The sequence below is a fragment of the Rattus norvegicus genome, chromosome 9, assembly GCF_036323735.1.
Source record: "Rattus norvegicus strain BN/NHsdMcwi chromosome 9, GRCr8, whole genome shotgun sequence".
NCBI classification, from domain to species: Eukaryota; Metazoa; Chordata; class Mammalia; order Rodentia; family Muridae; genus Rattus; species Rattus norvegicus.
This window is the reverse complement of record NC_086027.1, coordinates 31238177-31382355: the sequence shown is the minus strand read 5'-3', so window position 1 is coordinate 31382355 and position 144179 is coordinate 31238177. Positions and strand designations below refer to the sequence as shown.

Here is a 144179-nt window from a genome sequence, read left to right as displayed (position 1 = left end):
GAGGGTTATATGCATCTTCTCTGACTGAACCCAGACCAGTCAGTCCTCTGCTGTATATGTGTCCAGTATCTCATATCAGCTGGTATAAGCTGCCTGGATGGGGATCCAGTGTCTGAGATATCTCGGGGATCCAAGACCGCTGGTCCTCCTACAGGGTCACCCTCCTCCTCAGCTTCAGACTTTTCCCTAATTCAACCACAGAGGTCAGCAGCTTCTGTCCACTGGTTGGGTGCAAATATCTGCATCTGACTCTTTCCGCTGCTTGGGTCTTTCGGAAGGCAGTCATGGTAGGTCCCTTTTTGTGAGCACTCCATAGCCTCAGTAATGGTGTCAGGCCTTAGGACCTCCCCGTGAGCTGGCTCACACTTTGGGCCTCTCACTGGACTTCTTTTCCTCAGTCTCTTCTCCATTTTTGTCCGTGCAGTTCTTTCAGACAGGAACAATTATGGGTGAGGGGTTTTTGATTTAGAAGAAATTTTTATAGAATGTCATTAGTCAAAACAACAGCAGTAGGTTCCACCACAATTTCTTTCGATCAGAAAGCAATTAATTACTAACAATAACTCCTGCTGCTTTCTTTTGCCACCACCATCACCCAGAGCATAAATAAATAAAACACTAGTAATGGCCCCTGTAAGCATCCGTGCCTGGAAACTGAGGATGAATTTTCTCTTCCAGCAGCCTAGATACCAGCTTCCAGCACTGGGAATACTAGCCAACAGGGAGCTTCCAGCTTGATTTCTCCGTCTTCTAACCAACTCGTGTGGTGTCTTCAGCAGTAGGATCTTACCATCTAATTCTGGAAGGCAGTTAAGAGAAATCATCGCAATAGCCTGGGCTGTTTTGAGAGGTTCTGGGACACGTCTAGCCAACAACTCATAAAAGAGGTGTCCTTAACTTGACATTGAGCTTTTAGTTTAAAAACTCATGAATTTCAGAAGCAATGTTTTCCACCCCTGTAGCGTACTTTTGTTCAAAGCTCTTTTTTTTTCATACTACTTTTTTAGTTAGCATATAAAGTAGGAGGCTTCCATATGGCTCTTTCGTACATTCTTTGTTCCTGTTATCCCTCTGTTACACTCCCACCCTTTCCTCATTCTCCGGATCCATCTTTATTTACAGTTTTTCACACCTATCATTCCCTACCCTCCACTGTCATAGACCTTGTCTTTTATGTTCTTCCCCTCTGAAGGCCTCCCCCATCCCTTGACTCCTTTCTTGCTTTCCCACCTCCACAAATACCTTAAACCCAGACATCTAAACCTCCGAAGCTAGGACCCACATGTGAGAGAGAATACAGTGCTGGTCTCTCTGGGCCAGAATTACCTCATTCAGTATCTTTTCCAATTCTATCAATTTGTCTTGGGGTTTTGCTGTTGTGAACAGACACCACAACCAAGGCAACCTTCTAAGGACAACATTTATTGGGGCTGGCTTACAGGTTCAGAGGTTCAATTTTCACAAGATGGGAGCATGGCAGCATCCAGCCAGGCATGGTGCTAGAGGAGCTGAGAGTTCTACATCTTCATCTGAAGGCCCCTAGAAGACTCGAATCCTCAGGCAGCTAGGAGGAAGCTCTCAAAGCCCCCACCCACAGTGAAGCCCTTCCTCCACCAAGGCCACACCTACTCCAACAAGACCACACCTCCAAATAATGCCACTCCCTAGGCTAAGCATATTCTAACCACCACACTATTCCATTGCAATTTTACAATTTCACTCTTTTTACACATGCATAAACTACCACTGTGTGTATTACTGAATTTCCACCATCCATTCATCAGTTGATGAACATGTGGGCTAATTCCATTGCCTAACTCTCATAAATAGAGCAGCAGTGAAGATGGGCATGCAGCCATTCTCTGTCACGGAATGGTGACTCTCTTGACTTTGGCTTTGGTTTAACGCAAGAGCCAGATATAGAACAGACGGGTCCCCTTCTGTTATCTTCTGTTAGGGGCTTCCTATGAGACAGAGAGCACAAACTATCCTAACTCCTTGAATTTGAAAGGGGCAAGTGGGCAAAGGAGAGACTAGAAAAAAACGTAAGTTAGTGGAGAGACATGAGGGCATTTGTAATCTGTGTACTGGAGACAGAGACACAGGAAGATTGCCAATCAGAGACCAGCATGAGATAAGGTCCTGTCTCTAAACAGCAAAAATGAGTTGAATGAATAATAAGAATATCAACTGTGCACCCCCTCACTGTGTTTACTCTCTCCACCACCACTGAGAAGCTGACTCAGCTGACTTCCTCTCCACCCCATTAGCAACCCTGGGGGTATTTTGTCCTTTCGACATTGCCAATTATGATTAGCTGGGTCATACCTAAAAGAATCGTGGAAAGGTCAGAGGTATATCATGGTTGTGAGCACTTACCTAGCATGCACAGGACCTCGAAATGAAAAACCCAAACACAAATCTCCTATGCAAAGTGCCAAAACCCTCAAATCCCTCTGAAAGGAGTCTATTCTACATACTCAACCTGTACTAGCTGGGGGGAATTTTTCCTCCATGCAGTAGAAATCACACAGTCTCATCATTTTACCTGTGACTACTGCATGCACATGGACTTCAAGGTCACTCTGCCTTCCACACTAGTTTTCCAGTAGCACTTTCTTTTGTTTGTGTTTTTCTCAGATTCCCCACACTGACATTCTAGTGTTTCCACAAAATGCCAACAACTGCAGGTTACGTTTTCCGTGACTTTCTATAAGGATGACCCAACTTTGTGCTGATCTTGATTATAATATTCTAGTGCAGATGGTACTGCTTGTCACTCTGTGAAATTAACCAATTACAGCTCTGCACTGTGGTACAATTATTTCATGATGTTTTAAAACATCTGTAAATATGTAACTCTGGCTGCCCAGGAACTCATTGTGTACTCTAGGCTGGCTCTGAACTCACAGAGATCTGCCTGCCTCTCTGATTAATGGGAGAGACCACCATACCCATCTCTGAAATAATTATTTCCTATGGAAATCCCCCAATAGAACTTCTACGTAGCTGGTTGTCATGGGTGTCTAGCTTGTGATTCTGACTGAGGATTTTACCCATACCTGTAAACTCTGTCTATAATGAAAGCTGAGGGTCTGCATTAACAACAACAACAACCAAAAAAAAAAAAAAGAATTTGGTTAGGGCGTCCAAATCAAAAATCTGGAAAATTATACTCCATATACCTATTTCCTACTCAGCTTAACTGTTATTATGACTATGGAGAAGTCTACAAAGAACAGTCAGGCTTCTAAGAGACACTTTCAGTCCTCCACCATTATTAGTCAAAATGACTTGATATTGTTTCAGTTTTGTCCCTTAGGTATCTGTTTCCTTTTTTCTCTTGCCTGCATTCTTAATCACATACATTCCCTGTTCTTCTTCTGTGTCTTCTACACTGCTTTTGCCTCCCATGCTCTGGTCCAGTGTGTCTGGCTACAGACTCCAAGTAAAAGTATTCCCAAGAAGGGTTATATCTTAAACAGTTTGAGTGCTATAACCATTATACCTGGAACTAGATAGCTTATAGATAGCAAATATTTATTTTTCACTGTTCTGGAGGCTAAAAGACTAAATTCATCATGTTGCCATGGTGATAAGATCCCACTTTCCCCATGATAGAAGGGCAAGCAACCTCCTAGGTCTGCTTGATAAGAACCTCAATTCCACTCATGGAGACTGTGCCCTGAAGGTCTATTCACCTCTCAAAGACTTCACCTTTTTGGAATTAAAATATGATTACATCATTGTGTCCATTTCCTCCTCTAACCCTTTCCATGTACTTCTTTACTCTCTCAAATTCTTAGCCTCCATTTAATTGTTTATATATTCACATATATTTATATGCTTAGGAATATATGTACACATACACATATATATTTCATATACATATACATATGAATGTACATATGAACACAGTATGCTCAATCCATGTAAAGTTTTACTTGTACATATATGATTTCAGAGCTGACCACTTGGTATTAAACAAACAATCTGTGGGCTCTTCCATGGAGACCATTCCTTCTCTTGCTTTCAGCATTTCTTGGCTGCCTGCAGCTCTTTGTCTAGTGTTGAGACCCCATTAGATTTAGCCTTTTGACACCATTGTCTTGGGGACACAAATATTCATAAGTCAAAGCCCGCCATTTTTTGTTAGTTTTCATGAAGCACCCATTTCTACAGCAGAAATGTTTCTCTACTTTAACTGGACGGAAGTTCTACCTGGATTTCTAACCTAGCCCAAGCTCTCTGTGTATTATCAAACATGATTTCTGTCCAATGGTGGGAGGTTCTGCCTCAGTGTTTGTTGTCTCCCTACCATGATAAGGGAAATTGCTCTTATTAGTGTGAAATACACTTCCCTACCTGCACTACATATGGGTTCTACAGCCTTGCTTCCAGAAGACTCCATGCTGCCACATGACTTCAGGGTATAACTTAAACCTAACTTGTGACTTTTGTAGACTCAGATTTTATCAAGAAATCGGAATTCATAAACAAGAGCCACCTATTTTGAGAAATTGTACAATGTGCCTGTGCACTGTGCTGTAGGATGTCAAAATGAGTCAGAACGCTGTCATTCACCCGTTGCAGCAAATTCCTGACATAGTACTTTAAGACCCACACACTCATAATGTTCAGATTTTCTATGGTTGGTAACCCGGGAGCAACTCAGCTGGTTACTGTTGCTCCTGCTCTAACGAGGCTACAGTCTAGAACCTGGCAAGAGATGCTGCCATTTCAAGGCAAAAATAAATAAATAAATAAATAAATAAATAAATAAATAAATAAATAAATAAATCCCGAGAGTTCACTCAGATATGTGGCACATTGTCTACTCCATAGGTTGAGTGTCTGTCCACAAGACAGAATATGCCAGTCAGAATCTACAGTGTTTTACGACTCATCTCAGGTGACAGGTATCTTTTCTACCATATGCTAATCATCACACAGGCCATGCAAGAGAGAAACACCAAGAGTTGAAGGTTATTGGTAACTATATAAGAGGCAGATGCCACGAATTTCTTGCAATCTGTTTTGCTTGGAGCTACATAGTTCTACCATTGCCTTGTCTTTGACGTGAACCTTTAATATCTAGTTCTCTTTGACATTACAGTATTTCCATTACCTACTTATCTTTGAGAGTGTTTGAGTTTGTGACATTTAGCATAATCAAGGGTCTCACCAATCCCTTCCTATTTCAGATAGATAGATAGATAGATAGATAGATAGATAGATAGATAGATAGATAGATAGATAGATAGATAGAAATAGATAGATATGTGTTGTGTTAAATCACACCTTGATTATATAGCTACAAATTTATGTTCTATTCAACACAAATTTTCAAAAGTAATATTATCAAAAACTTTATCATACTATTAGTGGAACAAAAAAATAAATAAAATAAAATGTGGAAAGTAAATCAGCCCATCCTTTGCCAACCAATGTTTCTGACATTCAGGCTAGGACACTTTCTTGTGCAATGCCTAGCCTCTTTTCAACCCTATCATGAGGTGTTGGACATATTCTTGGTCACTTCAAAGAGCAGAATCAAAACCAAGAGATAAGAAATGCAGTTTTTAGTTCAATATAATAAAAGCCTAACCCCAGGTGTTTAAACATCCCGGGCCAATAGAGTGGTTTCCACAATTGGACACATTCAAGCCAAACTTGGAAGATCTGCAGCAGGGGGCTTCTGGACCCTAAAGGAGATCAATCAGACATCCTTTAAGGAACGTTCTAAGCCTGAGTTTCTAAAACCTGCTCGGCTATCCTGATGGGAAGTAACATCCTTATCCATTAGGCATACTGAGGAACAGAGGAGGGAAGGAAGGATTGGCTAAAGGATGCTAAAGATAAATTATCATCACCTGGGCTTCATGTTCCTTTGACACCTTTTTTTTTCTTTTTCTTTTCCTTTTTTTTTTTTTTGTCTCATTTCTTTCCTTCCTTTCACCAATCACACTGTTTCCAACTTTTCTCCAGGGCTGGAGATGGTTCTTCATGTTCTGAAAATTATCTGAAGTGTCCCGTGGTATCATTGTGAAGCATATATGTGTGCACACAGTGGGTCATCATAAAATTGAAATAAACCCTCACTTGGTAGATTCGAATCCAAGAAAGGTATTAAAAATGCTCAAGGCTGGCTTTTTCCTGGAGTTCAGAGTAAGAGGCTGTGAAAACACGTGACACTGTGTAAGTTTTACTACCCCCACCCCAGTTATTATAGACCTGATTTGCACAGGGATGAACAAAGGTATCTTCTTCACTCTCAGATACCTTACTTGATAAAAATAACCCGTGTCACCCCTGAGATTTGCACAAAATAATCTCAAACTTAACCATCACCCAAATCACAGAATTTAGCCCATATTTAGGAGAAATACATTTCGGCTCATGGAGATTTTTTTTCCTTCTTTTTTCATCTGTATATCTCAATTATTTTCTTCAAAGGCACACTTAGTCGCCTGCTGCACAAAAAGAAACCAATATGACACAATTTTGAAATTATATTTAATAGTGCTCGTGGTGTGTTCTACTTGGTAAGGAAAGAAAGAAAGGGTCAGATAGAGTCCAGGGTCCTTTATCTGCAAAAGACGGCTGGCAGAGAAAGAAGACAAGCTACTTGGTCCCTGCTTTATGTCCGTGGCAGCCTGCTACTTTTTTACATTGCCCCAAATTCCCTTTAGTTTGTAGTTAACATCTAGCCTTCCCAAATCCTTCTTCCCTCCAGAGCTCTCCTTCATCGCATGCACTGTGCCTAACCACTGTTCACAGGCAGCAAAGATTATGAGGCCTCAGAAGATCATTGTCTCCCAGTTACAAGTCACCATTTGCACCCAAAAACCTTTAAAACCCCATTAATAAGGAAGTATGCCACACCCCTCTGCTGGACTTGGTGACTTGCCATGGCCCAGGTTATTTCAAACTTGTATTACCCTCTTTTGCATTTGGGTTGAAAAATGTCCTGAGTAGGTATCTACATGCTTCTGCACCCGCTGTCTATCTGCCATAAGTAACCTCTCTCAGGTTCGTGATTGAAAACAGCAGTCATTTATTTGGCCTCCAATTCTGTAAGGCAGTTCTTTGGATCTTGGCTGGACACCTTCATTGTCTGTGGTGATCCTGCTAGGTTGACTGAAGGCGGAGAAGAAGCCGCCAGTGAGATTACTCACCTCTGACCTGCAAGCTCTCTCGCCTTCTGCTGGGCGGGCTGGGGTCACATGATAGCAAGAGGTTCTTAAGAAAGAGATTCTGTTCAAGTGGTCACTGTGTATGTCCATGTTGAGAGTTTGCTGGGGTATTTGATATGAGGAAGTAGGTGTAGATTTACAACCTGTAGTTTGGGCCACTACTATAAAACCTAGTGTCTTGTAGTAAGGTTGGGGATCCCTCAACATGGTTCAAAGGAAACAAATCCTATCCCTTAGAGTTGGGATAAAAATAAGATCTTCTAAGTCATCTCAGCTTAATTCAGATACATTCCAGAAGGCTTACATATAAAAGGATAATGCCTCTCCTAATCTGACTTCGGTTATGAGGCCCCGTGAGGCCATGCTATCCAGTGTGGAGCAGTGACTGTCCCTGAGATCTGAATGTAGTTTGTCACTTGACTTGGCCAGAATTGCCTCAGTATTTGTTCTATTGGACGCAATCTTGCACCATGTTTTCCTTACAAATCCCTTGCTTATCTGCTAGTAGACTATATATAAAAAATGATTTTTGTATGTGTGAACAAAAAGCTATAAGATTTATGCTTTTGCTTTTAATTGGAAAGACTTATAGAGAAGAAGATGGTGAAGGTGGATTCTGTGAATTTTTTATGAAAATTTATTAATTACATACAGTGACTAGGATCACGACTTTGGAGCCAAATAAAACTCTCTTTAACCCTAGTACCCGAACTAGATTAAATAAGATGAGACAACTGACAAACTCATTCTGTGTTCATATTTTCTCCATCTCTATCTCTCTCCCTCCCTAGCTCCCTCCCTCACTCCTTCTGCCTCTCTCCTCCCCATCTCTCTTTCTTGCTCCAAGGATCCAGGTATAGGATCATACAAGTTTAACAGGGTCATATGAATATTAATAAAGTATAATATATGAAAAATTACTGATCAATGCCAAGCACAGTATAGGTCCTCAAAAGTTGAATAGTCATTATTTAATAATCACCTAGTACCAATTTCTACATTGATGTTGAAGAATTGAAGTTTTAGTATTATTAATTTGAACATCTTCCTTTTTCCTTCCTCCAGTACTTGATGAAGTTCCTGTCATGGGAAAATGAAGGTTTAAGGTCCTCACACTGAATAATTCATAGAAAGACAGAAAGAATGGCGCTGTCCTGATTGCATTGTGTGCCATGACTACATCTCAGGAGCCATTGGGTTTATCAAAGACGGCATAGATAATTGCTCTGGGAGAGAGGCCTTGCCTCACAATATGACAACATAAGGTATAGCACATAACAGCTACTTAGAAATATCATTTCTAATTATATATAGTTAAAAATTATATATAATTATATATAGTTAAAAATCTAATTATATATAGATAAAATATATCTAATTTATATATATATAGATAGATAAAATATATATTTATATCTAATTATATTTGGAGGCTGAGGATGCAGCTCAGTTGGCAGAACACTTGCCTAGCAGGCAGGAGCCGTAGGTTCGATCCCCCAGCATTGCACAGGTGTGATGTTGTATGCTTGTAATCTTGCACTCAGGAGGGGGAGGCAAGAGAATCAAAAGTTCAAGGTCATCTCCCTTAATATATATGGAGTTCAAGGCAAGCCTGAGCTACATGAGACCTTGTCTCACAAAATAATAACTAAGTAAATATTGCCAGAAAGAAAATATTTAGTCTAAATGAGTGAATAATCAGCAGGTCATGAACAAGTAACTGATTAAGTATTACTTAGGATCCAATTAACTAAATCTATCGATTAAAAACTGTCTTTGGGGACCACAGACAAATGCAATATATCCCTGAGACAAAGGCTGTATTATCAAAATTCTCTCTACTAGGTCACTGAGTGCCAATGAGTACAGGAGGTAGGAATCGGAGGGGGTTTTAACTTTTTTATTTTTCTTTTATTGGATTTTTTAAATTTACATTTGAAATGTTATTCTCTTTCCCAGTTTCCCCTCTCGAAACCCCGATATCCCATGCCCGCCCGCATCTATGAGGGTGCTCCCTTACCCACCCTCCCTCTCCCTCCCACCTCCCTACCCTAACATTCCCCTACACTGGGGCATCAAGCCTTAACAGGACCAAGGGCCTCTCCTCCCATAGATGCCCAACAAGGCCATCCTCTGCTATGTATGTGCGTGGAGCCACAGGTCCATCACTGTGTTCTCTTGAGATGGTGGTTTAGTTCCTGGGAGCTCTGGGGCGTCTGGTTGGTTGATATTGTTGTTGTTCTTACAGGGTTGAAAACCCTTTCAGTTCCTTTAGTCCTTTCTCAAACTCCTCCATTGGGGACCCCATTCTCGGTTCAATGGTTGGCTGCAAGCATCTGCCTCTGTATTTGTCAAGCTCTGGCAGAGCCTCTCAGGAGACAGCTCTATCAGGCTCCTGTCAGCATGCACTTCTTGGCACCCGCAATATTGTCTGGGTTTGGTGTCTGTATATGGGATGGATTTCCCAAGTGGGGCAGTTTCTGGATGGCCTTTCCTTCAGTCTCTGCTCCACACTTTGTCTCCATATTTCCTCCTGTGAGTATTTTTGTTCTCCCTTTCTAAGAAGCTCTGAAGCATCCACACTTTGGTCTTCCTTCTTCTTGAGCTTCATGTGTTTTTAACTTCTTAATGGAACTCCTGACTTGGTTAAGTTTCGATAATTGTTTTAAAGATTTATGCTTGTTTATTTGTGTTTGTATGCATGTGCAGTTAGTGCCTGAAGATACTACAAAAGGACATTGCATGCCCTGACGTTGAGTTGAGGTAGGTTAAGCCACCCATCGTGGGTGAAGGAACCCAAACTGTGGTCCTCAGGAAGAGCAACAAGAGCTCTTAACTGTCTGACCATCTCTCCAGTCCCTGAAATAATTTTTAAAGATATGTCAAAAGTATATTAAAAAAATAAAGTACAGTTTTAAAGAAAAATACTTTTTCTCACTTTCCCCCCTTTCCCTTATTGGCGGTGGCTAAGCTATTGTCATGCTGTGATCAGCAATACACACTACATTAATTGTTTTTGAAAACTCTCTAGTGCTTCATATCATCACTCAAAGCAAAGAGACCCCCTTAATTAAGTGTCAAGAACTATTCCACGAAATCATGCCAGCATTTCTGCTAGCCAGTGAAGTTAATTGACAATCTTTAATAGAGAATCTTAGAGAAGACTCATATCATAATTAACATAATTTAAGGTGCCGAGGATGCATGAATTATTCACAAATGGCATCTTTGATCTTTAAAAGAAAGCACCCAAATGCAGCAGCATCTTACATAATAGGTTCGTGTAAATTAGTACTTACACTCATTAGTGTAAATTAGTAATTCTGAATGTTGCTAATTAGCCAGCCTGAGAACAAACACGATAAGAAATAGCATCACTACTAATCAATGAAATGCAAATCAGAACCACTGTCAGGTAGCACCCTCTCTCCATGGCTGTTACCAAGAGGACAAAAGATGCCAGGTATTGTCTCCAGAAAGTAAAGAAAAACATACAACGCTGTGGTGGCAATATAAATTACCACAGCCATAGGGGCACTCGCTGTTCTTGCAGAGGACCCAGGTCCAGTTTGCAGCATCCACGTGGCAGCTCTGGGCCATCTGTTAGTCTAGATCTAGAGCAGCTCGTGCCCTTCTGCACAGGTTCCAGACAGACAGGCGGTGCACACAAGTGGGCAAGCATTCTAACACAATAACTAAATAAGTAAATAAATAAATATTTCTAATTAAGAATAGAAGGCTGAGAAATGCAGTCAGTATGCGGGAAGTTACCTGACTCCTCTGTCTGTTACAGCATTATTCACAATAGCCAATGATCAAAACAGCCTGAGTATCCAGCCATAGGAAAATTGGACATTATGTGCTCTTGCCACAGAATGGTACTATGCTGGTGTTTTAAATGACAAAGATTCTTTCCAGGTTTTGGTTTAGCTTTTTCGGTTGGTTTGGTTTTTGGTTTTTGGTTTTGGTTTTTGGTTTTTTGGTTTTTTTGGTTATTTTATCTATTTTCATTTCAAATGTTATCCCCCTTTTCCCAGTTTCCCCTCCACAAACCCCCTAATCCCCTCCCCCATCCCTCTGCTTCTATGAGGGTGCTCCCCCATTCATCCACCCACTCCCATCTCACCACCCTGGCATTCCCCTACTCTGGGGCATGGAGCCTTCACAGGAACAAATGTCTCCCCTCCCATTGATGCCAGACAAGGCCATCCTTTGCTACTTATGCAGCTGGAGCGATGGGGCCCTCTGTGTACTCTTTGGTTGGTGGTTTAGTCCCTGGGAGCTCTGGCAGGTCTGGTAGGTTGATATTGTTGTTCTTCCTTTGGGGTCGCAAACCTCTTCAGCTCCTTCAGTCCTTACCCAACTCCTCTATTCAGGTCCCCATGCTCAGTCGGATGTTTGGCTGTGAGCATCTGAATCTGTATTGGTTAGACTCTGGCAGAGCCTCTCAGGGGACAGCTAAACCAGGCTCCTGTCTGCAAGCACTTCTTGACATCAGTTATAGTGTCTGGGTTTGGTGTCTGCATATAGGATGGATCCCCAAGTGGGGCAGTCTGTGGATGGCCTTTCCCTCAGTCTCTGCTCCACTCTTTTTCCCTGCATTTCCTTCTGACAGGAGTAACTCTGGATTAATATTTTTGAGATGGGTACGTGGCCCCCATCCCTCAAACGGGGCCATGCCTATCCACTGGATATGGTCTCTGCAGGGTCTATCTCCCCTTTATCGGGTATTTCAAGTACCCTTGGGGTCCCTGGCATCTGGGACTTCCTAGTGGCTACCTCCAGTTCCCCATCCCCCACTGCCACACACCTCCATTCAAATTTCGTTCCAGGTTTTGTAGCTGGCGAGACGTGGCTGAGGTGAGTTTTAGGTCATCTGACACACAGGAGAAGATGAAATCAGAGAGCGAGCAGCAACCTGCAGAACTAGAGGGAAGCGACCTCTGACCTTAGAGGGGCGGGGTCACCATGCTTAGGAGCTTAATGAAGGTACTGGATGGGATGCAGGCAGTTAATTCTGGAAGGCCATCTTATTGTACTATCCTAGGTTAGCACCTAGGTATCCTAGGTAGGAGATTAGCAGTTTAAGAACAGATAGGATCTGGAAAATATCATCCTGAGTGAGGTAACCCAATCACAGAAAAACACACATGGTATGCACTCATTGGTAAGTGGCTATTAGCCCAAATGCTTGAATTACCCTAGATGCACAGAGTACATGAAACTCAAGACGGATGATCAAAATGTGAATGCTTCACTCCTTCTTTAAAAGGAGGAACAAGAATATCCTTGGCAGGGAAGAGAGAGGCAAAGTTTAGAACAGAGACTGAAGGAACACCCATTCAGAGCCTGCCCCACATGTGGCCCATACATATACAGCCACCCAATTAGACAAGATGGATGAAGCAAAGAAGTGCAGACCGACAGGAGCCGGATGTAGATCTCTCCTGAGAGACACAGCCAGAATACAGTAAATACAGAGGCGAATGCCAGCAGCAAACCACTGAACTGAGAATAGGTCCCCCGTTGAAGGAATCAGAGAAAGGTCTGGAAGAGCTTGAAGGGGCTCGAGACCCCTTATGAACAACAATGCCAAGCAACCAGAGCTTCCAGTGACTAATCCACTACCCAAAGACTATACATGGACTGACCCTGGGCTCCAACCACATAGGTAGCAATGAATAGCCTAGTAAGAGCACCAGTGGAAGGGGAAGCCCTTGGTCCTGCCAAGACTGGACCCCCAGAGAACGGGAATGTTGGGGGGAGGGCAGTAATGGAGGGAGGATGGGGAGGGGAACACCTACATAGAAGGGGAAGGGAGAGGTTAGGGGGATGTTGGCCTGGAAACCGGGAAGGGAAATAATAATCGAAATGTAAATAAGAAATACTCAAGTTAATAAAGATAAAAAAAAAAGAACAGATAGGATGAAAGGTGTGGCTACTCCTGTCTACAGGGTTATCCCCAGTGGTCTAACAATCTGTTAATTAGCCAAACTTAACCACCCAACAATGTGACATATCCCCAAAATACTATGTTGTGAGCAATGAATTGACGGGGCTCTCAAATTCTTAGAAATAAGTAAAAGAAAACAGTAAGGTAAAGAAAAAGTCAAATAATGTGAGCTCTTTATAAGGAAGTATGATGGAGTTCTTTCTTACCTCTCCTAGCCGACCCACAGGATTCTGATGACATTTATGTGTCTCTATTTCCCCAGTCAGTATGAGCATTATGTTTTCTTCTTGCCAATGACAGTTTAGCAGGGTTTACTCTTTGATTCCTTAGCAAGACCCTTCCATGCCTCTAATACAAATTACAAGCATTTTAATGTGTCAAAATGTAGCCTGTTCTTTATATTAGTATCTTTAGCGTATTTTTGCCAGAGTGCACTTACTTATCCAAGCCCCTACACAATGGGTATAGAGTTTGCTGTCATTGCTACAACAGTGTTTTAGTTTCATCTGCAGCTGCTATGTTTAAAATATTCTGACACATAAAACTTAGGATAGACAGGGTTTTTTTTTTTCAGCTCAGAGCTCCAGATTAAAGTCCACCCATCATTGCTGTGAAGTCAAAGAAATAGAAACGTAAAACAGCTGATCATATCCAGGGGTGAGGGCAGAGTAAGAGAATGCAGAGAGGACTGTGAGGCCAAGTGTGGTGCAGATTATATTCGGCATTTCTCATCTTAACAAGTTCCCATTTGTTCTTGCATCTAGAAGAGCCCAGTGCTGCCAAGTCCTGACAGTCTTGAGTTCTCTGAAGTGTAAATCTTGGCCCCTCCATTTATCCTGTTGCTGGCTGATACAGAGTTTTCTTTCTGGTGTCAGCTACTTAGTTACCTAACTTGTCCATCTGCTTCCCACCTCCAAAGTTGGGTTTCTGCTGCCTTTTCTCATATTCTCTCTTTTTATAGTTTATCTTTTTAAATTATCTCATCACTGTGTCTTTGTGAGTTTTCAGAAAGAACAAGACTAGATATGTATAATCATTCTGTCATCTTATCTTACTGATGTGTATATGCATCTCTCTCTCTTTCTCTCTCTCTCTCTCTCTCTCTCTCTCTCTCTCTCTCTCTCTCTCTGTGTGTGTGTGTGTGTGTGTGTGTATATGTATGTGTGGGTATGTGTGTGTCTGTGTGTGTGTGTGAGAACACAATATGAAATGCATTTCTTTTCTTTTTATGGATAGAAGTCAAAATATCTGAAAAGTACTATAGAACAAGTTAACAAATAATAAGTCTAGCCAGCTGCTAATCATATTTTTCCTTCATATAAAAACCCCTTTGCAGATTTGAGAGGGGCATTCACGTAAAAGTCTAGATTTCTTTTTGGGGAAAGAAATGTAAACTTCACTTTCTCTTATATTTAAATGTGTTGCTCTGTTGTATTGTCTTGGGTACTGGGCTATTTATCCTGCGTCTAAGATTTCTTTCTTATTAAGAATATAGCACTAAAATTAATAGCACTAAAGTTTATAACACTGAAATATAAAATAGGCAACACAGACATTAAGTCATATGAACTGCACACACCTGTAGTTTGCCGTTGTGCTTACATTTGCCTAGTACAGTGTATCTGTTTCAGACATGTATATGCATATACGAAAAGGCAAATACCTGTTCAAAATGTTGAAGGCAGAGCTTTAATTAAAGTTATTCTTTAAAAACTCAAATGGTTATTGATTTTGAAAGTAATATATTCTGTATATAAGAATGATTGGACTTATTTTCAAATAAAATAATTTCTCTTTTTTTTCAGTTTTTTTTCAATAGTGTGTTTTTTATTTTAGTCCTATAGTCTTTACATTTTAGGGATATATATTCACAGTTGCACCAAATGCTTCCTTGCCACTTTCTTACTCTATAGAAACTCAATAAGATAGTTTCCTAACTCAGCATATAAGCTATTAACTCTCTTAGCAGAGTTTTGGGTTTTACTTAATCATGAATGTAAATAAGTAGATGGTAGATAAGTAGTTAGGTAGTTAGGAAGATGATAGACAAACAGATAGATAGATAGATAGATAGATAGATAGATAGATAGATAGATAGACAGACAGACAGACATGGATGGATGGATAGATAGGTAGATAGATAGATAAGCACAATAGATGATGAAACCATAAGAATAATGTTGAGAAATCAGCTACATGGAGAAGAAGACAAAGTCCTGCTGTGGTAGAGTTCACTATGTATTAAGTAAAAGGGCTTCTAAACAATAAAAAACAATGCAATGTAGGGTGTATGTAGTTCAGTGATGGAGCACTTACCTGATAAGTACTAGGTCTTGGTTCACCCAAAAGCTACACAATACAAAGAGAAACACCTCCCAGCAAGAAATATGTGTACCGGGCTGGAGAGATGGCTCAGTGGTTAAGAGCATTGATCGTTCTTCCAGAGGTCCTGAGTTCAATTCCCAGCAACCACATGGTGGCTCACAACCATCTGTAATGGAATCTGATGCCCTCTTCTGGTGTGTCTGAAGACAGCTACAGTGTACTTATATATAATAAATAAATAAATCTTTTAAAAAAAAAAGAAATATGTGTACCCAGTAAAGGAAGAAGGGGTTAATCCATTCCTTGGATTCCCCAGTGTATTTCTGAGGGGCAGCATGCACCTGCAAGGCTTGCCACTGCAGATCTGTATCTGAGGCTCGGAACTTGCAGCAGATTCTCTCCATCCCTCATGCTGTCTGCTTAGGATCATTGACAATAAAAATAACTGCTAGAATGCCAGACACAACTACAGTTCTCCAAGTGGCACAAGTTGCATGCATGCTGAACCTTAAACAGTTTCTTCTGCTTATTCTGAGGCTCACCCCCATTTGAGTGTTCCCTGCCCTTGTTGGAAATCTATGCACTTTACAATCCTCCCTTGTATGGGAGGATCCTCCCAATCCTCCCATACAATCCTTTAAGTATGCAGAAATTACCAGCCAAGTAAGAAAGAAAGGAAGAAAGAAAGAGAGAGAGAGAGAGAGAGAGAGAGAGAGAGAAAGAAAGAAAGAAAGAAAGAAAGAAAGAAAGAAAGAAAGAAAGAAAGGTGATGATTCGGGTGTGTGGACAGCACACTTTGAAGAGTATATCCATAGGATGCCTACATAGCACCTGGTGGAAATGGGTCATCTGGTATACCTAGAGCATGGGATGGAAAGACCATAAAACAATAAGACAAAGCAAAAGCTCTCAGAATAAATTTCTCTTACATGGCAACCAGAGATGTTTAATTTCAATCTGTTAAGAAATTGACTTTGACAGAAAGCATCAGTTGATGCAGAAGAAATGTGATTAGAGGGAATATGCCAAATTTTAATAAGATTTGCCTCAAAGGTTTTGGACCAAAAATTTTTTTTTGTATACTTTATGATTTAATTGAAAATGCAAGAAGGAAAGATGGAGAGATGTTAGTCTCTAACAGGTAGTGAGCTAACGCTAGATGGGACAGAATGAGTTCTGGTGATTTAGTGCATGATCTGGTGGATATGGTTACTATTAAGGAACTGTAACCCAAGAATTACAGGGAAATGGTTAGAACCAGTGATGAGCCAGAGCTGATCCCTATATGAAATTCCACATGGACCATGAGAGGAACTCTTGGTACAAAGTACAGGGCAGCATCAGTGATTTGGGAACTTAACCATGTTGCATCTTCTTCTAACTGTACTGCTGGAAGTGTCTGTATAGGATTTGATATACTTCTGTAAAAATGCTGAAGTGTATGGAATTGTGAAGTATTAGAGTTGCTATTTATTCATGCCTACAGTAAGTGACAATGGAGGATCATTACAAAGAGTAGAGAATGTGGTGTAACTACTGGAAGACAAGACAAGGCCAGATGAACTTCCCCTTCACCCAGGTATGCTCATGTTATAATATGACCAGTGGGTGTACTGTGTTGGTCCCTATCAAGATGGATATTTTTTGACACATCTACAGAAACCAGAGCTGGAACTGCTTACTAATGAGATGTTGATGTTACTTCTCATTTCCTGGATAACCAAGAAATTATAAATTAAATAAGAATTATATTCTTCTGGATGGGACATAAGCATTAAATGAAAGTCTTACATAAAATCTACCTGTTGACATGCAAAATTATATCTGACTTACTGCTTAAACGTGAACTTCAAGTTCTATTTAAATGGGAGCTATAGCCAAATCTGGAGTGTCTAGGTTTCCAGGTTTCAAAGATTACTCCTAAAGTAGAGGAGGGAAATGCTCTTAAATAATTCTCTGTGACCTTAAAGTTCAAGAATAAACATATTGGCGTGGATTTGAGGCAGTTGTTACAGCCTGTGCCGGACAGCTATGGCTGAGATAGATAGACCAGCATATCCAACACCCACGTTCCACAGCTGCCCTGATTGCTGAATCAGCTGTCACTCCTGCTGCTCACGGTGCTGTGTTTTGGGTTGGTCTTCGGTGTTTCCCAACAGTGTACTCTCTGTTGTTTGAAATCTAGAATAGTTACTTTCCATTACTGCCGTCGTTTATTTCCTTTCTTTCTTTTCTTTTTTCTTTATCAGGTAGCAAGAACAATGGCTACAACTTGACACATAAAAAAATTTACATTTGGTCATCCAAGTCTGCCTTTTTTTTTTTTTTTTGCTAGAAAAGTTTGTGGAGGCTGGGGATGTAGCTCAGTACTTCTTAGCACACAGGAAACCCTGGGTTCCATCCCTAACACCAATAACCCAGACACTGTAACTCATACCTTTAATCCTAGTACTCATTAGAGAGATAAAAGCAAGAGATAAGAAAGTTAAGGTCATACTCAGCCACAATAGTAAGTTCAAGGGCATAGGAGAATATATGAGACATGCTCTAAGAAAAGAAAGAAAAAAGAGAGGGACAGAGGGAGGGAGGAAGATGGAAAGATAGGTGTTCTGCAAGCAGTAATACTATAAGTTCTGTTGATATTATGAATGTATACTTTCTGCTAAGAAAACTCAAATATTGAACTTCACCTGTGGGAGAGCATAAAACCTTTAATTTGTACAGAGCACAGAACTTAGTCTGTCTCCAAATTACTCAGCACAATGAACATTTAATTTAATGTTTTGAAATGTTTTCACAAACCAGTGTTTTAAAAAATTAATCCCCAGAGAAATCTGTTGTGAGACTTGGCACAGTGGCACATGCCTGGGAAACACAGGCGGTTGAATCTCTTTAAAGGACAACCCAGTCTGCAAAGCAAGTTCCAGAACAGCAGGGACTGATATACAGAGGTACTCTGTCTCAAAGCAAAACAGAAGAAAGAAAGAAAGAAAGAAAGAAAGAAAGAAAGAAAGAAAGAAAGAAAGAAAGAAAGAAAGAAAGAAAGAAAGAGAAGGAAGGGGAGAGAGAGAAGGAAAGGGAGAGAGAGAGAGAGGGAAAGGAAGAGAGAGAGAGAGAGAGAGAGAGAGAGAGAGAGAGAGAGAGCGCTCTGTTGTGGAATTTGATGGGTATCATTTACTTTCAGGCATTTATTTACATTTCCATCACATCTATTCTTGTGTTTGTATGGAGGGCATTGCACAGATGCCGTGGTGTGTGTGTAAAGATCAGAGGGCAACTTGTAAGAGTCATTCTCACTTTCTACCATGTGCGTTCCAGGAATCGAACCCAGGCCATTGAGCTTGGCACCAAGCACTTGAACCCACTGGCCTATCTCACCAACCCATGACATCATTTCTTTTCTGTCATTAATTCATATGCACTCCCCTCTTTTCTTTTCTTTTTTCTTTTTCATTTAAGAATTCTGTACATGTATATAAATTTTTAATCGAAATCCACCCATTCTTTCCCTTCTGGTTATATATATTTACTATAATATTATTTCTAAGGCAAATAGATGAATTTTTCAACATCATACCCTGCCGATATACCTACAAAATCATCTTTTACCATCCAAATAGATGAACCCAAACTGAGCTTTAATTTTCATCATGCCCTAACTTCTCTGTGAAGCAACTAAGAGGTGCCATCTTGACAGTTAGGCTTAACATTGTAATGTAGTGCATATTATCATTTTACCAAGCACCGATTAATTAAATTGGGTATACTTTTATTCTTTGGTATACTGATGGTAATCAGTAGTTAATTTAAAAAAAACAGTTCTAGGAAGAAAAGAAATGTAAGCTGGACAGTGGTGTCATACGCCTTTAATACCAGCACTCAGAAGGCAGATGTAGGTGGATCTCAGTTCAAAGACAGTAAGAGCTACCCAGAGAAGCCTGCCACAAAAGAAAGAGAAAAAGGAAGGAAGAAAGGAAGGAAGGAAGAAAGAAGGAAGGAGGAAGAGAAAGGAATTAAGGAAGAAAAGAAGAGAAAGAACAAAGTGAAAGGAAGAAAGAAAGAAGAAAAAGAAAGGAAGGAAGAGAAGTGCAAAGCTTCAGGTCTTGATGCTGAATACTCCGGTTTGAATGTGTTCCAGCATGTTCGTGATTACAAAATCATATTATGCTGGCTGTGGTATATATGGCTACATCCCAGCAACATGGAGGTTGGGGCAAGAAGATCAAAAATTCAGATGTATGCACAAAACATAACAAGACACTGGCTCAATAATGGAGACCAAAAAGCATCCTGTTGTACCTCACTAAAGCATACCAATATTATGTGGTCAAAGAGCAAAATCGATAAAGGATAAACTTTTACAAGCTTGGGTTAGTGTTATTATGGAAGAAAGGTAGAGTTTAAAAATAAGTATTTGAAAAGAGGTAAGTCTGGGCCAAAAATTACATTATCTGTTTCCTGGGTTGGTTATTTTGTTTGTGCCTGAGGGACTCAGTCAATCTGTTGGTAACTTAGCAGCAGCAAGCACAGGACTGAAAATGGGCCAAGCCAAGGACATAGAGAAATGGGATTGTGTTACTGCTCCAGGGCCCAATATGTCACTCTAAACTCTACTCGGATCAAAGAAATCGTCCTTGGCTTAGCCTGTGTCTAAGACGAGCCTTCTAAATATAGGAAGATATTTAAGGTGCTGTGAGGTGCTGGTGGGTAACAGAACAACTTTAATCCAATAAGCAGCAAAGGAAGGAACCTTTGGAGAAGGCATCGTGACTCATGACAGAATGTAACAAATTGGTCATCACTGCCATTTATGGTGGCTATTCCAACGTGTGTTCCCTGTGGCCCAATGACAGATGGCTTTTGTATGTCTCATCTCTATACGTGCACTGGGATCTCTCACACTCACACGTAAGAAATGTACCACAATCCTGGTTACTTTGAAGTTTTGAATCTTGGGGGAAAAAATTCTTTCCTTCATGCCAATTCTTCTTTGGTTTTTTTTTGTTTTTGTTTTGTTTTGTTTTGTCTTGTTTTTGAATAGTCTGTATGTCAGAACCTATATGTTATTAAAGAAGCCGTAGTTCATTTTCTAACTTTCTTTCCCCAAAAAGTCTATTCTAAGGGTTAGGAAAAAACATCCTTGAGGGACTGATAAGAATATACATACAATTTAGAATACCCTACCGTAGTATAATTAACTTCATTTCCGTATTCTCTCCTCCTTTTCTCCTCTTCACATCTCGGCATCCGTAATCCACATGGGTGCATAGCTCCATGTTACAACCTGATCACACATCTTAAAATGTTTCCACATCATCGTCAACAGCTGGCCTTACTGCTCATCTGTGTCCTGGCTACTAACACAGCTTCCTAGTACACTGCTATAATTTAGGACAACGGTCAGCATCCGACTTTGGAACACTGCACTTTTGTAACTATTTACAATAGGCTACAATATCATAAACCTTACTACATTAAGTTTCTTCCTTTTGTAACACAAAGAAAGCTTCCCTGCACTAAGATCTGTAATATTGCTGCTTTTGTTTTTAATGTATAAGTTTTTTTAAACTGTGTGTGTGTGTGTGTGTGTGTGTGTGTGTGTGTGTGTGGTGTGGTATGTGGTGTGTGTGGTGTGTGTGTGGTGTGTGGTGTGTGTGTGTGTGTGTGTGTGTGTGTGTGTTCATGAATGTGAATCCACACACTCCAAAGTGGCACCTGTGTTTGTAGAAGTCAGAGGACAGCCACAGGGGTCATCCTTTGCCCTGCACTTTGTTGAAGTCAGTCTCTTGTTCTTGGACCTTGCCACTCTGTTCCACTGAACTATATATCCCTAGCCCAAGTCATCTCTATAAAGTGCTTTCTCTGCCCATTTATATGAATACCACAGTTAACTCTCCTGAGTGTGATAGTCAGATAAATGTTTGTATTTTGCAGGTTTCCCAAATCAAACTGTTTGGGTAGGGTACTCTTCTACTGCGTGTGCCAAGCCATCCGACACGGTGGCTTCTAGGAATTTTCCTGTCTCTACCTCCCACCTCTCAGTAGGAGCTCTGGGCTTCCGCATGAGTTCCTGAGATTCGCACTCAGTTCCTCACAACTGTGTGACCATCTTCTCCAACCTAATTTTAAGTCTTAGTAGCCATAAAAAATGTGTTCCAACTTGTGTTTGGTACTAAATCCATCTGAGTTTTGTCATTACTAGTTACTTATACAAATGACATAGATAAATGTTTACAGTTTTAATTTGTGGATTTGTATTTGTAATAAATGAATAGTTAGCAATTTTTTAAGGTTAGTATTATTACTAGTTGCTTTTGGATATATATATATATATATATATATATATATATATATATATATCCTTTGATATATATATCTGGAGAATCAAACTCAGAACCGTGTGCTTGCTAGCCACTGTAGTATATGCATCCCCAGTCCAAGTCACCTGTTGAATAATTTATCTGCCCATTTATATAGATATCACAATTAAATGTCCTAAGCCTAGAAGTCACATGAATATTGCTTGAATTTTCAGACTTTCCCATTGAAATATTTCTGGTATTATTATGATTTACCTACTATGGGCACTCACTTTCTGTCTTCATGATCAAAGCTGTGACTCCCTCCGTTATAATTCCTCCACTTCCCCAAACCTGCCGGCACGATCCTTCTGGCACAGAAAGAAAAGGAATGTGTTCTGCTAGGTTCCTGACAATTTATCTGATGCGGTTCTGTGAAGATCTACACTTCCTGTGGGTGGAACAGCAGTTGCTTCTTTATAAGCGAGAATATGAACCCTTTAGGAGTCAGGTTAGGCAGGACCGGGGACATGAGATGGTAACTGGAATTTCACTGGAGGCTGACACCTTCAAGCTGAATCACACAACAATTAGTGTTTTGTTAGCTCAAAGCCTTCTTATCACCAATTCATCTGAGGCTTTGCTTTGTAGGTGTGGACCTTTTCTGCTGTCTTGTGAAGCACTTATCTTGTCTCAAATTGCAACTCTGAAAAACATATCCAGAGCAAACGCACACACACACACACACACACACACACACACACACACACACTGAACAGAGAATCATTAAAAACACCCTCTCCAGCAGCTGTGGCTCAGAGAGTCCCTGTCAATAGCCCAACCATGACAGTTCCTCTTGCCGCTGGCTACACTCGGATTTCTCTACAATCTGAAAAACAATTGTGCCTTCTCTGATGCCTATTTCCGGTGGTGGTATGGGTATATTGAATTAAAATCAAGGTCTCCAGCATGAAGGCAACTGCTCTATGGCCACCCCGTGTACCATTTCTGCTGCCTGGCTTCTTCTTTCAGTTCCCGTGTTGATCCTAGGGTACACTGGGAGTTGGCTATTTTGTTCCCTACTCCTTGGGTGAATCTAACATGTTCTAAAATGCAGCCAAGACTGAAACCAACTATACAACCTCAAAATTGCTAAGAGGGACTGAATCTCAAAAGGCAGCTTACTAAGAAAAAGAACTAGAAGCTACCTGCCCTTCCATAAACACCTACCTACATCTTATTAGATTTTCATGAGAGGAAAAAAAATGGTGATTTTAGATATGTTTCCAGAATTCCTTCTTTGGCATCTTCTTCCTTTATTCCCTAAAGACAAAGTGATCCTCACTAAACACTACAAAAGGTAACAATTTTAATGAGTGGTTTCAGTTTGGTTTTATTTTTGGTTTTTGCAGACAGCATTTTTCTGGCTGTTCTGGAATTCACTCTGTAGTCTAGGCTGGCTTCGAACTCACAGAGGCCTGCCTCTGCCTACCAAATGCTGGAACTAAAGGTGTGCACTACCACTGCCCTGTGACCTGTTTTTTGTTTTTCAAGTGTTTGTTTTCGATTTTTTTCTAACTCTAAATGGAGAATAACAACTGCAGAATATTGATTATTGATAAGAGACAGGACTAAGGATGCAGTTCAGAGGCAGAGAGTGCCTGACGTGATCAAGGTCCTGGTCCACCAAAACAAAAAGCAAAGAATACCAAAAAAGAAAGTGAGAAGGAAGGAAGGGAGGGGAGGGAGGGAGGGAAGGGAAGGAAAGCTGAGGAGAAAAGTAAAAGCAGAAAAGCATCACATAAAGAAAAAAGAGCTGTATTTTATACTTCTTTTTCTGTGCCAAGGATGAGCAGCACACGGTAGGAAGATTGTCCAAAGCTAGAAGGCCTTTGGAGAACCTTAGGTGACTGATACTGCATGTTCCTAAAACAAATGAAACTCAAGACGGATGATCAAAATGTGAATGCTTCACTCCTTCTTTAAAAGGGGAACAAGAATACCCTTGGCAGGGAATAGAGAGGCAAAGATTAAAACAGACACAGAAGGAACACCCATTCAGAGCCTGCCCCACATGTGGCCCATACATATACAGCCATCCAATTAGACAAGATGGATCAAGCAAAGAAGTGCAGGCTGACAGGAGCCGGATGTAGATCGCTCCTGAGAGACACAGCCAGAATACAGCAAATACAGAGGCGAATGCCAGCAGCAAACCACTGAACTGAGAACGGGACCCCCGTTGAAGGAATCAGAGAAAGAACTCGAAGAGCTTGAAGGAGCTCGAGACCCCTTATGAACAACAATGCCAAGCAACCAGAGCTTCCAGGGACTAAGCCACTACCTAAAGACTATACATGGACTGACCCTGGACTCTGACCTCATAGGTAGTAAGGAATGGCCTAGTAAGAGCACCAGTGGAAGGGGAAGCCCTGGGTCCTGCTAAGACTGAACCCCCAGTGAACGTGATTGTTGGGGGGAGGGCAGCAATGGGGGGGAGGATGGGGAGGGGAACACCCATAAAGAAGGGGAGGGGGAGGGATTAGGGGGATGTTTGCCCGGAAACCGGGAAGGGCAATAACACTCGAAATGTAAATAAGAAACACTCAAGTTAATAAAATTAAAAAAAAAAAAATCTACTGAAATTTCACAGCCTGACCTGTGAGGGGAGAGCACAGATCCAGCCTCCATTGAGGATTACCCATTCCCAGCTGCTCAGTAGTCGTAGAGTGTTCTAAGCTGTTAGGGAACAGAGTTTTAATGAATTATTAACTTTACTAGAAAGAAACATGATGTCCCAAGATACAAATGTGCTGAGGGTAAAAATTTTAAAAGCGGCGGAACCAGTTCCCGAGAGTACCCTGGCTCACTAGTCCTGGCTCCTGCCGGCCATTTGAACTAACGCTAATTTATCTGAGATTAGTATCTCTCTAAAATCATGGTTCCAGATATCCAGTAGTGGCTGGCCTATTGCGGCTCCCTGCCATGGACTCTGCCCATACTCCCAGCCCCCCGATATAAACTCCCAACTACCCAGTGAAATCGTGACCCAACCAACTGTAACCCAACAATCAGATTTATAATTAAATCCTCAATCTATAATACATCCACAGAATAAATTCACTGCCAATTAATAAATATAGAAATTGCCCACCTAGACAAGATAAAAACTGACCTAGACCACCTGGATCGGAATCCTCCTCCTCCTCCTCCTCCTCCTCCTCCTCTGTCTCCATCTTCCTTTTCTTGGCTCCTTGTCCTCCTCCCTCCTTCCTAGACTTTTCCCCACCTACCCTTCCTTCTCATCCAGTGATAGGCTTCGCTTTATCCTGGACCCGCCTTGCTGCGTAATGACATCATCCTACACGTATGCAGTGAAATGATGTTGTCTTTCCCATTTTGGGGGGCCTTTGGAATAAGGATGAGAATAAACTCTAATTCAGCTCCCTAGTTCCGCATGCACCAACAGAGATATGTATGATATTTATTTGTTCTAACGAAACCTACCAAAAGAGCAGAACTCAGGGCTGGTGAGGTAGCTAGGCCAATAAAGATTGCTTACTGCCAAACTTAGCCCCTGAGTGTGATTCTCCCATACCCTCATAGGAGAAGGAAAGAAGCAACTCCCACAGGTTGTCCTCTAGACTTCACATACATGTTGTCACACATACATACATGTACGTGCACACACACATACACACTAAATAAATGTAATCTACAAACATAAATGATTGTTCAATTTGCACCTGAATATTAAAGTTATAAAATAGTATGATAAATCTGCCCAGTAAGACACACCTGAATATAAATACAGCTCCATTTGCAGTCTAGACTTCCTCCCACCAAGGTAGTTGGACCACATGGCTTCTTGACATCTAGGCTGGGGTCGAGGAAGTACAGCGGTTACCTAGGAGATGACTGTCATGTGATCGTTTGGGAGAGGACTCAATGGGGAAACACAACATGAAGTTGGGGGAGGGGCAGAATAGTAGCTCAAGGAAAAACTGGGATAGAAGGAATAGGAGACCACACTTGACCAAAAAAAATTTCTCAAACAGTAACATTTTTATTTACAAACAAATGACCCTGCATCTCATGCTGCTGAATGTAAAAATTGGGCTACCTTTTCAAGAGGCCATCAATATTGCTATATTGTTATACATAATACTGCCCTCCCTATGCCTTCTCCAGTATCCCCGGTTGTAGGATGTCCTACAGGTGAGGGTGGGTACAGAGTAGAACGAGGCCTGTCATTGGACAAGAAGGAAGGATGGATGGGAGAAAAGTTTGAGGGGAGAGGAGGAGACTGGAGAGAAGGGGCAGAGATAACATGGAGGTTGATGTTAAGATTTCACTCTGTCGGGGGCTGGAAAGATGGCTCAGCGGTTAAGAGCACTGACTGCTCTTCCAAAGGTCCTGAGTTCAATTCCTAGCAACCACATGGTGGCTCATAACCATCTGTAATGGGATCCAAAGCCCTCTTCTGGTGTTGTTGAGGACAGTGACAGTGGACTCACATAAAGTAAATAAATATTTAAAAAAAAAAGAAAAGATTCTACTCTGTGTATTACAGGTTGTTATGAATATTCTTAAGGGATGGATGTGTAGGCATGTGTTTAGGTGGGCAACTGTATCTTATCAATTGGATCAGAGGTTATTGTGTTGTGTGTTCTTTCATGTAGTGATTTAAGTTTAAGGGAGTGTGTGGCGGCTAGAGACACTGGGCCACCACGGAGTTGGGATGTGTGTTTCTGGCAAGATATCTAACAGATATCTTGGGGCACTGTGGTGCCAGATCTAGAGGGGGTAAAAGACGGTGCCTTTTTTATAATTTTACAACAACACCCGGTTTTCTGAAGCATAATACCTCTCACTAGAGGTCAGATGAGAGAAAGCAGTCACGTGCCTCAATTTTGAAGACGACTATCAGATGCACCCAAGAATTCCATTCTGGAAGCCCCGAAGAGTGTTAACTGGGAGTGCCTCTGAGGAGCTAGTATCTGTGCATCTCACAAGATGTTGGTCTTAACTCTGCCTGTCAGCTAGTCTACATGTATTACCTGTCTACCTATGTCCTCTTCCCCTTGTGTCCTCTTCCTAGAAGCTCCCTCATACACATCCAGAGCTCCTTTAGGATATAAAGTACCTTGGCACACAGCCAAGATAACTAGACTGCTCCAAGCTGGATCTTCTGTCAGTGCTGGACATGCACATGACCACGTGAAAGGAATAGTAATACAGAAGGGAATCCAGAGACCAAGAGGGCAGGCAAAAGGGCCGCATGAGAAGAGGCCAGAAGAGGCTGGTTTGCAGATGAACAGCTCTGATTCTATCCCTTTAGTTTTCATGCGTCCTTGGAGAAGTTTCAGAGTTTTCTGTGCCTTACCCCAACACCGTGAAAAGCCAGGGAACTGTACACATTCCTAAATGCTACAATTAGACAGAAAGTTAACCTGATTGGTTTACACAGAACTGATTTTCATACGCAAACCAGCCCCTCTTAGCGTGGACTGTATCTGCTTAAGGAAGCACTCTCAACGACCCCACCACCGCCAGGCGAGCAAGCAATAAGTAGTCAGCCTTCTCCGGTCTGCTGCTTCAGTAACCGGTTCAGCAACAGGGCTAATGAGGTCAGCGTCGGGGGATTTGTGCTCTGTATGGGCAGACTAGTGAATTTAAGAGTCCAAAGACAGTTTCCTCGGCTCCAAACAGCTGCAATTTAAATAACAGCTATTAGCTTTCAAGGACCAGGGCGAAAATCATGAGCGAAGGACGCATGTTTGTCACCACCAAAGACGTGGATGAGTTTATAGGACAAGGCTAAGACTTGGCAACGCAAACGGCTTATAGCTCAGAAGTTGGTTACATGCTCAGTCTGCAAGTGCCCCCACCTATCCTAGGTGAGACACGCAACCCAGAATGTCCTAACCAGAAACCGGTGGTGTTAAGTTGTGTCTTTCTCTTGCAGCTGACACAGCCCTTGGCATTGACGACGTATACGATGAGAAAGGATGCCAGTGTGACGTGTCCGTGGAGGACCTCACCCCACCACTCAAAACCGTCATCCGAGCCATCAGGTGGGTAGAACCTGTGGACAAAACCATGTGAGTCTGGCTTATCTCCGATTCTTTGATTTACCAGTGGGGCTATTTGGGGTAATTTGCCCCCACCAGGTTAAGTTTCCTGGAATAACTATTTCCCCTTGGTTTGTTCACTGGAATGCTTTTTAACTCACTGAGTATGTTTTCTTTTCTTCATAAATTTATTTTTTTTAAGATTTTATTTTATTGTATATGAGTATACTGTAGCTGCCTTCAGACACACCAGAAGAGGGCATCAGATCTCATTACAGATGGTTGTGAGCCACCGTGTGGTTGCTGGGATTTGAACTCAGGACCTCAGGAAGAGCAGTCGGGTGCTCTTAACCGCTGAGCCATCCCTCCAGCCCGTTTTCTTTTCTTCATAAGGAACTGTACCAAATGCAACATGAGATATGTCAGAAAAGGTCGGTGGGATTTGAAAACCTAAGCAACACCTGAGAAATTCCTGTAAGAGCTAGGATACTGTGTTATATTTGCTTTAGGGACATTTGGTTTATTGATGCAACTGGGTTTCTTAAAATTATTTTATGCCTTTTATCCAATAATATATGTTCCATATTTTGTAGCAAAAGGGAAAGCCCTCTGGCTACTTGAATTAAGGCTGAGCTCTGGCCATGGGAAGCCTGAGGTACTGTGCAGTGTGACTTTTTCCATTCTAAACAGTAATTGTTCATACACAGGGACTCTTAATCTGGTCCTCTACAATGGCAAAGAGCTAAGAATGCCAGCTCATATCAGGACAATTAATTGTTTGCTTATCGTCTGAATTGGTCATGATGTTAGATGTGCCCTTGTGATTCATTGGGAAATACTGGGCGAGCAGAAATTAGTTACCAGTTAATGCCAGTAAATGTTGTTACCGGTTACCAGTGAATGGGTGGTAAAGGAAACTGTAATGTTATGAAAATGTGTGTGCTTTCCGAAGATGCTTAAATGGTCTGTATCCCCAGTCAAAACCAAATGCAGTAAAGGTCAATTGCCCTTACACAAATGGAGGTTCCTATTGGGCCCAGATGGTCATAGGTTATGCCCTACATCACCTTGTAACTGTAGAAAGCACCACCAGACTTTCTCATTGGGTACCAATTTGAGCAACCAGTTATATAGTCACCATATATCCATGGACAACCTAGAAGTCCTAAGTGACATTTCAAAGAGGCAAAATAAGACACGCCTGTAATCCCAGGCTTCAGAAAGCTGGGGGGGAGGGATTGTGAGTCTGAGGTCAGTCTAGACTACATAGGAAAACGCCACAAAAAGGGGGGTCGCACTAGCTGCTCTTCCAGAGGACCTGTTTCATTCCCAGTACCCACATAACTGCTCACTGTATTTCAATTCCAGTGAATCCAATGCTCTCTTCTAGCCTCCTCAGTCACAAGGCACTATGTATGGCACAGAAAAACACGAAGGCACCTATGCACGTATACTGGCTGGTTTTGTGTCAACTTGACACAAGCTGGATTTATCACAGAGAAAGGAGCCTCCCTTAGGAAATGCCTCCATGAGACCCAGCTGTAAGGCATTTTCTCAATTAGTGATCAAGGGTGGGAGGGCCCATTGTGGGTGGTACCATCCCTGGGCTGGTAGTCTTTGGTTCTATAAGACAGCAAGGTGAGCAAGACAGGGGAAGCAAGCCAGTAAGCAACATCCCTCCATGGTCTGTGCATCAGCTCCTGCTTCCTGACCTGCTTGAGTTCCAGTCCTGACTTCCTTTGGTGATGAACAGCATTGTGTAAGTGTAAGGTGAATAAACCCTTTCCTCCCCAACTTTGCCTCTTGGCCAAGATATTTTGTACAAGAATAGAAACCCTGACTAAGACAACACATGCGATTTTTTTTTTCAAATTTCAAAGGGGGATAATGAGGATCTAGAAATGCACTGTCCAATACTGTAACTACTTTTTTAAAATGCTATTTAAATTTGAATTATTTAAAATAGACGACAATTTAAAGTTCATGTTGCCCAGTTGGCTCTAGTTACACAATACACACTTCAAATGTTTAGTGGCCATGGGCACGCATAGCTAGTGACAACCATATTGGATTCCCCTCCCCCCTAAAAAAAAGCAACATTCTGTCATCACAGGAAGTGAAACTCAATAGTACTGCATGGTAAGCCACCTTCAGATTCTTTACATGCATTGACTGCTTCTATCACAGTCCTAACATAATAGTAAGAGAGTTCAGTCCACAAATCCATCTGACTTGCAACGAGTGCATTAAGTCTTATCTAGTAGAAGCAGATCAGGCTCGGCAACCGTCATCCTTAATACAGTTTGCGGCATTTCCACAGACCTTCCGAAGCTCTCCCTTCTGCTTCACACCCTGTAATAAAAGGATCGTGGGCTGCAAGAACGAGAATGGGATCCGTCTATTCTGCTGCCTTAAGCACTTTGGCAATGGTTTAAGATTTACTTGGCCCTTCCTGAAATCGGCTGACGCTTGTAAAGTCTTTTGCAGAATTCCCTTGTTTTTCAGAACTCTTTCTCAATCCCGCCCCACCCCATCCCCACCCCCATTCTTCCTCTGTGGACTGTTTGGTCAGGATTTTGTATTTTTATAAACTTACTTTTGTATTTTTTATGTATATGAGTGCCCCATCAGCATGTATGCTTGCTTGCTTGCCGGAAGAGGGCATCGGCTCCCATTATAGATGATTTGGAGCCAGCCACTGTGTGGTTGCTGAGAATTGAACTCAAGACCTGTGGAAGAGCAGCCAATGTTCTTATCCGCTGAGCCATCTCTCCAACCTAGGGTTTTGTATTTTTGTTTGGATTTGGTTTGTTTGGGTTTTTTGTTTGGTTGGTTGGTTGGTTTTGATTTTTGTTTTTAGGACAAGGTCTCATGTAGCTCAGGCTGGTCACAAATGCAAACATACTATGTAGCTGAGGCTACTCTTAAACACCTGATCCTCCTGCCTCTACCTCCCTAACTCTGGCATTTCAAGTGCTTGCCATCACACCGAGCTTGGTTCTTCTTTGTACATGGGGGTGGTTTGTATGTAACTGTATGATGTAGAGGGGATCTGTGCTCACCACTGTCCATGTACAAAAGCCAGAAGAAGATGTCATATGTCCTGCTCTGTCACTACTGTGAGACAGGGTCTCTTATTAAACCTGGAGCTCATCGTGTTTTCATTAGAATGTTTGGTCAACAGACCCCAGCAGTTCTGTCTTTGTCTTCAACCTATCTCCTGCTCTTGCAGCCATTGGCAGGTACAGAAACACCTGGCTTAGGTGCTGGAACCTGAACTCTGACCTCTGCGTGGTTAACAAACGTTCTTATGTACTAAGCCGTCTCCTTGGTGCTAAGTCATGATTTAGGTATCTACTCTGTGTGTGTGTCTGTGTGTGTCTGTGTCTGTGTGTGTGTGTGTGTGTGTGTGTGTGTGTGTGTGTGTGTGTGTGTGTGTGTGTACTGTATGTATTTTGAGGCTCTTAGTGAGGATAACTGGGGAATATCTTTCTCCCCTGTATTCTGATTCTGCCTGGAGTTGTTGAAATCATTCCTAAGTTCCGTTTAAAGTAATTAGTTACTGTAAGACATTAAAAGGCACTACATTAGAGTTTAACAACAGCATGAAATTATTCATCCACAAAGCGTGTAACTTAAGGATGCACAGTTCAGAAGCCGAGGAAATGCTTAGCAGTCAAGGGCGTACACCACTCTCACAGAGAACCCAGGCTCACTTCATAGCGCATCAGGTGACGACAATGGCCTGTAACCCCAGCTCCAGGGGATCTGACACTCTCCTCTGGACTCCATGGAACTACTCTCATACACACACACACACACACACACACACACACCATTTAAAATAACACCATCTTTGTAAGACATAATTCAAAGACCATTCAATACTACTAGTTCTGCAAAGAAACCTGCACATGTGTGTCCCTAAATCTTACACGAAGGTGCTTTTTTGGTGAAGTATTAATTGCATTAATAAGTTCAAAATCAGGTAAGAAGTCTGTCAAACATATTCACATCTTACAACTCACCTGAAATAGTGTTTTATGTGTCTATTGCTAACTCCAAGCATTGCACTAACCATTATCCATCTCTAAACAACTTTGCTTTGACATTGTCCTTGGTGTTATAGTTGTTAGAATATTTAATATAAACACTTTTTTGTATCCCAGAAACTCTTAGTTTTTCCTAAAAGACAAGTTCAGAATGGGAGGTGGTGGCACACATCTTTAATCCCAGCACTCAGGAGGCAGAGCTGGGCAGAACTCTGAGTTTGAGGCCAGCCTGGTTTACACAGAGAGTTCCAGGGCAGGCAGGGCTGTTACACAGAGAAACCCTGTCTCAAAAATAAGTAAGTAAGTAAGTAAATAAATAAATAAATAAAGCAAAAAATAAAAATAAAAAAGACAAGTTCAAATTAAACCAAGGAATTAAAAATCTGCATCCCATCACAGAGGTGAAATATGAAAATAATATTACATTTACAAATAGCAAGAACCAGTTCTTAGGTTTGGTTATTAGTATTTTATTAAATGTCTCCCAATGTCTCAGGAAACAATACACTATAACTCACCGAGTATAGCTTCTCTTATATTTTACTAAAAGATCTTACCTCTTAATCACTGCATATAAACTTGGATGTCAAGGTTGTTGTTGCTGCTGTTACTCTGCAGCGCTAGAATCACTAGGTAAATGTCCTACCATCAAGCGACACATCCCCAGCCATTCAATGTCCCCTTTTACAGTCAGGTTAGCACAGACTTTTCCCTAAATATTTCATGGAAAACTTCACGCTCCCGCGCAAGTGCTTTTTTACTTCTAAGAGTGGAGATTTTTACTTACTTTGAGAACGCAATCTAAACCTTATTAATTACTCAGTTCAAACTGCCGCTTTCACATATCTATGAAAACTCATTTCTAAATAGATAAGGTTAATGGAGCAGTAAGTTTATTGACAAGCTACACAGCATTGTGCCTTTGACCATATCATGGTAAGATACCTGTTTTCCGATCACTGTTTGAAAAACCTCACCCACACACAACCCACAACAGCCAAGTTGTGAATCAGTCCGGATGGCCATGAAACACCTTGATGGGTCAGGAAACTGTGGGATGTATATAGTGCAGAATTCTTTTCAGTCGTAAAGGAGAAAGGAAACACCATGGACATGACTTGGATGGCATCTCAGGTGAAGAAACCAGACAGACCCTCCGAAGGACTCCTGTGCTATGCTTCCTCTCATGTGCAGAAACTAAATTTTCCAGAGATACGTGAAGTTCATAGGAGACCATTTCGAGAAGGAGAGGAGGAAGGGTCCATGAGATCTTTATGAACAGTGAATATTATCAGAGTCAATTGTATACGTGTTTGAAAATATCATAATGGAACCAGTTATTTTATATGATTGATTTATTAAATGTCAAAAACAGAGAAACAAAAAGGAAAAAACTATAAATAGATTACCTTGACATTGTCTTCCAAAATGCAGAGAATCTGACCATTCGGGAACCTCTGAAGTCGGGGGACAGTTATATTCCGTGCTTGCGTTGGGATTGCGATCACTATAGAAGTACGAATTGGGGCCTGGTGACATGGCTCTGTGGTTAAGAACACCCGAATTAAATGGCACACGACTGGTTCTAAGGCCAGTTCCCGGAGATCTAATGCACTCTTATGGCCTCCATGGGCCCCTGCACGTATGTTCATACCCACACGGAGAATGATCATACTCACTTTTTAAACAACCACAAATACTTCACACACACACACACACACACACACACACACACACACACAAAATGAATATACGGTTTATATTTGTTTTAACAAATGGTTTGACAGTCTTATCAGTGTGACTGGATGCTTATTTTAAAGTCTTGGAGTGATATCCTGTTAAAATGCAAAAGAAATTGCATATCTCGTTTGCTTGCACTTGCACTGGGCTAGGCTACTGCTCAGAGATGCACACCCAGGCAATGTGAGAGTATTGTTTAAGGAATCATGCATTTGGGGAACATGCTCTCCCTCACTAGACCACGCGGTGTTCATATGCTTCTTACTGTTGTGGTTGTCATAGAATTACTACATCTAGGATGAGAGTGACTCTTAATGAGATCCTCAGTGACCATCGTTCATGCGTAAGCTTGTTTTATATATACAAAAAGTATGTGTCTTTTCCTCATAATTATCTCGGTGGCAAAGCGCCCACCTAGCATGTGCGAATTCCCTGGAATTGATCCCCAGGACCACAAAAGCAAAAATCTGAACGAGACGACTGCGCAGAATATCATTCTACGGAAGATAATTAAAGCCAATCCAAGCCTTGTGAAAAAACTGCAGGAGAAGCTACCAATTTCATTATGTTCCTAATTTCTCCTAATATTGATATGCAAGAATCACCTTGCCTGTTACATTTCCCTACAGGCCACCTTTTATATCTTGAGCCAGGCCAACTGTTTAAAGAATCAAGTGAAATAATAAAAATCAAGACAGGAGACCGGAAAAAAAAAGCTCTCTTTTTTGTATATTGGTTTGCAGTAGTGAGGCTGCAGCCCAAGACCATGTGCCTAACCAGACAAGCACTCTACCATTGAACTACATCCTTAGCCCCTCAGAGAATTCTTTAGCTGAACATCCATACTTGATCATCTCTCCAGTATCATTACCCTACCAGGCTGGCTGCTCAGGAAATTTAAAGGAACAGGAAATCCTATATCCAGTCCCGTGCCTCTCATGGGATTAGTGAGAGTCTTGTCCTAGCAGAGCTGTGGGGAAGACTAAATGCAGTAAGCCCTGGCCCAATGCTAATGAGTAGGCCTTGAGTTGATTGGGCTCCTGAGTGCCTTGCAATATGCCTTTTCCACTGCCCCTCCTCCACCCTGAGAGCAAACTGCAGGCCCTTCCCTCCCCACCTGCTTTCATGACATGTCACATGAGAGAAACGTTTCTTTCCCTTTGCTAAGGCATGCTTGTAGTTTCCAAAATATTTGCAGCTTTGAATCCCTTCCCAAAGGTGGACTACGACCCCTCTGAAGTTCTTGATCAATTATCTAGATTGCTAAATTACTCAAATTGAAAGTTTGTTTGTTTTTTTTAAACCTAATCAGAAGTCCCCCCTTCCTGCTTAGGGTAACACACTTACACACACACACACACACACACACACACACACCACACACACACCACACACCACACACAACTCACCACACACACACACACACACACACACCACACACACACCACACACCACACACAACTCACCACACACACACACACACACCACACACACACACCACACACACACACACACACACCACACCACACACACACACACACCACACACACACACACACACACCACACACACACACACACCACACACACACACACACACACACACACACACACACACACACACCACACACACTCAGGTACTTCTAAAGAAGTATAAAGTTAGGTGTGGTTGCCTGAAACTCCACCACGGAAGCTAAAGAAGGAAAGTAGCAAATTCGGTGCCAATCTGGGTTACTTGGTGGAGGGAAACAAGAGGAAGAGGAGGACTGAGAGAAGAGCAGAAGAAGAAGGAGAGGGAGAAGAGAAAGAAGAAACAGAGCTTAGGGTCGCCAGTAGCTTCTTTCTCTTCTCTTTTGAGAAAGTCTAACTACAGACTCTGCACTTCTTCCCAGGGAGTTTGTATTTACACTCTAAAAATGAGCTGAGTTACTACCATGGGCCAGGCACAGAGATAAACATTAACAAGGGGACAGATCCCTGCTTACAGTCATGAGGGCCAGGGAGAAAAATGCAGGCAATCACGATGCCAGGCAGGATAGTTGGAGTTTGTAAAAATCAACAGGTCTGCAGGATATGGCGTTCAGAGAAGGGTGGAACAAAGAAAGCCAATTGATCTGTAGGTACCAGTGAGGTTATTTAAGGGGATGGATGAGCTGCAATTGTGGGAAAATGCAGAAGCAGAAGTGGCATTAGAAAGGGTATGTGTCTTACAGAGCAATAGTGATAAAAACTGCATGGTATTGGTACAGAGACAGACAGACAGACCAATGGAACAGAATTGAAGACCCAGAAATGAACTCACACACCTATGGGCACTTGATTTTTGACAAAGGAGCCAAAACCATCCAATGGAAAAAAGATAGCATTTTCAGCAAATGGTGCTGGTTCAACTGGAGGGCAACATGTAGAAGAATGCAGATCAATCCATGCTTATCACCCTGTACAAAGCTTAAGTCCAAGTGGATCAAGGACCTCCACATCAAACCAGATACACTCAAACTAATAGAAGAAAAACTAGGGAAGCATCTGGAACACATGGGCACTGGAAAAAATTTCCTGAACAAAACACCAATGGCTTATGCTCTAAGATCAAGAATCGACAAATGGGATCTCATAAGACTGCAAAGCTTCTGTAAGGCAAAGGACACTGTGGTTAGGACAAAACGGCAACCAACAGATTGGGAAAAGATCTTTACCAATCCTACAACTGATAGAGGCCTTATATCCAAAATATACAAAGAACTCAAGAAGTTAGACCGCAGGGAGACAAATAACCCTATTAAAAAATGGGGTTCAGAGCCAAACAAAGAATTCACAGCTGAGGAATGCCGAATGGCTGAGAAACACCTAAAGAAATGTTCAACGTCTTTAGTCATAAGGGAAATGCAAATCAAAACAACCCTGAGATTTCACCTCTCACCAGTGAGAATGGCTAAGATCAAAAACTCAGGTGACAGCAGATGCTGGCGAGGATGCTGAGAAAGGAACACTCCTCCATTGTTGGTGGGATTGCAGACTGGTACAACCATTCTGGAAATCAGTCTGGAGGTTCCTCAGAAAATTGGACATTGAACTGCCTGAGGATCCAGCTATACCTCTCTTGGGCATATACCCAAAAGATGCCCCAACATATAAAAACGACACGTGCTCCACTATGTTCATAGCAACCTTATTTATAATAGCCAGAAGCTGGAAAGAACCCAGATGCCCTTCAACAGAGGAATGGATACAGAAAATGTGGTACATCTACACAATGGAATATTACTCAGCTATCAAAAACAATGACTTTATGAAATTCGTAGGCAAATGTTTGGAACTGGAAAATATCATCGTGAGTGAGGTAACCCAATCACAGAAAAACACACATGGTATGCACTCATTGATAAGTGGCTATTAGCCCAAATGCTTGAATTACCCTAGATGCCTAGAACAAATGAAACTCAAGACAGATGATCAAAATGTGAATGCTTCACGTCTTCTTTAAAAGGGGAACAAGAATACCCTCGGCAGGGAAGAGAGAGGCAAAGATTAAAACAGACACAGAAGGAAGACCCATTCAGAGCCTGCCCCACATGTGGCCCATACATATACAGCCATCCAATTAGACAAGATAGATGAAGCAAAGAAGTGCAGGCTGACAGGAGCCGGATGTAGATCGCTCCTGAGAGACACAGCCAGAACACAGCAAATACAGAGGCGAATGCCAGCAGCAAACCACTGAACTGAGAATAGGACCCCCGTTGAAGGAATCAGAGAAAGAACTCGAAGAGCTTGAAGGGGCTCAAGACCCCATATGTACAACAATGCCAAGCAACCAGAGCTTCCAGGGACTAAGCCACTACCTAAAGACTATACATGGACTGACCCTGGGCTCTGACCTCATAGGTAGCAATGAATATCCTAGTAAGAGCACCAGTGGAAGGGGAAGCCCTGGGTCCTGCCAAGACTGAACCCCCAGTGAACTAGATTGTTGTGGGGAGGGCAGCAATGGGGGGAGGATGGGGAGGGGAACAACCATAAGGAAGGGGAGGGGGAGGGATTAGGGGGATGTTTGCCCGGAAACCGGGAAAGGGAATAACACTCGAAATGTAAATAAGAAATACTCAAGTTAATAAAAAAAAAGAAAGAAAGAAAGAAAGAAAGGGTATGTGTCAATAGAGGGGAGCAAACCAGGAAAGTACATTAAAACTGAAGATGGAGTCTGACCTATCTGAAAGAATAGGAAATGTGAGGAGTCCTTAAATACAGGAGCAAGTTAATCTGATGGGTGCTTTATTCCGAAGTTTGAAAAGATCCTATGATGCACATATATATATATATATATATATACATATATATATATATACACATGTGTGTATACATACATATATATGTGTGTGATATATAAATATATGTGTATAATATATAATATTATATATTAGTATAATATTAATATTATATTATACATATAAATTAGCATCACAGCACATTAAAAAACAGGCACCCATATTAAAAGCCAGTCAGGAGTGACAATCCACCTATAGTCCTTGGGCTCAAGGGGCAAACACAAGTAACACAACTCAGAACACACCTGCTAATTACACCAGCTGGATCACTGAACCTGGAGCTCAAGCAGGGACCTTGCCTCAGTAAATAATGTAGCAAGATCAAGGAGCATACCCAACTCCACCTCTGGCTTCCTTACACACACGCCCCATATCACGCATGTGAATCTTAGTACTTGTCAAATTTAGTATACAGACTGGGGAATCCTAGCACTTAAAAAAGCCACTTCAGAGCCAATCAGGGCTATATGGTTAGACAGTGTCTTAAAACAAAAGAAAACAAGTTACAGAATGTAGGGAAGCATGATGGGAGAAAGTAGGAGGAATTGAGAATGGTGTGTCTTAGTTTGGGTCTTACTGCTGTGAACAGACACCATGACCAAGACATATCTCATAAAAGACAACATTTAATTGGGGCTGGTTTACAGGTTCAGGGGTTCAGTCCAGTATCATCAAGGCAGGAACCTGGCAGCATCCAGGCAAGCATGGTGCAGGAGGAACTAAGAGTTCTACATCTTCATCTGAAGGTATCTAGCAGAAGACTGGTTTCCAGGGAATTGGGATGAGGGTCTTAAAGCCCACATCCACAGTGACACACCAATCCAACAAGGCCACACCTTCTAATAGTGCCACTCCCTTAAGCATACATAAGCCATCAAAGAGTACTTGGCTTAAGAGAAGCAACTATTGAATTAGAGTGCCAGCAGGGCTCAGCAGCAGACTGAATCTTTCTCTCTGGGTCTGTGGCCCAGTAAAAGAAAAAAAAAAAAAATGGAATGGAGACCAACATGGTAACCATTAGCAAAGCAACAATTGTCTTACTGATGTCTTATCCCAGGAAGTATAAAATGGTCTACACAGATTCCAATGCTTGAAAGCATTCAGGGAGCCACAAAGCAAAAAAGGGAGTCACTCCAAGTGGACAGACAGATGGAGGTTGTAGTAGAAGGAGTGGAGGAACCGGCTTGAGCAGGAGTCAGAGGTCAAATGTGCTAAATGCAGAGCTCAGAAAGATTGAGTTAAAAGGTCCTTGGAAAGTCCACCAGGGTTAAGCCCCCAGAGGGAGAGGGAAATCAGGTTAGAGGAAAGGGTTTGAAGTCAGAGAGTCAGCAGAGCACTTTTTCAAACTCTTTTTAAATATTGGAATCTCTGAGTCTATGATGAACACGGGTGTCAAGAAATTCTTTGTGACTAGCAAAGACTCAGCTGCTCTAAAATAGCTCGCATCAGATCAGCCACGGAAGAGCCCACAACGGCCTGTCAAACCCTCTGAGGTGGATATGCAAATCAGACCCCACTGTCACCCTAGATTACAGGACAGAGCCTTCTAGTCTTCTTTCTGTACAACCTGTGCGGAGATGCACACACGGGGCAATCCTCTCTGCCCCTTCCTCTAATGCAATCTAAACCCTGGGTCCTTCTGAAGCCTCGCTTTGTACTTCAGACACAAATACTCCACAGGGAGGAGGCTCTGCTTGCCGGTTGTGCTTGTTGCTGTTGTTTTTAAGTCTACAAAGCTGTTCAGTCATCACGAGCTGTTTATCTTGCTGATGTCTTATTTTCCTCCTTGTTTTAACAGAGGTAATGGTTCTTTGTTTCCCAGTCACTATTAAGACATTCTTGACAGCCGTGCTACAGTTAAGGGCAGGGCGCTGCCAGAAGAATGTTGTAAGGATCACTTAGCACATGTTTTTTAAAATCAGCTAATGTATTCCCTAGGATATTCTTTGGTTTTTTTTTTTTTTTTTTTTTTTTTGGAAGATAATGACTTGTGGCCAGATTTTCATTGAGGCCAAATTAAACTACTGTTCCTATAGGAGGCACAGTGTGATGGCATGCAGAGATGTTTGGTTTTTTTTTTTTTTTAACCTTTTATTTATTTATAATTTAAACCGAGTCTCTGTGTTGCTGGAACAAAATGATTTAAGAACAACAGGGTGTATGAGCACTTTTTGCATAGTCCTTCCATGCTTTTAAAGTTTACGCAGAATTTTGTTCTCCTAGAAAAACAAAATCCCTGTATTTAGATACCATACCAAGGTTAAGCAGACCCTATGAGGCAAGTTAACTATTTATAGACTTACTTGAATCTGCAAGATTCTACTTCAGTTTTACTACCTTTCTTAGTAAGAAAATTACCAAGCCTTCAGAACGTCCTCTGTAGTCATTCAGCTAGAGAACAACAATAATTTAGGCCAGGCATGATGGCACTTGCCTTTAATCCCAGTGCTCAGGAGGCAGAGGTAGGCAGATCTCTGGTGTACCTAGTGAGTTTCGGGATATCAAGAAATACACAGAGCTCTCTCAAAATAAAGGGGGGGGCTCTTTTGACAGACATAGAAACATGTTCTAAGCCAGTCAACTGGTATACCTGAGCAGTAGTTAAGGTTTCATTGCTGTGAAGAGACACCATGACCAAGGCAACTCTTAATTTACATCCTGATCATTATCAGCCCCCTCCCATTACCACCCCCATCCCCCATCCCTTCTCCTCTGAGAAGATCCCTGTGTATCCCCCCTACCCTAACACATCAAGTCTCTGCAGGACTAGCTGCATCCTCTCCCACTGAAAGGAAAATATGAACTGGGGCTGGCTTACAGTTTCAGAGGTTTAGTCCATTATCACCATGGCAGAAAGCATGGCAGCATCCAGGCAGACAGACATGGTGCTGAAGGAGAAGAGAGTTCTACATCCTGATCCATAGGCAGTCAGGGAGAAACTCTGGATCCACTGGCGAGACTTGCACACATAGACGAGACTTCCAAATCCCAATCCTATAGTGACATATGTCCTCTAACAAGGCCTAATAGTGCCACATCCCATGGACCAAGCATACTTAAATCGCCACAACCTCTAGTGAGAACACTAGACACGCTGTATACAAGTGAAGCCAATTTAAATATCTCTACTAAGAAATGGGGCTTGGGAGATGACTCAGTGGTAAAGAGCATCTGTTGCTCTTACAGAAGACCCATGTTCAGTCCCCAGCAGCTACGTGGTACTCATAACTCTCCGTAACTCCACTTCCAGGGGATCTGCTGCCCTCTCCTAACCTCCCACAGACACCAGGCATACACCAAGTACACATGCATACATTCTGCCAAATTATTTACATACATAAAATGCATTTTTAAAAAAACTAAAAAGAAAGAGAAAGACAGACAGACAGAAAGACAGACAGACAGAAAGACAGACAGAAAGAGTCGGGGCATCTAAACTCTCCAAGGCTTCAAAAAATACTTAGCCTACTAATAAAAGCATACATTGTTGAATTATGTCCGTATATTAACAGGAAAACAATATCACTAAATACCATAATGAGTAACAGCACATACTTACAAGAGGGACACAAATTACCAAATCATGTAGATCTGGTTGCCTATTCGGTATGCTCCATGAATGCTACCACACTTGAGTTAAGGTCTGAAAATTGAGAGCTTGGGGTAGGCTTGGGTTATGTGTCAATCCAGCATCTCCATGTCACTCAATAATAAGCATCACCACCCCAGGAAAGGCCCTTGATATATATATATATATACTTACTTACTTACTTACTTGCTTACTTACTTACTTACTTACTTACTTACTTACTTACTTACTTACTTATACAGGGTTTCACTCTGTAGCCCTGACTATCCTGGAACTCACTTTGTAGACCAGGCTGACCTTGAACTCACGGAGATCCGTCTGCCTACAGGCATATACCACCACACCCTGGACCCTTTGATTTTAAAGGTATACAGAGGCTGCATTTGACGACAACTCAAACATCAGAAAATAGAGTTTTCCAAACTCAGAAGAAAGGCTGTGAAATACAGAACAGCTGAGCATAGGATGCCAAGAAACCAAGACAAAGTAGGAAGAAAGACTGTCCAGAGAGGGACCACACATGCACTTTAGAGACAGGGGAATATACTATCAGATGCCTTAGAGATGGGTATGCAGGGCCTGTGACAGGCTGTCACATCCAGAAATTGTGGGCTAGCATTTTTTCCAGTCCAGCTGAACACTCCTTCCCTATGCTCTCATCTTGACCTGTGCTGCCTTCTGTCCATTTGTCAGCTGTCTTACTAGTCTGAAAGTGCTTTGGCTGAAGGGGCTTGTGTCTTACACAGGCTTCCTTCAGTGGTGCACTATCAGATGAAATGAACTGTTTCCTATCACAAAAGCAGGCAAACAAGACCAAGAGTGCCACCATTAAATCTCTGCGGCTAAGGGAAAAAAAAAAAAAAACCACAAAACACTTTTTTAGCATTCATAAAGCCCTGGGTTCAGTCTATAGCACTACAAAGGAAATGTGTGTGTTTGTGCGTGTATACTTCTGTTTGTACATATGTGTGTATCGATGTGTCTTTGTCTGGTAGCTACAGCCTGTTTTCCCAGGTACTCAGACCACTTGAACTCAGAATCTAAATCCAGCATGGGCAATTCATGGTGAAACTCTGTCTCAAAATAAGAGGAGAAAGAAAATCAAAACTCTCTGGGTCATATCCCAGACCAATTAAATCAGAATTAGAGTCAGGGCCCCAAGCTCCCCGGGTGATTCCAAAGAGCAGCCAAGCTTGGGAAATAGTGCTGTCTTCACAGTCAATCAAACGCCTCTTCAGTTCACAGTCAGCTGGGCCCTCTCTGCCCTGCACTTGGTTTGGCTGCTGGCCGGGCCATCCATCTGTTGTAGTCACTGCTGCTTCTGTTTTCCCATTATTCTGTCTACATATTCATGTCTTCACCCCGATTTAGAGATACTGGAAGGAGACTCTTGTGAGATTTTATAACTCGTGGCAACACAACAAATGCACCTACGTTTCCTTAGAGCCTCAGAAGCACACATGTGTTTGTATTTATAGATATATTCTGCCCGAGGTTTAACTTAGCTGTAGTTCCTTACTTCTCAGAAAATGTGTGAGCAGGCTTCTCCAGTTTCTGGAAGAGGTGCCTATTCAGTCTGCGGTGAATCTTTTGCGCCCTCTAGTGGTGTTACTGCAGCACCTCAGCTTTGTTCAACAGGATCAGATTTCTCCACTCCTCTTGATTACCAAGAGCATTCAAAGAGATTGACCGGAGGAATCCTTAGCTCTCGCCTGTTGCATTAACCCTGTAATGCATGCGACTCACTCACGTGAAGAAGAGAATTCTCTGAGTGTAACTGACTTCTTTCATTTAGGGGACCCCAAAGACCAGCCAGGAAGTGCCATAAGAACGGGCCATTCACTTGGCAAAGGTTTATTGAGCGTGTTATGTGTCAGGCACGTGTGAGTGAAAAAAGGCTCTAGTACATCAAAGTACCAAGATATTAAGGCAGTAGGAGACTGTAATAATTAAAGGCTTAACTCTGGAGTCAAACTGACTGATTTCCTATCCCATGCTTGATAGATAGTTCCTTAAACATGAGCCAAGTGACTTGGCCTCTCTCTCTGTATGGGTCCTTATCTGCAAAATAATTATACACCTCTCTCCAAGTATATTAAGAAGTACAGTCTAATACTATATCACCCTAATTATTAAATATATTTTAAAGGCCTTAATTTTTACCCTGGTGCAATGTCCAAAATAATTCCTTTTTTCCCCAGGCATTGCACAAGCTATCACCACTTCTTTTGTAAACATGGCAGAGGCCCCCAAAGTCTTTGACCTCCTTGACCAGCCGGTTTATAGCCTTTCATTTGTTCCTGGTTTCTTGGCCCTTCCTCATAGTTCCTATCTAAAGCAGGGGTCAGGAATGACAGCTAGGTCAAAACTCTAACCCAAAGTTTGTTGGGTGCAAATTCAGTGTCACTGGGTTGTCTGTCTCCTCCAGGGGTTTTTCTTTCAGGCAGAAACCATTGGACCTTTAGGACACACAATTTTCACCCGATGCCCTTTCACCTAGAATTCCTTCTTGCCCTTCATCTGGGTTCTTCAGTTTCTCCGTATTTACGCCCACCTATGTCGGGAGAGCGAAGACAGAATTCCCAGGCTGGCCCAAGACACGAAATCAGCTTTCACCCTCTACCCGCTAACCCGGGACTTCCCAGACCCCAGATCTCTCTCACTTTGCTTATTTTTATAGCTAGAAGTCATCTTTGTATCTTAAATACAATGGTCTTAGAGAGGCGAGTAAAGGAATAATTAAAAGGCATTTCAAATTCATAGTTGAATGGCTTCTCTTAAGACACTTCTCTCAAGGCAGACATAGTGGCACATGCCTTTAATCCCAGCACTCAGGAGGCAAAGGTAAGTAGATCTCTGTGAGTTCAAGGTCAGCTTGCTCTACAGAGTGAGTTTCAGGACAGGCAGGGTTGCCAGAGAAAACCTTTCTTGAAAGGCCAAAAATAGATATTTCCTTCATTTTCAACAATCTCATTTCTTCCTGAGGTTTAGAATTATTAAGCCAGGAGCTTCATTTCTTCCCCCTTGGTAACCAGAAAACGGTCCACTCTCTGCCCTCTGGGAGATAATACACTCCAAAGTACAAAGTAAAACGAGAGACTACGTCAAGAGTAATGTATGTATACTGAACCAGGATATAAATAAGCAGAGAACCCCGACATTCATTCAAAAGGAAAATATTACAATCGGCAGGGAAAGAGGAAAACTTTTTGAGAGCAGAGTGAATTGCCAGCACGAGTCCCTTGGGGAAGAAAGACAGAGACAAAGATGGACAACATGGTGAGTGTTGCTTTAGATTCACTGGTACACATGCCAGAGGTCACGTGACTAGCCTCGACCATCTGCCTCGCAGCTTTGAAGCCTCTTGGCTCCAATCCTCCCTGTGAGGGAGCTCTCTGGATTGGTAGACTGTGAGCCTGGCACCAGCAATAACTTACCACTTAAGAGGTGAATGGCCTTGGAGTGGGTTACTTAAACTCTTCCTTCCCCCTGACTCCAAGAGGAAGGTGGAAAATTGTTACTTTCGAACGGGTGTGGTGCAGATAAACTGCTTAGCACGGTGCAAGGCATCCAGAAAGCCGTGACCATTAGAGAGCCATCGAAGAGGGCAAGAGCTATCTATGTCGTGTCCAACTTTGTACCCTTACCGCCCAGCTGAGCATCCTGGGGACCATACGGAATGCTCACATCCAGGTTTGGAATTTCCCAGTCAGCACCAGAGAAAGGATGAAATGGCACAGGAACAAGGATAGCAAGACATCCTCAGAGATGCTTTCTCGGGCTCTCCTACTCCCCATTCGTTTTCCTCTCTCTACCTCTGACTTTGACTATGAAAATGTCTGTCCCTAAAGAACTGAGAAGACAATTCTGATATAGAAAAGGGGCATCACTCATACCTCGTCTTCCTTAGAGCAAACTTGGTATAGGTTGATTCCAAAATGTGTATAGTAGTGTCCCAGAAATAAAACCTAAGGTTATTGTTGTTGCCTTGTTGTTTCTAGCAGGATCTTGCTATGTTGCCCACCCTGGCCTTCAACTTCTGACTTGGTTGCAATGAGTAGAGAGGCACCTCAGTGCTTAGCCACAAGTTTGATTTAGATGCTAGTCATATTTTCTTTCCTACGGTTTTGATGATTCTAAAATGATGTACCGTGTGTGCTGTGGTATGTAGTTAAAAAGTAGAAACAACATGCAACATGAAATAAATGGCATCTGTAACTAGTGCATTGCTTTATTGATTAAATAAAGGGAGGTCCTCATTAAGACAAAAAAAAAAAGTAATTCGGTTTAAAAGGTATCTACTTCTAGGCAGACACAAGAGGCCACTGTGGGCAGGCTGCAGGCAGCGGAAGCATGCTGCTGAACCCAGCCCCACCTGGGACCCCAGCATCTTCTCATTGTCAACATGGGAGATGAGGATTTAAGATGGGAGCCAGGAAGGACTGGGTGGGATCGTGCTTTGCTATGGACTGGCTGCTTATTTGAGGGAGGGGAGGAAGTCACTCTAAGATCTTTGTATTTCTGCTTTCCAAAATATGTATAAAGCAGAAAGGAATATCACTCCCAGTCCTGTTGAAGCTAAGGCATAATGCACTATGCATACAAGTGTGTGCATACATGTTTATGTGGGTGGGTACATAGAGGTGCATGTGCAGGTAGAGGCCAGAGATTGACATTTGATATCTCTCAATTGATTGGACCTGGAGCCCCAGCTGTGTCTGAGATCATACGTGAATAGCAGGGATCTAGACTCAGGCCTTTCAAAACCAAGTTTTCCCAGCCCCACCCAGACTTCCTCTACTTTCTGCTGAAAATTTTTTCCTAAATGGTTTTAAGAAAACAAACAGATAAACACATTGCTGAGAATGGTGGAGCACGCCTTTAATAACAGCACTCTGGAGGCAGAGGGCATATTGATCTTTGTGAGTTCAAGGCAAGCCTGGTCTACAAAACGAGTTCTAGGACAGCCAAGGCTTTTACAGAGAAACTGAGTCATGAAATAAAAAAGAACAAGAAGGACAAAAATTTAAAAAATAGAAAAAGATAAAAGGAGGAAGAGGAAGAAAAGGAGGAAGATTGGAAGAAGGAGGAGGAGGAGGAGGAGGAGGAGGAGGAGGAGGAGGAGGAGGAGGAGGAGGAGGAGGAGGAGGAGGAAAAGAAGAAACAAACACAAAATCCCTTTCCTAAATAAGGAGATTGGCGTTGAAAAATATGGTTAAGAGTTAGGATGTTGTGGATGAGTGATTCAACAGTAATTAGGATATAATTAGTGGGAGGTTAAAGATACAATTAGAAGATAGAGTTTGGTGTTTTTAAACTACTAAACAACTTGGGGATTTAGTCAAATAACCTATCACTTCAGATAGATAATGGATATTTTCTCTTTAAAGTCTAATCTTTCCACTTTTAACCGAAGGATGATAAATGTTAGTCTTTAGAACAGAGACCAGCTCACTGTTTGGAATCCATGACTGCTATAATAGGAATCAGTGAACTATTTAATGGTTGAAAAAACACCATCAGGTTTAACATTTACCAGCAATGAGGCTGCACAGATTAATTAAAGTGCCATGCTCCTTTGCCTTTAAACCCACTTTATGACACTGTTGCAGTAACTAATTACCAAACCAAAGGAGCTACTTGGTAGCATCACCAAAGTGACTGGTGAAATACAGCTTTCCAATCTGGGGCTCAAGTTAATGGAAGCCTTGTAATGAATGAACTCTTACCCTTTACAGCATGCTTATATCTAAGTTCCATTGATAACTGTGCTTGAAAATAAACAAAATGGCTAGCTAATCCAAAACAATAGGCAGAAACAGTTTACGGGAGTTTTTTTTTTTTTTTTACAAATTTCAAAGCATTACTTTGAGATTTGCAACACACTTGCATCTCAAAGATACATACAAGGAACAGGAAAAAAATGCTTGCAACCTCACCTGACAACCTAAATTTGATCCCTGGGCTTCCACAGGATTGGAAGAGAGAATGGACTTCTCCAGGTTGTCATCTAACTCCACGTGTGTTCTATGGCATATATATATATATATATATATATATATATATATATATATATATATATATCAAGAAAGAAAAATAAAAAGAAAGAGAGGGGAGGGGGAGAAAGGGAAGGATGGAGGGAGGGAGAAGGGGAGGGAGGGGGAAGATGAAATTTCATAAAAGACTACTTGGACAAATACTCTGTGGAGGAAGGCTTACTTGAGTGAGAAGGGTATGTGTGTATGTTTGTTTGTCTCAGTGTGTGTGTACACGCGTGCATGTGAGTGCATGTGAAGTTCAGATCAAATGCTTCCCTCAAATTTCACTCTATCATTTGACATAGAATCTCTCACTAATCCTGACACTTACTAATTCAGCTATGCTGCCTGGCAAGTCTTCTCCAAGAATCCACCTGCCTTCACCTCCCCAGCACTGAGATTACAGGTGTCTGTCACCACAGCCAGTTTTGTTTTTTTAAAATGAATGCCAAAGATCCAAACTCAGATTTACTCATGCTTGGATGGCGAACACTTTCCCAAACGAATCATCTTTCCAGTGTGCTCTATTTTCGAGAGATATTGTCGCTCGATCTTACGGTGTCTTGAATGTCTGTGGTCACAAAGAACTGCATTCGACTATGGTTTTAACTGGAGATTCCAATGGGTATTAAACAGATATAACACTTGATGTTTAGTTTCTTTTTTTAGTGTGTCTTGGTATGCCAAAGGTATGTCTCAGATGAAATATTCTTAACAACGCTCTCTTTAACCCTTTTATATTGCATTGCTATAGGACCATTAAATAATTTGATATATGATTTTTGCTTCCAGAGTTTCATATATATATATGTATTTTACAAAAACCTAGGGTGTTACATATGCTAAGCAAGTCTCCTACTACTGAGTTGTATCTTTGACCCATTTTTGTCCTAAGACAGGATGTCGCTAAGTTTTCCAAGCTGGCCATGTAGCCCAGGCAAGTTTTGAACTTGCAATCTTTCTGCCTTGGCTCTAGAGTAAATGGGGTTATAGATCTTTACCACTATGAGATTTTTTTTATATTTTCTGAAAAACATATAGTAACTTATTTTGACAAAGTTGGGGAAAATAATATCCAATATGTATTGATACAGAATCATGAAGTTTCATGTTGCAAAGCGGAAGTTTAAGGAAACATTACGCCCATATGATGTAAAGGATGTCATTGAGCAATACTCTGCTGGCCATCTGGACATGCTATGTAGAATTAAAAGCCTTCAAACACGGTAAGCAATGGGTATGGAAACTATTTGCAAATACAATACGCAAAACCTCTTAATTCTGTATTTCTGATTCATTTTTGGTAGGCAACAGGGTGGTTGCCTTTTAACGAGATTGAATTCTTCTTTTCATGTAAGTATGTCACCCTTTGATGGCCTCCACATATCTTCAGGGAAATGGAGACAATGTCGGTGGTGCCTCACAGGGTTAACCTGGCCATTGACTAGTCAGTGTAGTTTGTAACGTAGTGACCTTGGCACTGACTAACCAGTCAATGTTAATGATACGCTAACGTGGCAGTGCAGTAGAACACTTTACAAAAAACCTGTAGCTTTCTTAACCTGCTTATCACCCACATATCAGGTATCAAACAAGTCCTCATTGACTAATTATCATTATATAAATATCATTGTATAATTATCAGAATTATGGTCACATGGCTTTTACGGTAGAACTCAAAACTGACTGGTCCAAGGTGGAGATGAGTTATTTTACCTGGACAGTTTTCCTCTAGACCTTCCTTCCTAAGTGACTCCCTTCATCAAGTAATCATATGTAACGCTGTGTTAAGAAAAATCATCAGGGGCTGGAGAGGTGTCTTAACTAAGAACACTTGCTGCTCGTCCAGAGTTCCAATCCCAGCACCCATGTCAGGTGGTTCACAACTGCCTGTAACTCCAGCTCCCAGAGAATCTGACACTTCCAAAGGTACCAGCAGACACACAGACACACAGACACAGACACAGACACAGACACACACACACACACACACACACACACACACACACACACACACACACACATTCAGCGCCTATAAACAGATATCTTCTTTGCCTGGCAGCGTTGATCAAATTCTTGGAAAAGGACAAATCACATCAGATAAAAAGAGCCGAGAGAAAATAACGGCAGAACACGAGACAACGACAGATGACCTCAGCATGCTGGGCCGAGTTGTGAAGGTTGAAAAACAGGTAGGGCTCAACCCCACTCGCTCACTCTCAGCTGTGGCTCATTAATCAGAGCCGAGCATATGGAACTTAACTGTTAAGATTCATGCTGATCATTTTAAAGTTTATTTTAGGTGTGTGAGTGTTTTGCCTGCATGTATGTCTGTGCCCGAACTTTAGTGCCCAAGGAGGTCAGAAGAGGCTGCTGGATCTCCTAGAACTGGAGTTGGGGATGGAGGATGGTGCTGTGGGTGCTGGGAATCACACCCTGGTCCCTATAAGTGCCCTTAGCCTGAGCTATCTCTCCAGCTCCTAAAGTTAATCTTGTTTGGTTCTGTTTCTTTGTTTCTTTGTTTGTTTGTTTGTTTGTTTTTGAGACAGAGTCTCTCTACAGAGCTCTGGCTGTCATTTGTAGACCAGGCTGGCCTTGAACTCACAGAGATTCACCTGCCTCTGCCTCCCCAGTGCTGGGATTAAAGGCCTATGCACCATGCCTGGCCTCCTAGAGTCAATCCTAATGGTCAGTATATGTTATAAGAATGAAATGGAGAATATTTAATTGCGTTATGCAAAGACGGTGTTCTTTAAAACAACTTTGTGTCTCCACTGAAGGAAAAGAAACTTTCATCTTGTCCATTAATACTTATTGGGAAGCAACTGTAGAATTTCAGCGGGTAAGACAGCAAAAGTCTGTTTGTCAGCCGTGTTTTATGTTTCATGGTGTCTCCTCTAGTTACCTTCATTTGAGACAAGATTTAACAATCTCACCATAATTGTGGCAAACACTGGTTATCCATCAACCCTGAAGACGCAACTTCTCCAAGAGTCTTCTCAATGGAATCCGTTTGAAAGCATTTCATTTATCGTATTTATTTCGGGGCTTAGGGGACAAGGTCTCAGTATGTAGCCCTGGCTGGGAGTCACTATCACTACGTTGACCAGGCAGGTTTTGAACACTTAGAGACTTTCATGTTTCTGCCTCTCAAGTGCCCTGTCACAACTAGCGAGTGAGTGTGACTCTTCATAGAGTTAGAACTGGAGTGGCCTTCATAGTATTTATATTACTTTGTCAATACAATTTTTAAAAAGATTTATTATATACTTACTTTTAATATGAGTATACTATAGCCATCAACAGACACACCAGAAGAGGGCATCAGATTCTGTTACAGATGGTTGTGAGCCACCATGTGGTTGCTGGGATTTGAACTCAGGACCTCTGGAAGAGCACAGTGCTCTTAACCACTGAGCCATCTTCCCAGCCGGTATCAATGCAATCTTATTTCACCTTTTTCAACACCAGTAGTCAAGTCGGTTCTTCATACTAGCGTGGGCTGGTGTATAACCATTCTCTCCACTTCCAGGTACAATCCATTGAATCCAAGCTGGACTGCTTGCTGGATATCTACCAGCAGGTCCTCCGGAAAGGCTCTGCCTCGGCCCTCACTCTGACGTCCTTCCAGATCCCGCCCTTTGAATGTGAACAGACCTCTGACTATCAAAGTCCCGTGGAGAGCAAAGACCTGTCGAGCTCCGCGCAAAACAGTGGCTGCTTAAGCAGGTCAGCCAGTGCCAACATCTCAAGAGGCCTGCAGTTCATCCTAACGCCAAATGAGTTCAGTGCCCAGACTTTCTACGCGCTTAGCCCTACTATGCACAGCCAAACTACACAGGTGCCAATGAGTCAAAACGACGGCTCCTCCGTGGTGGCCACCAATAACCTTGCAAACCAAATAAGCGCCGCACCCAAGCCAGCAGCTCCAACAACTTTACAGATCCCACCTCCTCTCTCAGCCATCAAGCATCTATCCAGGCCGGAACCCCTGCTGTCCAACCCCCCTGGCGTACACGAGAGTATTTCTGACGTCACCACCTGCCTTGTTGCCTCCAAGGAAAACGTTCAGTTCGCCCAGTCAAACCTGACCAAGGACCGTTCCCTGAGGAAAAGTTTTGACATGGGAGGGGAAACTCTGTTGTCCGTCCGCCCCATGGTGCCCAAGGACTTGGGCAAATCTCTGTCTGTACAAAACCTGATCAGATCGACAGAGGAACTGAACTTACAGTTTTCGGGCAGTGAGTCAAGTGGCTCTCGAGGCAGCCAAGATTTTTATCCCAAGTGGAGAGAATCCAAATTGTTTATAACTGATGAGGAGGTCGGTGCCGAGGAGACAGAAACAGATACTTTTGACGGCACCCCACCGCCTGCCGGGGAAGCTGCTTTCTCATCAGATTCTCTAAGGACTGGAAGGTCACGGTCATCTCAGAACATTTGTAAGACGGGAGACAGTACGGATGCCCTCAGTTTGCCTCACGTCAAACTGAACTAAGTTCTTTGTTTCCTTTCTAAGCGTAGCTGTTCTTTTAGCCATACATATCACTGCATGAACTACTCTGAAAGCCCTTCTAAAAAGTTAAAAATCGCGCAAGAGTCAGGAAGAACATGAAAGGCCATGTATACGCCCGTTATCTTTTAATTGCATGAAAATGCATGTTTAGGGGTGGCAGAAATTCCAAGGTACATCGACATTAACCCATGCATTTAATAACGTACCTTGAGTCTAAAATCCCAAGCCAACAGTCGCTGCTGATGCTATGGGGTGTGTGAAGATGTCGGGATATTAGTTCAATTGCAAGAGTTGACGCTGTATTTTGAAATTGTGAGAGTAAACACCTTCAAATTTCAGGCATTTCTGCTTTATGACTAGATACAAAGTACATTTTCAAAATTAGGCCATAATGTATGTTTTAGACACAATGGCTATCAACAGCTGCTAATAACACAAGTAAAGCAGAATTTGGAATATAACCGAAATGGCTGCTTATTTCAAGAGACCTTTGCCAACCCGTTCCTCCTAAGTCATTTCATCAGTGTAATTTGAATGTCAATCTGTGTGCTTCTGGTGACTTAGCGCTGTGGCAAGCAAATTTGCACATTGTTTTCATGTTGTCCTTTATGCTGAGAATGTTTTCCGGTTAGAGTATGGCCAAATAATATTATGGGGGGCCAGTGTGGGGGGAGTGTCCCTCTTCCTTTGGCATCTAACCACTTGATGACAACATAGCCTCTACTGGAGGAGTCAGCTCTGTAAATGGTCAACCTCTTTACAAGCGTGTGAAATGCTGGTGGATTTAACAGCCTGTGTGCAACTGGGCTGGTCTCCCTGTGAGGATACAACCACAGGTTTGCCCATCCTGTCTTCTCAAATGGCCAGGGTGACTAGCAATTCCCATTCAGTGGACACACAAGTAGGGTCCTGGGGAAGTGGTTACCCACTTGAGGGTGGGGAAAAACAACTTGGAAAGAATCCACAGTTGCCACAAGTGGGTGACGTTAAAGGAAGTTGCCTCCCCACCCTGATGGGCAAGGAGGAGAGGAGCCAAAATGAAATAACTAGGTTTCCTTAGAAAAATAAATATTGCTAGGGAATCTAACTACCTTAACATCCCTCATTCTTGTATAACAGAGGATTTTTGCAAGCTATTTATTTTAATATGCCCTGAGTGTCTTTTGGTATTATGTAGCACATTTTGCATATGAAAGGCTAAAATCAAACTCCCTTACTTTTATACTATAGTGAACATTTTTCTATTCTTCCCAACAATCGTATCCCAAATGTAAAAGTATGGGCTCAGTTTCCAGGTTATGAACATTTATAACTACAAACCAGAGAGCACTGGATGGGGTCTGCAGATCAAAACTCCTTAGTTAGATACTATGGTGGGAAAAGAAACGAATGAAAAGTTATTTATTACAAACATATTTCCCAAAAGGCAAGCAGTACCGGCTGCTTGGTAGAATTCAGCCCCACACCTGTAGTCACAGAGATGGTGAGCCCGAGACAGAGGATCATGAGTTCAAGGCTAGCCTGGATCATACAGCAAGAAAAAGGGGGTGGGTCCGCTAAGGAAAGACTTATAACTGCGGTTTAAATTGTCTAAGCTTTAACTAAAGGATTCCTGAAATAAGGTTGTTTTTTGTTTTGTTTTGTTTTGTATTTTTAATACTGGGGGTCTGGGGAAGAACCTTTTCAACCTTTTTAGCATCCAGGCCAAATGAGCAGAATCTAGGGATATCAAGTGGTTGGCTGATCAAAGGAAGGGAACCTCCAAACCCACCAGCCCTTCCCATGCCTCTTCCCCAAGAGAATGTTGTCCCTGAAAAATCTGCCCTTACTTTTCTTTCCCCCAACACCACAATTTTGCTTTAGAACTTCACCAGGCTTTAACCAGCCTCCAGCCTCAAGCAAACCAATTCTCTCTTCCTCAGATGTGTTTCCCAACCTTTAAGTAACATTGTCATTTTTGGCAAACGGCCATGTTTAAAAAAAGAAACAAGAAAGAGAAAAAGTCTTCCTCTCGCTCACCCCTCAAGGATGCATGCACACTTCTAATCCTTTGAGAGGCAAAGTCCGGTGGATCTTTGTGAGTTCAAGGCCAACCTGGACTATAAGGTGTGTTCCAGGCCACCCAGGGTGACAGAGAGACTCTGTCTCAATAAAACAAACAAAAAACAAAATCTAAAAACAGACAAACAAAAACCTTCTTGGACTCTAATACAGTCTCTTAGAGTGTAGCGTTCAGTATCTTCTGACCTATGAGAACCCCTATAAAGTCTGAATTTTACACTCCATTGAAATATTCCTCAAGCTATTATTTTCATTTTACAAACAATGCTACTCAATTATTAGTACGATTTCTTATTTACCTATATCTCCAACCAACCCGAATGATGCACCCTCCAAAGGACACTGCACGCACTTGTGTGTATACACGCAGCACACCCCTCCCCACTGAACAAAAACCAGAGATACCTGCCCGGCACTGAACAAGGCTCACTCCAAATACTGACTGAGGAAGAGGAGGGAGCTGACAGCTTCCAGACAGCACTGTCTCAGGTAGAACCCCACTGGCAGCAAGGATTGTGAATGTATCAGGGAATCCCTTCTTAGGCATCCTCGGGCCTCAAGCACAGTACAGTTCATCTAACATAGCTAAAGTCTGAAGACTCAGAGAGAAAGCCTAAACGTGTCCCCTACAGTCTTAAGCATAGAAAAATGTGAAAAACGACATTGAGAATAATGTCTGGATATTGAAGCCATGACCACTTTGTGTCTGTTTTATTCTAGCACAAAAACTCCTGGATGTTGGTAGGTTTTGGGTATGTTCATTTTAGGGGTCTGTCTATGCTATGGGGGAATAGAGGGGGAGTCTCCTATTTGCACTTAGCAGAGGCCCATTGCTCCACCCCAAAGAGTAGGGGGTGGGGGGAGCACAGTTTAGCTGAGCTCACTGAGTATCCCTGTGCTTTCTCGGCTCAAGTCCGTCTGCCTCCGGCCACTGCACAGGGTTGGTGGGACTCATTGATAACAACAATCGTCCCACGCGGAAGGTTATCCGCAACATTTTTTGCCATGTCTAATCTAAATGTTTGCATTTTGTTGAACCAAATCAATATCCGTAGATGGCAAGTTCATTTAATTTAAGAGCTTTATTGGGTTTTCTAGGAACTTAACGGTGCCTTTCTGACGTGCCATTGGCTCAGCCTTTTGGCTTTGTTCTGTTTTGCTTTGTCTCCTGGAAGGTTCCTAATATGAAAATCAAACAAGCCTAACAAAGGAGTTGAGGCACAAACTAGCTAAATATCCTACCCATTTCCAGAGCAAAACTATAAAGAATGACGAAACCCAGGCAAGCAGAGCATCCAGTCAGATCAAGGAAATATCATAAACGCTAATTCCCCAGAACCCGATTTTTTTTTTGCCTTAAATGACATGGTTGTGTTTTTGTAAGGAAAAATTTAATTTAATATAATTATGTGCATTTAACCAAGCAGTTCCAAAAGTCATGTACGAAAACAATGCAGTCGTCTGTTTCCTGAAAAAAATGACTAAATCAGGAACACCGTACCTATTTCAAGCTATCGTCAAAATGTAATTTCCTTTACCCTTTTACCAAGATGACTTGTTTTAAACTAAAACAATTAAAAAAAAAAGATGCCTACAAACAGCTAGTGTGGCTGCTTTTATCTGGAATGAACCGGTTGGATCTGTTTGAAATGTCCACGATGAGCTCCATTGGTAGAGTCCTCTGGAACTGACTGACTGACCCAAGTAACTCGACTGTACACCAACTGTGATTCTGTAGCCAACTGTGTCTATGGTGGTGGTGGTAAAGAAGCTGCTGCATTTGGGGAACGTAGGAGAGCTGCATGTGTTCTCAAGGATAAAATCGGGAAAATTATAATTTTTTTTCCATTGCTGAGGATTTAACTCAGGGGCCTGACCATGTAAACCCTAGAACAAGCAAAACCTCATTTGTTACGAGTCATCACAACTCAGACACCAGTCCCTGTGGTTGGTTCTTCCGTGGAGTGCAGTTTTGAATAGCCCTTACCTACCCTTCCTGAAACAGAAGTGCTTTAGATTACAGATCAATGTGGATGGTGGGATGTTTGAAAAATGCATAATATACTTTAGATCCAGGTCTAAAGACGAAATTCGTTATGTCACATACACTCAAAATGTAAATCCATACAAATGCTAGGCAAGTTACTCGACTGTGACATTTATATACTCTTTTTAATAATTCGTGCCATGAAATTTCCTATGTATGGTGTTCATGTCAGCATTACGAAGCTTCTGGATTTGATTAGCTTTGGAGCTTCAGCCTTAGAGATCCCCAACCAGTATAACAAATGGGTGTGCTAAAGGAGTGTCATATAGATACCCAGAACTACATGGGTGCACACACCCAGCTCTGCTTACCAGGAAAATGTTTCAACCTCAAAGGGACAGTGTCCTTTGTTCCATGAGAGACTCCATTATAGAGGCTGAAGCTAGGAGCACTAACTGCTCCTACGGGGAACCCAGTATCACTCCCCAGTGCCCACCACTAAGCAACTCGAGACCTGCTGTATCTCTCGTTCCAGAGAATCTGACACACTCTTTTGGCCTCCAAGGGCACTACACATATTTGTCAAACATAAACTCAAGGAGGAATATACACATAAAATTTAAGAACAAATCTTAAAAAAAAAAAAGTAAGAATAAGAGCCTCTACTAAAATCAGCTGTGGTGGCTCATGCCTGCAGTTCTAGCTAATTCTAGCTAAATAGTGGTCTCGGTCCACACACAAACAAACAAAAACCCAACAACTACAACAAAAATACTAGTAAGCGTAAAGACTCCCATTACCTTTAACTACTGGCAACTCTGTGCCAAGAGGCTAGTATCATTAGTTCAACTGTTTTCAAGGAAACTCAGAATCTTGCAATCTCTGAATACAGAGGCATAAAATCCTTAGGGAGACATCTTTATGTTGAGATTCGAGAATCGACTCACAAGCCACAAGAACACCTCAGTCAGACAGGGACAGTTTATTAAACATATACCCCAAGACTGGTAAACCAGGGCCATGGTCCAGATTCAGGAACTGAACCCTGAGTTAAGATCCTACAGGATTTTGAAGCCCAAAATCCACAAACATCTGTGCCAAGTTATTTCACCAATCAGGATTTAGGGATGGGGGGATTTCCTTAGGAACATGTCTTTGTTGTACACTTTTCCTGCTCTCATTGGTTGGGGTGTTCAGCTGTGTCAGGGGACTTGCCTTGTCTAATATTCATGCCCTAACTTGTCTACCAGGATGGGACTTGTCTAACATTCATGTCTTAACTCGCCAACCAGGATGTCGGTTACCCATGTACATGTCTCCACCAAGTAGGAGTTCACAAGGAGGTCTTGGGGACTTAAACCTTGCTAGACTGCTTCTCACAGTGGAAGTCTTATTCCAAAGAGTTTCTTATATTGATGAAGTTGGGGGTCCATCCCAGGGGCAACTTATAAAGGCAAATACCATAAAAGTTTATACACAGGTATAGGAAGTGCTGTGGGGTGGTTGGTTCAAATCCAAGCTTATTGTAGGTAATGATACAAAACAGTTCTCTTGACTTCTATCAAGATTGGTTCCCAAGGGCACAGAACATAACAGAATATAGAATCAATCTTGGCATTAGAAAGCTTCTTAGTAACAGTAGAAACATATGAGAAAGTTTCCTTACAATAGCGGGCCAGCCAGGTAACAGTAACCTAGACCTTCACATTTTACCTAGACCTTAGCATTCCATCTAGGTCTTAATATTTTACCTAGGTCATAACACTTTAGAAAGGGGAAGCAGAATGAGGTGCTACTTGAAGGAAGCTCCTTCCTTTAAAGCCCATGGCTTTAGTGTTGGTAGAGAAGAGTGTTTCTCAACTACAGACTTTCAAAACTTCTATTCTGAAAGCAAAACTGCGTAGGGTCTACTATTGCTGTCATACAAACAGCCTGCCAAAAGCAACTTAAGGGTTTGCCTTCAGTGACAGTTCTCCATGGAGGAGAACTCGAGATGGCGGACGCCCGAAGTGGCTGGTCAAGTCACATCCAAAATCATGAAGGTTGAAAGCTGCAAATCTTCAACTTAGCCAGCTTTACCCTTCTTATTCAGCCCTGAACCTGAGTCTAGAGAGCAGTGCAACCCATTTCTTTATAGATATTTTTGCCTCATTTAAGATAATCAACATAATTCCTCAAAGACAGGTCTCTCACCGGCGTACCTAGAGGCTTGACTTCATTGGTGATTCCTGTCAAAGTGAAGACACTAACCGTCACACCGTCACACCGTCACACTAACCGTGAGGGCCAAGGTTGCTCTGTCGTCATTTGAGATAAGACAGCTTCTAGTGCCTTGGAGAGATGGCTCCAGGAGTTAGAAGCACTGGCTAGGCTGGGTGTGGTGACACACCTTTAATCCCTGCACCAGGGAGTCAGATCTCTGTCAGCTTGAGGCCACCCAGGTCTACATAGCAAGTTAGAGGCCAGCCAAGGCCACACAATGAGACCCCACCTCAAAACAAATATACATACATAGCACTGGCTGCTCTTGCAGAGGATCCAGATTCAATTCCTACCATGCACAGGGCAATTCACAGTCATCTGAAACTCCAACTCTAAGATCAAACATCACTTTCTGGCCCCTGTGAGGACTGGGCCCACACTGGACGTGATGGCAAAATACCTATACACATTTTTTTTTAAAAAAAACTAAAGAAATTTAAAAACTGCTTCTAAACATCTCTGGAACTACTTTAGCAGTACCTCCAACCTACCACTTAAAATGAAAATTCTGTCTTAACCACCAGTTATAAAAAAAAACAAAACAAAACGGAGGGGTGAGGTTTGCTGACTTGTAGTGGCAGTACTATATCCCTGGTTTCAAGTGCTTCAAGTCTGATACCATTAGACGCCTTACAACTCATCTAATTCTAAATTATTGAGTTTTTTTTTAACTTACTCCTTTGATATATGTGTTTTGCTTTTGGTCATGGTCTTTATTAAAGCAAACTGGAACCCTATCATAAGCTCATAGTAAAATTTTATATACTATTTCGAAAAACAAACAAACAAAAAAAAAACCCAAAAATTTTGCCCAATATTATCCCAATACATCCCCTGTCATATATCCACTGTTAATATATTGCCAAAGTAACAGACCTTTTGACATAAAATATACTAACACCTTCACTGAAAGAACAGGGATACCGTGTTTAAGAAAATACTAGTGAAGCCAAGGGAGACGATGCACACCTCTTAATCCTGGCCCTTAGGAGGCAGAGGAAGGAGGGTCTCTGAGTTAGAGGCCAGTCTGGTCAACTGAGTGAGTTCCAGGACAGCCAGAGCCACGCAAACAAATCCCTGTCTCAGAAAATGAAAAGCAGCAATCAAACTTCGGAACTTCTAAGCCTGTCCCACAAAGCTAGAGATAAAGGCAAGGTATCCTCCGACCCACTCCATCACCACGCTCCCGAGCTCTTCCCGCCTCTCCTGTCCCCTGCCACGTGGATACTGTCGGAGCCTCCTCTTACGGTCCACGTGACAACTGCCGGTGAACTGGCATAACATCTTTAATTCTAACACAGGGAGGAGATATGACCCTGTCTTCCCAAATGAATAAAAACGCTTCCTGGTACCTAATGAAACCAACAGTAAATTCCCAGCGCAGTACGCCATCTGATGGGCTGAGGCCTCAACCAACAGACTTAGTGATCTAGGGAAGACCCAGCCACAAACACTGATCTTGAGAAAGGCAGTAAGAGGGCCGCTGGGGCAGGGCTGCCTGCCTTTAATTCCAGCACTCAGAAAGGAGAGGCAGGCAGACCCCTGTGATTTCCAGGACAGTCAGGGCTACATACAGTTCCTGTCTCAAAATAACAAGAAAAGTAAAAGAGGAAGAAAAAAATTAAACTGCCCCAGGTAGTTTCTATACTCGTTATTTTGGAGATCATAAAACCTATTCACCGAGAATTCGATATCTTGCCAGAGATGTCCAAGCATCAGAAAAAGACGCAGTATTACCAGGCCATCTCTGCCCTGCCCTCAGGGACTAACAAACATAACACACTGACATGGCACAAACAATTCAGACTAGAAATTAGAGACCTGCCTTGCAGCCCCAAGGAAAGTTGATTTGCCAATGGTTGGTATGAAACTTCACCAGAGGGGGGAAAAAAAAACAACTTTTATGCTTCTTTTATTTATTTATTTTTATTTATTTTTTTTGTGGGAGGAGGGAGGGCTGGGAGGTGGTGAGGGAGCTTCTGTTTTGAGTCAAGCTCTAAAGACATAGAATGTTAAGAAATAGATAAAATAATAGGTTGTATTAGTCATTGCAGACCCCTCCTTTAATCGTAGCATTCACAGGGCAGAGGCAGGCGGATCCCTTTAACTTGCCTTTTGTGTAGCCCTGGCTTGCTGGGAACACTCCAGGCCAGCTTCAAACTTAAGAGATCAGCCTGCCTCTGCCTCCCCAGTGTTAGGGTTAAAGGTACACTACTATGTCGGGTTCTATTTCTTTTACTTTTTAAGATTATAATATATACATATTGTTTTATCCCTTCCATCTCCCCAAACCCTGTCATAAAGCCATCCACAATCTCTTTCAAATCTATGGCCTCTTTTTTCATTAACTGTTCTTACACATGCTTGCGCACGTGCGCGCACACACACACACACATGCATACACGCACGGACACACTCCTAAATAGCCAGCTGTTGTCCCTCTTCTTATTCTGAACAGAATTAGGAAAATTTTGTCACTAATGTATTCATATATCCGCTAAAAGGAAGAATTACCAAAATAAAAAATGATATTCCTCCTTGAGAGTAGACAGGTTGCTCTCTTCTTGCAGTCAGACTGCCAAGTCTTTCTACTGTGAAACTAATCTAGTCTCTAGTCAGCAGTTGGCAGTGTTTTAAAAACCAACGTGACTAGCTCAAAAGGATGCACCAAGTTCAACCATTTTCTGAAATTTCTCCCATTTCATTCTGGTCCCACACATGAAGCCTCTCTCCCAGCTTGACGAAGTGGAGTCATAAACTGCTGGGGACAATAGGCGTAAGACTGATAGAGGAAGAAAGTGCTAGAATGTTGGGTAGAGATCACTGTAGGCATAGTGCTATTCTGAACGGAATTAGGAAACCCTCATCACTAATTTATTCCTGGATCCCCAAAACCACTTTCCGGGTCCACCCCCAAAATGGTTGAAGTCAGGAATAACAGAGGCTGCTCCGTTTTTCTTTTCTTCTTTTCTTTTTTTAAGTCCAGCTCAGTGCGCTGACCACCCTGCCTACTTCCAAGCATATATTTCCATCTAGACTCCACGCTCAACTCTTTCCTACTCTTCTTTTCAAGCTAAGAGACTCTCAAGCCTTCTGAGAAGGTTGGTCTGCAGAACCTGTGTTTTCAGCATATGAAAATAAGGCAAGCCGTTTGTATCTTGTTTCTGGCCCTTTCCCATTAGGCTAGGTTCCTAGGAGACAGTGTAGTCTGCCCAGACCTAGGGACACAACTTGCAAAGAGATACTGGATTGGACAGGAGAGACAAGGAGAGATTAACACATGCAAGGCATTGTTTTATTGCACATTTGCCATTACAGAAAAGCCTTATGCTTGGGAGATGTCCCTCAGATACTTGCACCCGAGTCTTCCCTCAGGATAGTGCACCATGCCATGTCCCTTTAGTTCATCTTAAAGGCTGGTCAAAACTGTCACATTCTTGTTTCCCAGGGTAGATCAGTCCCAGGTGGTGACTAAATCCTTGATATCACGTGCCTGCACTGTGAGGGAGGCATCCAAGTGAGCTCTGGTTAGAGGCTGCTTCCGGACAAGATCCAACATCTCTTGGCCTGGGGAGGAAACAAACCAGTGGTAAATGGAGGGACCAAGACTCCCTAGGAAACAGGGTAGTGGGAGACATCAGCCAAGCCCATGTTTTGTTAGGTTACTTACTCATACTGCCCAAGTGCTTAAGTGCTTCGTGCAGTAAAAAAGGCTTGGAACTTGTTTCCAACCTGTTTCCCTTTGAATGGATTTCGAGGAGCATTTGGACAACGACACTCTTGGGAGGCTCAGTGACCATTTATGATGGCAGACAACTATGACGGGACAGCCAAGAGCACCTACCTCGGGCCCTGTGGCAAGCTTCCTGGTTACACAGGTTCCAAATCATATCCACCAACCAGTGCTTTGATCTGAATGGTCCCACCACTGTGACTCGAGTCTGGCCTGAAGCTGTGAACCATCTCTCCAGTTGAATGAAGGTGTTGCTGTGTTCCTCGACGCATCTGAGGTATTCGTCACCATGGCCTGTGCACAGAACAAATGACAGCAGATGATATAAATCTTTATTTTTTTTAAAGATTTATTTATTTATTATAAGTACACTGTAGCTGTCTTCAGATACACCAGAAGAGGGCATCAGATCTCTTTACAGATGGTTGTGAGCCACCATGTGGTTGCTGGGAATTGAACTCATGACCTCTGGAAGAGCAGTCGGGTGCTCTTAACCACTGAGCCATCTCTCCAGCCCGACAGCAGGATATATAAGCCACCAGTATTTGCTGTATGGACAGGGATCGGCGATGAGGGTGGTACTATGTAGCAGTTACCTCTAAGACTAAAAGCTTCTGTTTGGATGAGGGTGGTACTATGTAGCAGTTACCTCTAAGACTAAAAGCTTCTGTTTGGAGTGAAGCCTTCAAGACACAGGATATTAAGACATAAAATAGGCTGGACCAGTCACTGTGGTGCCCTCTTTTAATCCTAGCACTCAAAGGGCAGAGGCAGGCAGATCCTTTTAACTTCAAGGTCAGCCTGCTCTACGTAGATAATACCAGGCCAGCCAGGGCTACACAGAGAGACAACTCCTCAATCAAACCAAACAAACAAAAGCAAAAAACGAAAATAAATGTTCTAGAACAGGGGCAGTTAAACATTCCAGCCTGTATGAAATCCCCTTAGGACAGAAGCAAACGACTTCTGGAAATCCCTCAAAACTGACTGCATTCACTACTTTTACCTCCCCCAAGATTATGCAAGCAAACTGGGTAATGGTGGCGTGGGCCTTTAATGCCAGCACACGGGAGGCAGAGACAGGAAGATCTGAGTTTGAGGCCAGTCTGGTTTACAGAGTCAATGCCAGGACAGCCAGGGCTATCCAGAGAAAGAGTCCACAGTGTCTCAAAAAAGCAAGACAAAACAGAAAAATATGTGAGCAGTAAAGACTGTCAGAAATCACGCTCAGACTGAGCTGCTAAGAAAGGCAGTCCCCGGGGTCCCAGAAAAGCAATGATGAACTGAGTTGCCTTAAGAGGCTCAGACCAACCAAGCCACTGGGCAAGAACACCCTCCAACCTGCTGAGCTGTGTGCAGGACAGTAAGCTCCAAGTCTCCAGCTTTAGAGACCTGCAGTGGACTAAGGATGCAGCTGTCTCTTCTGTTGCTATGGGTACACCCAAAAAGACCTCATTGGTCCACCCATTCCTACTGAGGGTTTATAATTTCCTTACTGCTCTGTTTTTGTTTGTTCCCCCCACCTTTTTGTAGTTGGTAGATTTTGGGGGTGGGGGGGGCTGAGTCTCCATTTGGGGTGAGTATCCATTTGCTCACACCTCCCCAGAAATAATTTCACACAACAGCTGAGAACCTAGGACAGACATTTGGGGAAAAAGGAAAGGATGGAAATCATGAGAGAAACAAGGTGTAGGCAAAAGCCACCTACCAAATATGTGCTGCTCCTGGTCCTCATCTATGAAGAACACGAATGGAGACTCAAAGTTTTCAGGGATCATCCACCAGCTATTCTCATTGGCAGCATCCATTTCCGTCTCAGATATTCCCCGACTTCAACACAAGGCAAGTCCAAGCAACTGACTGCAGAATGATATGAAGGAGGGCTCAGGCCCTGGATTATATATACCCACTTCCAAAACCCAGTCCTTGATCCACCCTAGAGCTAAGGACCCATGCCTGAAGTTTCTCCAGTTAATCCAACCAATCAGCTCGTGGCTTAGTCATGCAAGATAATCTTTAGTGTCCAGAAATTCAAACTTTCTCCTACGTAATCATCAAAGATCCTTGAGGAACTCTACTGAGCATGGTCTAAAAGAGTAGACCAGGGATAATAAATTAACAGGAGCAGCAGGGTCCTGGGTTGGTCCTACCTCTGTTTGCTTGTTTATTGTTGTTTTGGGTTTGTTTTAGATTGGAGCCTCTCTATATAGCTCTGGCTGTCCTAGTAAAACAGGCAAGTCTCAAACTCAGAAATCTACCCTCATCTGCCTCCCTAGTGCTGGGATTAAAGGCCTGTGTCACAAAGCCAACACCCTTGCTATCTTTGTATGAGATCAGTGATTGTATGTCTAGTCTGCATCCCTAGCTCCAACAGGGGGGTGGCATTTGTTTTTTATTTGATAATTTCACATTCTAGGGCTTTTTGTGTTACAGTGGAAAAACAGACATGCCTATTTTGGGAATATACATGTGTGTGTATATACATATATATGTGTGTAATACTTATGTCTAGTATATATATACTATATGTATATATGTAATATAATTTTTTATTTGTTTAAGGACAGTTAAGGACAAAAGGCTATGAATTCAAAAAAGATAAGGGACGGGTTATAAGAGGTTTTGGAGAGAAGGAAAAGGGTTAAATGTCATTATGTCCTAATCTGAAAAATGAAGGAAATAAAGTCAGTGGTGTTACACCTTTAATCCTAGCCTTCTGGAGGAAGAGGCAGGCAAGCCTCTCTGAATCCAAGGCGATCCTGAAGAGTTCCCAAAAAAAGGTATTTTTCTCCTTCAATGAAGTTTCACACCAACCATTAGGAAATCAACCTTCTTGTCCAGGCTGCAATGCAGGTCTCAGAATCTGAATGGTCTAAGTAATTTCTTTTTTAAATCTATCTTTTTTTTTAAACTTTTTTATTTATTCATTTATTTTATATATAAGTACACTGTAGCTGTCTTCAGATACACCAGAAGAGGGCATCAGATCCCTTTACAGATGGTTGTGAGCCACCATGTGGTTGCTGGGAATTGAACTCATGACCTCTGGAAGAGCAGTCGGGTGCTCTTAACCGCTGAGCCATCTCTCCAGCCCCTGGTCTAAGTAATTTCAGTGCCTGGGTACAGGGATATTTGAAACAACGTTTTGAAGATGGCTGCTTATGGCGTACCATTTCTGATACTTGGTCACCTCTGGCAATTACTGTTCTCTTTCTTCTTCTCTTCTCTTTTTTAATTATATTAGTTTTTTAATTACTTTAATTTTATGTATATTGGTGTTTCTCATGCATTATGTCTGTATGAAGGTGTCAGATCCCCTGGAACTGGAGCTACAGACAGTTGTGAGCAGTCATGTGTGTGCTGGGAATTGAACCCGGGTCCTTTGGGAGAGTAGCCAGTGCTCTTAAACACTGATCCACTCTCCAGCCCCAAGTTACTTATTTTTTTTTTTTAGTGTGTAGATTTACCAGATACAATTTAGGTAACCCCCTTGACCAGGAGCGCTTCTCTGCTCCTTAGCTTTAATCCCTTTGGTTTGTTTGTATTTTCTTTTTCCACTTGCTTTATCTTATTTGGAGACACATTATCTTTATGTAGCTATGCCTGTCCTAGGACTCACAGAGATCTTCCTGCTCTCCTGGGGGCTAGGATTAAAGGTGTGCTTCCTTCAGCCTTTCAAGCAACATTTTTGTGTTCGGTATAAAAAAGTAAGCCACCTGTCCTCCAAGGTTTTGCTTAAGCACTACAAACTCTTTGGGAATTTTGTTACCATTGTTCATACTTCATTCCAACCCCCGCCACACACTGCCTCTACTCCCCCACCCCATCACCACCTCCCCACCCCACCCCACCACTGCCACCCCCAACCCACTCCCCCACTCCCACACCCCACCTCCCCACCCCCGCCCCCCACTAATAAGTCTTTTTTGGACCAGAGACATACAAGTTCAGCACTCGGTATAGGAACACAGAGGCCGTCCCTGTGGAGGGAGCAGTCACACCTTATGTCCTATCCAAAAAACTCCTACACTGTTAGCATGCAGCCGTCCCAAGATAGGGTAGGGCGCGATAGAATTAATTTCTTAAATTATTCACTGATAGCTGATCTAGTGCCTGCACTGAACTCTGAGGCCCTTCTGCTCTACATGCAGAGGCCCTCTAATCTCAGAGTTGGGAACTCTCTAAGAAGCTAGAAATGGGGTTGGGGATTTAGCTCAGTGGGTTCGGGCCCCAGCTCCTTAAAACAAAGAAAAAAGAAAAAAAGAAAAAAAGAAGCTAGAAATGTCAATAATGCCCTTCCTTTCATGGGTTTCAGTTGGATCTCTCATGCTGAGAGTGACCCTCACCGTCAAAAGACTTGACTCTTTAACATTGAATACAACTCTAGAGAACTGTTCTTTAACCCACACATATGTAAGAAATATGAATAATTTTTTTAAATGCTCATCTTCCCTGGGCAGTGGTAGCATATGCCTGCAATCCCAGCACTCTAGAGGCAGAGGTGGGTGGATCTGAAGGCCAGGCTTAAAGTCTACAGACTGAGTTCTAGGACAGCCAGGGCTACATAGATAAGCCCTGTCTTGAAAATCATTTGTAGAAAATCATCTTCGACAGGCCAGGTAGATGGAGCATGTCTTTGACCCAAGTATTCAGGAGCAGAGGCGAGTGGATCTCTTCTCCTTTAATTTAGTTTAATTTTATTTTATTTTTGCAGTATTCAGTGCATGCTACTGTGGTTAGTCACCAGAACACCTCCTGCTGCCACCTACTGTTGGTGGTTTTCAAGCGTTTCGATGCATACCGAGCTATCAAATCATCTGCCAGGGAATGCGTTGCTCACTGAACACCATGCCGTGGTCAAATACCATTCTGCTCATTACTAGAGAAACAAATGGTTCTTTGAATAAAACTCAAGGACAAGAGCAGACATTTCAAAAACAAAATCATTTCAAAAATCATGTCGCCAAATCTATTCTGTAAGTTTGTTGGCTTTCCTTTTAGCCCACTCCCAAAAACTGTCCTGACTGGCCAATAATGTCGTAGATGGAGCCCTAAGTAATAAAAAAAAGATCTTGACATAACAGAGGTCAAGCAGTTTTCTATACCCACCGTGGAGCATTCCCTTAGGTTTGTAGGATCTCCAAAGAGACAAACTCTAGGTTGCCTTCCCTAGATGTATTATTATTAGTGTTGATTTGGAAAGCTTGCTTCAGTACTAGGGGGCTGCTTTGACACAGGGTATGTACCTATGTTGATCTCAGGTTTTAGTTGATCCTTTGGGCTCAACTTCCCTTATTCTGCTGTTCCAAGCATGCAGAACAATACAAGCTATTTGGGGTTTGTTGAGACAAAGTTTGGCTATGGTTGGGAGGCTGGTCAAGAAATCAAGATCCAGGCCTAGGTGGATCTTGCTCACTTTTAATCCCATCTCTTAGGAGGCAGAGGCAGGTGGATCTCTGAGTTTGAAACCAGTCTGGTCCACAGAGCAAGCTCCAGGACACTAAAGGAAGAAATCCTGTCTCAAGAAACAAACAAACAAACAGCAAAAAAGAAATCAAGATCCTGTTTTGGCTCATACCTTTAATCCTGGCATTTAGATGGCAGATGTAGGAAGATCTCAAGTTCAGGGATAGCCTGGTCTGCATAGAGAGTTAAAGTACAGCCAGGGCTACACATAGAAACTCTATATCAAAAGGAGGTGAGGAGAGAGAGAGAGAGAGAGAGAGAGAGAGAGAGAGAGAGAGATCGAGATCCTCCTGCCTCAGCTTTAAGAGTGCTGGGATTGCAGGCAGATTCCCCCACCATCATGCCCTGTTCCTTGGAACCATCAGAACTGTAGCTCTCACTGAGCAGAGGAAGAGGTATCCCCTGCACCCTTTCTTGAGTTTTTTTATTTTAAGGATATTTATGTATTTATTTATTCTATATAAGTACACTGTCGCTATCTTCAGACACACCAGAAGAGGGCATCCGATCTCATAACAGGTGGTTGTGAGCCACCATTATAGATGGTTGTAAGCCACCATGTGGTTGCTGGGATTTGAACTCAGGACCTCTGGAAGAGCAGTCAGTGCTCTTAACCACTGAGCCATCTCTCCAGCCACTTTCTTGAGTTTTTATCTCCTTCCCATCCCTAAGTTCAGAAGCCTTTCAGACCAGGGGAGACTGATTCTGAAAGCTAAGTCACTCACAGAACTGAATTTGTCCTCAGAGTCCTTGCATTGTTCCAAGTAGGGAATGAAGCACAAGAGGAGATGTATCAACAACCCTAGGAGATACTACTCTGTAAGCAGCCCCATGACAGCATCCTGCCCTCAGCTCAGAATAACTTCAACAGACGCCTACAGTTGGAAAAATTAAGTTTCTCATTTAGCTTCTCATGAAGTTAGCTTCATTTTAGGGTTCAAGTATAAAAAGGCATCCATCCTTTCTTCTGCTTATCACATGACATCATACATCCTGTTCTCAGGTAGGGTGTCGTCATCCTTGTCACTGGGATAAGAGTATAGTCTGACCAGGAGATGGGCCTTCTACAAGTAAAACAAGCACTTGGGAAACTGAGGCAGGAAACTCATGAGTTTAAGCCCAAGTCCAGCCTAGAAAATGCAGTGAGATCCTACCCAGTCCAAGAAAGGGTGAAGATGAGAAACAGAAGGAGCAGAAGAAAGACTTTGTGGTTATTGACAGCACAGTTCCATGCAGCATATGCAACCTATTAGCACTTCCTCAAAGCACTCATGATAAGGGCCCCGTGCAGATCCATTGGTATCTGGTGGAAGAAACCGGCTGAAAAGAAAGAAATACAGACTGCAACAGCCATGGACAGGGCAACACGATGGCCTGTCCTATCTTGACTTGGAGAAAGCACCAACTCCTTGACTTTGTCATCGAGCTGTCAGGCCCTGTCACCCTCTGCCCAGCAGACCCTTTCATGGGCACACTGCTCAGTGTGCACAGGATCTCCTTAGTGTCTACAAGATGGTGGTCAGAGGATCAACACATTTCACTAATTACACAGGGATACAGGAAGGAGACAGGAAGCCCGTCTCCCAAATACAGAAAACATGTATTTTTTCCAACACCTCATTAAGCCGATGCAGGTCAAATGCATGATTCCTGAAGTATTGATATCATGGTATGCCATCAGATTGGTCAAAACCATGCTCATTCCCAACTGAGTCTAGAATAGTAGACCAGACCCACCCTACAAACACTGTTCTTACTAAGCTCATTTATGTGTGGTGATACATGCCTTTAATTCCAGCACTTGAGAGACAGAGGCAGGCTGATAACTGTGCGTTCAAGGCCAGCCTAGACTACATACTGAGTTCATGGATAGGCCCTGCTTCATAGTGAGACCCTGTCTCAAAAAAAAAAAAAAGAGTTGGGGGAGCTGTAGAGATGGCTCAGCCATTAGGACCACTGGCTTCTCTTCCAGAGGATCCAGGTTTAATTGCTAACACCCATATAGTAGCTCACAACTGTCTAAGTCCAGTTCCGGGGAATCTGACATCCTCACATAGGTATATATGCAGGCAAGCCACCAACAGAAGTAAAATAAAAATAAATAGATCATTGTCTTAACCATTTCAAAGACAGAAAGAAACCACAAAACAAAAAAATGGAATGGGTCAGGTTCAGTTTCTATTCTGAAACTAGTCAAATTCTTTAATTACTGACCAAGTTCCTATGTTGGTAGCTTCAGACCAGTCTAAGTCAATCATCACGGGACATTCCCCTGTGGTCATACTCTGCTCAGGACAGTGTCCCCTCTCCTAGACTAGAGAAATAGTGTCCTGATAAGACAAGTGACTGAAGAACCCTCTGAAGAGAATATGTTTAAGGAGTTCCAGTATTTTTTTTTTTTTGTTTTTTGGTTCTTTTTTTGGAGCTGGGGACCGAACCAGGGCCTTGCGCTTGCTAGGCAAGCGCTCTACCACTGAGCTAAATCCCCAACCCCCATAATTCCAGTACTCTTGACAGTCAACTTACTCGTGGATCCCAGAAAACAGTTAAGCCCTCCCCCAACTTCAGGTTTCAGGGGACAGTGCCAGAGACTCAAGGTCAGGCTCAGCCAGGTGGCCTCCCTGCCCACTTCAAACATGTCTGCATCCACTTCTCTCTCCTCTCATTGGCAGGTAGATAACCTTAAGTCTCTTGAGACGTTCTTGGCAGAAACAATGTTTTCACTCAGAGAGCAGCCAAGAGACCAAAACAGGACCCACATGTCATTCATTGTCCTTAGGTCTCCATACCTTACAAGAATAAGTTTGTTTCCTGAGCCTACTGCATCCTATAAACCATGATTTTTCAGCTTATGCTAAACTTGTAGGCCCATGATGTACACCCACTCTTTTGCCTTGCTAACCTCCCAAACACAGGTGATGAATCCATGTCCACTTATCTACCCCACAGGCAGCCTTGAGCCCTGAGTCCCCCACTCTTCTGCCCAGGTGCTAACAGCCAATTCTGTATCTCTATGACTGTATTCTATTCAACTCTAACCCTTCCCAATAAGAAACCTCGAAAGGAGCGAGGAGCTGTTCTCTTAAACCCTAAAGTGGCTGGAAGGACTGGGGGAGGGGCAGCACTCTAGCCAGTACCGCCTGTGTAACCCAGCCTAAGCAGCTTTTGATGTGAGAGAAGCAATTCATATCTTGTTTCCAGTCCCACCTCCCAGATTGTAGCTCTAGGGAGACTATGTAACCTGCCCAGACCTTGGAGACTGACTGCCTTGCATGGAAATTCCATTACTAGGTTGGATTAGTGAAGACAAAAGAGACCCAGGTCAAAGGCATTTGCAACATGTTTTATTAGAGATCTTTGCCAGAATCTTACACCTAGAAGTGTGTAATTTTACACCTCACACTGCTTGAGAGTGCTGGTATGGTTCTTCAATTCAAACTTCCTTAACCATTTTTTCTGTGCTTTTCAAGGGCTGATGAAGAACCTCTCCCCCTCCCCAACCTGCTGCTTCCCCAAAACAGTTACCAAAGGAGATCTGTGAAATTGTGAACACAAAGAATTCTAACAGAACCCCTAAACCACCAAACTACTACCACAGGAAACCTCAAGTGATGAGTAGCTTCCACAGAAGTCCCACCACTCAATCTGGAAACCAAAGACTGCTCCCCGATTCTGGATCAAATTTCAGGTCTTGCTCCGACAGAGGCTGACTCCGGATCCGTAGTAGCATTATCTTGCCTGAAAAGGGATTGTAAGGGGAACAAGACTTTCTGGAGGACATTGAAGGGGAAGAAGTCACCCACCTCAGGTCCCTCCCCCATATACCCCACTCCGAGTAATCCATCCATTCATACCTTCCCACTACCTCAGACTTCATCCCATAAACCTGTATGAGTTTTTGCTCTCTCTGTCTTTCCTGCTCTCCGGGTAAAATCTGGTTTACCAGATAACTGAGAGGCCCTTCAGGATGTACCGTGCTATATACAGGCTATTCGTAAAGAGGCATCAAAGCACTGGACCTCTTCCAGAAGTCTGAACTTCAATTCCCAGCAACCTCGTGGCTCATGAGATCAGACGCCCTCTTCTGGTGGGCAGCAGTACTTGTAGTTAGAGAACTCACACATAAATAAATAAATCTTAAACAAAAGAGGCACCAAGGCCTCCACCACAATCCTGTCAAGGATGCCTACCTGTGGTCTGATCGAAAGTGTTCTGACTCCCCACTTTTGTGATCATGTTCATCACCCACAGCCTTGCCTGAATCGGTCCCACTACAGAGACCCGAGTTTGGCCTGAGGCTGTGAATCCCCTTTCCAGCTGAATGAGGGTGTTGCTGTGGACCTCCATGCGGCGAAGGTATTCATCCTCCGGGCCTATTCACAGAAGAGGTAATAGCACATGTGAAACACCAGCACAGATGCCTTGAAGGTTGGAGCCTAAGGTAGACAGGTGATGGAAGGCTATTAAGATGAAAGTGATGGCCACTTACCAAATATGTATTCCTCCTGGTCCTCTTCCATGTAAAACATTAGTGGGCTGTGAAAGTAGTCGGGTATATTCCACCACGCCTTCCCGTGTGGGTCGCTCATTCCTGTCTCGTGTAGGCTCCTCCTGGCTTTACAACAGAGCAATTCCAGGCAGCTGGTAGCTTAGTGCAAAGGCAGTTCCAGTCATATATATATATATGGTGAGGGATGGGTGAGTTGGAATAGGAAGGCCCAGGATTAGTCTCTCACCTTTTTCCCTCCCTTAAGACAGGATCTCCTTGTAGCCCAGGCTGACTAGAAACTCTCTAAGTAGCCCAGGCTGCCTTGATCCCTCCAGGTGCTGGGATTAAAGGTGTGTGCCACCACACCCAACACGCTCCTCCTCCTTGACAGGAACTGACAGGAAGCTAGGGACCACAGGAGTGCACCCAAAGGAAAACTGGCTTCATTGTGTCATTTCAGTGCCCCAGGGAGGCAGGATACAGTTGCCTCAGGTGCCACTTGGCAATTTCGGAAATTCATGTGATTTGGGGTTTTTGTTTGATTGCTGGCTTGTTTGTTCCTTTTGCTTTAATTAAGGTTTCACTAAGTAACCAGATTATACTCAGGTTTGCCTGCTTCCTTCCTGAGCCTCTCCAGGTAACTGTCAACTTACTGAGGCGCCTAGCAATAAGAAACTATGTTTTTTCGTTTGGTTGGTTTTTGCTTTTATTTTGTTTCTTTCTTTCTTTCTTTCTTTCTTTCTTTCTTTCTTTTTTTTTTTTGTTAGTTTGTTTTTGTGGGATTTTTTTTGGTTTGGTGCCAGTCTGGAACCCAGACCCCTTAGTTCTAAAGTCTTTCCCAGATCCCCTTGTGATCGTGATGTTTCAGGTTGTCCTCCCTATTTAATTTTGAACAGTTCTTATGATCTTGACTCACTATAAATATGTCACAGGGGGCTTGTGGTTTTTCTTTGCTCATTTGTTTCATCGGCTGGAGGTGGGGTTCTCAGTGGCTCAGGCTGGTCTGGATCTCTAAGATAGCAAAGACTAGAACTTAATTCTTCACATTTCTGTCTCAATCTCCTCAGAACTAGGATTCTAGATGTGTGCCTCTCCATTCTGCTCTCCAGGAAATTTTGTTTTGTTTGTTTTTTTTTTTGTTTGTTTGTTTGTTTATTGGGGCAGGATTTCCCCGTGTTTCCCTGGCTGTCCTGGACCTCACTGTGTAGATAAGGCAGGCTTCAAACTCAGAGATCCACCTGCTTCTGCCTCCCTTGTGCTGGGATTAAAGGTGTGAGCCACCACACCGGTTTTGAAGAGTTATTTACATTTAAGAGGAAAAGATCCACGTTTTCTTATCAGCCTACAACTGTTAGTTCTTATGGTTTTATTTCTTTAGCCTTTCTTTAGCTTTTTTCTCTTCCTTCCTTCCTTCCTTCCTTCCTTCCTTTCTCTCTTTCTCTCTTGCTCTTCTTTTTCTGTCAAAGTTCCCTTTTTGATCCAAGGCATACATAGGATTTTTTCTTTGATAATGAAATTTTATTGTAAAATAAGAAATTGATATATTAAAAGGGGTTTAAAAAAAGAGGGAGATGGGGTGGGGGATGGATAAATGCAGACCAGCCTTGCAGAGTGGAAGGAAAAATGGGTCCTGGAGGATACAGATCCTATGAGGGCCCAAATAGAATCTTACAGGGTGTGGGGGAGGGTGAAATTTCATTTTACGTGCCGGGGTCCAAAAAGTGGCTGGATAGAATTCAGCTGGGCCAGCAGAGACCTGGCAACTTACCAACCCATTCCAGCACTCATAGAGGAGGCTGAGCCCTATCTACAAGGTAAAACAAGGCGGCCGGAAGGGACCAGAATTGTTTTTGGGTGTCATAACAAGCCATAAAGTCATAAAATGGCAAGAAAGGAGAGGGGGAAGTTGGTGATGGGGACAGGATGCAAGACTATCACTCTGAGTCAGGCCCCACTTCCTTGATTTTTTTTTTTTCTTTTTTTATATGGCAGGAAGTAGACTGGCCTCCCCTCTTGGTCTTCAGGTAGCTATCGGAAGACAGAAAAGGAGAGGAATGAAGTGATGGAAGCTAGCAGTTGGGCTTTCCTTCTTGATCAAAGTTTGGAAGGTTCTAGTTTGGAGGCAGGAGTGAGCCCTGCTGTCTCCTGACTCCTCTGCTGCACGGGCATCCTTTAATTCCAAGGCCTCATTCAGTTCTCAGAAGCTCTCACGCCCTTGGATCTTAAGGGTGGAATGTTCTCCATCAACTGGTTTTTTTCTTTGTTGGGGAAGGGAGCTTGTGCTGGTGGGCAGTGCTCTCTTAGCACTCCCCGAGGGCAGCTCGGGGCAATGTTCATCCTTTTTGCGGAAATTTTCTTCCTCCGTCAGATGGTCTCTCCCTGGACCGGGACAAACATGAACCTCAAAGCTTCCGGTTCCAGAAGCCTCCTACTGGAGTCTTCCAATGTGATGATGGTAAAGTTGGGCCGGCGGTTCATGCCGCCCATGCAGGAGCTATTACACATGTACTTGTCGTGGATGGTGGTATAGTTGGGGCCGAGCTCAAGTGGCCCATACGGTACTACCACACTGTGCCTGTCGTCCAGATACTCAGCATACAGGTTTCCTTCCACCCGGATAAGATGCTGGGGAAGAGCCAGGCCATCACCATCAGAGCAACGCTCATGGTGGGGGCAGCGTCTCACGACCTTAGTAGTATGTTGTGACTTCTTGTAGACGGCCATGCCATGGACACGGGTACCAGCTGGAGGTGTGAAGCTGACCCAGAACTGCACAGGGCATGTCTTCACCAGCTGGCAGAATAGCTTATCGAGGGAAGGGGAGTGCACCTAGCAGACTTGGCCGTCTCTGACTGCAGGAAGCCCAGGCGGAAGCCATAGTTGCCTTGGTACGGGCACAAGATGACAGGGGCCACGGATTGACTGGTGCAGTGGCCTCAGTTTCAGGGTCCTGTGCTGCAGAAGCTGACACATGGGCTTCCTCTGGGTCTTCTAACAACTCCTCAACATCCTGGGACAGGAACAGATCTTCCATGGAATTAGGTAACACTACAGGCAGTGGACAGAATATCTTCTGGAGGAAGTAGTTTTCAGAAGCCTGAAAATGTCTCCTGACTCAGAGGGAGCTCGATGCTGATATCTGACTGGGAGTCCTCCATGACAGTTATCCAGTCTTCAGGGGAGTGTGACACCCTGCTGGGAAGTAGGTTGAGGCCTGGATGCCAGGTGTCCCCTAATTGTAGTTGCTACTACAGCCAGGATCATTCTCTGGCTTTTTGACCACGTGGTTTTGATCTACTCTGTAAGATCCCAGGAGTTCCCAGGAGTGTGAAACAGTGTCTAGGTAAAGCTGCAATGATAACAGAACTTTTAAATTCTTGCTTTAGTGGCCAAGTATGGTGGCTCACAACTTTAATCCCAGCACCCAGGGGGCAGAGGGTGACAGACCTTTTCGAGTTCAAGTCCAGCCTGGTCTTCATAGCTTCAGGACAACTAAAATTGCATAGGGATGCCCTGTCTGAAAACAAAAACAAATTCATGCCCAACTCCTCTCCAGTTCCCTTATTAATCTGCTAAACTCAGACTTTTTCTCTAAACTCAGAGACTGTTACCCTCTGTGCATGTAAGGAATTCTGTGAGGTTCACCACATCACAGCCTCTGTAGCTGCAAGAGGCTGGTATCCTGACAGAACCTGATCACCTGAGATCCACCTCAGCTCATCTTTCTGGGGAGCCTGAAAAGGGTCCTGACTGTTCATAACACACACTGCTATTGAAAGACCAGCGGGGTGGGGAAGACCCCCCACTCAAATCTCGAGACGACGCAACCCCCAAGAACTTACGAGAAATCGGTCTTGATGTAATGAACAAGAGGTGTATTTGAGAAACCAGAGCTCTGGGGACAACACTTATCTCACACAGGAGACAGAGGAGTCCACCCCGAGCCCAATTAGGGGAAGGTATTTATAGGGAAAACTACATAGGTAGTTGGCAACAGTCACACAAAGCAAAGCAATTTTACTAGTTCGTTTACGTTGGTGCACATGATCTAACTTGGGCTCAGTCCAACTCCAGGCCACCCTGCCTCTGGGTCGAGCTGACCCCAACTCTTTTTCCAGCCACCCTGCCTCTGGGTCGAGCTGACCCCAACTCTTTTTCTAGCCACCCTGCCTCTGGGTTGAGCTGACCCCAACTCTTTTTCCTCAGGACTGGTAAGTCAGACCTTAATGAGGCCGGATGGCTTATATTCAGCCAGGCCTTATCGAGGCTGGATGGTCTATGCTGAGCTAGGCCTTATCGAGGTCAGGTGGTCTATGGCTGGACTACTTCCCCATAACATGTGATGCTATTCTTTTGTGAGGTGTACTGGCCCTCATACCAGGGACAGTGGGGGATAGTTTAAAAATCTTTATTCTTTCACTATCAGAATCAAATGACCAAAGTTTCTCGTCGATTGATACCCACTGCAGCACAGAATCAGGGTCCAAGAGGCCTTCTTACTCAAAAAGAGATAATGAAGCATCTAAAGAGACCGTGACTGCCCACAGTATGAGACAGGACTTGAATATGATACAGCTCATTATTTGAAAACCTACTTTCCTTCTGCTTGGGTGTCATATGATCCCTTGGATCTCATTATGTAAGCCAAAATTGTCTCAAACTCACAAAGATTCCCCCTCCCTGTGCCTCCTCAGTCCTAGAATGAAAGTCATAGAGCACCAGGGCCCACCATAAACACTTACTCTTAATAACCTATTAATGCTATTAATAATCTAAGAGATCAGAGCCTAGACTGTCAAACCAAGGTTCAGAATCACATCCCCAACTGCATCTTTATTAGAAAAAATAGTCTTCAGGAAACTATAAGTCTCAGCAAGAATTCCTAGAAGACAATTTGCTAGAAATAGAGACTCCCCACTTAGCTAGAAGATCCCTTCCCAATAAGGGGATCAGGCATGTTCCACAACCAAAAAGTAATGGGTGAGAGGTACACCCCTGAAAATACAGCTCAGCAGTGGAGTTTGGTGAGGAAGGTAAGGTTGCTGCCCTACTCCAACAATAGGGTAACAAGAGAAGTGGGTCCCCAAAACTCCGTTAAGACCAAGTAAGTGTTCCCAGTGTCCAGGAAGAAGGAGATGGGCTGCCCACATACCATGATGGTTACCCGGGGCTCCCTGCTGGTGATGGCAGTGGTCAGGTCCAGGGAACTCAGGCCCCTTCAATCATTCATAGCCAAACCTAGGAGATCCATTGGAGGGTTATCTGGACGTGATGTCCCCCTGTCCTATACAACACGAGGACAATCAACAGCCCAATGTTCCCCCTTGATGGCACCTAGGACATGGCCCCTTGGCTTTCGGAAGTTAGGGCAAGCCATCGCCCAATGACCTTGTTGACCACATTTGTAGCAGGAGCCTGGCGATTGGTCCCTTAGCCTTAGAAGACCAGGAGTCCAGGGCAGTGGCTGAGGCTGGTCGGACAGCCTTTGCCAGCATATGGTACTTCATTCTTCAAGCCTTCTCATCCCTTCCATGGTACACTTTAAAGACCAGTACCAAAACTTCCGCCTATAGAGTTAGAGGCCCTCTCTTTAGCTTTTTAAGTTTGTCTTTTATGTTGGGGTGCTCTGGGAAAAGAAATAGGTCATCAGAAGTTGCTTACCTTCCAGGTTTTCAGGGTCCATATTACTGAATTGCAATAAAGCCTTTGTAAGTCATTCTAAAAATTGGGATGGGTTTTCCTGTTTTTCCTAAATGACCTTAGGCAGAATGCTAACACCCAGTGTTCCAGAGGCAGAGGCAAGAGGATCTGTTAATCTTGAGATTTACCAGAGAAAAACCGGGTCTACCATTTTGGGTCAATTTTAAAGCAAGCTTTATTAAATATTAAATACTGACCAAGAAATGGACTTTGGTCAAGGCCATTCCCTGGGATTTCCCTGGGGCTGGAATGGCCCCAGTCATATGTTTATAAGGAGTTTATCCTACAACCCTACTGGCTACAGTATTTTCCCTTGAGCCTTTGCTATTTTCCAAAAACTGAACTACAACTCCCACCCTTCCAGATTGTTACCTGGTCCTTGGGGGGCGGGTGAGTCTTTTTTTTTTTTTTTAAGATTTATTCATTTATTTTTATGTACAGCATCCTGCCTGCATATGTGACTGCAGGCCAGAAGAGGGCACCAGACCTCATTACAGATGGTTATGAGCCACCATGTAGTTGCTGGGAATTGAACTCATGACCTCTGGAAGATCAGTCAGTGCTCTTAACCGCTGAGCCATCTCTCCAGCCCGGGTGGGTGAGTCTTATAGGTTAATTTTGGGCGTTACAGATCCATCCCCGGTTCATTTAATACTGCTAACCTAAGCTAAATTATGATATGGGTGTCATCCTGAACAATACGAGCAAGACCCTGTGTCAGAACAAGATAAAATGAAGCAAAACAGTAGCTGGATGCTAATAAAAAGCATGGTGGTGTTTTGCATTTCTTAGGAAGCCAGAGCAGTGCTGTGTGTGGAAGGTGAAGATTGCTGAACTCATCTTGAAACTTTGGTTGGACGCTAGAGGGCAGCAAAGCACACTAAGAAGTGCAATGCTGTTTTAAGGGGGTTTAAAAAAACAAATCTTGATTGGTCTCTTGATTGAGGTATCTGCTCGAGGTCATTAGCTTCGTTATCTGAAAATGTTGGGTTCTAAACATCATTATATTCAGATATAAACCTTAAATGCTGGTTCCAAACAACCCCTTCCCTAAAGAACGAAGCTTGTTTTGCCTCCGACTTAGTCTCTTCCAAGAGACTCACAGTCCAGATTCCCGGCTTCGAAAAAGCTAGCAACACCAATTTTCACAGCCTGCACTCCCATTTCAGCACTGCAGCTTATTCGCCAACAATGACTTCACTTGCTACCCGGCACAGAACAACCAGGAACAAAATAACAATGAGTCCTTTCTCTTAACAACTTGCCAAACACATAGGCTCTGCAAAATCCTGCTTTCTTGTCCCACCCGCGTCGCGGTTCGGTTTTAAAAATAAAATGAAAATACAATTAGACTCTTGAGTCCCTAGAGCCAGTATTAAGACCTTTCATGAACTCTCCTGGCTTTGGACCCAGGTGACATATCTACTCTTCACCTCTTGCTGGTATCGGAGGGCTTGCTCCAGAGAGATCCCTGCAGTAGGGTCAGCTATGGAGGGAATTTAGGACATGTAGTAAGACTGTTCCAAAAGACCAAGGTCTGGTATTAGAGCGCTAGACTTGTGGCTGTTCTGAGTCCTGCCCCAGCACCAGAAAAAGTTAATGTTTGAATATGATTTGGGCAACAGCTCGGAGTGTCATGTTGCCAGACTGAAGAGGGAGGAGACAGGAAGAGATAGAGCTTGAGCCCTTGACGAATTGTGCTTGAACCTCTTGTACGACGACCAGTTTGACCGAGTTTCCTGGTACTTGAAATTTAAAGCACACTTAATTTTTGCCCTCTTTTACATACATCTTATTTTGATAGCTAGTTTTATCAAACGGCTGCTTTTCTTTTTTTTTTTTTTTTAATTTGGTTCTTTTTTTTTTTTTTTTTTTCTTTTTTCAGAGCTGGGGACCGAACCCAGGGCCTTGCGCTTCCTAGGTAAGTGCTCTACCACTGAGCTAAATCCCCAGCCCCACGGCTGCTTTTCTTAAGATTTATTTGCATTGTGTGCTGTAGCTGCTTGTATCCTAATGCTAATTTGCGTCTCCCAAAATTGTTACCATGAGAGGGTCTGTGAAAAAGCTTCTGAGAACCTGCCCCCCAGTTAGTTCTGATTGGAGGGGTGGGGAGAGACACCAGCACCCAATATCTGGGGCAGGATTTAGGGTTCCCAGGCTTGGGGCCTCGGGACTGCTGGGAAGCAGGAGGGAAGGAGAGAGAGGACATGCCTTAGGAGTGTGCAGGGCAGAGACAAGAGCCACCATGGGATAGAAAAGCAAGGAGAGCGCCCTGGGCTATGGATCAAGAAAATGTGGCCTAGGGGCTGGGGATTTAGCTCAGTGGTAGAGCGCTTACCTAGGAAGCGCAAGGCCCTGGGTTCGGTCCCCAGCTCCTAAAAAAAAGAACCAAAAAAAAAAAAAAAGAAAAGAAAATGTGGCCTAGAGGGCTGCTCAACTGGGTCATGAGCAGCCAACGGAACATAGAAATTAGTAAGTAGTAATTGAGAATTACCGAGTTATCAGTAAGGAAGGGGATTCTAGCAGCATGGAGGGTAGGCAGCTGCCCAGCGAGTGTGCTGCTTAAGGCAGATTGAAATATAAAGGCTGTGTGTGTGTGTGTGTGTGTGTGTGTGTGTGTGTGTGTGTGTGTGTGTGTGTCTTCCAGGAACATAAGCCATTGAGGTGGGCAGCAATGGTTTAATAAACTCCATGCAGGGGTCTATTAAGATACTAACACTACAGTATGCACATGGGTGTTTTGCCCCAGTGTGTCTGTGTACCCCATGCTACAGCTCCAGGAAGCCAGAAGAGGGTATTGGGTGTCCTGGTATTGGAATTACAGATATTTGTGAGCTGCCATGTGGATGCTGGGAATCAAACCAGGGTCCTTGAGGAGAGCAGCCAGTGGCCTTAACTGCTGAGACATCTCTCCAGCCCCCAACTGTCTTTAAAAAACAAAACAAAACATCAACAACAAAAACAAAAAGCTATGGGTGACCAATATTTTATTTTATTGTATAAAATCAAAGAAAAAAGTTTGTATTTCTTTAATGTCTAAACACTTGCTCAGAAATAAAATATTAAACAACGAAGAACTCGATTACGATATATATGTAAGGGCTAGGGTGTAGCTCTTGACTAGTATAAGTAAGCCCCTAGATTCAGTCCCCCAGAGGGCTGAATCCCCCAGTTGTTCTGCCTCGCTCGGTACGAGACAGCTACTATTAGACGTCTGTGGCTGGATGTAGCCATGTCAAATGCAGCAGGGAGCTGCAGGATCTTGGGGATGCAGGAGCAGGTGGGTTTCCCAGTGGGAGGCCAGCCTAGTCTACAGAGTGTGTTCCAGGATAGCCAGGGCTACCCAGAGAAACCCTGTCTCCAAACAAAACAAAACAGACTTAGCCAAATGGATCACATCACCTGAGCGGAAAAATATCAAGAAACTTGATATCCCGGAAGACAACGCTAAGGGACCAATAGCTCTGTCCTACTGAGATGTGTACTTACAGACTCTAGAATACCCTCTCCCGATGCAGGTGTTCCTGTGTCCTCCCTGCTAAACCTTTCTATCTTTTCAGGTATAATTCAGGGGGAAATGACCTCCTTCCCCTTTTCTTTTCTTTTCTTTCTTTTGTAACTTTTTTACTTCATTTTATGTACATTGGTATTTTGCCTACACGTACAGTTGATGTGAGGGTGTCAGATCCTCTGGACCTGGATCCATAGACAGTTGTGAGCGTCCATACCGCTGCTGGGAATTGAACCCTGGAAGAACAGCCTGTGTTCTTAATCAGTGTGCCATCTCTCCATCCTGTCTTCTCTTTCCTTAAAGCTACAGTTCTTGGGTGGGTGGGGTGTTGGTGGGGAGAACACACTGACATACTGTGGCATGTACAAGAAGTCAGAGGACAAAGGGTAGTTCTCTCTCCACCTTGTAAGTCCTGGGACTTGAACTCAGGTCATTGGGTTTACTATCGAGTGCCTCTAACTGCTAAATCCTCTTTAGGTTATTGATTTCCTGTGTGTGTGTGTGTGTGTGTGTGTGTGTGTGTGTGTGTGTATGTGTGTGTATGTGTGTATGTGTGAGTGTGTGTGTCTCTGAGAGTATGTTTGAGTGTGTGTGTATGCGTGTGAGTGTGTATGTGTGTATGTGTGAGAGTGTGTGTGTGTTTCTGAGAGTATGTGTTTGAGTGTGTGTGAGTGTGTGTGAGTGTGTGTGTGTGTGAGTGTATGTGAGTGTGTGTGTGTGTGTGTGTGTGTGTGTGTGTGTGTGTGTGTGTGTTTCAGTACAGGTGCACGTGAACCATGGGACATGTGTGAGAGTCCTACAAGTTTCCTGTATCACATCTCTGTGGAGATTCTTCCTAGAAGAATCCAGTAAATTCAAGGCAAAGTCCACAGCCATGTCCTTAATGCTCACCAAATCCATGTCCCATCTCCCAGCCGTTCCTGCATTCCCTTTTAGGCAGCTTTGCTCAAAGTATAACATGTGAGATCATGAAGCACCTTCTTCAGCCATCTTTCCAATTTCTAGCTCCCGTTTTGAATACAGGCCCAAACCCGATGCCTGCTTCCCCAACACTCTGGGCATGCTCTCCCGGGTTCTGAGGAGAGACCCACACCCCTTGCATACAGACTCACACCAAAGATGCTGATGCCTTGCATTCTGAGCCTGTCTACCTTCCTGACCCCTAACTCTGAAATCATAACTCCTTTCTTACCTCCCTCTACTTGCAGCCTCTGAGGGTCCCACATTGCCCTTCCTGTTGTTTTTCCCAAACTCCAGTAAAGTGATCCCTTAAGCTTCCTTCTGAGCTGTTTTTAAACTTTAATTAATTGATTAATTCAGAGTGTGTGTGGTGGGGGTGGCATGTAGGCAGGTGTGTGGTGGTCAGCACAACTCTCCAAGGTCAGTCCTCTCTTTCTACAGTGCGAGTCTCTACATTCAAACCAGTCTTGGTCACCAATATCTTTACCAACTGAGATAGCTCACACACCCTTGGTTTTAAAATTACTTTTTTGGGGTTGGGGATTTGGCTCAGTGGTAGAGCACTTGCCTAGCAAGCGCAAGGCCCTGGGTTCGGTTCCCAGCTCCGGAAAAAAAAAAAAAAAGATAAAATTACTTTTTTTAGGGGGGTGGGGTTCAGACAGGATTTCTCTAGGTAGCCCTGGCTGTACTAGTACGCACTCCATAGACTAGACAGACCTCAAATTCAGAGAGATCAGCCTGTGTTTGCCTGGGCTAAGGATTAAAAGCAGGTGCCCACACAGCCTAGCTGATTTTAAAATTTTGATCTGAGTCTAAGATTCATATGAGAGCCTGTATTCCCTGATAACAATGGCCAAACCTCTACCTATCTTGCCAAATTTAAGGCTTTTGTCAGTGGGAAAAAGTTACCTTTTCCAACTTAAATCTTGGCAAAATATCAACACAATTTTCCTACCATGGTACTCTCAGACCCTTAAAAATCATATAAACAAGGGGTTGGGGATTTAGTTCAGTAGTAGAGCACTTGCCTAGCAAGCGCAAGGCCTTGGGTCGGTCCCCAGCTCCGAAAAAAAGAAAAAGAAGAAAAAGAAAAAGAAAAAAAAATCATACAAATAGGACTCTTACATTTTGTCAAGATTTTATTAGGGCTGTTGATTGGTGTGTGTGTGTGTGTGTGTGTGTGTGTGTGTGTGTGTGTAGGGATGGGATGGAGAAGGAGGGAGGGGAGGGTGGGGGAGGGAGCTCTTGATCTGGAAATGAGCAGAGTATGTACTTAAAGTGCTCAAATAGGTGGGTTAAATCATCAGCAATAAAAAAATAAAATAAGCCTTTAGTAAGACAGTGTTTCACAGTGTATTCCTGGAAAAAAAAATACCCAGCAACAATAGCAAATCCCAATATACCCATAGTTTAATATCTGCAGATTTCATTTACTGAAATGGTAACTCATTGAGAGTATCTCATTGAGAACTTACTCCAACCTGGTAGGGGAAAAAACAGTATTTGAACCATAGAAAAGATGAGGCATCCCTCTGAGGGTCTGATTTATCCAACAGACACCCCTCTTCCAGCTGCCCCCTACTCTAGTTCAGCTGTCTATCTCTCTATCTCTCTATCTCTCCTTTTACCATTCATCTATCATCTGTCTGTCCTAAATTCTTATGTTCTGCAGCCTTCTGGAACCCTCCTATCTCTCCCTCCTCTGTGGGACATGAATCCTGGAGAATGAATCTTTCCAGGGTACTGTGATTTACTTAGAGCATCCGGAAATTCCAAATACTGAATTGATAACATAAAATGAAAATAGATGTAAAATGGTGGGAAAGTTTTTTTTTCTAAAGAGTTTTATGAGTTTTTTTTTTTACCCCCCTTTCCCTCTAAAGAGTTTTATACAGACAATGAATTCTTGCACAAACATCACACTGCCAGTGAATTATCCATGTTTGCACAAGCTGGCAAAACTGCCCAGGTTCAGAAATGAACAGATAGCTCATTTTGTCTTTTAACCTGGATTCTAGCATGGATTCAGTAAGTACATGACCACCCTGATTTGTCCAATTCCTGGCTACCATTACCCCAAAGAATGAGAAGCAGTTGTACTAACATCCTTTCTTACAAACCCCTCAGTTCTCATTAATACTGTTGGCTTAAGTGGCTTTCCAAACCAAGCCAGTGTTACTTGCAAATCCATCCCGTCGTGGAATAAAACTGCCCTTGTATCGTGGCTTCTTGGCTTACAGTGCTAATTTCAGAGTGGAAATTTTGTATCTGCCTTTGTCCCTGAAGGCTATTCACCATGCTGGAAAAACTCTTTGGTCCCGAGCCCAGTGGCCACCTGCAGGCAGAGTAAAACTGAGAACAAAATGTTGTCTGTGGTACTTTCAAATATTATCTGTAACATTTTATGATCAGTCTTGAAAGGTAAATATTAATATTCTAATATTAATTAGAATGGCTAAACACCTTTCCTTTTAATTCAGAGCTGAGACCTCCCGGTCCCTAAACGCTGTGGGTGTGGCTTGTCCCTTTCGCGACTCCTCCTTCTTCCCCTGGAAGGAGCCCACTCTGAGGAATAAACAAATACACTTGTGATTCTATCCTGTCTTGGGAGCAAAGAGAGGTGAGTACTGGCAGAGTCACTGTATGTGCTACCTTTTAGAAGCTTAGAAAAGTACTTTTCATCTCCAGGTCCTCAGCAGGAGTGTTTATACTCACGCTGTGCTTTCTTGTGCGTGTGCCTAAAGAACCTAACAGAAGCCCTTTACCCCGTTTGTTTGATAAACAGTTTTTCAGACCCATTAAAAGGAAGAATGTAGAAAATGAGGAAATGAGAGTTTAACAGTTTGAGAAATTGTCTTGTTATTAGCGGCCCTTAGATTGCTGGGAGCTCCTTACAAGAACTGGCTACAGGCACGCAGGAGTACTTAGTCTTTCTCACACCCAGGCCGGCTGGAGGCTGCGAGCAGAGTCCGGAACACTTAACAGCCTTTCTGAACACTAGTTGCAAAGTTAGAGACCCTCCAGCTGCCTCCCCGCAGACATCCGGCCTCATCCTCCTCTTGCTTCTTACCTCTCAGACATCAGAGCCGCAATCCTTTCTTTTCCTTCTCATAGAGGGGAGAGGTGAGGAAGCGGGGGAGGGGGCATCTAATTAAAATTAGAAAATGTTTAGTTAGTTTATTCTTTGATAATTCATACGTGTATATAATCCGGCTCCGTCATTTCTTCCCACTGTTTCCACCCCACTTTCCGGGTTTGTTTGTTTGTTTTTGGTTTGGTTTGGTGTTCCAGTGCCCTGCATGGGTGCATGGCTCCTCCTATGACAAGGCTGACAAACTCAGTAGGGGGAGGGCAGACTCTGTGCTGGCTGTGCGCCTGCGTGAATTCACTAGCACCAGAGCCAGTGTTGTGCTTGGCAATGCATGCCCAGAAGGCTTCTTTTTTCTTTCTTTTCTTTCTTTCCTTCTTTCTTCTTCCTTCCTTTCTTTCTTTCTTTCTCTCCTTCCTTCCTTCTTTTTTCCTTCCTTTTTTCTTTTCTTTTCTTTTTTTGGCTTTTAAATGAGTTGGTTTAATTCAAAGCTGTACAGAAGATGGGACAGTAGGTTCTGGCAGGATTCCAGACTGGGTTCACTTTCAGTTCACAGCTGAGTTAGGAATTGCTGAGCACTAGAGACAACAAGGAGCCGCTGCATTATTATTCACTTCACTCTTTTTTTTTTTTTAGCAAAGTTTATTACCACGTACAACAGGCTCCAGGACAACACTTCATTCTAGCTATTAGCTGTCAAAGATGTCATGGCAGGGAATCCAGATGTTAAACGGAAGAGGAGGGTCCCCATCACCTCAGCTGTGAGGAACAGTTTTCTTTTTGCCAGATTTCTTCATTCCACCTGTGGCCAGGGGCCCTTCCCCCTCGGCCTTGGCTTTTAGCTCCTGGAGTTTCTTCTTCGGTTCCTCCTTTTGTTTGATGAAGGGCTGTGGGCACCATGTCCTGCTGAGAAGGTGGCAAAAAGAAGCCCCAAGAAGCAGGCCAAGGAGATGGATGAGGAAGATAAAACCCTGGAGGCTTCTAACCACCAAAAATTTCCACCTAAGCTTGAGGTTTGCTTTGTTGAGAAACTTGCTTTCAGTTTCATTTGGGGGTGGGGTTTCTCCTCATAAGCTAGCCAGGGTTTAGCAAAGTCCACAGTTCCTAGGATTTCGGAGACTTTCAGTAAAAATGGATTAACCCTTGCTTTATGCCTTAAGAAGTTGGGGAGCTGGGTAACCGATGTCTTCAAACCCTAACCTATATATATCTCAACCTGCTTCTAGTCTCATCACAAGAAAAGAGCATAGCATTTCACACAAATCACTACCCTCCCCATGTGCATTTTCATTGTTTTTTTTAACGATTTATTGTATTTGTTTGCATCGGAGGGGTGCGTGTGGCTTTGGGTGGGAGCCCAGAAGAAGTCGGGTACCTCCAAGCTGGAGTTTGAGGTGTTTTGTGGGATACATGCCTCACTAGGTAGGTGCTGAGATTCAAACTCAGGTCCTCTGCAAGAGCTGCAAGTACTCTGTGTAGCCATCTCTCTAGACTTCCTCTGTTGGTTTTTGAAAGAAAAACAATAGCCAGGAATTAAGGAACCAGGGCAGAGAATTGGAGTCAAACGCAGAGAATTTGATTGGTTGATGTCTTAGGGTTTTGCTGTTGTGACTAGATACCATGACCAAGGCAACTCTTCTAAGGACAACATTTGGCTTACAGGTTCAAAAGTTCAGTCCATTATCATCAAGGCGAGAACATGGCAGCATCCAGGCAGGCATGGTGCCGGAGGAGCTGAGAGTTCTATATCTTTATTTGAAGGCTGATAGCAGAATAAAGGCTTCAGGGCACTTAGGATGAGGGTCTTATAGCCCACACCCACAGTGACACACCTATTCCAACAGGGCCATACCTTCTAACAGTGCCACTCCTGGGCTGAGCTTATACAAATCATCACAGTTGATGAAACAGGGGTCGGTAGCTATCTGAAAGTGCAAGCTTATCCTGTGCATTCTCAAAGTGCAGTGTATGCCTGCCAGGCAGAATCTAAATCTGGACTTCGAGTTGAGTTCACATGAAGTGTTTGTTCAATGGTCAAGTTAGCTACCGATCAAACAACAACGTGGCCTCAGTGGGAGGGGAAGCACCCAGCCTAGCAGATACTTGGTGTGGGATATATGTCTCCACACCCCGAGAGGCCTCATCCTGCTCAGAGAAGGGGAGGGAAGGAGAATGGGGGAAGAATTGTGGGAGAGGGTGACTGGGAGGGTAGCAGTGAGCACGATTTGAAGTGAATAAGTAAAAGGTTAAATTAAATTAAAAAAAAAACAACAACGATTATTTATAAACAATTAACTAGCCAGGCTGTAATCAATTGGCTAGTCTGTTGACTAGGCTGTAGTCCGTTCAGTTGCTTACTACATATGCTTACTACATATACTGTGCTTCTGTTTCTTTATTACTAGATCACATTGTTGGACTTGTCAGACTTTGTACCTTTATATTATTTTTGTGTGTTTATTAAGATGTGTGTAAGTGCGAGCTCCCATGAGCCATCTCACATATGTGGTCAGAGGACTACTTTGGGTGGTTGGTGATGACGCTCCTTCCACATGACGTATTCGTGCACTTATCTGTGTCACAGGTCACAGGCAGCCTTGAACCCTGAGTCCCCCAACTCTTCTATCCAGGTGCTCATGGCTAATTAATTCCAAGGCTGATTTCTATTAACCCTAACCCTTCCCCATAAAAGGGAACTCAAAAGCCTGTGATGGACTGTTCTCTGAAACCTCAACTTAGGGGGAGGCAGTTTGTGGCCAGTCCTTTGTGCACTCCTAAATACATCTTGCTTTAATCAGACATTCCCTCAGGTCTAACACCAACACAGGATCTAAGGGTGGAATGCTGGTCTTTGGGCTTCCAGGGCAAGTACTTTTACCAGTTAGACCATTTCTCATCTCTTGTGCCTCTACTTTATCTCCTCCTCCTCCTCCTCCTCCTCCTCCTCCTCCTCCTCCTCCTCCTCCTCCTCCTCCTCCTCCTCCTCCTCTCTTCCAGATGGACTTGTTCACTTCCCTGGGTTCTCTTTCTCTTACTGTGTCTTCCTCCTCCCTCTCCCTGCTCCTTCAATAGTGAGAAGGCCAAAGATGAACAGGGTTTAATTTAAAGTCTCAAAAGGGCAATAAAATATAAATATATATGAATTTAGGATAGTAAAGCAAGAAGACCTAGATTTTCTACTTTGGCAACCATAAGAGCAACTAATGCTCTTCTCTTGAGATGCCACATTCCCACTCCAGCAGACAATTTGCAAATTCCTGAGTTAATATTCCCCTCAGCATTCCCAGCAAAAAATAGATTTGCTTCCACCCCCAACCCCCGTGTGTGTGTGTGTGTGTGTGTGTGTGTGTGTGTGTGTGTGTGTGTGTGTGTGTTGATAGAGACCAGAAGACAGAAGAGGGTGGTGCTGGGTGCTGGATTCTCTGGCTCTGGAGTTAATAAACTTTGGTCCTCTGTAGGAACAGCATGCACTCTCAACTGTGGAGCCGTCTGTCCAGCCCCTGGAGACTGCAATCATTTGAGTGATTGTGTTTAAACAGCCAAGTACTAAAGAAGACCGTCACTGTACTAGCGTGGCCCTAGCTTACTATTAGATGGTCTGTTTTTCCTGTTGAGGGAATGTTGTAAGAAATGGCTGCCTCTTGATACAGAGCCATGTGCTATCCTGGGCTGTGGGATAAATAATGCAGAACCTGACACACTAAAAGGCTATGTTGACTTCCTGGAGGATCCGTCTGTGTGGGGGCTGGGAAGCAAGTTGCCTTTGCAGGCTGTAAACACGGAATAGGATGAGCAGGGAGAAACTAGTTCAAATGCCAGGACTAGCTTCAAATCCAGAGTTCCTCAGATCCCCTGTGGTTCAGTACCTAGGGAGTCTTGAGGGAAATTCACTAAATGGAGCAGATCTCAGTAGGCATAGAACCTACCACGTGGAGGCAGTGTTGGCTTGGAGTCACTGCCAATAGAAGGAAGAATGTAACAATGATTTATGTAGGAAAACCTCAGACTCTCAGAGAGACCTTGTTAAAAGAAAAAAAAAAAAAAGTCACACTGTTATTTAGAGTTGTAGAGGGTAAACCAGAATTCAAAGAACCCATGGTGTCTGTTGGGGGAACATTGAAATGAATGGAGAGCATGATGCTTATAACTACATGTCTGTGTCAGTGTCTGTGTATAGAAATGTTCATGTATGTGTACGGGTGCCCATAGAGTCCAGAAGAGGTTGCTGGATCCCTGGGAACTGTAATTGCGAGCAGTTGTGAGCCATCTGATAAAGGGTGCTAGGAATCCGACTCAGGGGTTCTTAATAGCAGAGCCATCTCTCAAGCTTTGCAAGCTATTGTACTAGCTATGGAGGGAGTAGTAATAAACTACGGATAAGAAGCCTGAGTTCTGGGGTGTAAGAAAACAGCTGCATGACTCTAACCCCGTAGGTAGGATCCCACTTCAAAGAAAAGGCAAGCACGTTGTGTTCAGGCTGGCAGATGTCTTCCAGGTCTGATGTGATCGACTGAAGGGACAAGAACTCCTGACCCATGAAATACCACCACTTAGGACACATTGTGCTTTCTCGTGTGTGCACAGGTCTGTGGTCAGGACGAGATGTAATCCTGTTCAGTGCGGAGAACAGACTAGGTTGGTGTGTCCTTCTCTACCAGCTATCAGCATTGCTTGAAAGGTTAAAAAAAATGTTTCAGTTTGTTTTTTTTTTTTTGCTTTTGAGACTATGTAGCTCTGACTATACTGGTACTCACTCTACAGACCAGGCTGGCCTTGAACTCACAGAGATCCACATGCCTCTGCATCCTGAGTGCTGGGATTAAAGGAGTGCAACACTATGCCCTGCTTCCTTTGGACTTTTTTTCTTTTGTGGGTATATAGGACAGGATTTTTTTGTTTTTGTGACTTTTTTCTTTTTATGGATATTTTCTTATTTACATTTCAAATGTTATTCCCTTTCCCTGTATCCCCTCCAAAAACCCCCTATTCCCCCTTGCTTCTATGAGGGTGCTCCCACACCAACCCACCCGCTCCCTCCCACCTCCCTGCTCTGACATTCCCCTACACTGGGGCGTCGAGCTTTGACAGGACCAAGGGCCTCTCCTCTCATTGATGCCCAACAAGGCCATCCTCTGTTACATATGCGACTGGAGCCATGGGTCCATCCCTGTGTACTCTTGGAATGGTGGTTTAGTCCCTGGGAACTCTGTGGGGTCAGATTGGTTTATATTGTTGTTGTTCTTTTGGGGTTGCAAACTCCTGCAGTCCTTTCTCTAATTCCTCCTTTGGAACCCCATTCTTGGTTCAATGGTTGACTGTGAGCGTCTGCCTCTGTATTTATCAGGTTCTGGTGGAGCCTCTCAGGAGACAGATATATCAGGCTCTTGTCAGCATGTAATTCTTGGCATCCACAGTATTGTCTGAATTTGGTATCTGTATATGGGATGAATCCCTAGTGGGGCAGTCTCTGGATGGCCTTTCCTTCAGTGTCTGTCCCACACTTTGTCTCCATGTTTCCTCTTCTGAGTATTTTTGTTCCCCCTTCTAAGAAGGACTTAAGTATCCACACTTTGGTCTTCTTTCTTCTTGAGCTTCATGTGGTCTGTGAATTGTATCTTGGGCATTTTGAGTTTTCAGGCTAATATCCACTTATTAGTGACTGCATACTAATTGTGATTTTTGTTGATTGGGTTACCTCACTAAGGATGATATTTTCTTTCTTTTTTTTTTTTTTATTAACTTGAGTATTTCTTATATACATTTCGAGTGTTATTCCCTTTCCCGGTTTCCGGGCAAACATCCCCCTCCCCCTCTCCCCTTCCCTATGGGTGTTCCCCTCCCAACCCTCCCCCCATTGCCGCCCTCCCCCCAACAGTCTAGTTCACTGGGGGTTCAGTCTTAGCAGGACCCAGGGCTTCCCCTTCCACTGGTGTTCTTCCTAGGATATTCATTGCTATCTATGAGGTCACAGTCCAGGGTCAGTCCATGTATAGTCTTTAGGTATTGGCTTAGTCCCTGGAAGCTCTGGTTGCTTGGCACTGTTGTACATATGGGGTCTCGAGCCCCTTCAAGCTCTTCCAGTTCTTTCTCTGATTCCTTCAACGGGGGTCCTATTCTCAGTTCAGTGGTTTGCTGCTGGCATTCGCCTCTGTATTTGCTGTATTCTGGCTGTGTCTCTCAGGAGTGATCTACATCCGGCTCCTGTCAGTCTGCACTTCTTTGCTTCATCCATCTTGTCTAATTGGGTGGCTGTATATGTATGGGCCACATGTGGGGAAGGCTCTGAATGGGTGTTCCTTCAGTCTCTGTTTTAATCTTTGCCTCTCTCTTCCCTGCCAAGGGTATTCTTGTTCCCCTTTTAAAGAAGGAGTGAAGCATTCACATTTTGATCATCCGTCTTGAGTTTCATTTGTTCTAGGCATCTAGGGTAATTCAAGCATTTGGGCTAATAGCCACTTATCAATGAGTACATACCATGTATGTCTTTCTGTGATTGGGTTAGCTCACTCAGGATGATATTTTCCAGTTCCAACCATTTGCCTACGAATTTCATAAAGTCATTGTTTTTGATAGCTGAGTAATATTCCATTGTGTAGATGTACCACACTTTCTGTATCCATTCCTCTGTTGAAGGGCATCTGGGTTCTTTCCAGCTTCTGGCTATTATAAATAAGGCTGTGATGAACATAGTGGAACACGTGTCTTTTTTATATGTTGAGGCATCATTTGGGTATATGCCCAAGAGAGGTATAGCTGGATCCTCAGGCAGTTCAATGTCCAATTTTCTGAGGAACCTCCAGACTGATTTCCAGAATGGTTGTACCAGTCTGCACTCCCACCAACAATGGAGGAGTGTTCCTCTATCTCCTCATCCTCGCCAGCATCTGCTGTCATCTGAGTTTTTGATCTTAGCCATTCTCACTGGTGTGAGGTGAAATCTCAGGGTTGTTTTGATTTGCATTTCCCTTATGACTAAAGATGTTGAACATTTCTTTAGGTGTTTCTCAGCCATTCGGCATTCCTCAGCTGTGAATTCTTTGTTTAGCTCTGAGCCCCATTTTTTAATAGGGTTATTTGTCTCCCTGCGGTCTAACTTCTTGAGTTCTTTGTATATTTTGGATATAAGGCCTCTATCTGTTGTAGGATTGGTAAAGATCTTTTCCCAATCTGTTGGTTGCCGTTTTGTCCTAACCACAGTGTCCTTTGCCTTACAGAAGCTTTGCAGTTTTATGAGATCCCATTTGTCGATTCTTGATCTTAGAGCATAAGCCATTGGTGTTTTGTTCAGGAAATTTTTTCCAGTGCCCATGTGTTCCAGATGCTTCCCTAGTTTTTCTTCTATTAGTTTGAGTGTGTCTGGTTTGATGTGGAAGTCCTTGATCCACTTGGACTTAACCTTTGTACAGGGTGATAAGCATGGATCGATCTGCATTCTTCTACATGTTGACCTCCAGTTGAACCAGCACCATTTGCTGAAAATGCTATCTTTTTTCCATTGGATGGTTTTGGCTCCTTTGTCAAAAATCAAGTGACCATAGGTGTGTGGGTTCATTTCTGGGTCTTCAATTCTATTCCATTGGTCTATCTGTCTGTCTCTGTACCAATACCATGCAGTTTTTATCACTATTGCTCTGTAATACTGCTTGAGTTCAGGGATAGTGATTCCCCCTGAAGTCCTTTTATTGTTGAGGATAGTTTTATCTATCCTGGGTTTTTTGTTATTCCAGATGAATTTGCAAATTGTTCTGTCTAACTCTTTGAAGAATTGGATTGGTATTTTGATGGGGATTGCATTGAATCTGTAGATCGCTTTTGGTAAAATGGCCATTTTTACTATATTAATCCTGCCAATCCATGAGCATGGGAGATCTTTCCATCTTCTGAGGTCTTCTTCAATTTCTTTCCTCAGTGTCTTGAACTTCTTATTGTACAGATCTTTTACTTGCTTGGTTAAAGTCACACCGAGGTACTTGGTATTATTTGGGTCTATTATGAAGGGTGTCGTTTCCCTAATTTCTTTCTCGGCTTGTTTCTCTTTTGTGTAGAGGAAGGCTACTGATTTATCTGAGTTAATTTTATACCCAGCCACTTTGCTGAAGTTGTTTATCAGCTTTAGTAGTTCTCTGGTGGAACTTTTGGGATCACTTAAATATACTAACATATCATCTGCAAATAGTGATATTTTGACTTCTTCTTTTCCGATCTGTATCCCCTTGATCTCCTTTTGTTGTCTGATTGCTCTGGCTAGAACTTCAAGAACTATATTGAATAAGTAGGGAGAGAGTGGGCAGCCTTGTCTAGTCCCTGATTTTAGTGGGATTGCTTCAAGTTTCTCTCCATTTAGTTTAATGTTAGCAACTGGTTTGCTGTATATAGCTTTTACTATGTTTAGGTATGGGCCTTGAATTCCTATTCTTTCCAGGACTTTTATCATGAAGGGGTGTTGAATTTTGTCAAATGCTTTCTCAGCATCTAATGAAATTATCATGTGGTTTTGTTCTTTCAGTTTGTTTATATAATGGGTCACGTTGATGGTTTTCCGTATATTAAACCATCCCTGCATGCCTGGGATGAAGCCTACTTGATCATGGTGGATGATTGTTTTGATGTGCTCTTGGATTTGGTTTGCCAGAATTTTATTGAGTATTTTTGCGTCGATATTCATAAGGGAAATTGGTCTGAAGTTCTCTTTCTTTGTTGGTTCTTTGTGTGGTTTAGGTATAAGAGTAATTGTGGCTTCATAGAAGGAATTCGGGAGTGATCCATCTGTTTCAATTTTGTGGAATAGTTTGGATAATATTGGTATGAGGTCTTCTATGAAGATTTGATAGAATTCTGCACTAAACCCGTCTGGACCTGGGCTCTTTTTGGTTGGGAGACCTTTAATGACTGCTTCTATTTCCTTAGGAGTTATGGGGTTGTTTAACTGGTTTATCTGTTCCTGATTTAACTTCGGTACCTGGTATCTGTCTAGGAAATTGTCCATTTCCTGTAGATTTTCAAGTTTTGTTGAATATAGGCTTTTATAGTAAGATCTGATGATTTTTTGAATTTCCTCTGAATCTGTAGTTATGTCTCCCTTTTCATTTCTGATTTTGTTAATTTGGACACACTCTCTGTGTCCTCTCGTTAGTCTGGCTAAGGGTTTATCTATCTTGTTGATTTTCTCAAAGAACCAACTTTTGGTTCTGTTGATTCTTTCTATGGTCCTTTTTGTTTCTACTTGGTTGATTTCAGCTCTGAGTTTGATTATTTCCTGCCTTCTACTCCTCCTGGGTGTATTTGCTTCTTTTTGTTCTAGAGCTTTTAGGTGTGCTGTCAAGCTGCTGACATATGCTCTTTCCTGTTTCTTTCTGCAGGCACTCAGCGCTATGAGTTTTCCTCTTAGCACAGCTTTCATTGTGTCCCATAAGTTTGGGTATGTTGTACCTTCATTTTCATTAAATTCTAAAAAGTTTTTAATTTCTTTCTTTATTTCTTCCTTGACCAGGTTATCATTGAGTAGAGCATTGTTCAATTTCTATGTATATGTGGGCATTCTTCCCTTATTGTTATTGAAGACCAGTTTTAGGCCGTGGTGGTCCGATAGCACGCATGGGATTATTTCTATCTTTCTGTACCTGTTGAGGCCCGTTTTTTGACCAATTATATGGTCAATTTTGGAGAAAGTACCATGAGGAGCTGAGAAGAAGGTATATCCTTTTGCTTTAGGATAGAATGTTCTATAAATATCTGTTAAGTCCATTTGGCTCATGACTTCTCTTAGTCTGTCTACATCTCTGTTTAATTTCTGTTTCCATGATCTGTCCATTGATGAGAGTGGGGTGTTGAAGTCTCCTACTATTATTGTGTGAGGTGCAATGTGTGTTTTGAGCTTTAGTAAGGTTTCTTTTACATATGTAGGTGCCCTTGTATTTGGGGCATAGATATTTAGGATTGAGAGTTCATCTTGGTGGATTTTTCCTTTGATGAATATGAAGTGTCCTTCCTTATCTTTTTTGATGACTTTTAATTGAAAATTGATTTTATTTGATATTAGAATGGCTACTCCAGCTTGCTTCTTCTGACCATTTGCTTGGAAAGTTGTTTTCCAGCCTTTCACTCTGAGGTAGTGTCTGTCTTTGTCTCTGAGGTGTGTTTCCTGTAGGCAGCAGAATGCAGGGTCCTCATTGCGTATCCAGTTTGTTAATCTATGTCTTTTTATTGGGGAGTTGAGGCCATTGATGTTGAGAGATATTAAGGAATAGTGATTATTGCTTCCTGTTATATTCATATTTGGATGTGAGGTTATGTTTGTGTGCTTTCATTCTCTTTGTTTTGTTGCCAAGACAATTAGTTTCTTGCTTCTTCTAGGGTATAGCTTGCCTCCTTATGTTGGGCTTTACCCTTTATTATCCTTTGTAGTGCTGGATTTGTAGAAAGATATTGTGTAAATTTGGTTTTGTCATGGAATATCTTGGTTTCTCCATCTATGTTAATTGAGAGTTTTGCAGGATACAGTAACCTGGGCTGGCACTTGTGTTCTCTTAGAATCTGTATGACATCAGTCCAGGATCTTCTGGCCTTCATAGTTTCTGGCGAAAAGTCTGGTGTGATTCTGATAGGTCTGCCTTTATATGTTACTTGACCTTTTTCCCTTACTGCTTTTAATATTCTTCTCTTTATTTTGTGCGTTTGGTGTTTTGACTATTATGTGACGGGAGGTGTTTCTTTTCTGGTCCAATCTATTTGGAGTTCTGTAGGCTTCTTGTATGCCTATGGGTATCTCCTTTTTTAGGTTAGGGAAGTTTTCTTCTATGATTTTGTTGAAGATATTTACTGGTCCTTTGAGCTGGGAGTCTTCACTCTCTTCTATACCTATTATCCTTAGGTTTGATCTTCTCATTGAGTCCTGGATTTCCTATATGTTTTGGACCAGTAGCTTTTTCTGCTTTACATTATCTTTGACAGTTGAGTCAATGATTTCTATGGAATCTTCTGCTCCTGAGATTCTCTCTTCCATCTCTTGTATTCTGTTGGTGAAGCTTGTATCTACAGCTCCTTGTCTCTTCTTTTGGTTTTCTATATCCAGGGTTGTTTCCATGTGTTCTTTCTTGATTGCTTCTATTTCCATTTTTTTTTTGAGCCTTCTCTCTCTTCTTTTTTGTTTAATTTAGAGAATACTTTATTAGTTTTTGTAATCAAACCCACGTATATAAGACCTTACATATTTAATACAGTGTGTTACCCCTGTACAAATGGAAAAAACTTAAGTTCAACATTTCTAGACCAATATGGCTGTTAATTTCTGTACAGTGCCAACTCAACACAGTAAACGGGGATACTTTTTTCGAAAGTTGACAGCACAGGTAAAGTTTCAAAAAATTCAAATTATATATCTGTATATATATATTTATATTTATATAAAAAGACCAATAATAGCAGTGTGTTATGCATCAACAGCAGCAACAGCTTTTCCAGGTTCTGCAGTCATCTGAACAAAACTGTAGAGACATCCAGCACACTCCATTAAAAAAAAAAAAAAAGTAAAAAAACAAAACCCGAGAAAACAGCACAGTTCTGTTACTCTTGTGGTACCTGGCACCATTTTTTTTTTAAATTAGCTTCTCAATCATCATCTGGAAAGAAAACATTCTGAGCAACATCATTAAAAACAGCTCTGATAAAGCACGGTCACTACTACGTATCATAAAGCAGGTACAAGCTATTTTACATCCACAGAGGTATGATACAGTACTGTCCTACATCTATAATACTAGAGGATACAATTTAAAAGGCATTATTTGAGACTTGATTCTACTTTTCCAGCAGAGGGCCCAAAGGATGGTGTGACACAGCTTTGTAAAGAAACATACTCTAGACAGGATTTCCTTTCACTAGTGGCACAGTTCTAAGGATTCATTCTCTCCATGAATGTCAGCTAAAACCGTTATTAAAAAAATGAAATATCCCTAGAACAAAACCGTATAACCACCGGATTCACATGAAGATGACCTAGTGGAGACAAGCTGGACCTCACCTTACCAACAAGCTATCAAATCTGTTATGTTTAAACAGTGAGACCTCCAAGGAAGGAGATGCCAAGTAGTGCTTCAAAGCTTCGGACCACAATCAAACACAGCATCCTTTTCAACAGAAGCAGAAGCTCATCTGAATATGCTCATGGATGCTGACATCAACATTTAATCATCTCCTCACTCATCCAGGAAGAGGGGGAGATCAGTTACTACTGTACTTTATTGTGTTCAACCAAATCACCATGTTACAAAAATAGCAAGCTGCCATAATAAAAAATAAGGCTCCTCTATCCAGCACCAGATAGCATCATTTTACTTTCAAGCCTAGAAATTGCACACTTGTATATAAACCAATCGAAGATGAGGATTGAGAGTTCATCTTGGTGGATTTTTCCTTTGATGAATATGAAGTGTCCTTCCTTATCTTTTTTGATGACTTTTAATTGAAAATTGATTTTATTTGATATTAGAATGGCTACTCCAGCTTGCTTCTTCTGACCATTTGCTTGGAAAGTTGTTTTCCAGCCTTTCACTCTGAGGTAGTGTCTGTCTTTGTCTCTGAGGTGTGTTTCCTGTAGGCAGCAGAATGCAGGGTCCTCATTGCGTATCCAGTTTGTTAATCTATGTCTTTTTATTGGGGAGTTGAGGCCATTGATGTTGAGAGATATTAAGGAATAGTGATTATTGCTTCCTGTTATATTCATATTTGGATGTGAGGTTATGTTTGTGTGCTTTCATTCTCTTTGTTTTGTTGCCAAGACAATTAGTTTCTTGCTTCTTCTAGGGTATAGCTTGCCTCCTTATGTTGGGCTTTACCCTTTATTATCCTTTGTAGTGCTGGATTTGTAGAAAGATATTGTGTAAATTTGGTTTTGTCATGGAATATCTTGGTTTCTCCATCTATGTTAATTGAGAGTTTTGCAGGATACAGTAACCTGGGCTGGCATTTGTGTTCTCTTAGGGTCTGTATGACATCAGTCCAGGATCTTCTGGCCTTCATAGTTTCTGGCGAAAAGTCTGGTGTGATTCTGATAGGTCTGCCTTTATATGTTACTTGACCTTTTTCCCTTACTGCTTTTAATATTCTTCTCTTTATTTTGTGCGTTTGGTGTTTTGACTATTATGTGACGGGAGGTGTTTCTTTTCTGGTCCAATCTATTTGGAGTTCTGTAGGCTTCTTGTATGCCTATGGGTATCTCTTTTTTTAGGTTAGGGAAGTTTTCTTCTATGATTTTGTTGAAGATATTTACTGGTCCTTTGAGCTGGGAGTCTTCACTCTCTTCTATACCTATTATCCTTAGGTTTGATCTTCTCATTGAGTCCTGGATTTCCTATATGTTTTGGACCAGTAGCTTTTTCTGCTTTACATTATCTTTGACAGTTGAGTCAATGATTTCTATGGAATCTTCTGCTCCTGAGATTCTCTCTTCCATCTCTTGTATTCTGTTGGTGAAGCTTGTATCTACAGCTCCTTGTCTCTTCTTTTGGTTTTCTATATCCAGGGTTGTTTCCATGTGTTCTTTCTTGATTGCTTCTATTTCCATTTTTAATTCCTTCAACTGTTTGATTGTGTTTTCCTGGAATTCTTTCAGGGATTTTTGCGATTCCTCTCTGTAGGCTTCTACTTGTTTATTAATGTTTTCCTGTGTTTCTCTAAGGGATTTCTTCACGTCTTTCTTGAAGTCCTCCAGCATCATGATCAAATATGATTTTGAAACTAGATCTTGCTTTTCTGGTGTGTTTGGATATTCCATGTTTGTTTTGGTGGGAGAATTGGGCTCCGATGATGCCATGTAGTCTTGGTTTCTGTTGCTTGGGTTCCTGTGCTTGCCTCTCGCCATCAGATTATCTCTAGTGCTACTTTGTTCTGCTATTTCTGACAGTGGCTAGACTGTCCTATAAGCCTGTGTGTCAGGAGTGCTGTAGACCTGTTTTCCTGTTTTCTTTCAGCCAGTTATGGGGACAGAGTGTTCTGCTTTCGGGCGTGTAGTTTTTCCTCTCTACAGGTCTTCAGCTGTTCCTGTGGGCCTGTGTCTTGAGTTAACCAGGCAGGTCACTTGCAGCAGAAAAGTTGGTCTTACCTGTGGTCCCGAGGCTCAAGTTCGCTCGCGGGGTGCTGCCCACGAGCTCTCTGCGGCGGCAGCAACCAGGAAGACCTGTGCCGCCGTTTCCTGGAGCTTCCGTGCACCAGGGTTCCAGATGGCGTTTGGTGTTTTCCTCTGGCGTCCGAGATGTGTGCAGAGTGCAGTCTCTTCTGGTTTCCCAGGCGTGTCTGCCTCTCTGAAGGTTTAGCTCTCCCTCCCATGGGATTTGGGTGCAGAGAACTGCTTATCCGGTCTGTTCCTTCAGGTTCTGGTGGTGTCTCATATGCAGCGGTCCTGCCGCTCCTCGCCCTCCCCCACGGGAACCCAGAGGCCTTATACAGTTTCCTCTTGGGCCAGGGATGTGGGCAGGGGTGGGCAGTGTTGGTGGTCTCTTCCGCTCTGCAGCCTCAGGAGTGCCCACCTGACCAGGCTGTGAGGTCTCTCTCCCATGGGGTCTGGGAGCAGAGAGCTGCTACGGGCCGGGTTCTGCGGGTGTGGGACTCCTGGTAAACACAGGACGTGCCCGGTCCTAGAGGAATTCTGCCTCTGTGTGTCCCGAGTTCACCAGGCAGGTCTCTTGCAGCAGAAAAGTTGGTCTTACCTGTGGTCCCAAGGCTCAAGTTTGCTTGCGGGGTGCTGCCCACGAGCTCTCTGCGGCGGCAGCAATCAGGAAGATCTGCGCCGCCCTTTCTGGGAACTTCAGTGCACCAGGGTTCCAGATGGCGTTTGGTGTTTTCCTCTGGCGTCCGAGATGTGTGTTCAGAGTGCAGTCTCTTCTGGTTTCCCAGGCGTGTCTGCCTCTCTGAAGGTTTAGCTCTCCCTCCCACGGGATTTGGGTGCAGAGAACTGTTTATCCGGTCTGTTTCCTTCAGGTTCCGGCGGTCAGGATGATATTTTCTAGTTCATTCCATTTGCCTATGAATTTCATGTAGTCATTGTTTTTAATAGCTGAGTAGTATTCCATTGTGTAAATGTACCACATTTTCTGTATCCATTCCTCTTTTGAAGGGCATCTGGGTTCTTTCCAGCTTCTGGCTATTATAAATAAGGCTACGATGAACATATTGAAGCATGCGTCTTTGTTCCATGTTGGAAAATCTTTTTGGATATATGCCCAGGAGTTATATAGCTGGGTCTTCAGATGGAACTATTTCCAATTTTCTGAGGAACTGCCAGACTGATTTCCAAAGTGGTTTTACCAGCTTGCAGTTCCTCCAGCAATGGTTGAGTGTTCCTCTTTCTCCACATCCTCGCCAGCACCTGCTGTCACCTGAGTTTTTTATCTCATCCATTCTGGGTGGTGTGATGTGGAATCTCAGAGTTGATTTGATTTGTATTCCCCTGATGACTAAGGATATTGAACATTTCTTTAGGTGCTTCTCAGACATTCAATATTCTTCAATTGAGAATTCTTTGTTTAGCTCTATACCCCATTTTTAATAGGGTTATTTGACTCTCTGGAGTCTTATTTCTTGAGTTCTTTGTATATATTGGATATTAGCCCTCTATCAGTTGTTGGGTTGGTAAAGATCTTGCCCAACCTGTTGGTTGCCATTTTGTCCTAATGACAGTGTACTTTCCCTTATGGAAACTTTGCAATTTTATGAGGTCAATTCTTGATCTTAGAGCATAAGCCATTGGTGTTCTGTTCAGGAAATTTTCACCTGTGCTGTGTTCAAGGCTCTTCCCCACTCTCTCTTCTATTTCAGTGTATCTGTTTTTATGTGGAGGTCTTTGATTCATTTGGACTTGAGCTTTGTACAAGGCGATAAGAATGGATAGATTTGCATTCTACATGCTGACCACCAGTTGAACCAGCACCATTTGTTGAAAATCCTGTCTTCTTCCACTGGATGGTTTTAGCTCCTTTGTCAAAGATCAAGTGACCATAGATGTGTGGTTTCATTTCAGGATCTTCAATTCTATTCCATTAATCTACATGCCTGTCTACAAAATCATACAGTTTTTATCACTATTGCTCTGTAATACAACTTGAGGGTAGGGATGGTCATTCCCCCAGAAGTTCTTTTATTGTTGAGAAGAGTTTTTGCTATCTTGGGTTTTTTGTTATTCCAAATGAACTTGAAAATTGCTGTTTTTAACTCTGAGAAGAATTGACTTGGGATTTTGATGGGGTTGCATTGAATCTGTAGATTGCTTTCAACAAGATGGCAATTTTTACCATATTAATCCTCCGATCCATGAGCATGGAAGATCTTTCCATCTTCTGAGATCTTCTTCAATTTCTTTCTTCAGAGACTTGAAGTTCTTATCATACAGATCTTTCACTTGCTTGGTTAAAGTCACACCGAGGTATTTTATATTATTTGGGACTATTATGAAGGGTGTAGTTTCCCTAATTTCTTTCTCGGCTAGTTTCTCTTTTGTGTAGAGGAAGGCTACTGATTTGTTTGAGTTAATTTTATATCCAGCCACTTTGCTGAAGTTGTTTATGAGCTGTAGGAGATCTCTGGTGGAATATTTGGAGTAACTTAAGTATACTATCATATCATCTGCAAATAGTGATATTTTGACTTCTTTTCCAATTTGTATCCCTTTGGCCTCTTTTCGTTGTTTAATTGCTCTTGCTAGGACTTCCAAGTATTATACTGAATAGATAGGAAGAGAGTGGGAAGCCTTGTCTAGTTCCTGATTTTAGTGGGATTGCTTCAAGTTTCTCTCCATTTAGCTTAATGTTGGCTACTGGTATGCTGTATATTGCCTTTACTGTGTTTAGGTATGGGCCTTGCAATCCTGATCTCTCTAAGATCAGGATTATCATGAAGTGTGATGAATCACTTGTGTCAATGCTTTCTAGCTTCTAATGAGATGGTCATGTGTTTTTTTTCATTGAGTTTGTTTATATAGTGGATTCAATTGATGGATTTCCATATATTGAACCATCCCTGTATCTCTAGGATGAAGCCTACTTGATGGATTGTCGTTTTGATGTATTCTTGGATTCAGTTTGGGAGAATCTTATTGAGTATTTTGGCATCAGTATTCATAAGGGAAATTGGTCTGAAGTTCTCTTTCTTTGTTGGCTTTTTGTGTGATTTAGGTATGAGTGTAATTGTGGCTTCATAGAAGGAATTGGGTAGTATTCCATCTGTTTCTATTTTGATGAATAGTTTGGAGAATATTGGTATTAGGTCTTCTATGAAGGTCTGATAGAATTCTGAACTAAGCCCATCTGGGCTTTTTTTGGCTGGCAGACTTTTAATGACTGCTTCTATTTCTTTAGGAGTTATGGGACTGTTTAGATGGCTTATCTGATCCTGGTTTAACTTTGGTAGCTTGTATCTGTCTAAAAAAATGTCCATTTCATCCAGATTTTTCAGTTTTGTTTAATATAGGCTTTTGTAGTAGGATCTGATGATATTTTGAATTCCTCAGATTCTGTTGTTATGTCTTGATTTTCATTTCTGATATTGTTAATTTGGATACTGTCTCTGTGTCCTCTGGTTAGTCTGGCTAAGGGTTTATCTATCTTGCTGTTTTTCTCAAAGAACCAGCTGATTTTGTTGATTCTTTGTATAGTTCCTTTAGTTTCTACTTGGTTGATTTTAGCCCCAAGTTTGATTATTTCCTGCTGTCTACTCCTTGGGTGCATTTGCTTCATTTTTTTCTAGAGCTTTCATGTGTGCTGTCAAGCTGCTAGTGTATGCTCTTTCCGGTTTCTTTTTGGAGGGACTCCGAACTGTGAATTTTCCTCTCAGCACCGCTTCCTTGTGTCCCATAAGTTTGGGTATGTTGTGCCTTCATTTTCATTAAATTTTAAAAGTCTTTAATTTCCTTCTTTCTTTCTTCCTTGACCAAGTTATCATTGAATAGAGTATTGTTCAGCTTCCATGTGTATGTGGGCTCTCTGTTCTTATTGTTACTGAAGACCAGCCTTAATCTGTGGTAATCTGATAGGATGCATGGGATTATTTCTATCTTCTTGTATGTGCTGAGGCCTGTTTTCTGACCAATTATATGGTCAGTTTTGGAGAAGGTACCATGAAGTACTGAGAAGAAGGTATATTCTTTTGTTTTAGGATGTAATAGTCTATAGATATCTGTTAAGTCCATTTGGTTCATAACTTCTGTTAATTTCACTGTGTCTATGTTTAGGTTATGTTTCTATGACCTGTCCATTGATGAGAGTGGGGTGTTGAAGTCTCCCCCTATTATTATGTTTGGTGCAATGTTACTTTGAGCTTAAGTAAAGTTTCTTTTATGAATGCAGGTGCCCTTGCATTTGCTGCATAGATATTCAATATTGAGAGTTCATCTTGGTTGATTTTTCCTTTGTTTAGTATGAAGTATCCTGCCTTCTCTTTTTTGATAACTTTTGGTTGAAAGTCAATTTTATCTGCTATTACAATGGCTACTCCTGCTTCTTTCTTGAAAATATTTGATTGGAAATTACTTTTCCCAGCCTTTCACTCTAAAGAAGTGTTTCTCTTTATCACTGAGGTGTGTTTCCTATATGCAGCAAAATGCTGGGTCCTGTTTATATATCCAGTCTGTTAGTCTATATCTTTTTATTGGGGAATTGAGTCCATTGATGATGATAGATCTTAGGGACCAATGATTATTTCCTATTATTTTTGTTATTAGAGTTATAATTATATTTGTGAAGCTATCTTCTTTTGGATTAATTGAAAGAAGATTACATTCTTGCTTTTTCTAGGTTGTAGTTTCTCTCGTTGTGTTGGAGTTTTCCATCTATTATCCTTTGTGGGGCTGGATTTGTAGAAATAAATATATTGTGTAAATTTGGTTTTGTCATGGAATATCTTGGTTTCTCCATCTATAGTAATTGAGACATTTGCTGGATATAGTAGCCTGGACTGACATTTGTATTCTCTTAGGGTCTATATGACATCTACCCAGAATCTTCTAGCTTTCATAGTCTTTGTTGGGAAGTCTGATGTAATTTTGATAGGTTTGCCTTTTTATGTTACTTGACATTTTCCCCTTACTGCTTTTAATATTCTTTCTTTGATTTGTGCATTTGGTATTTTGACTATTATGTGATGGGAAGAATTTCTTTTCTGGTCCAATCTATTTGGAGTTCTGCAGGCTTCTTGTATGTTCATGGATTTGTCTTTCTTTAGGTTAGGGAAGTTTTCTTCTATAATTTTGTTGAAGATATTTATTGGCCCTTTAAGTTGGGAATCTTCACCCTCTTCTGTATCCTTAGGTTTGATCTTCTCATTGTGTCCTGTATTTCCTGGATATTTTGGGTTAGGATCTTTTTGTATTTGCAGTTTCTTTGACAGTTGTGTTGGTTGTGTCAATGTTTACTATGGTATCTTCTACCCTTGAGATTCTCTCTTCTATCTCTTGTATTCTATTGGTGATGCTTGCATCTATGACTCCTGATCTCTTTCCTAGGTTTTCTATCCCCAGGGTTGTCTCCTGTTGTGATTTCTTTATTGTTTCTATTTTCATTTTTAGATCTTGAATGGTTTTGTTCAATTCCTTAACCTGTTTGGTTGTGTTTTCCTGTAATTCTTTAAGGGGTTTTTCTGTTTCCTCTTTAAGTGCTTCTACCAGGTTACCTGTGTTTTCCTGTATTTCTTTAAGGGACTTGCTCATGTTCTTCCTAAACTCCTCTATCATCATCATGAGATGTGATTTTCAATCCAAATCTTGCCTTTCCGGTGTGTTGGTGTATCTAGGACTTGCTGTGGTGGGAGGACTGGGTTCCAATGATACCAAGTGGCCTTTCTGTTGCTTAGGTTCTTGCACTTGCCTCTTGCCATCTGGTTATCTCTGGTGTTAGCTGACAGTTGCTGTTTCTGACAGTGGCTTGACCCTCCTGTAAACCTGTGTGTCAGCACTCCTGGGAGACCAGCTCTCTCTTAGAGGGATCTGGTTACAGAGAGCTGTGGCACAGGATCAACTCTGGGTGCAGACAGAAATTGGGAACTGCTTTGGACTTTTAAAAGACTAATACATAACATGTAAACTAGCTCTCTCTCTCTCTCTCTCTCTCTCTCTCTCTCTCTCTCTCTCTGTTGAGTATCCAAACAATCTGGAATTGTGCTTCTGAGTCTGGATAACTGAAATGCTTCTGCTGACACCTTTGCTTCCGTATGCTCTTTATGCACAACTTGCTTGAGTTAGCTGTTAACCCAGTCTCATCTTCAATCTGAGGTTCCATCTGGCTCCTTCCTATATTCTGTTCTCTCAGGCAGCAGGGAACAGAGCAGTGCTTCTCAACGTGAAGGGAAGTAGCCTAGAGGTATTGCTCCAAGAGAACAGTTGACAAAGTATGGAGATATTTTTGGTTCTCATAGCTGAGTGTTAAGGGAGACTACAGTATAATAGTGGAGGTTGCTTAGTAAATATCCTTCAATAAGTGGCATAGACTCCTAGAACAAAGATGACCAAACCCAGAATGTCAATAGTACAGGGGTATTGTGGACAAGAGTAAGCTGTGGCCCTCCTCTGGTAAGTACCAGTAAGGTGTGTAGCTTGAATCTTACCCCATGTCGCAGGTGCATAGCACAGTATGAATGGAACCCAAAATGTGTGTCTTTAACATACACAATAGGATTTTGAAATTTATTAAGATATTAAAACTTCAAAGTGCTACTTAGAACCTACAGTGCAAATTTTCCATCTCACTAATAAATGATAACGTGGAGTTTGCTAAAGATGTGTGTGGTAAAACGCCAATGTTTCAGCATCAAATGTAGTGCATTTGAATGTCCAGTTTTCCATGTCATTGTGTCTGTATAGATACCAGTGTCCTGTATAATAATTGGATGTGGATCAAAATGAGACCTTGCCCTCTATTCACTGGGCACTAAAAACATCGACCATGTTTCATTCAATACCAACTACCCTGTTCCTAGAGTGTAAAATAAAACTCCATCTGGAAGTGGAAAATGGAGTTGCAATAGAAAAAGATTCCCTGGGGTTGGGGATTTAGCTCAGTGGTAGAGCGTTTGCCTAGCAAGCACAAGGCCCTGGTTCGGCCCTCAGCTCCAGAAAAAAGAAAGAGAGAAAGAAAGAAAGGAAGAAAGAAAGAAAGAAAGGAAGAAAGAAAGAAAGAGAGAGAAAGAGAGAGAGAAAGAGAGAAAGAGAAAGACAGAGAGATTCCCCTTCTGCAGTGAGACAAATTAGATTTTAACTACAGTGTCTGGGTGTCTGGAGCCATTTGCCTGCACTGAAGCAGAATAGAAGCTGCCTGCTAGGTAGGGTCAAGGAAGGTCAGGGTCTGCCGGCCCAGCAGGATGTTTTGCAGGCAGGCAGATTTCCTGGCCCACTCATGCATGCAACATTAGGAGGAGGTCCAATTGAGGCTCAAAACAAGGAGCTGAACCTTGACCTTAGAGGAAGGACCAAGGAGGGCTCTGGATAAGATTGGTTATCCTGTGTAAATGCCAGCAATTGTTTCTGCATGCTTGTGGTTTTGCCTCCCATAGCACTGTGGAGTATAAAAAAGTTATACTTTTCAAACTTGGGGCTGCAGTATACACTGACAGTCCTCCTGAAATTATCTCTTGCCTCTGTGTCTTCTTTAATCCTCACTCCCCTCTCAGGTACTTTTCAGCTCCTGCCATCCAGGCTCTGGCGTGGTATCACCCAAACAGGGACCTAAGAATTGGGGATCAACTGGAGGACACCTTGGAGAAGTGAGCTTAGAAAAGGTAAAAGTGCAGTGAGTAACTCTCGGAAGAAAAAGACGACATGGGAAATGGAAATATCGAATGTTTTTTCATACAAATGCTTGAGGATATGTTTCATGCTCTTGGGGCTAAAGTAAGGCAGCCGCAATTACAGAATTTTATAGACTTTGTGAAGAAGGTACAGTAAATTTAATGACCTGGAAGAAGGTTGGGAAAAGACTTCAAGACTACTATATTGTGCATGGACAAGGTAAAGTGCCTATAATGCCTTTAGTCTTTGAACCTTGACTAGGGGAGGTTCAGATCCTTGACAGGAGAAGAAGTGGGTTTTGGAGAATCAACCCCATCTGGGGTCACTTTGACCAAGGAGTGAGAAAGTGAAACTAAGCCATCTGCTCCTGCAATCAAGCTTGTATATACTGAGCCAGTTTTCGAGCTGCCTGCCTTCTTATAAGAAAGAGAAAGAAACTCTAGATGTGGGAGCAGCTAAAAGAGGAAACCGCTAAATATCATAGGGAGGAGAGTTCTTCAACACTTATTGCCTTGGTGGAACTGGAAATTTCTTCCAAGGATAGGTTAGTTACAGAGGAAGTGCAGCAAGTGCAAAAGGTTTTCCCTTTATTGTCTATGCAAATGCAGCAGTTAAAGGCTCAACAACCACAAGAGGAGTTCTTAGAACCCTCAGACTGGATTCCAAGGCTGAGAGCTAGTAAATCCCAAATCCTCATAGCCGAACTGGGACCTCCCTCCAGGAGTGGAGCCACCGGTCATAGCAGTACTGCAGAAACCATCTGGGAGACAGCCTCTGGTCTGAGGAAGCTTTTATCCCTCTTACAGGTGACCTTGAAAAAAGGCTACAAAGAGAGGAGACGATTCTGGGATTTCATCTTCCATTTCCAGTTATAGAGCAGATCGATCCTCACGGTGATAGAGTCAGAGCTTATAAGTCTCTCCCATTTAGAGAGTTAAGGGAATTGAAAACTGTTTGCACACAGTATGGGCTGACAGCCCCATTTACTCAGGCTATGCTAGAATCATTGGCCACAGAGGCCCTCTCTCCTGGGGATTGGAAGCAATTGACAAGGACATGCTTGTCAGGAGGAGATTTTTTTATTATGGAGATCAGAACTTGCTGAGCAATGTCAAAATACTGTTGAGATCGATCGAGCACAGCAGATACCTATTACATTTGAGATGCTAGCAGGGGAGGGGCAATATCATGAGACTGCTCAACAGTTAAATTTTAATCCAGCTGTTTATTCCCAGGTTAATACTGAAGCCAAGAAGGCAGTATAAGCTACCTTCTACAGGAAGACAGACTGAGAATTTATCTAAAATTAGGTAGGGTCCAGATGAGTTGTTCCAAAAGTTTGTGGCCAGGTTGTTGCACATAGCACTCAGACTTATGGGAGATCCCAAGGAAGCTCTATTACTGGTGAAGCAGCCTGCCTATGAGAATGGTAATACTGTATGTCAGGCAGCATTGCAGCCCTTTAGGAAAAAGGGAAATTATATCAGATTGTGTTCTGACATAGGCCCTACATACACCCTGGGTGTTGCTATGGCAACTGCTCTGCAAGGCAAGACAGTAAAGGAGCTATTGTTTCAGCAAAGAAAACCAAATAAAAGTAGAGTAGCCAGTCCTTCTGGAATTTGTTACAGGAGTGGGCAAATAGGACATCAAGCCAAACAGTATCCCAATAAAAACAGGACTAAGCCTTAATGTTCTTCCCAGGACAGCCAATAGCCAGAATTATGTCCTAAATGTAAGAGAGGAAAACATTGTGTTAAAGAATGCAAGTCCAAGAGAGATGCTATGACCCCTCAGGAGGGGCCAGCCCCAGGCAATGTTATGGGGTACTGCGGAACTTCATTTCCCAGCAAGGAATTCCATTCAGGACCTCTTGCAAACAACCCCAGGCAGCACAGGACTGGACCTCTGTTCTTCCACTTACATAGTATCAACACCTAAAATGGGTATACAAGCCCTACGAGTGTATGGTACATTACCACCAGGTAGGTACCATAGGTCTGCTCCTTAGGAGAAGTAGCATTACCATGAAGGAGGTATTAGGGTGTTATTGATAATGATTACATTGGAGAAATCAAAATCCCCTATTGGGATTTCAGTTATTCAGTCATGGCAATGTTTGGCACAGTTATTATTACTCCTTCAAGATCAAACTAAGAATACAGCAAAAAGAAAAAAGGATAGAAGAGGAAATGCAGGTTTGGGATCCTCAGATGCCTATTGGGTACAAACCATAGGGACTCAGAGACCAGAGCTCATGCGAAGAATTAATAGAAGAGAGTTTCAGGGACTACTGGACACAGGGACTGATGTTTCAGTGCCCATGGCAGATCAATGGCTTCAGGCTTAGCCAAAACAAGAAATTGGTTACAGTCAATGTCCAGAACAGAATAGTGATATTTTTATTCTGGAGGGCTGAGGAGGGACCATGAAGTTTAATTCCAATCATACATTGTACCAGACCTACCAGTTAATTTATGGAAGTGGGATGTAATGAGCAAAATAGGGGTTCTAACAAAGAAGTTACAAGATAGATGCTTGATCAAGGATTCTTGCCAAACCAAGACGGGAATTAAGGGGAAAGGAGTCCAGGAGTCCAGTAATGCATACTCAAAAACCTCATAGAGCTGGGTTAGGGTGTTTTGGTAGAGGCTACTGGCCACCCTGTGCTCCATGCCAATCCTATTAGTTGGAAGAGTGAGAAACCTGTATGGATGGATCAGTGGCCTCATATGAAGGAAAAAGAAAAGCCACAGAGTAGTTAGCACTGGAACAGCTTGGTAGCAGACACATAGAGTCCTCTAATTCACTTTAGAATTCTTCCTTTTTTGTGTGTGTGATTAAAAAGAAGCCAGAAAAATGAAGACTGTTGCAAGATCTCCAGAGTGTTAATGAAATTATGGATTAATGGGAGCACTGCAGGCAGGGCTGCCTACCCCTTCTGCCATACCCAAAGATACCTTTAGCATTGGATTTTAAGGTCTGTTTTTGTACTATACCTCTTGCCCCAAAGCATTGGAAGAGATTTGCTTTTAGCACACCCCCCCCCATAAAATTTTAAGAACCCATGAAAAGATTTCACTGTAAGGTTTTACCCCAAGACATGGCAAACAACCTTACTCTATGTCAAAAGTTTGTGGCCCAAGTTACAGCTTTAAGTTTTTTCAAAGCCTACCTTTAATGATGGTTCTTAAAGGTTTTAACCTCACTTTTAGCCCACTACCCACCAGAGATAATGGTAAAGAAAGGATATGGGGGCGGAGACAGGATATGGACCTTTTTAGAACAATTCTTTAGAGCAAATCAAATCTGTATTGTCAGGATATCAGCAATTCAGTTCACAGGTCAGAGACGACTTGATCCACTTGCAAACACTTCATAAATATATACCAGCAGTACATTTTGGTAGAGTCAGGATAGCAATGCAGATCAGCAGCAGTCACATGACCTAGCAGAGACTTCTGAATCAGCAGAAGTCAGCAGGAAGGATTCAGAACAGCAGGGACACCAGGAGAAGTGCCCCTCTGAGCAAAGTGAAAATCAGCAAAAATGTGAGATTAACAAGCGTTGCACAGATAGCTGTACCAGCAAGCCCCAAGCCTCTTCTCACAGTCTGTTGATTCCTATTTATCCTCCTTCCAAACTTCACATTTCCCCCCATGGGTCTATCTCAGTTGACATTACTCTGCCAATCAGCTCAATTCCACAAAAGTGGCAAGAAGCCTCAGCGTACCACCAGAAGGTTTTTGGTGTATTTCTCTATTCTTTAGAGTTCCAACAAACAGAACTCAACTATGCATTGTAAGGTGGACAATTACATGTGTGTCATTATCAAAGACTCCTTCGTCACATGTCCTTTCACATGCTTGCTTTATCAGAACATCTTTCACCTGTGTCTACTTCAGCAAAATGTTCCTTCACGTGTTTGCCCCAGCAAAATACCATCCAACACAACTGACTTTCCAAAGAACCCTTAAGTTTCCACTTCATGAAGCTGTTACTAAAGCTAGGCAAGCACATCCTGAAGTCTGTATAATTCGTTATATGGATGATATTTTTTAGCCAATAAACAAGGACGACTGCTAGTAGCAGCTTATGCTTATTGACAGAAGGCCGTGAAGGAATAGGGCTTAATAATAGCACTCTAAAAGTACAGACTGGACCACCTTACTCTTATTTGATACATAAATTGTATCCCAAGGTTACCGTACTTCAAAAAGTCTGAATCAGGAAGGATGGATTGAAAATGTCAAAAAATAATGGGAGACATAAATTGGCTTGGATCTTACTTGAACCTTTCTACAGGGGAGCTAAAAACCTCTCTTTGGTACTTTGTGAGGTAATCCTGATCCTACTTCTGAGAGAGAATTAACGGCTTCTTTTAGACGGGCTCTGCACAAGGTGGAACAAGCTAACAGCTCCCAGCACCCAAATCCTGTAGGGGAGGGAGCTGGACCCTCACAAGGGCACACAATCCTGAGAACTCGGAGGAGACAACTACTTCCTGCCCACATTCCTGATGCAAGATGAAACCATCTAGTGGCATCTGTGCCCTCTGGGCACGGGGACCTAGGGGAAGTCAGGAACAGGACCCTTCAGGTCTCTGCCTGCACTGAGAGCTGAAAGCCAGTCACCAGGAGCACCTACGTACCTGAGAACACAGCTCTCTGTTCCCAGATCTGGCTGAAAGAAAACAAGTCTACAGGAGTGCCGACACACAGGCCTACAGGACTGTCAAGCCACTGTCAGAGACAGCAAGACAAGCTAACACCAGAGACAACCTGATGGCAAGAGGCAAGTGCAGGAGCCTAAGCAACAGAAAACAAGACTACTTGGCATCATGAGAGCCCAGTTGTCCCACCAAAAGCAAATACTGGATATCCAAACGCACCAGAAAAGCAAGATTTAGATTTAAAAATCACATTTTATGATGATGCTGGAGGACTTTAAGAAGGATATAAATAACTCCCTTAAAGAAATATAAGACAACACAAGTAAACAAGTAGAAGCCCTTAAGGAGGAAACAGAAAAATCCCTTAAAGAATTACAGGAAAAACACAACCAAACAGGTGAAGGAATTGAACAAAACTGTCCAGGATTTTAAAATGGAAATAAAAAAAATAAAGAAAGTACAAAGGGAGACAACCCTGGAGGTAGAAAACCTAGGAAAGAGATCAGGAGTCACAGATGCAAGCATCACCAACAAAATACAAGACATAGAAGAGAGAATCGCAGGGGCAAAAGATACCATAGAAAACACTGACACAACCGTCAAAGAAACTGCAAAACACAAAAAGATCCTAACCCAAAATATCCAGGAAGTCCAGGACACAGTGAGAAGATCAAACCTAAAGATAATAGGTATAGAAGAGCTAAAGACTCCCAACTTAAAGGGCCAGTAAATATCTTCAACAAAATTATAGAAGAAAACTTCCCTAACCTAAAGAAAGAGATGCCCATAAACATACAAGAAGCCTGCAGAACTCCAAATAGATTGGACCAGAAAAGAAATTCCTCCCATCGCATAGTACTCAAAACATCAAATGCACAAAACAAGGAATATTAAAAGCAGTAAGGGAAAAAGATCACGAAACATAAAGGTAGACTTATCAGAATTGCACCAGACTTCTCATCAAAGACTATGAAAGCCAGAAGATCCTGGGCAGATGTCATACAGACCCTAAGAGAACACAAATGCCAGCCCAGGCTACGATATCCAACAAAACTCTCAATTAACATAGGTGGAAAAACCAAGATATTTTATGATAAAACCACATTTGCACAGTATCTTTCTACAAATCCAGCCCTATAAAAGATAATAGATGGAAAACTCCAACACAAGGATGGAACCCACAATTTTACTTATACCTAAACCACACAAAAACCCAACAAAGAAAGAGAATTTCAGACCAATTTCCCTTATGAATATCAATGAAAAAATACTCAATAAAATTCTCGCAAACTGAATCCACGAACACATCAAAACGATAATACAGCATGATCAAGTAGGCTTCATCCCAGGTATGCAGGGATGCTTTAATATGTGAAAGTCTATCAATGGAATCCGCTATATAAACAGACTCAAAGAAAAAACTGCATGACAATCTCAATAGATGCTGAGGAAGCATTTAACAACACAATTCATTACCCCTTTATGATAAAAGACCTGGAAAGATCAGGAACCCAAGGCCCATACCTAAGCATAATAAAAGCAATATACAGCAAACCAGTAGTTAACATTAAACGAAATGGAGAGAGACTTGAAGCAATCCCACGAAAATCAGGGACTGGACAAGGCTGCCCACTCTCTCCCTACTTATTCAATATAGTACTCAAAGTCCTAGCCAGAGCAATCAGACAACAAAAGGAGTTCAAAGGGACACAAACTGAAAAGGAAGACGTCAAAATATCACTGTTTACAGATGATATGATAATATACTTAAGTGTCTCCAAAAGTTCCAACAGAGAAATACGAAGCCTGATAAACAACTTCAGCAAAGTAGCTGGGTATAAAATTTACTCAAACAAATTAGTAGCCATCATTTACTCAAAGGATAAACAGGCTGAGAAACAAATTAGGGAAGTGACATCCTTCACAATAGTCCCAAATAACATAAAATACCTCAGTGTGACTCTAAACATGCAAGTGAAAGAACTTTATGACAAGAACTTCCAAGTCTCTGAAGAAAAAATTGAAGAAGATCTCAGAATATGGAAAGACCTCCTATGCTTGTGGAGTGGCAGGATTAATATAGTAAAAATGACAATTTTGCCAAAAACGATCTACAGATTCAATGTAATCCCCATCAAAATTCCAACTCAGTTCTTTATAAAGTTAGAAAGAACAATTTGCAAATTCATTTGGAATAGCAAAAAAAAAAAAAAAAAAGGATAGCAAAAACCATTCTAAACTATAAAAAAACTTCTGGTGGAATCACCATCTCTGACCTCAAGCAGTATTGGTGATACAGAGTAATAGTGATAAAAACTGTATGGTATTGGTACAGAGACAGGAAGGTAGATCAGTGGAATAGAATTGAAGATCCAAAATTAAACCCACTCACTTGATCTTTGACAATGGAACTAAAATCATCCAATGGAAAAATGAGAGTATTTTCAACAAATGGTGCTGATTCAACTGGAGGTCAGCATGTGAAAGAAAGCAAATTTATCCATTTTTATCACTCTGTACAAAGCTTAAGTCCAAGTGGATCAAGGACCTCCACATGAAGTCAAATACACTCAAACCAATAGAAGAAAAATTGATGAAGAGCCTCAGTCACATGGGCACTGGGAAAAATTACCTGAACAAAATACTAATGGCTTATGCTCTAAGATCAAGAATTGAAAATCGGGCCTCATAAAACTGCAAAGCTTCTGTAAGGCAAAGGACACTGTCATTAGGACAAAACAGCAACCAACAGATTGAGAAAAGATTTTTAACCAATCCTACATCTGATAGAGGGCTAATATTCAATATATACAAAGAACTCAAGAAGTTAGATTCTAGAGAGCCAAATAAGCCTATTAAAAATGGAGTACAGAACCAAAGAATTCTCATCTGAGGAATATAGAAAGGCTGAGAAGTACCTAAAGAAATGTTCAACATCCTTTGTCATCAGAGAAATGCAAATCAAAACAACCCTGAGATTCCACCTCACTTCAGTCAGAATCACTAAGATCAAAATCTCAGGTGACAGCAGATGCTGGTGAGGATGTGGAGAAAGAGGAATATTTCTCCATTGTTGATGGGATTGCAAACTGGTACAAGCATTCTGGAAATCAGTCTGGAGGTTCCTCAGAAAATTGGACATTGAACTGCCTGAGGACCTAGCTATACCTCTCCTGGTCATATACCCAAAAGAAGCTCCAACATACGACAAAGACAGATTGGTCCACTATGTTCAGAAGAGCCTTATTCATAATAGCCAGAAGCTGGAAAGAACCCAGATGCCCTTTAACAGAGCAATGGATACACAGATTATGGTACATCTGCACAATGGAGTACTATTCAGCTATCAAAAACAATGACTTCATGAAATTCATAGGCAAATGGATTGAACTAGAAAATATCATCCTGAGTGAGGTAACCCACTCACAGAAAATCACACATGGTATGCACTCACTAATAGGTGGATATTGGACCAAAAATTTGAATTACCCAAGATTCAACCCACAAACCATATAAAACTGAATAACAAGGAATTGTGCAATGAGACCATGAAGCTCTAAAAAATCAGTTACAAAAAAATTAAAAGGGGGATTTGTGTACTCCTTTAGCACAAAATAGTGTAGATCATGCACTTTTTATTTTAAATTTTTGACCTCAGATGACAAGGGCATCTCTGATGCTGAGTCTATGGCACCCTACTACTCAGCATACTTATGCCAAGTGAAATGGAAGGACCTGCTTACTGGCATGTAGCATAGTCCTGATCCACTATTAATATGGGGATGAGAGCATGATTTTGTTCTCCCACAGAATGCTAAAGATGCCAGGTGACTTCTGGAGCATTTGGTTCGCCATGTAGAAAAGTCAAGTGACTAGCACCCCGATGTTGATGAGCCATTTCCTGATGTCAGCTCAAGAAGACCTATATTGGACCTATGTTCATGGCCCCCTGATCTTAAATACGTTCCACCTGGGAAGTCCTGAGATCATGGTGAAATTGAATGATACATGTGTGCTGGGAATGCCATCTATGGGACGAATAGCAAAAGAAGAAGATTTGAGTATACTGGTCACGGCATAGGGTTGCCAGTTTGCTTTGTTAAGGATGGGATCGCACCAGGATGTCTCAAGGTAGTCAAATGCACCCTGTCAGGGGGAGAACAAACGGTATGCATTAGGCTGCCAAATGGAGACATATTCTCTAGTGTCACACAACTTTCCTCCAAACCCCAGTCATTTTTGTCGTGTGAAAAGGAGACCCGAGATAACAATAAGTCCATTCTGTGGAGAATATGCTATACTAACAAGCTGTACTGGAAGAGTGTGTTCAGCTCAGGCAGATATATTGTCAACAGATCTGGGGTCGGGATGGAATACAAGGAGACACCAATGTGTGGGAAAGAGGTCTATCAGCAGGATTGATAGTCGGACACTGCATCTCATCCAGCAGACTCTTCTCTAGAAGCTTGCCATGGTCCTGGGAGAGATTAAGCCAACCAACACAGCTACTCGACAGAGATGGAACACTAAGTTCAGATTACTTGCCTGAGTTGCCCCACCATATGCTCTGTTGGTAGGGAAAATTAACATCACTATGAATGGGTCCAGATTTGATGTTACTTACTATGACTAAAATTTGACTAATTGCATATCTGACATTGTGCAAGAAACTTCTGTTACGGCCTTTCATCAACCTTCATTCGTTATGCTTTCAGTTAACGTTTCAGGACCTTGATATGCAAAAAGAGGCTTGCAAGTGTTGGAAGAGATTTGACAATAGCTTTGAGTAGGCCTAAGAGAATGATGGGATTAATTGTTGCTGGGATTTTTTTGATATAATATTTATTATAGCCACCTCTACAACAACAGCCATACCCTTGTTTCAATCTGTTCAAACTGCTAATTTTGTTAATGATTTGCCTAAGAATGTTACCTTCGCCTTGGGAACACAAGAAGATATAGATAGTAAGCTAGAACAAAAGATAAATGCATTATATATAGTAGTAAAATATTTAGGAGTTCAAGGGCTGAAGTTGAGATCACATTTAGAATGTCATGTAGACTATCAGTGGATTTATATTACCCTGAAAATGTATGAAGAAAGTCTACAAAATTGGGACCAGGTACATTTGCATCTTAAAGGAATCTGGCATGATGCTGATGTTTCCTTGGACTTAATTCAATCACATCTAGAAATTTTGCATCTAAAGGATACCAAGCCCCTAAAATTCAATGCTACAAAGGCTAGCTCTGAATGTTAGAGCAATTAAGAAAGACCATGCGGTCCTGGTCTTTGTTTATTCATTTGGCCTTTTTGGTACTTGCCTTGGTTGCTCTAATGGTTATAGAATTATTTCTGTTATCACATGTGGTTACGTGTGCTTTCTGTTCCTTTTTGAACATCCCTGCAGATTTCCATCGTATGTGGCTCAAGACTGTAACCTAATGGGTTACATTCCCCCATTGAGGAGGTTTGTAGTCAAAGATTCTCTCACAGGTGGATCAGCCTAAGACAGGGCATAAATGCTACAATTCATGTACTGATGATGGGTAAGGTCCATAAGTCTTGGAGAAACACCTAAGACAGGCACAGTCTTTCTGCAGCTTTGGCTTGTATAGAATAAAAAAGAGGGAGATGTCGGGAGCCATTTGACTGCTTCTGAAGCAGGGTAGAAGTTTGCCTGCTAGGCAGGGACAGGGCAAGTCAGGATCTGCTGGCCTAGCAGGATGTTTTGCAGACAGCTAGATTTCCTGGACTGCTGATGCATGGAGTATTAGGAGGAAGTACACTTGAAGCTCAAAACAAGGAGCCGAATGTTCTTTTGACCTTGGATGAAGGAACAAGGAGGGCTCTGGATAAGAATGAATATCCTGTGTAAATTTCAGCAGTTGTTTCTGATAGCTGGTGGTTTCGATTGCCACATTACTGTGGAATATAAAAAGGTTGTACTCATTAAATTTGGAGCTGCAGTATTTACTGACAGTCATCCCCAAATTATCTCTGTCTCTGTGTCTTCTACAATATCCCCCACCACCACCAGGTACTGTTCTACTTCTGCCAGCAGGCTCTCACAGTATAGGCAACTTGAAGCTGAGTTAGAGCCTCTTGAACAAAGCAAAACAGGAGCCAGAGAGCTTCAAGGAGAGACAAGGAAGGCTCTGGTGCCTTCCTCCTGTCAGTAGTGTCTCAAGCTTTCAAGGTTTACCAGGTACTTAGTCATCTGCCACTGTAGGAGCTAGGCTGTTCAGTTTATGTCCTCAAAGACAGGGCCAATAGGATTGTGGGAGTGGTTTGGTACAATTTCAGGATGGGGGTCCTTAGAGGGTGAGAATCTGGATCAAGAAGATCTGACTGGGATTCTAAGCAGCCTTGCCAAGGACAGATGTAGATAGTTCTTCTGGGGTATTATATTATTAGCCATAATCTATAATCCTAAAGTACATTTAGTTTCTGTTCATTCATTCATACTGTCATTCATTCATTCATTTATACTTAGTGAATCTAAGGAGCAACATCCATGGCAGAGAAGCCTTTATTTCATTATGATGAGGCCCGGGGTAGAATGGAGTCTGTGCGGTGGCTATTGGCTGCAGCTGGAGTAGAGGTAAGTTTTGAGGTGATTCATCTAAAACTGACAGTGTCAAATGCTTTCTTCACATCCACCAGGAGCTGTTTCCTATTTTGAGTCTTCTAAACAATTGCATTCTGTTTTGGGCTTCTTAAGGCAGCTTATGGTGGTGGTTTGAATATGCTTGACTGAGGAAGTGGCACTATTGGGGGGTGTGGCCTCATTGGAGTAGGTGTGGCCTCATTGGAGTAGGTGTGGCCTCATTCACTGGAGTAGGTGTGGCCTTGTTGGAGGAAGTGTGTTACTGTGGGGTTGAGCAATGAGACCCTCCTCCTAACCACATGGGAGCCAGTCTTCTCCTATTTTTTTTTAACAAGATATAGAACTCTCAGCTCTTCCCCTAGATGCTGCCATGCTCCTGCCTTGATAATGGACTGAACCTCTGAACCTGTAAGCCAGCTTCAATTAAATGTGGTCCTTTATGAGAGTTGCCTTGGTCATGGTGTCTGTTCACAGCAGTAAATCCCTAACTATAACACTCATTATCCCAGGAATTTAGGCAGGAAGATTGCAAATCTCATACAGTGTGACCCTTGTCATTTCATGCATTAAATTAAAATGACCATTTTTTTTTATTAACTTGAGTATTTCCGGGCAAACATCCCCCTCCCCTTCTTTATGGGTGTTCCCCTCCCAACCCTCCCCCCATTGCCGCCCTCCCCCCACCAGTCTAGTTCACTGGGGGTTCAGTCTTAGCAGGACCCAGGGCTTCCCCTTCCACTGGTGCTCTTACTAGGATATTCATTGCTACCTATGGGGTCAGAGTCCAGGGTCAGTCCATGTATAGTCTTTAGGTAGTGGCTTAGTCCCTGGAAGCTCTGGTTGCTTGGCATTGTTGTACATATGGGGTCTCGAGCCCCTTCAAGCTCTTCCAGTTCTTTCTCTGATTCCTTCAACGGGGGTCCTATTCTCAGTTCAGTGGTTTGCTGCTGGCATACGCCTCTGTGTTTGCTGTATTCTGGCTGTGTCTCTCGGGAGAGATCTACATCCAGCTCCTGTCGGCCTGCACTTCTTTGCTTCATCCATCTTGAAAATGACCATTTTTAAAGATACACGTGAATAGATATCATAATAAGTGGTTGAAAATATCTTCTTCATACATCACAGACAGCACAGCTTTGAGACACTAGTCACAATATGTGCACCACATTTGGATGGAGATTTACAGTATGAAAAATAAATAACTCCAACTATATATAAGTTCACTGGGATGTATAGTCTTTGTGTCTGATTAATTTTTGTGTATAGCTTTCTCTTATTTATGTTTTCTATAATAAAATTTAAAACAAAATTTAAAAGAAAAAATAATTCATTGCATTTATATTAGAAGTAGAGATATAAGTATTGAGTATTTCATAGCACTAATGAATTCTTATTGTTTTAAATGTGATAAGGTATTAGTTGGAAGTTTCTCCTCTAAAAATGTTCTTATGATATGGAGAACACAGTGAAATATTTAGAGACAAAATACATAATATTTGATAATTAGACAGACTTGGGAGATTTTTGCCCTTAGATAGAAGCTGGGAAAAAATGGTTAAGGGGCATGGCAGTATCCTATGTGGGAGACTGGAAGGGCTCTCTCAGCCTTATGATGCTGTTTACTGGTCCCTGAGGATTGTACTTCACACTTGCTCTTGGCATGCATAGAACTTGAGCTTGACCCTTTGCAGGTTCAAAGAAAGCAGCACCCAGATACAAATGAGCACAATCCACTTCGCGTCTTTTCTATGAAGAGTATGTCTTCCCATCATGTAGATGCCTTATGATTTATCCCCTGAAGGAATGAGTTCTAAACAGAAGTGTACTGTAGAAGCAATGGACAGAATCAAAGCTTCCTCTTGACCACCTTTGAGGGAGACTCGAGAGGGAACTGAGCCCTCAGACCCTTGCTCAGACCTTCTTGGTCTTTGTACCCCAAGACTGATCATGACATACCCATGCATCCCATCATCCCTACCATAGCCATCAGACTCACCAACCCCATCCAGCCTTGGTGATCCTCTTCCAATAACTGCTCATCCCCTATGTGTTTCTGAATTGATACTTAGCATATTGGTGACAATCATCACTTCACTGTCTCTATGATCTAATGCAATGTGACAGTGAATCTACAACCAAGCATTCTACGAAGCATGCCAGGAATAAAAATATTCCTATAACTACTTAGAGTTCAAATAACTCAGCACAGCCTTTGCAACCAGAATTATTTACTTATTGTCCAATTTTATGTGGGCCACATCCTGTACTCTATATTTTGAAAACTACATGATTTATTTGAGGAAGTGCTCATTTGGGTATTGTGGTGTGTGCTTAAGGCCCCAGTTACTCAGTAGATTGCAGGTGAAGAAGAATTGTTTGCACTTATCTTGTATAATGCACTGAGACCTTGTCTCCATTTAAAAAAAAATCAATAGATTAATAGAAAACACTCCCCATGTTACAAATTGTAAGACAGATGCTGTGAGATCTTAAATGATTGTGCTCAAATCACAGACACACATTTATGAACTAAAGATCATAAATCACATGAGCATCAAAATACAGAAACACTCAGAGTTATTTCTAATGACTATTTTTGGTAGATTCTATCAATTCTAATATGATTGTATATTTGATAAATGACATAAAAACTAACTTGAGTTAGTTTTTTTATATTATTTTATTTGCATAGATGTTTTGCTTGCATGTATGTCTGAACCACAAGCATGCCTGGTGCCTATGAAGGGCAGAAGACAGCATCAGATCCATTGGAACCAGTGTTAAAGACAGTTGTGAACCATCATGTCTGTGCTATAAATTAGACCAGGAACATCCAGCCAATCCTCTTAACCACTGAGTCATTTCTCTAGCTCATGAAGAGAGGGTTTTTATACTAGTGTTGCTGTGTATCCCAGGCCGGCCATGAACTTATCATCTTCCTGCCTCAGTTCCAGAATGCTGCCACTGCATAGGCAAGTGCTACCATGTCTGGCTAAACTTATTGTCTCCTCTGTAGCAAATACTGTCAACTGTTTGGAGCATCAGACCATTTTCTGTCAGCCCTGTTTGGGGCTGCCTACCTTACCAAAGTGATTTCTCTCAGATAAGCTTTAATCTCTAGAGGCAGATAAAGGGCAGAGTAGATAGTCACCAGTATTCACCTGCTTTCACACACACACACACACACACACACACACACACACACACACACACACCTCTGAACATTTCTGTGTTTTGAAACGATTCATGAATTATTTCTCATAGCAAAGCAGAACATAGGTCAATATAATTGTACACATAGATTCAAATATTGAGACAGAGTTAGCAAGGATTTCAAAGGTCAGGTAAATATTGAAGCATTCCAGTGAACTTTTACAATCATCAGAACCCTAAATTTTTGCTTAATATCTTCTTTGCAATTATATTTTGTGTACGTGTTTTCATGTGTATGCATGTACATGTGCTGTAAATGCACAGGTAAAAGCAGGAGGATAACTTATGGGAGTTTGTTGTATTCTGCTACTTTATGTGCTATGAGAATCAACCTCAGGTTGTCCAAAATGCCAGCAAATGCCTTTACCAGTTAAGCCATCTTGTCAACCTTGGTTAAATATTTTGTGGAAACATGGAACCAACCACACAAGATCATACAAGTCATCCTTTTTGTTCTTACTTTTCTGTTAGAACTATGAAACTTTCTTTGAACAGAGTTCTAACATAAAGTTCCATATATTTCAGGGGAGGAAATTCTAACTAAGAAGAGTTGATATTCTGCTATATGACATCCATGACTCAGGTCATCTGCAGCAGTGATGTAAATTATAAATTAAGCAGAAGCCACATAGTAAAAGTATGAGACTGTCCTGGTTTGCTTCCTGTTTCTATACTAAAACACTGAATAGGGGCTAGAGAGATCATCCAGTTGTGAAGAGCTGCTCTTCCAGAGGATCCATGTCTGATTTCTAACATCCACATGGTGGTTTATAGCTATTTCACAATTTCTAAATATCTTAAAGAATCTAATGTCCCCCCTTTGGCCTCTGAAAACAGCAGATATGCAAGAGCACACAGACATACATTCTGATAAAACACTCTCACATATAATTTATACATATATTAACTGTGTATACATATAACTATAAACCTTTCTTTCAACTGAGAATTCTACCATGAATTTCCATATATTCCAGAAGAGGAAATTCTAGCTAAGAAGAGTTTGTCCATGCTATATGACACCAGGACCTATGTTATCTACATCATTTGAAATTTATGTTTAAAACTAAAACTCTGCCCCAAACTTGTTTTGGAAGTAAAGAGTTTATTTAGCTTGTATGTTAAAGCTAATCATTGAAGGAAGCTGAGATGGGAACTCTGGCAGAGACCATGGAGCAATGCTGTGTACTGGCTTGCTTTCCTGGCTTCCTTAGTCTTCCTTGTAGTCTAGGCCCAGATGTGTAAGGATAACACCACCCAGGGTGGGCTGGACCCTCCTACATCAATTAACAATGAAGAAGGTTCCTCACAAACATGTCCTTGGGCCAATCTGATCAAAGAGATCTCCTAGTTGAGGTAACTATGGGGTGTGTCAAGGTAACAACTAAAGCTAGCTAGAACAGAGATGTTTTGTTCCATGTAATATCTTGTACTGCAGACCCAATGATCTCTCTTGGAGGTGCGGACTCTCCTGAGATCTTAGAGCTTCACAATTAGAACATTGCAAGTTTTCTTTTTTGTGAAATCCTTCCCTAATTGTGTATTTGCCCAAGTTCTTGGTGGGGAAGAGGGTAGGAAGGAGATTACCTTTAGGATGAGCAGCTCTATGCTGTGAATTGTGCTCTCTTCTTGACAAGTCAGATAAAGATTTCCAAACAGCTGTAAGCAGGTTGTTGCAAATATTACCAAACTTCAAAGTATTACCTCACACCATGTATCAAAAGAATATATTCAAATTAAGAAACCTACCATACTAAATAAAAATTAACAGCTCCTTTGCTGTTTCTACTTTCTAGTATGAAGAGAAGTTTATACACACTAATGAAGACTTGGAGAAGTTAAGAAGTGGTAAGCCCAATTATCTGAAGACCCCTGGTGGGGTTATCTTCGAAAAGAGCTAAACCCTGGGTCAGGTGCATGTGTGCGTGTGTGTGTGTGTGCATGTGTGCGTGTGTGCGTGCGTAGGTGCGTGCATGCATATTGTGGTTCATGGGGATGCCAGAGAGGCATAGAGTAGTTAACCTATAAAGAAGAAGGGTTCTGGGGCTGGGGATTTAGCTCAGTGGTAGAGCGCTTACCTAGGAAGCGCAAGGCCCTGGGTTCGGTCCCCAGCTCTGAAAAAAAGAACCAAAAAAAAAAAAAAAAAAAGAAGAAGAAGGGTTCTTTAAGCAAACTTGAGACTCTCTTAAGGTCAAAAGGGCCAGGCTGCTGAGTATTTGCTAATAAAACATCTCTTGTCTTCCCCTAGTTTTCATGTACTTTCTACAGTTTTCTTGAGCTAGAGACAGCTTGGGATCCCACACTGCTCACCCACTACATAAGGTGAAAGAGAAAAAACAAACCCAGCACTCCTGTTAAGTTCTTCAGTCTGGTGGCTTGGCCAGGTGATTCCTGGCAGCACTTAAGGATCTATTGTGCAATGGTCCTAAAGTATTGAAAGCTCACTAGAGTGTGGAGAAGTAAAGAAAGGAACAATACCAGCTATAGGGCTAGGGACTCAAGCCTTCCTTGCACCTACTCTCTGGTACTCTAATTAGAAGAAGACACAGCCCTAGATAGAAATTCTTCTCTAGACCAACCATGATATCAGCTGGTCACCTTGTTCTGTTTTCTTCCAATTTCCTAAATATGGCTATGAACAGAAGACAACATGAAGACATTCCCTTACATGAATCTGGATGGGGAATAAAGACAGAAATGTGTTAGCAAGCTAATGACTGAGGACTAGGGGGTGAGGAGAACTACGGGAAGCGTTTAAAAAAAAAAACTGTATTTAATTACAACAGTTACCAGGCAATAATCTTATATCCTATTGGATTTGTAGCCATCTGAGCACTTTTCGTCCTATACATATGACCTATAATTTTTTTCTCTTCTTTCAAAAGATGGAGTTCTGATGTTCCAGCAAGTGCCCATGGTGGAGGTTGATGGGATGAAGCTGGTGCAGACCAGAGCCATTATGAACTATTTTTCCAGCAAATACAATCTCTATGGGAAGGACATGAAGGAGAGAGCCCTGTACAGTGTATTTCTGTTTCTCTATCAGTGGTTATCATGGGAAGGATTTAAGTCCTTCAGTGAATAATCACATCTATGAGAGGAGTCATTTGTATCGTGTAATTTTAAAAGTAGCCCACATTTTCTCTGGTTAGGTACTGGCAATGGCAGCCTTACCCAGTCCCCCACAGCTAGCTCCAAGTGGCTCTCTGGCCCTGGTTCTTGATCTACAGAACACCAACAACCACTCTGGTCTCACTCAGCTCCCTCTAGCCCCATTGAAGAAAAACACCAGAGACTTATTTTTATACCAGCCAGATTCATGTTGGTAAATCTCCAACCCCAATATGCCTGTGCAAAGAACACAGAACTCAGTTAATGTATTTACAAGCTGCACGACTAGATTACACAAATATGCTTCACACTACTCTACTGCCCAGCTATGAAAGACCTAGATACTTATGGCTCCTTCAGGCCATGTGGGTCTGCCCCATCTTCTGCCCCTTCTTCCTCCATCCACCTCTCCCTCTGTCCTCCATCTTGTCTTCCTTTTCCTCCATCTCTCTGTCTCTAAAACTTCCAGCCCTGCCTTGACCTTCTACTACCCAGTCACAGGCTCTCGCCATTATGTGACCAATTAAGATTTCACCGGAAATCACCTGAGTAGTGATCTTCTACTTCTTGTTGGGGCACCCCTCTTGAGGGAGCAGAATTAGCATCAAAATACAAACAGCAGTCCACAACAGCCATGACCACCAGGCCTGCCCTGGTCTTTACACTGGATTCAAGGCTATGGAAATGAGCCATGAGTGACTTTGGGGGAATCCTGGTGACTGGGATAATAGCCAGGGATATTGATGTTCTTACACACAACACATGGACAGAGGTTTAATAATCCTTATCAGCTTTGAACTGGGGAGAAAAGTAGAACCTTTTTCTGGATGTTCAGGCTCTCAGATACTGGATGCTCATCAGATGAAATGTCTAGGAATGGAAGAGTGACTGTAGAAGGATTTCATCTGCCAACTTTTAATTTCCAAAATGACCATGCTCAGGATGAGGAAATTAAGCTACTATTTATGTACATTAGCCCAATGCAATGGTTAGTAGAACCTAGGTGCCTAAGATTCTAGGGTCACCTGGCTTATGTCATGTAAAAACAAAGCAGCCAGATTGAGTCAGGGCCACCAGGGTTGGCCTGTTGCCTCCCAGTTTTGGTAGAGCTGCTTCATTGAAACTTTAAAACTTAGTAAACTCTGGGAGGGGAGATGGTTCAGTCAGCAAAGTACTTTCTTTCCAAGCATACAGATTAGAGTGTGATATCCACCATTCATGTAAAAGCTGGGTGCAGTAGTAACCCCAGTTCTGAGAGGTAGAGATCCAGGGATTCTAGGTACTTGAAGACAGTCTAGTAGAAACATTTGAGCTCCAAGTTTATTAGAGTCTGTCTCTTTAAGGTGGCATTGACTTCTGGCATCCACATGCACATATACCCAATATACACCTGTATGCACATACATAACAGTCCAAAAATTAAACTATGGCATATTAGCAATTCCCCAAACAGTCAAATCCAGTATCAAATATCAATGACTCATCATTGATATGATCTGGTGTCTATCCTAGAGAAACAAAATTATGCCCTCCTCTGTTCTTGTACAGAAATGCACATAGCAGCTCTTATAATATCCAAACTGCTAGAGAAATCAGCAAAATGCTAACTAGAGGCATCTTGCATACTTCTCTCTATATAAGCCAAAATAAAATTTAAGAAGCAGCACCTGTATCGCTGGAAATATTTAGGCAGCATACCTGACCACTGAAGTGCTCACTAAACATTTAAAAACCAATGCCATCGATCCAACCAACACTTAAAATACCAGCAGAAAGTCTTTGTTTATGGAAGCCACTCTTACATAAAAGTGGAAGGAGTGACCAAACCATCAAATGTACCAATATCCACATGGGGATACTGGAAGCATGTAGAAACAAGATTAAAAACAAAATGCCACCAGAGAAATTCCCAATAAAAGGGAACCAACAAGACTAAGAATTTCAAAGAATAATTTTAATGAGATTTATCAAAAGGAAAATGGGCTTTAATTCCAGCACTTAGGAGGCAGGGGCAGGCAGATCTCCGAGTTCAAGGCCAGTTTGGTCCACAAATCAAGTTCCAGGATAGCCAAGGCTATGCAGAGAAATCCTGCTTCAAAACAACAGCAGCAGCAGCAGCAGCAACAACAAATCCATAAAACAAAGAGAAAGTCCAAGCCTCAGATTTAGAAAGAATTTATAATTTAGATGACATTTAGAAATAAAGAGAGACTTGTAAACAACTGATCAGAAATCTTGGCACTAAGAAATTGTAGTAACTGAAAACTATAGTTGAGAGCCCTGACAGAATTGTAGAGGCATAGGCAAGGACCTCGGTGCATCCCAATAGGGAGTTTAGAATATTATTTATTTTTATGTGTATGGGTGTTTTCCCTGCACGTCTATCTGTGTACTAGATATGTACATGGCCCAAGAGGCTAACAAAGATGTCAGATCCCTTGAGATTATACAGTTGTGAGCGTCCAGGTGGGTACTTGAATCAAACCCAGGTCCTCTGGAAGAGCAGCTAGTGCTGTTAACTGCTGAACTGTCTTTCCAGTCCCCAGATTTTGAAACTGAACACAACACATATGGGACACGATTAAGTGAGTAAACCTTCACACTATCAATGTTCTGGGATGATACAGGAAGGAGTAAGAAACCTGTAAGTGTGACAGTTTGTTGATGCCTTTCCACAGCTTCACAAAGGTGAAGGAAAAATTCTCATCCCATGAAGCTCAAAAGATCTGGATAAATTCAACAGAACTAACCCCTGAGGCATATTGACAGTATTATGTCATATGGCTGGTATTATGTCATATGACAGCATTACATCATATATAGACAACAGTATTACCTACTATGACTGTATTACCTAATATGACAATATTGCATCATATGACAGTATTACACATACTACAATGTGTCAGACATGAAAGAGCATGGAAACAAGAACGTCATGTCAAGTCACCTGCAGCAGAAGCCTCTAGACTAACTGAATGAGACACAACTAAAGGAGTTGGTCCCCAGAGGTTTGGCCCCAGTGCACATGCTTAGGAGGTCTTAAATCGGAAGCCAAAGGATGGTATTGACACCTACCATCTGGAAAGCGGAGGCAAGTGTACAGGGCAAACGTGGACCAGAGCCAAAAAGGAGGAAGAGGAGGGAATCAACCTGAGTCTCCTTCGAAAGCCATCAAAACACGGGCAAACAAAAGTGGGAGGAGATAAAAGAACACGCAGCACGAGTAGGAAAAGATGAACAGATATGGGGCATGTCTGTTTCATGACCATTCACAACCTTGAATGTGAATGGGTTAAATTTGCCAATTAAAAGATGCATTATGGGGCTGGGGATTTAGCTCAGTGGTAGAGCGCTTACCTAGGAAGTGCAAGGCCCTGGGTTCGGTCCCCAGCTCCGAAAAAAAGAACCAAAAAAAAAAAAAAAAGATGCATTATGTGAATCAATGCCCTCCCGACAAAGAACAAAGTTGGAGGTATTATAGTACACCTGACTTAGAAATGTCCCACACAGCGATGGCACCCAAACTAGTCTGAGGCTGGTATAAAACCAGACACAGCATGCAATGCAGTGGAGTAGAGAGCCCACAAGGGAATGCATGCGTATCAACTGCTTTCCAACAGACACACAAGACCCTACACTAGAGTCACGGGGTATCCCCATACTTAGGGATGAAACTAGTCCTGGATATTTTATGCTCGACCTATGTTACCCTTTACAGACAATAAAATGAATAAAAGACACATGCAAATCTTAAAACTGTAAAATCACTGAAATTTGTGACATTAAGAGAAATGTGTTTATGCTGTGCAGCAGGACAGAGAAGCATCTAAGTTGTTCCAGGAATTCGTGAGTGTTCAACGCTGATACCCACCCCCTGTTTGTTCTTAGCACAAGCCAAAGTAGAAGAGGTAATCCTATCTGTGGTATCAGTGGCACACATGTTAGTTCTACAAAGTTCTGTCCTGACAATGACTCTGGACTGCTCCCCAAAATACTCCTATCTGTATTTGGCCACATGGACAACAAAAGTGTTAGACATATGTGTTCCTTGTAGATTTCTCAAAGAAACCAATGTTAATATGTAAGTATGTATGTAAGTATAGAAATCATATTACATACCAGGCCCTCACTGGAAGAGGGTAGGGCTGGTGTCTACTAATATTCTTGAAGGTTTTCAAATTAAGAACAGTCAGGCACACTGCATTTGACAGTTACGTTGTTATTGTCTTTCAGCATCGATATGTATTCGGAAGGGTTGGCAGATTTGAATGAGATGTTTATTCTCTACCCATTTGACCCACCTGGAGTCAAAGAAGCAAATATCGCCCTGATGAAAGAGAAAGCAACAAACCGTTACTTTCCTGCCTTTGAAAAGGTTGGTGGAAGCTGTTCCGACTTTAAGAGCGTTGATATTAGGGTGGGTGTGGTGGCATATACCTGTAATCCCAGGACTCAGGAGGCTAAGACAGGAAGACAGCCTGGGATACTAAACAGCAGGCTTTAAAGGGGATGGCCTATCAGGTGCTCTTGGAAAGAGAGTGTAGAGCAGTGGCTCTCAACCTTCCTAATGCTGCAACCCTTTAATACAGCTCCTCATGTTGTGGTGACCAACCATACATTTATTTCATTGCTACTTTATAACTGCAACTTTTCTACTGTTATAAATCATAATTGGGAATATCTGATATGCAGACACCCCAAAGGGGTTGTGACCAACAGGTTGAGAACCCCTATCGAGCATTTCTTAGCATGGACTTTGACAGTTGTGCAACAGATGTTAATTTTGAACAATTCTGGAGACTGGAAAGGAGGTCAAAGTGGTAGCAGATGTAGTTAATGGTCGAAGGCCTGATTCCTTTTCATGACTTGCCACCTTCTAGCAGTTTCTAACCAGTTAAAGAACCCTCGAGATCCTCTCATAAGGGCATTGGCGACATTCTTCCGAGTCTCCTGTTAATTAACTAATTTCCCCCAGACCCCAATCTACATATAAGACAGTGCTGAGACTTAAAATCTCAACAGAAATAAGCAGGGGCCTCAGCCTGGCTCTGTGTAAAAGTAACTTTTATTCACCAGACGTAATTGTTATCTTGGAGGATTACTGCTGAATAAGCTCACCCTTTCTATTCTTAACTCTGGCTGACTGGCTCAACTCAGCTGTTCTGGCCCAAACCTCCCCACCAAGGTGACTGATTCAAACTGGATTCTCTGTGCTTCTGACTGAATTGCTCTGCTTGTCCTCTTTGTCCTCTGTAAATCTGTTATAAGCTTCTGGCTCCTTCTCATTCTCTGGCTTGTTCTGTCTTTACTTGCAACCTGTCTCTGTAAAACTGTCCTGGTAAAACTGCCTCCTCCCTCCTCTCTCTGCACCTCTCTCTCTCTCTCTCTCTCTCTCTCTCTCTCTCTCTCTCTCTCTCTCTTATTGGACATGTTTTTATTTTCATTTTAAACATTAGCCTCTTTCCTGGTTCCCCTCCAGAAACTCTCTATTCCATTCCCTCTCGCCCTGCTTCTGTGAGAGGACTCCCTCACCCACCCATCCATCCACCCCCTCCCACCCACCCTAACATTCCCCTACACTGGGCCCTCGAGCCTTCACAGGACCAAGGGTCTCTCTTCCCACTGATGCCCAACAAGGCCATCCTCTGTTACATAGGCAGCTGGAGCCACAGGTCCATCCCTCTGTACTCTTGGGATGATGGTTTATTCCCTGAGAGCTCTGGGGGGTGGTCTGGTTGGTTGATATTGTTCTTATGGGGTTGCAAACCCCCTTAGCTACTTGTAACTCCTCAACTGCGGACCCTGTTCTCAGTTCAATGGTTGGCTGCGAGCATCCACCTCTCTTTTGTCAGGCTCTGGAAAAGCCTCTCAGGAGACAGCTCTATCAGGCTTCTGTCAGCATGCACTTCTTAGCATCTGCAATATTGTCTGGGTTTGGTGTCTGTATATGGGATGGATCCCCTAGGTGGGACAGTCTTTGGATGGCCTTTCCTTCACTTTTTGCTGCATACTTTATTTCCATATTCCTGTGAGTATTTTTGTTCCCCCTTCTAAGGAGCATACATACTTCCTTCTTGAGCTTCATGTGGTTTGTGAATTGTATCTTGGGTATTCCCAGCTTATGGGCTAATATCTACTTATCAGTGAGTGCATACCATGTGTGATTTTTGTCTGTACTGCTCTCTGAAGTCACTTCTTTTTCCTGTCCTAGTGAGAGTTGGGTGTATCCTATCTTTGACTCATTGTGTCAAACCTTTCTCTGATTCATCATTTTGTCTGGCCCTCCATTAGATGTCACTTTCAAATATTGCTGCTTCCTTTTACAAACTACCCTTACCTACATTGTTTGGGATTAAAGGTGTGTGCTAAGAGCATGTCTGTATTACAGCCAGATCATTCTGTAATCCAGGGCATGTCTGCTGATAATATAGTCCTGGGAGGTCTTTGGATATGATCCCTTGCCTGAGTAGCCATATTGCTGGATTAAAATCCCTCTCCAGCTCTGTGTCTTTAGCATGTGTTCCCTTGAATTCTCCAGGTGTTTGAGAGTCATGGACAGGACTACCTCGTTGGGAACAAGCTAAGCAAGGCTGATGTTCACCTGGTTGAAATGATCTACAATATGGAAGAACTAGATACCAACATTTTAGCCAACTTTCCTCTACTGCAGGTGAGCTGACTTACACTTCCCATTAGGAATTTCATAGTGGGCTTGGGCTGGCAGTGTTTGACCTCCAGTCTTCTTCAGGTCTGCATACTCAAACATGGCCTCAAACATGAAGTTCTAGGTACTTGTCCTAGGGCTTTACAACAATCTTGTTCTGCAGTGAAACTTAAGGTGGATGCTACTCTAGAAGGACCCAACCTCTCCGCTCCCATCTCAGCCCCCATCCACACTAGAAGGACCCAGCGTCTCTCCTCCCGTTTCAGCCCCCATCCTCTTATTCCATTGACATTTCTGTTGCTCCTTGGGATGCTCATCTTCTTAGGTGTAACTTTGTCCTTGCACTGAGTCCATGAGAGCTGGTCTCTTTTCATCTGATCTCCTACCTTTGGCTGTCACTTCTACTGTCAAACATTGGCTTCTCTCTGTATAGCTACACACACACACACACACACACACACACGTCTTGAACTGTTTTATCTCAGTGTAAAAGTTGATTATATATGACACATGGAAGCTTTAATGTGTGAGTGAAACGTACCTTTGTCTTCCTCAGTCTAGTTAGTTTGCTTAACACAGTGATCTCCAGTTTCATTCATTCTCCCACAATTGTCATCATTCCATTCTTTATACGTGAATAAAATTCCAATGTGTGTCTATACCGCATTGTTGCATTATGTTTTGTACTATTTGATTTGTATGGGTTGAACCGACTTTGCATCTCCAGAATGAAACATAGTATATGATCCTAATATGTTTGTAAATGAGATTTGTAATTGACATATTTTAAAAGCACAACTGCAGAACCATTTTTTTTCTTCCACTAAAACTTTACTGCAGGACATAACTAACCTTGTCATCCCCCACGCCCACCCCATCCAAAGGCTTAGCACACTGGAAATCTATAAGGCAGATGTGAATCATTTCAAAGCCTTTAAGTGCCAAAGAACATTTTCTATTTTAAATTATCACAAAAAAATGCTTAAGTAAAAAAGGAAGGAAGGAAGGAAGGAAGGAGGGAAGGAAGGAAGAAAATAGGGAGAAAGAGAAGCAAAGGGACAATGGGGGCTTCACATTCAAAAAAGTTCACATTTTATGTCATATATTTGATTTTAGGTAGGTTAACAAGGTAGAAACAGGATTATTATCACACAGCACATTAGCACCTATTCTATCCACACCTCTCCATCAGCCCCCTAATGCCTCCAGCTCAGCGACTTCCCAGTCTGTTGGGCCTGCCTATGGAGAACACATAGATACTGTCTTTGCTCTGGTCTCTGCTATGAGACTGGTATGTCTCCATGTCAACTTAGTAAAGAAGACAGCTAAGATCTGCCAGGTTGTCAATAAAATCAAACAACTGATTGATATACTGTGTGTGGAGGGGCAGTTGGGATTCATTCCCTTCAGAGATTCTTCATACACTTTACAAACACTTTCTGTGAACCCATTCACAGACTCTTAGTCAGCCTAAGACTTGCTATCCGGCATCTTGGTAGGCTGTTTCAGCAAAAATGCCATGAGGCATTGTGCCAAATTCTTTGTTGTACAACTTTTACTGACAATTTCTGTGTCTGTGTTTATTAAGAAATTGCACTTTAGGAATTGTGGGTTGTTTCTTTATTCATTTGCTTATTTGGTTTTCGGTGTTGTCCTTATCTGGTTTCACTACAGGTATAATGGTTAAGTGAGAATGTCTCCCATAGGCTCGGATATCTGAACAATTGGTTCCCAGTTGGTGACACTTTTTTGGGGAGGCTAAAGAGGTGTGGCCTTGCTGTTGAAAGTGTATCATTGGGGAATGGTCTTGGGGCATTTACAGTCTCCCTCACATCCGGTTTGCTCCCTCTGCTTCATGCTTGAGGTTCAAGATGTAAGCTCTCAGACTCCTGTTTCTGCCACCATGCCTGCCATGTGGCTCATGCTTCACACGATGATAGACTACTGTCCGACTGGAACTGTAAGCCAAAATAAACCATTTCCTCTATAAGTTGTCCTTGATGGTGGTGTGTTATCACATCCATCAAAGAAGAGTAACTATTACAGAAGTGTGATACTAACTAAATTTATAGGATCAGAGTGGTAAGTTTCTTATTTCTATTTCTTGATTCAGTTTGGAAAGCATTAGTGTTCAGTCATTTCTAAAGGCTTGGTAGAATTCAGTAGCGGGAGTAATGTCTCAGCATACTGGCCCTTGTGGAAACTCTGGGTGCTGGCAGCACGGGAGCTCTTCCACAGAGTCTGAGAGTTTGGGGGCCATCCCAGGGCTGGGTCTTCTTTTCAAACTCTGGGTGCTGGCAGCACGGGAGCTCTTCCACAGAGTCTGAGAGTTTGGGGGCCATCCCAGGGCTGGGTCTTCTTTTCTTTTGGTTAGATTTGTTAGAATTTTTCAATTGCATTCATTTTTCTAAACCATCTCTTTACTTGTTGAGTCTATGGATTGTTTGTTGGTTTTATTGTTTGCGGACAGGATTTTAAATATTTCCAACTGGCCTCAAACTCACTGTGTAGCTAGAGATGACCTTCAACCTTCAATCCTCCTACCCCTACGTCCAAAGTACTTGAATTACAGTTATGTCCTCATGTAGTCTATGTACTCAGTGTTGGGGATTGAACCCAGAGCTTTGTGCATGCTGAATAAGCACTGCCTACTGACCTAAATCCCAAGCCTATGTATTTATCGTTCTCTTAGTTGTATTTCATTCACTTCTCTCTGATACTTTTGTCTCCTACTGCTTTTGACATTGACTTGCTCTTGTTGTTTTGTTTTGTTTTAGACCTTGGGGGTGCATCATTAGGTTATTTATGTGACTTTTTAATGTAAGCACTAGTATCAATAACTTTCCTCTTAAAACAAGCTTGGCTGTATCACAAAAGTTATCTTTTTTTTTTTTTGACTTTTTTTTTTTATTATTAACTTGAGTATTTCTTATATACATTTCGAGTGTTATTCCCTTTCCCAGTTTCCGGGCAAACATCCCCCTCCCCCCTCCCCTTTCTTATCGGTGTTCCCCTCCCCACCCTCCCCCCATTGTCCCCCTCCCCCCAACAGTCTAGTTCACTGGGGGTTCAGTCTTAGCAGGACCCAGGGCTTCCCCTTCCACTGGTGCTCTTACTAGGATATTCATTGCTACCTATGAGGTCAGAGTCCAGGGTCAGTCCATGTATAGTCTTTAGGTAGTGGCTTAGTCCCTGGAAGCTCTGGTTGCTTGGCATTGTTGTACATATGGGGTCACGAGCCCCTTCAAGCTCTTCCAGTTCTTTCTCTGATTCCTTCAACGGGGGTCCTATTCTCAGTTCAGTGGTTTGCTGCTGGCATTCGCCTCTGTATTTGCTGTATTCTGGCTGTGTCTCTCAGGAGCGATCTACATCCGGCTCCTGTCAGTCTGCACTTCTTTGCTTCATCCATCTTGTCTAATTGGATGGCTGTATATGCATGGGCCACATGTGGGGCAGACTCTGAATGGGTGTTCCTTCAGTCTCTGTTTTAATCTTTGCCTCTCTCTTCCCTGCCAAGGGTATTCTTGTTCCCCTTTTAAAGAAGGAGTGAAGCATTCACATTTTGATCATCCGTCTTGAGTTTCATTTGTTCTAGGCATTTAGGGTAATTCAAGAATTTGGGCTAATAGCCACTTATCAGTGAGTGCATACCATGTATGTCTTTCTGTGTTTGGGTTAGCTCACTCAGGATGATATTTTCCAGTTCCAGCCATTTGCCTACGAATTTCATAAACTCGTTGTTTTTGATAGCTGAGTAATATTCCATTGTGTAGATGTACCACATTTTCTGTATCCATTCCTCTGTTGAAGGGCATCTGGGTTCTTTCCAGCTTCTGGCTATTATAAATAAGGCTGCAATGAACATAGTGGAGCACGTGTCTTTTTTATATGTTGGGGCATCTTTTGGGTATATGCCCAAGAGAGGTATAGCTGGATCCTCAGGCAGTTCAATGTCCAATTTTCTGAGGATCCTCCAGACTGATTTCCAGAATGGTTGTACCAGTTTGCAATCCCACCAACAATGGAGGAGTGTTCCTCTTTCTCCACATCCTGGCCAGCATCTGTTGTCCCCTGAGTTTTTGATCTTAGCCATTCTCACTGGTGTGAGGTGAAATCTCAGGGTTGTTTTGATTTGCATTTCCCTTATGACTAAAGATGTTGAACATTTCTTTAGGTGTTTCTCCGCCATTCGGCATTCCTCAGCTGTGAATTCTTTGTTTAGCTCTGAGCCCCATTTTTTAATAGGGTTATTTGTTTCCCTGTGGTCTAACTTCTTGAGTTCTTTGTATATTTTGGATATAAGGCCTCTATCTGTTGTAGGATTGGTAAAGATCTTTTCCCAATCTGTTGGTTGCCGTTTTGTCCTAACCACAGTGTCCTTTGCCTTACAGAAGCTTTGCAGTTTTATGAGATCCCATTTGTCAATTCTTGATCTTAGAGCATAAGCCATTGGTGTTTTGTTCAGGAAATTTTTTCCAGTGCCCATGTGTTCCAGATGCTTCCCTAGTTTTTCTTCTATTAGTTTGAGTGTGTCTGCTTTGATGTGGAGGTCCTTGATCCACTTTGACTTAAGCTTTGTACAGGGTGATAAGCATGGATCGATCTGCATTCTTCTACATGTTGACCTCCAGTTGAACCAGCACCATTTGCTGAAAATGCTATCTTTTTTCCATTGGATGGTTTTGGCTCCTTTGTCAAAAATCAAGTGACCATATGTGTGTGGGTTCATTTCTGGGTCTTCAATTCTATTCCATTGGTCTATCTGTCTGTCTCTGTACCAATACCATGCAGTTTTTATCACTATTGCTCTGTAATACTGCTTGAGTTCAGGGATAGTGATTCCCCCTGAAGTCCTTTCATTGTTGAGGATAGCTTTAGCTATCCTGGGTTTTTTGTTATTCCAGATGAATTTGCAAATTGTTCTGTCTAACTCTTTGAAGAATTGGATTGGTATTTTGATGGGGATTGCATTGAATCTGTAGATTGCTTTTGGTAAAATGGCCATTTTTACTATATTAATCCTGCCAATCCATGAGCATGGGAGATCTTTCCATCTTCTGAGGTCTTCTTCAATTTCCTTCTTCAGTGTCTTGAAGTTCTTATTGTACAGATCTTTTACTTGCTTTGTTAAAGTCACTCCGAGGTACTTTATATTATTTGGGTCTATTATGAAGGGTGTCGTTTCCCTAATTTCTTTCTCAGCTTGTTTCTCTTTTGTATAGAGGAAGGCAACTGATTTATTTGAGTTAATTTTATACCCAGCCACTTTGCTGAAGTTGTTTATCAGCTTTAGTAGTTCTCTGGTGGAACTTTTGGGATCACTTAAATATACTATCATATCATCTGCAAATAGTGATATTTTGACTTCTTCTTTTCCGATCTGTATCCCCTTGACATCCTTTTGTTGTCTGATTGCACTGGCTAGAACTTCAAGAACTATATTAAATAAGTAGGGAGAGAGTGGGCAGCCTTGTCTAGTCCCTGATTTTAGTGGGATTGCTTCAAGTTTCTCTCCATTTAGTTTAATGTTAGCAACTGGTTTGCTGGATATGGCTTTTACCATGTTCAGGTATGGGCCTTGAATTCCTATTCTTTCCAGGACTTTTATCATGAAGGGGTGTTGAATTTTGTCAAATGCTTTCTCAGCATCTAATGAAATGATCATGTGGTTTTGTTCTTTCAGTTTGTTTATATAATGGATCACGTTGATGGTTTTCCGTATATTAAACCATCCCTGCATGCCTGGGATGAAGCCTACTTGATCATGGTGGATGATTGTTTTGATGTGCTCTTGGATTCGGTTTGCCAGAATTTTGTTGAGTATTTTTGCGTCGATATTCATAAGGGAAATTGGTCTGAAGTTCTCTTTCTTTGTTGGGTCTTTGTGTGGTTTAGGTATAAGAGTAATTGTGGCTTCATAGAAGGAATTCGGTAGTGGTCCATCTGTTTCAATTTTGTGGAATAGTTTGGATAATATTGGTATGAGGTCTTCTATGAAGGTTTGATAGAATTCTGCACTAGACCCGTCTGGACCTGGGCTCTTTTTGGTTGGGAGACCTTTAATGACTGCTTCTATTTCCTTAGGAGTTATGGGGTTGTTTAACTGGTTTATCTGTTCCTGATTTAACTTCGGTACCTGGTATCTGTCTAGGAAATTGTCCATTTCCTGAAGATTTTCAAGTTTTGTTGAATATAGGTTTTTGTAGTAAGATCTGATGATTTTTTGAATTTCCTCTGAATCTGTTGTTATGTCTCCCTTTTCATTTCTGATTTTGTTAATTTGGACGCACTCTCTGTGTCCTCTCGTTAGTCTGGCTAAGGGTTTATCTATCTTGTTGATTTTCTCAAAGAACCAACTTTTGGTTCTGTTGATTCTTTCTATGGTCCTTTTTGTTTCTACTTGGTTGATTTCAGCTCTGAGTTTGATTATTTCCTGCCTTCTACTCCTCCTGGGTGTATTTGCTTCTTTTTGTTCTAGATCTTTTAGGTGTGCTGTCAAGCTGCTGACATATGCTCTTTCCTGTTTCTTTCTGCAGGCACTTAGCGCTATGAGTTTTCCTCTTAGCACAGCTTTCATTGTGTCCCATAAGTTTGGGTATGTTGTACCTTCATTTTCATTAAATTCTAAAAAGTTTTTAATTTCTTTCTTTATTTCTTCCTTGACCAGGTTATCATTGAGTAGAGCATTGTTCAATTTCCAAGTATATGTGGACATTTTTCCTTGATTGTTATTGAAGACCAGTTTTAGGCCGTGGTGGTCCGATAGCACGCATGGGATTATTTCTATCTTTCTGTACCTGTTGAGGCCCGTTTTTTGACCAATTATATGGTCAATTTTGGAGAAAGTACCATGAGGAGCTGAGAAGAAGGTATATCCTTTTGCTTTAGGATAGAATGTTCTATAAATATCCGTTAGGTCCATTTGGCTCATGACTTCTCTTAGTCTGTCTACATCTCTGTTTAATTTCTGTTTCCATGATCTGTCCATTGATGAGAGTGGGGTGTTGAAATCTCCTACTATTATTGTGTGAGGTCCAATGTGTGTTTTGAGCTTTAGTAAGGTTTCTTTTACATATGTAGGTGCCCTTGTATTTGGGGCATAGATATTTAGGATTGAGAGTTCATCTTGGTGGATTTTTCCTTTGATGAATATGTAGTGTCCTTCCTTATCTTTTTTGATGACTTTTAGTTGAAAATTGATTTTATTTGATATTAGAATGGCTACTCCAGCTTGCTTCTTCTGACCATTTGCTTGGAAAGTTGTTTTCCAGCCTTTCACTCTGAGGTAGTGTCTGTCTTTGTCTCTGAGGTGTGTTTCCTGTAGGCAGCAGAATGCAGGGTCCTCGTTGCGTATCCAGTTTGTTAATCTATTTCTTTTTATTGGGGAGTTGAGGCCATTGATGTTGAGAGATATTAAGGAATAGTGGTTATTGCTTCCCGTTATATTCATATTTGGATGTGAGGTTATGTTTGTGTGCTTTCATTCTCTTTGTTTTGTTGCCAAGACGATTAGTTTCTTGCTTCTTCTAGGGTATAGCTTGCCTCCTTATGTTGGGCTTTACCATTTATTATCCTTTGTAGTGCTGGATTTGTAGAAAGATATTGTGTAAATTTGGTTTTGTCATGGAATATCTTGGTTTCTCCATCTAAGTTAATTGAGAGTTTTGCAGGATACAGTAACCTGGGCTGGCATTTGTGTTCTCTTAGGGTCTGTATGACATCAGTTCAGGATCTTCTGGCCTTCATAGTTTCTGGCGAGAAGTCTGGTGTGATTCTGATAGGTCTGCCTTTATATGTTACTTGACCTTTTTCCCTTACTGCTTTTAATATTCTTCTCTTTATTTTGTGCGTTTGGTGTTTTGCCTATTATGTGACGGGAGGTGTTTCTTTTCTGGTCCAATCTATTTGGAGTTCTGTAGGCATCTTGTATGCCTATGGGTATCTCTTTTTTTAGGTTAGGGAAGTTTTCTTCTATGATTTTGTTGAAGATATTTACTGGTCCTTTGAGCTGGGAGTCTTCACTCTCTTCTATACCTATTATCCTTAGGTTTGATCTTCTCATTGAGTCCTGGATTTCCTGTATGTTTTGGACCAGTAGCTTTTTCCGCTTTACATTATCTTTGACAGTTGAGTCAATGATTTCTATGGAATCTTCTGCTCCTGAGATTCTCTCTTCCATCTCTTGAATTCTGTTGGTGAGGCTTGTATCTACAGCTCCTTGTCTCTTCTTTTGGTTTTCTATATCCAGGGTTGTTTCCATGTGTTCTTTCTTGATTGCTTCTATTTCCATTTTTAATTCCTTCAACTGTTTGATTGTGTTTTCCTGGAATTCTTTCAGGGATTTTTGCGATTCCTCTCTGTAGGCTTCTACTTGTTTATTAATGTTTTCCTGTGTTTCCCTAAGTGTGTTCATGTCTTTCTTGAAGTCCTCCAGCATCATGATCAAATATGATTTTGAAACTAGATCTTGCTTTTCTGGTGTGTTTGGATATTCCATGTTTGTTTTGGTGGGAGAATTGGGCTCCGATGATGCCATGTAGTCTTGGTTTCTGTTGCTTGGGTTCCTGTGCTTGCCTCTCGCCATCAGATTATCTCTAGTGCTACTTTGTTCTGCTATTTCTGACCGTGGCTAGACTGTCCTATAAGCCTGTGTGTCAGGAGTGCTGTAGACCTGTTTTCCTCTCTTTCAGTCAGTTATGGGGACAGAGTGTTCTGCTTTCGGGCGTGTAGTTTTTCCTCTCTACAGGTCTTTAGCTGTTCCTGTGGGCCTGTGTCTTGAGTTCACCAGGCAGCTTTCTTGCAGCAGACAAGTTGGTCTTACCTGTGGTCCTGAGGCTCAAGTTTGCTCGCGGGGTGCTGCCCAAGGGCTCTCTGCAGCAGCAGCAACCAGGAAGACCTGTGCCGCCCCTTCCGGGAGCTTCAGTGCACCAGGGTTCCAGATGGCCTTTGGTGTTTTCCTCTGGCGTCCGAGATGTATGTACAGAGAGCAGTCTCTTCTGGTTTCCCAGGCTTGTCTGCCTCTCTGAAGGTTCAGCTCTCCCTCCCACGGTATTTGGGTGCAGAGAACTGTTTATCCGGTCTGTTTCCCTCAGGTTCCGGCGGTGTCTCAGGCAGGGGTCCTGCCGCTCCTGGGCCCTCCCCCACGGGAGCCCAGAGGCCTTATACAGTTTCCTCTTGGGCCAGGGATGTGGGCAGGGGTGGGCAGTGTTGGTGGTCTCTTCCGCTCTGCAGCCTCAGGAGTGCCCACCTGATCAGGCGGTGAGGTGTCTTTCCCACAGGGTCTGGGAGCAGAGAGCTGCTGCGGGCCCGGGATCCGCGGGCGTGGGACCTCCGGCAAACACAGGACGTGCCTGGTCCTAGATGAACTCTGCCTCTGTGTGTCCCGATCTCACCAGGCAGCTCTCTTGCAGCAGACAAGTTGGTCTTACCTGTGGTCCCGAGGCTCAAGTTTGCTCGCGGGGTGCTGCCCAAGGGCTCTCTCCACAAAAGTTATCTTAAGTTGTGCTTTCATTTTCCTTTGATTCTAGAAATGTACCGATTTCCTCCCTGATATCTTTTATGACATTCTTCACTCAAGTCTGAATTATTCAGTCCCCAAGTATTAGTTTGCTTTCTCCAATTTCTCCTGTGAAATTATCATATCATATGACACAGTAAATTTTGTGTTTTATTGGTAATATCTATTCAATATTTCCTATACATAGTTCCATCTCCATTTCCTTGTACTCCTCTGAGCTGATATATGACAGACTTTCTACTTCCTTGCGTTCTACTAGAGTCATGAACCTACTAGGTTAAGATGTAAGGGAGAGGATAAGGATGATTATAACTTAGTAAAGCCTTAAAATAAACTTCAGATGAAGTGCTAGTGAGCTATTTTCTACCTCTTCATCTTATTTTCTTTGTCACTAGATGCCTATCTGTGGGTTCTTTTTTTTTTTTTTTTAACTGCAGGCTCTGAAAACCCGAATCAGCGACATGCCCACCATAAAGAAGTTTCTGCAGCCTGGCAGCCAAAGGCAGCCTCCTGTTGATGAGAAAAGTATACAAAAGACAAGGAAGATTTTCAAGTTTTAATGATGTGACATGGACCAAGTATTACACCTACCCGCTGACCCTGAGCATTGTGAGACAAGAATGAGCTTTCTCACTTGAGCGTATTAATGAAATAAGGGGCTTCTATGATATGGTCTAATGAAAACTATGTTATCATGGATATGCTGTGGAGTTGGTTTTCTAATTGCCTGATGTAATGCTTTCCTGTAATAAAAAATTTAGTAAAAAATGTGGAATATATGTTTTTATAGTCCTATAACATCTGTTATCTCTACTATTGAAAAAGCAAGTTTAGAATTTCGCTTAATGTTCTTAAGCATACAGAATTATGGCTGTACTTATGTACTAGTGCCCCAAATAACAATTTTTCTTCTTATAAACATTTTTAGTTTTGGTTTTGTTTGTTTATTTGTTCATTTCTTTTGAGACGGGATCTCATTCTATAATCTTTCCAGTTCTGGAACTTTCTGTCTAGACTAGGATGACCTTAAACTCACAGAGAACTGCCTAATTCTACAGTGAGACCTTCTTCAACCTGCCAGCGGTATAAATAATGCCACAGAGCTTTTTAATATTTTAAAGCTTAGGCCTTTTAGCTATGGCAGTCTCCTAGCCAGCTATCTAGCTTAACCTGACTAAATCTGGCACTACGCCTGTACGTGGCCAACTCTACCTCTCAGCTCCGCTTTGGTCTCTGTTCACCCAGCATCTGCTGGAGCGTCTTCCAGGTCTCATTTCTCCCAGCCCCCCCTCTCTCTCACACAGACATTCTGTTATCTCCACTTCCTGCTCAGCTATTGGCTGTCGCATGCAATTCTATATTGCTTCTAGGCTAGGTAGGAAAGATGAATATTTACAAAATATGAGGCTAGTGATGGGCCACAGAAATAACAATAACAAGATCCTGCCAGCATTTAGCTCTCTGGCAGTACAGAAGAAACAGTTGAATATATATAGACCCCTTCACACAATGTATCTCAGCATATCTCTGCCTCTAGAGTGCTAGCATTAAAGGTGTGCAACATATTACCTGGCCAGGAAAATTTTATTTTGTTGTTATGTTTTTTGAGACAGGGTCTTTCTTTCTGTGTAGCCCTGGATGTCATATAGACCAGGCTGACCTGGAACTCACAGAGATCTACCTACCCCTGCTTCTCAAGTGATGGGATTAAACTTGTGCACCACTACGCTACTATTATTTTTAATAATAAAAAGTCTAGTTTTTATTAGCGTCTTCCCAGAAGTCCTTCCATTTTATTTAGTGATCTAAGATGGTTAGAGTTTGGTTTTATTTGTATGTTTATTTATAATTTATTTACTTTGACCTTATGTGTGTGGTTTTTAAACCTACATGTATGTTTATGTACCATGTGTGCTCCTAGTACTCAGAGGCCAGAAGAGGGTATCAGATCCCCTAGATTTAGAGCTATAGATGCCTGTGAGCTACCATGTGGATACTGGGAACTGAACCCAGATCCTCTCCAAGAACAAATGCTCTTAAATACGGAGCCATTTCTCCAACCACAATGGTTAGTTTTAACATCAACTCAACACAATCTAGATTCACCGGAGAAGGGAATCTCAATCCCTTTAGAGATTGTCTAAATCAGGCTGGCCAGGGCCAGTGGACATGTATAGACATGTCTTGCCGGTGTCAATGTTGCAGGAAGATCCAGACCACTGTGGGTGTGTTATTCCCTAGGTTTGGATCCCGGACTGTGTTGAAGAGCTAAGAAAAGGTAGTGAACATAGGAGCAATCCTCCTGTCTCTGTTCCTGACTGTGAATGACCAGCTGCTTCAAGCTCCTGTCTGACTTCCTCACAGTGATGGTCTGTAGCCTAGAATTGGGAGCTGAACAAACACCTCTCTTAAAGGTTGCTTTCCTCGGGGTATTTTATCATAGCCATAGTCAGTAGAACTTAGATACAATCTTACAGGAAGGATGTTACCACAGAGCACCAGCTTCCCATATACTGTTAGTCTCCTCTTGCTGGTTTCCCACTCATAAAAAGCATCATGGGAAATTTCTTCAAAAATTCATTCTCCTATCATTTTCAAAGACATCCGACCAGAAAAAAAAATTTTTTTATTAACTTGAGTATTTCTTATTTACATTTCGATTGTTATTCCCTTTCCCGGTTTCCGGGCCAACATCCCCCTAGCCCCTCCCCCTCCCCTTCTATATGGGTGTTCCCCTCCCCACCCTCCCCCCATTGCCGCCCTCCCCCCAACAATCTAGTTCACTGGGGGTTCAGTCTTAGCAGGACCCAGGGCTTCCCCTTCCACTGGTGCTCTTACTAGGATATTCATTGCTACCTATGAGGTTAGAGTCCAGGGTCAGTCCATGTATAGTCTTTGGGTAGTGGCTTAGTCCCTGGAAGCTCTGGTTGGTTGGCATTGTTGTTCATATGGGGCCTCGAGCCCCTTCAAGCTCTTCCAGTTCTTTCTCTGATTCCTTCAACGGGGGTCCCGTTCTCAGTTCAGTCCGACCAGAAATTTTGAGAAGGAATGTTTCTGCCCAGTGCTTTATGGAAATACCTGCTACCTCTCTCCTAATGTAGCATGAGCATTTTCCATCCCCTGAAGTCTGTGGGAATGGCACGTCCTTGATTGGGCTCTGCCTCCTTCATTGGGAGGTGGATATTTAAATGAGCCAATGTTTTTATAACACAATCAGAATAGCCTATTGAACTGCAGGTCCAAGAGAGAGACGCCCTTTCACAAGT

General features: G+C 42.3%; 3 protein-coding genes and 3 pseudogenes across 11 annotated transcripts in view; 2 read left to right on the top strand and 4 right to left on the bottom strand.

The window, feature by feature from the left end:
* Positions 1-55761, top strand: part of Kcnq5 (potassium voltage-gated channel subfamily Q member 5) — a 565805-nt gene extending 510044 nt beyond the window's left edge. For 2 of the 3 annotated variants that reach the window (XM_039083095.2, XM_039083094.2), the window contains 4 exons: positions 27742-27850; positions 48684-48815; positions 49652-49781; positions 51122-55761. In XM_039083095.2, the coding sequence (XP_038939023.1) occupies positions 27742-27850; positions 48684-48815; positions 49652-49781; positions 51122-52084 (1334 nt within the window). In that variant the 3' untranslated portion in view covers positions 52085-55761. The remainder of the gene's footprint in view (positions 1-27741; positions 27851-48683; positions 48816-49651; positions 49782-51121) is intronic. The other variant, NM_001134643.2, reaches the window with a different exon arrangement.
* Positions 55762-61693: 5932 nt separating this feature from the next.
* Khdc1b (KH domain containing 1B) lies at positions 61694-64345 on the bottom strand. Its single transcript, XM_063268113.1, has 3 exons — positions 63854-64345; positions 62257-62439; positions 61694-61979 (listed from the first exon to the last, which is right to left on the bottom strand). The coding sequence occupies exons 1-3, from the start codon at positions 63951-63953 to the stop codon at positions 61867-61869; spliced, it is 396 nt and encodes a 131-aa protein (XP_063124183.1). The 5' UTR covers positions 63954-64345; the 3' UTR covers positions 61694-61866.
* Positions 64346-71089: 6744 nt separating this feature from the next.
* Positions 71090-73324, bottom strand: Khdc1 (KH domain containing 1; annotated as a pseudogene). Its single transcript, XR_005489535.2, has 3 exons — positions 72101-73324; positions 71802-71984; positions 71090-71349 (listed from the first exon to the last, which is right to left on the bottom strand). The product of XR_005489535.2 is annotated as a KH domain containing 1 (transcript).
* On the bottom strand, positions 73835-75366 carry p53-ps (Wistar clone pR53P1 p53 pseudogene; annotated as a pseudogene).
* Positions 84547-142686, top strand: Gsta6 (glutathione S-transferase alpha 6). Of its 6 annotated transcripts, XM_039084065.2 has the most exons (9): positions 84759-84891; positions 89944-89994; positions 107005-107112; positions 118292-118399; positions 123415-123466; positions 124504-124636; positions 128966-129107; positions 131271-131402; positions 141351-141832. In XM_039084065.2, exons 4-9 carry the CDS (start codon positions 118313-118315, stop codon positions 141471-141473), a joined length of 669 nt encoding a protein of 222 aa, XP_038939993.1. In that variant the 5' UTR covers positions 84759-84891; positions 89944-89994; positions 107005-107112; positions 118292-118312; the 3' UTR covers positions 141474-141832. The 6 variants fall into 6 exon arrangements, with proteins under 6 accessions (XP_006244718.1, XP_038939993.1, XP_006244719.1 ...); XM_006244656.5 differs by lacking the exon at positions 89944-89994 and having other exon boundaries at positions 84547-84891; XM_006244657.5 differs by lacking the exons at positions 84759-84891; positions 89944-89994 and adding an exon at positions 102877-103208.
* Erh-ps1 (ERH, mRNA splicing and mitosis factor, pseudogene 1) lies at positions 132593-133600 on the bottom strand (annotated as a pseudogene).
* Positions 142687-144179: the final 1493 nt, after the last annotated feature.

Excerpts from the sequence above, each read along its gene's own strand:
- Gsta6 (NM_001024361.1), top strand. The coding sequence starts at position 118,313 with ATGGCAGAGAAGCCTTTATTTCATTATGATGAGGCCCGGGGTAGAATG. Across the intron at positions 129,108-131,270 it reads ACTTTCCTGCCTTTGAAAAG|GTGTTTGAGAGTCATGGACA; the intron begins GTTGGTGGAAGC and ends TGAATTCTCCAG. Across the intron at positions 131,403-141,350 it reads CCAACTTTCCTCTACTGCAG|GCTCTGAAAACCCGAATCAG; the intron begins GTGAGCTGACTT and ends TTTTAACTGCAG.
- Khdc1b (XM_063268113.1), bottom strand. The coding sequence starts at position 63,953 with ATGGATGCTGCCAATGAGAATAGCTGGTGGATGATCCCTGAAAACTTT. Across the intron at positions 62,440-63,853 it reads CCAGGAGCAGCACATATTTG|GCCATGGTGACGAATACCTC; the intron begins GTAGGTGGCTTT and ends TTCTGTGCACAG. Across the intron at positions 61,980-62,256 it reads AGCTTGCCACAGGGCCCGAG|GCCAAGAGATGTTGGATCTT; the intron begins GTAGGTGCTCTT and ends TTTCCTCCCCAG.